Below are 143,877 nucleotides of genomic sequence, written 5' to 3'. Positions count from 1 at the left end.
CATCTGAATCACAAGTAATCATACCTAGACAAAGTCAAAACCAACATCAGGTGGATGATTCAGCTCAAGTGACGCAGCAAACACAGCCTCAGTCTCCTACTTTGACTGAGAATTGCACGAAGGAGATTGTCAATATTATGCAAAAACAAAATGACATCACTACTTTGCTTGTAAAACAAAATTTATCTTCTGTCCTCCCAGCCAGAAACATCCCTATGTTTGATGGAGACCCTTTACAGTACAGATCATTTATGAATGCCTTTGAAAATGGAGTGGAAGCTAAAACTGATAACTGGAGCAACTGTTTGCATTTTTTAGAGCAGTTCACTAGGGGGCAGCCTAAAGAGTTGGTGCATAGTTGTCAGCATTTACCTCCTGAGCAGGGCTATTCCACAGCCAAATATCTTCTTGAAGAACATTTTGGGAACGAAAATAAAATTGCCTCTGCATATATGGAGAGGATTGTGAGTTTGGCACCTATTAAAAGTGAGGATGTGAAAGGTCTACAGTCATTCTCTCTTTTTCTTCAAGGATGTTCGAATCTAACACAGCAAGTTGTTTATATGAAGGAGTTGGATTTGCCCTCAAATATGAGAATGATTGTTATGAAACTTCCATACAAATTGAGGGAAAAATGGAGAGTTGAACTGCAGGAACAAAATGGTCACAGAGCAGTGTTCACTGATCTGGTTGCCTTCATAATAAAACAGGTGAAAGTAGCATCAGATCCAGTGTTTGGCAACATCCAAGACTCACAATCTGGAAGCAGCTTTAAAGTTTCAAGTTCCACCAAGCAAAGAAAAGAGGGAAGTAGTTTTGCCACTAATGTCAGTACAGTTCTCAATCAACTGGAAGCAGAACAAATTCCACTGTTCTGCATAGTTGTTTGTTTTGTTCACACAGCAATCATTTACTAGAGAAGTGTAAGCAGTTTAAAGCTAAAATGCATCGGGATAAGTTGACTTTTATCAAGGAAAGGGGAATTTGTTTTGGTTGTTTAAAAGTTGGTCACACAAGCAAAGACTGTAAGAGTCGTTTGGATTGCAACGTGTGTCACCAAAAGCACCCAGGGGTTCTTCATATAGAGCGAAAAGATCCAGGTGCACCCTCAGAACAAGCTCAACAGATGACAAGCTCTAATGTCAACTTTTCAACTGCAACCACTCAGACATGGGGGCATATTGGGGCCGGTCATGAAGTTGATGCAGTTTTTCCTATAGTTCCAGTTCAAGTTAAGAGCCAAAAGAGCAATAAAATCGTGCAAACCTATGCGTTTTTGGATCCTGGAAGTTCAGGTACATTCTGTACAGAAACTCTGGCAAAAAGACTGAATCTAAAAGGTAAAAAGACCAATATCCTTTTGAGAACAATGAGTTAAGATAGGATTGTTAGTGCACAAGTTCTGTCTGGTTTGGAAGTGTCTGGTTTGGAAGCAAATGATTTCATGCCGTTGCCAGATGTTTTGACTCAAAAGACCATGCCAGTTTCTACAGTCAATATTCCCCAGCAATGCGACATTGATCAGTGGCCTCATCTTAAACCTGTTAAACTTCACAACATTGATGCAGAGGTGGAGCTACTGATAGGCACTGATGCTTCCAATGTTTTAGAGCCATGGAAAGTGATAAACAGTGTGGAGGGTGGACCTTATGCTGTAAAAACAAAAGTTGGCTGGGTCATAAATGGTCCCCTGCGCACTGGAAGTAACAGTGGAAATAAAAACAACCGCACTGCTGTAACAGCCAATAGGATTTCTGTTGAGCGTCTTGAAGAAATGTTGATTAAACAGTACAATCATGATTTTAATGAAAGATCCTCAGAGCAGACTGAAATGTCCAGAGAGGATATGTGTTTCATGGATATTGTTAGTAGTTCAATAAAACTTATTGGAAATCATTATCACATTGATTTGCCTTTCAGGAGAGAAGGTCCCAGCTTGCCAAATAACCTGTGTGTCGCGGAGCAGCGTCTCCAGAGTCTCAGACGGAGATTTGAAAAGGATGCTCATTATAAGGATGAGTACACTGAATGTGTAAACAACATGCTTGAACAAGGATATGCCGAGCTTGTGTCTGTAGATGAGTTGCACAAAGATGATGGAAAGGTGTGGTACATCCCTCATCACAGAGTGTATCATCCCACAAAGGGCAAGTTAAGAGTTGTATTTGACTGTGGAACAACTTATAAAGGAGCATCATTGAACAACCAGCTTCTACAGGGACCTGATCTCACAAGCTCGCTGGTTGGAGTTCTGATCAGATTTAGACAAGAGCCTGTTGCATTAATGGCAGACATTGATTCCATGTTTCATCAAGTTCACGTCTCAGAAAAACACATCAACTTTCTCCGTTTCCTGTGGTGGCAACATGGCGACACTACAAGGTTGGCACAGGAATACAGGATGAAAGTGCATTTGTTTGGAGCAGTATCTTCGCCAAGCTGTGCAAATTATGCTCTACAGAGAACTACAGATGATAATGCACAACAGTTTCCAGCTGAAGTGGTTGATACAGTCAAAAGAAACTTTTATGTGGATGATTGTTTGAAATCTGTTGCTTCAGAAGAGGATGCAGTGCACATGGTGAAGAGGCTGACAGATATCTGCGCTAAAGGAGGATTTAAGCTTTCAAAATGGATCACCAACAGTCGCACAGTGCTCATGTCAATCCCAGAGGAAAGGAGAGCAAAGGAAATTAAGGCTCTGGATTTGGACGCAGATCAACTTCCAGTTGAGAGAGCACTGGGTTTACAGTGGTGCATAGAAACAGACAAGTTCTGGTTCAGAACCTCCCTGCAGGACCGTCCAACAACCAGAAGGGGCATTTTGTCTGTGGTCAGCTCACTGTATGATCCTTTGGGAATCCTGTCTCCCTTCAGTATGCCAGCTAAACTGTTGCTACAAGAGCTTTGCCAACAAAATTTGAAGTGGGATGAAGTTATTCCCCACTCTTTCCCAGTGGTGGCGTGATTGGCTGGAGGATCTCCAGCAGATTTCAAAGTGGAACGTTGCTTTAAACCAAGTTGCTTTGGAAGACCAGATAAGGCACAACTTCATCATTTTTCTGATGCAAGTCAAGATGGTTATGGAACAGTGTCATATTTAAAGTTGGAAAAGAATAACATCACGCATGTTGCTTTTATCCTGGGGAAGGCTAGAGTTGCTCCTCTCAAGCAAACTACAATTCCCAGGTTGGAATTGACGGCTGCAGTTCTTGCAGTTCGAGTGAATATGCTTCTGCAAAAAGAGCTGCAGGTAAGGTTGGAAAAATCAGTTTTTTTGGACTGATAGTACAACAGTACTGAAATACATTTCCAATGAAACCAGAAGATTTAATACTTTTGTTGCAAACAGAATTGCTGTCATTCGAGAAGCAACAGATGTGAATCAGTGGAGATATGTTTCTTCCAAGGAGAATCCTGCAGATGATGCATCCAGAGGCATGAGTGCTGGGGATTTCCTCACATGTAGAAGATGGATAAAAGGGCCAGAATTTCTCTATAAGTCAGAAAATGAATGGCCTAAACTGGATGTGGAGTACAGTGTAATTTCTGCAGATGACCCAGAAGTCAAAAAGGACCTGACAATGAATGTCATTGTGAAGGAATTACAAAATCCTACCAACTATCTTATCCATTACTTCTCGTCTTGGGCAAAACTTAAAATCTCTGTAGCCTGGCTTTTAAAGCTGAAAGAGGCCTTGGTGTTGCTGGCGCAGAAGAGGACAGATTTGCTTGCTGCAGGTTTGAATAAGAATGATCTGGAAAGTCAGAAAGAAGTGGAGATAAGAATGGAAAGATTTAGGACCACTTTGAAGAAAGGAAATCTGACTTCAGAAGATTTAGCAAAGGCAGAACAAGCTATTATTCAATATGCACAACAACAGAAATTTAAAACTGAAATGGCTTTAATCAGCAATGGCCTCAAAGGAGTCTCCAAGGGAAGTTGTCTTTACAAACTTGATCCAGTGTTGGATGCAGGAATCTTCAGAGTGGGTGGCCGATTGAATAAAGCAGCCATGCCTATGGAAGTAAAGCATCCTGCAATTTTGACAAAAGATATGCATGTGTCAACACTGATTTTACGCCATATCCATCAAAGGTTGGGACATGCAGGAAAACACATGCTGTCAAAACTAAGACAAAAATACTGGATATTAAATGCAAATTCCGCTGCCAGGAAAATCATCTCTCGTTGTATCATGTGTAGACGCAAAAGAGGAAAGTTTGTTTAACAAAAGATGGCGGATCTGCCTGAAGAGAGAGTCCTGCCAGACACACCTGCACTTGATACAGACTCCTGTATAAATGCTGTGCGGAGGTTCATCTGTAGACGATGCCCAGTTTCGACCATCAGATCTGATAATGCTACAAATTTTGTTGGGGCGAATCGAGAGTTGAAAGAAAGTTTGACTGAGCTGGACCATGCTAAAATTCAAAAGGCTTTTGTTCAGGATGGCATGAAATGGAACTTTAACATCCCAGCAGCTGCTCACCAAGGCGGTGTGTGGGAGCGCCTCATTCGTTCAATAAAGAGTATTTTAGCCTCAGTTCTCAAAGAGCAAGTTTTGGATGATGAAGGACTCCAAACAGTCTTCTGTGAGGTTGAAGCTATATTGAACGACAGACCCATTACTAGAGCTTCAGATGACTCAAATGATCTTGAAGCACTGACACCCAATCACTTGTTGTTGCTGAAAAATAAACCAGTTTTACCACCAGGACTGTTTGATCCAAGTGATCTGCATGTCAGGAAAAGGTGGAAACAGGTACAGTACATGACAGAGTTGTTCTGGAAGAGATGGCTTTCTGAGTACCTACCTCTGATGCAAGAAAGACAAAAATGGATGAGGACTAAAAGATGTCTTATACCTGGAGATGTTTTAATTGCAGACGCTACAGCTCCAAGAGGATCGTGGATGATGGCAAAAGTCTTAAGTGTAAACCAGGGTGCAAAAGGCTTGGTGCGTTCTGTGAGACTACAAACAAAGACCAGTGTTTTGGAAAGGCCAGTGACAAAACTTATTTTGCTACTGGAAGCCTCATCGTGAAGAAGATCATTAACAAAGATTAAGGACCTGCTTAAGGGAATAGCTCCTCCTTTTGGGACTTTAAAGTAATTGTGATTGTATGCATAATTAGGGGCCGGAGTGTTGGAGCTATTTGTTCTTATTTTTTAAGTTTTAAGTTTGTTGTTAGTTTACTTATATTTTGGGATTTATTTACAAGTTTATTTGTCGGTTAATATTTTTGTTTAAATGTTTGTTTGATGTTACTTTGTTAAATTAGTCAGTAAGAGCTGTAGGGCCATTTTGTTTCTATAAATAAAGAGACTGGTATAGGACCAGCATGCACTGGGGTGGGCCTATGGTTTTTTTTTACCAGAGCAGGAGAAGCAGCAAGAAGTAACAAAAAAATGGATCTTGTTATTGCTTGCCAAACTGGATAAATAAACCATAAAAACGCAACTTTCAAGTTTGGACAGTGGACTTCTTTTGCCTGCGTACGAAATATTATCTCAGTGCAGCAGTGGCTTGTGGACTTTAAATTGTGGGATGTTTGGTTTGTCAAACAAAAGGAACTGCCACTACAATTAGTTATTACTAATCTCTGGCTCTCTTCCAAGATGTGTCTTTTATCCTGTTTTCCTCCCCGCACCCCCAACCTGTTGCAGCAGATTGCTGCCCCCCCTCCCTGAGCCTAGTTCTGCCAGCTGTTTCTTCCTGTTAAAAGAGAGTTCTTCTTTTACCTCTGTTGCCAAGTGCTTGCTCTATTTTAGCTCTTTACTGTACAATTTAAAGTTCCTAGAAGCAACTGTTCCTGTGATTTTGACTATTTAAATAATAACTGAATTGAAGTGATTTTAACTGAATTGAATTCTTTCCTTTGTCTTGTTCATATTATCATATTTGTAGTCTTCTTGTGAGCGTGTATGTATATGTGTGTGTGTGTGTATATGTGTATATATATATATATAAGACGTAGTATCAAAAACATTAATTCAGTAATTACAAATAACTGTAGTTCATAAAAAATGGAAACCTGTTGTCTCACAATCCCTAGAAGCAGCAGGTACGCCATCTGTCGAAATTGGGGTGAAGCGCACCAAAACGGTCACATGACCTGGTTCTTTTGTTTGCAGTGTTTTGAAACACCTGCGCATCGGATGCTCAACATGTCGAAATGTCAATATCAAGTTTCCCATCCCTACCTTCTTCTGGTGTTTTCACTGAAAGAGTTATCCAGGAAGAGTCTGTGGAAAAGATATCTGACCAGAACTCGGACCCTCAGTAACTGGACTTATCTTGCCCTTTGATCTTGTAAATAAACTTGTGCGAGTCCAGTGTTTGAGTCCAACCTGCACCTTTATTCTTGTAGTTAGTAGCTGTAGTAGCTGGTGCAAGTAAAATAAAGTTAATCACAAACTAACATAACCTTTAATGAATACAAGCTTCTTGTGTTCAGAGAATAAATTCCCAATTCTTCCTTTAGAAAATTGTCCCATGTAAGAAAGGTGGTTCAGTATTCCCTATCCTTCACCATCTGGTTTTACTCTGCATGTCCAAGCTCCTCAGCCCATCTCTATGACTGATGGCATTCAGTCACACAGCAATCAGAATGGATTGTCAGCATGCTGCCATAGTCTCTCAACCTGCTCTTGAGCCGTTTCCATATTGAGCAATATGTTTCCATTCCCTAATTTTATGCTACAGCAAATGTGGGGAGAGTACACCGGGGCATATGGACTCAAATGGAAAAGTGCTTGCTTTGCATCCGAGAGGAAGGAGGATCAATAGCAGCATTTTCTATTTGCTATTTTGCTAATCCGTGTCCCAAATGAATGCATGTGGATTTCTCTGGGAAATGTTTATTTTCACTTCTCAGAACTTCTCAGAACATTTCACGTACTGTCAGGTGAATGCTGAGTTTAAACCTCATCAATGTATGTCTATCTGAAGTTACTTCCCTCTTACCCTGACAAAACTGACCAGTGGCAGCAAAGAGTCATGCAGCGATGCCCCCCCCCCCCCCCCCCCCCCCACTACTAAGGCTTATTTACTTAAAATCAAATATGAATAAGGTTATCACAAATCAATAGAAAATATTTTACAGAGCTTCACAAACAATTACATTACATTACATTAACAAAGTGTCAATCATATTGAACTGATGCAGGAAAAGTATCTCTGGAATGTTTAAATTCATTCCTATGATTCAGCTGTCTTCTGGTTTTCTAATCTGTTAACTAACTTTAGTCAGACAAATCAGTGATTTCTGGTTTTGCTTAAAATTTATTGCACAAATTTAAACTGTTATAAATGACCCGGTGGCCTATAATCCCTCAAAAAAACATCAGTGCTGGTTTAGCAGGTGTTGGATGAGCAGGTGACCATATGCCATATGGCTGAAAGCAATCTCAGAAAAAGCCACAAAAATAGTTTCACAAAATCATCAAACCTAGTGCTCATGAATGATATCTTGCCATTTTGAGCCAGAAAGAACATTTTTGTAACAAGGTAAAAATTGAAAGTTGAATTGAATGAATCGCTCGTCTTTATTTTCTGATGATCATATGTGTTATATTGTTCTTAACCATTAATTAAAGCTAACATTAAAAACTAGTCAAAAGTAGGCATTTTTGAGTTGCTTTCGTTTGTTTGTTTCCTAATATATTTATTCAGTCGTATTATAAATACCAGCTGTCAGTTATAAGTTTTGGAAGTCTACTACAATAAAAATAAAATCAGATTAAAATCTGTTTTCTGTGTGAGTGTTTTGTACAATAAGCAGATGACAATGTTTCAGGTTTGTAATAACTGTTAAGCTTAATTTTACAAGGCTCGTTAGACACTATGAAACACATCAATCGTACCTCTGAGTGTTAAACATAACTAATAATGGTCTTGATTAAGACTAAAGGCAGGAGGATGTCCTTTATAACTAAAGATATTAAAAAGGTTGGCACGTCCAGATTTATATAATAGTTTATAATAGTATATAGCACTTGTATGTTACTGATATACCTGTTGATTATATTTCAGTAATAGCCTATTTATTTCAGTATAGTGGTGTACAGTTCTTACCAGTTTGTGCTTGCATCTTTGTTCATTCCTACTTGGAGAGGAGACATGTAGGAGTCCACATTTCCGAGGACTGGAGTACACAGCTCAGATTGGCAGTATGGATGGACCTCGGGATTTGTCACTGTGCACCCACAGCTGAATTCTGTGATTCTCCTACACCATTGACAAATTAAGGTACTCAAGCATCCCCAAATCTCATCAGTGCACCCCTAAAAATAACTATATTAATTGTCATGGTCCTGGATTGTTAGACCCAGCGTTTTGTGTTTCATTTTGGTATCATCTTATGTTTTGAGTTAATTCTTATTTTCTATTAGTTCTTAGGGTTTGGTTATTGTGTTTAGTGTTTTACCTCCTGTGCTCTGTTCGTGTCCCTGAGTTAGCATTGTAAAACAGTTTGTGAATTTCCTGTTTTACTTTGAAGGTCTGTGTCTCGTTGTGTCTAATTAGACCTCATGTTCCCCTCTGGTGTGTCATTCCCTCGTTACCTTGTGTGTACTTATAGTGTGCGCCTGCCTGTGTTCCTTGACGATTCGTCTGTGTAATTTGGTATCCTCTCCGTCTCTCTGCTCTCCTTTCTCCGTGTCTTCCTTGCGTGTCTATTAGGTTTGTCAGGTTTGTCTATTAGTTTTTCCAGTCTAGGTTTTAGTTGCTCCCTGCTCCTCATTTCCTGTTTTTGTACTTTGCCATCATTTTATTAAACACTCACTTGCACCCCAGCCAGTACCTGTATTTTGGGTCCTTTTCTCACAACATCACCCGACTGCTGCCCCAGCCGTGATATTAATAGTAGTAATAGTAGCATGTTTTATTTTTTAAAATTATTTTCTAAAATTATAAGTCAAATGTTGTTGATGTCATGATGTTGCAGTGCACTAACAGTGGCATTGTTGCATCAGTGACGTGGTTTGTCATTAATAGCCTCAATTAGACCTCCGTTGCTGCGACAGAAAGTAGATGACTGTTGCTGTAATTTGATGATGTATAGATTAAACTTAATTTAAACTTCTGCTGTGCCTCTTACTAAGGGGTCTTCTCATAGGCACTGTCCAATCACACAAAAGAACAACTTAAATTTTCACCACAACCTTTACTGGAGAAAAGGGTAGTTTGGAAATTTAAATGACATCACAATTGTTGTCCATTACTCTAACATCAGTGCTAAGAGAGTGACTATAATATCACAACATGATTTCAAACAGAATCTAAGATAAACATTTTTGCTTTTGACAATAGCTCTAAGAAATGAAGAGAATATGGCAAATTAGATCACAGGATAGCGAAAAATGTACTTTAAAATGAGATCTTCTTGTTTCTTGGAACAGTACCATAGCAAAGAATAAGTGAAAGAACAAGTATCATTGCTATGGCGTTTTCATGTTTTGCATGCAGACTCATTGTCATGGTCTGGGTGGGTACCTGTAGGTCTCCAACAGCGGCTCCTCCTCCTTTAGGCGGAGATCGGTTGCTCCTCCCTGGCTGACCACCTGTGGGCAATTATTCCGGCAGCATATAAGACGTGCGCACTCAACCGTTCATCACCTGAGTATCTGCTATCCCATGTTAGTCAAGTGGAGTGTGATTGCTTTGTCCAGAACCCGTGTGACGACTTACCTGTTTTTCTTGTCCTCAGAGATAGCTCCTGGAGTGGAGGTCTCGCCTCCCTCATCCCCGCTTTCCTGGACCTGGGCCACCTGCTGCTGGTACGACGTTGCCAACTAGCCCGCCACTCACTTGCCTGCCTCCCCACGCCTCGACCGCATCCGGGCCTTCCGCCCCACCTGTCCCCTCCACCTGAAACCACCCGTTGACTGTGCTCTCCTCTTATTACAGTGCCCCGGCCACTTCATAGTCCAGTTTCCACCTCCCCACTGCCTCAGCTGTTCAGCTGCATCCTAGAGTTGTCTAGGTCACTCTTAGTTAACTTAGTTTTTACTGCGCGCCTCTAGTGTGGTGGTGTCGTGTTGTTATGCTGGTGTTTAATTGTGGGGGGAAATAAACCTTTTGTTCACTTACCGTCTCGCTTCCGGTTTGGTTTCTGCATTTGTGTCCATCTCAGTTACCTCGTGCCGCTGGGCCGTGACACTCATGCTGCTATTCTCATTTTGACTTTTTCTTAATTAAACATTTGTGACTTAGAACCTTAAAGTTTAGAAGCACAACGCTTTGTTTCCTTTTTCCATCAAGCATTTCTTTCAGCCACCTGCTATATGTGACCAATTTTTTATTTTTATAACCACAAATCACACAAATACAAGATTAAATATTTTATTTATCAAAGATATATGATTACACATTCATGCAGCGAAAAGATTTTATATAAAAATTAGACACAGTGTAAGAAAAAAACAACATACTAATAAATGTTTTATGTAAATGATGTTCTTTGATGATCATGTCTCACATTTAAAAAGCAATATACTTAGAAAAAACAGTTTTAGAGAACTTACCCACCTTTACTTTTTCCATAGTGCCTGTATACGACCGCAGGGATAGCTCAGTAGGTTGAGTGGTAGCCCCATGATCGCAAGGGCGGGGGTTCGATTCCCCTGAACAGCTACCCTGAGGTATCCCTGAGCAAGGTACTGTCTCTGCACTGCACTGAGTGAATGGGTTAAATGCAGAGAGGAATTTCCCTACGGGGGTCAATAAAGTACACTTTCTTTCTATATACTGTTCCAAAAAATAGTAATGTCGAAGTATTTTACAGTTTTGTACTGTCTTTCTAGGATATCATTAAATTTACATAAGTAGACTGTGATCTTACATGTCAAAGGTAAAATAACATAACATCACTGTAAATATAGTAAAACACAATTTACTTGTTTTTTAAATATATTTTTTTGTACATATGCATATTTAGATTGCAAAAATACATCTAGAAATGTATCATAATTTCACGAATATTTGTCTGTTATGTGAGAGAATGATCTGTTAAAGTCATGTAATACTATGGAAAAAATATATAAAATGATCAAAAATTAATGAGAATAATCAATAATTAAAGGAGTATTTGAATCATAATTTTGCTGAAAATTTCATGTCACCTAGGTCTGATTCAATAATTCAGAGGTAACAAGTGAAAATATAATTAATAGGAATAAAAACTAAAAAAAATATATTGTGGCGTGTTGGGGGAACAGCTAGTTCTCTCCCATCATGCCTTGGGACATGTACTGCTGTTTAGATGTTCTTGTTTTATTGTTTATGGTTACGTTACTTTTAACTGTTATCTTGAATGTTGTGTTTATGCCGTGGTGCAGAGTCACTGACAGTTGTTGTTTTGTAGAGAGAGTGCTGTACCATGAGTGACTTCTGTTGTGCTGTTGTTGAACATTGAGGCACATTGTAGCACTGAAGTGTTTCAATAAAGAGCTCCCTCTACCAGCTTGGGTTGAATACCAAGCTCAATCTTTCTCTGTGAGCTTCTTTGTTAAGTTGCATCTGCATGCCACAATGTAAAACATTGCACGGCCACACTGTGCTAATTATATATTTTGAAAAAGAAATGTAGCGGTAGGAATTGCAATCAATTTAAATAACATGACGCTAAGCATCGGCCAATGAATGTGAACTAACAACAACAAGGTCGTGGGTATGGCTGCACTGTAGGAAAAAATCCTAATATGAAGGTATTTTACTGTGCATTTTACAGTAATGTTCTGTTCTTCTAGAATATCATTAAAGTTACGTAAATAGACTTTGACTTCACATTTCAAATGTAAATTAACGTTAAATCAGTGTAATGTCATAAAACATAATTTTCATGATTATTAAATGTATCTGTCTGTACATATGCATATTTAGATTGTTAAAATACATTCACAAATTTATCATGGTTTCACACATATCTGTCCGTTATTTGAAAGATTGAACTGTTGAATTCAAATGTAATGCTATGGAAAAGTATATAACATGATCCCTATAAGCTTGCGTTACATCACATAAGTATTATTATCATTGCTATTTAGGGCGATCGTGGCTCAAGAGTTGGCAGTTCGCCTTGTGATCAGAAGGTTACCGGTTCGAGCCCCGGCTCGGACACTCTCCGTCGTTGTGTCCGTGGTCAAGACTCTTCACCTACCGCCTACTGGCGATGGCCAAAGGGGCCGATGGTGTGATATGGCAGCCTCGCCTCTGTCAGTCTGTCCCAGGGCATGCAATCCATTATTATTTAAACCAACTGTTAACTGTATATTTCTGTACATTTACGTATTATGATTCATATTGCCACATTCAGTGACCTTGTTTATAGGCAATTTCATTGTTTGATCACGTTAAAATGTTCCTAATTTAATGTCTAAAAGCACTTGGAAAAGGCAGAATCCCATGTAAAATTAGCGCAACAAACTCTTTTTTCATTACTGAAAATGACCGTATTTTTATGGGACAGTTATTTTCTGTTATTTTACGGTCGCATTTTGGCGCCCCAGCTGCCAGGTGGTTTGTAGGTCCTCAATCTGGCAGTCATAGACAAGATATCGAAAGAGCTTGGATGACCAATAAAGGACATGTCCATAGACTGACAATCATACTGAGATGTTGTTGGAGGAACACCTCATGGTTCTTGAATGGTTATCTTGTCTTGGTTGACGAATTACGACACCCTGATGAACCACTGGGATGCTTATTCAAGAATATACAAAAGATGTTTCCAGTCTGAACCTGAATGTCTTGCAATTGCATGTTGGCATGAACTTTTTTTTGGAAGGGGGGGCTATTTGGTGTTTTTAACAACGCATTTAATTTTACATGTGTTACTGTTACAATACATTACCATTTTTGACGGTAATTACATGTTATTTTGAGCACTGATTGTAATTTAGGTCTAGGTATAATAAATAGTGACATGTTTTACACTTTACAACAAGGCTTCCTTTGATAACTGTGGATATTTGTAATGCATCGACAAAGTGCTATATTATATGCTAAAAATGTTTGCAAGTGTCTAAAATGTTTAATATAGCAATTCTTGATGAAATATATATCTTAACAGATTTGGCAAGAAACTGGTCAGGATTTCCTCTTTCTCAACCTTAATTAATGCATAATAAATAGTTATGAATGATTTACAGTGTTTACAGAGTAAATAACAACATTGTCTTATTGTAACGTGGTACCCTATTTCATAAGTATAAGTGTTGCTAGTATTTATGGAACGCCAGGACTGCCATAATTAAATTAATTAAATACACCATTAAATAATTAATTAAATGTGTCAATAATTAATTAAAATTGGAAAGAATTAATTAATTAAATATTTACGACACATTTAATTAATTAATTATTGACACATTTAAATAATTATTGACAGTTTAAATAAATTATTTAATGATTTATTTATTTAATTAATTATGGCACTTTTGTCCCCTTCATGTCTCAACTTGAAATTATTTTATCTGTCAGCCCAACACGGTCAGCCTCACCCATCAAACTAAGTGGGCGGGGTTCTTGGCCACTGCAGCTTCTCTAGCATTTGATTGGTTGCCGTGCAAAATAAGTCAAGACAGGTCGATCCTAGATAATCGATTGCTTGTGTGGACTTGGGGCAGCCCAGAATGCATTTCAAATCACAGGCAGCAATGGTGGTGTTGTAAAGTTTTAAAATACCCCGTTTTTCTGTCACCAACTATACTTTAAATAGTGTTTTAGGCGAGAATGTCATGGCATAATCTTCACATGTCTGGTCAGGTTGTCAACATAGAACATGTTTGCAGAAGTTATCGTTAACCGGTTTGTTTACATATTCCACTGTCCGTATTCCACATGTTGCATTCGCAGATTCTCATTTTTACCAAACGATCGTCTCTTCCCACCTGGCCTTGTGTCTCTGTGCTTCTGTAACATAAAGAACGAGCTGACATTTTCCTCACGACACCAGCGAGCAGCTCAACAGGCCCTCAGTTTACCTGCATGCATCCTTCTCCTCACCTGTCAGCTTTTTAACACCTGCTGCTAATTCAAGAAACACGCCCACGTTACCTGGTGATAGTCACAGTTTAACTGGGCAGCCAGTGCTCGATATAACGCAATGTCGGCGCATTTTTCTGCACAAGATAAGTAATAGTATTTTTCCCCCGAGGGCAGAGCTGCTGGAGCTTGTTTCCCTACAGAGAACTTTAGGCGAACCGCTTTATCAGCGGTTGATGTCCAATCACCGGCACACAGCTTTGAAACCTCACCTGAGTTTTAGCTCTCAGTGGTTAAACGCTGGACTTAATTCACTCAGGTTTTGTCTGTCGGGTCACGTTTACTTCGCTGTTTTATTTACAACTGAGCAAATCGGTTTGGCTGAGGTTAAAGTTACGTTTCAGAACTGCATAGTTTTACTGAAGTTTAATGGTTCATTGGCACATGTGTTAGACTGAACCATTCGCTTTTCTTTATCTGGTGAGTTTTGGATTTAACAGTGAATTTTGAGATTAAACTGACTTTTAAAATGTTTTTGTACAAAGAGAAAAGAGAAGGCGCATTTTCACCGAGAGGAGCAGAGTTTGCAACAGCATGTTCATTATGAAGACTGCAACCTGGACAGAAATATTATATCATCAGTTTTATAATAGTTATTCAACTGTATTCTAAGCACCAGCGATCTGTTATTTTTAGAGTTTACCTAACTAAAAATAAATGAGGTTAAATAAATGAACTTGCGACACACATCTGCAGCACGTTTGAATTCGTTTCATGCACAACACATTTGTACCTTTCAATTGTGTCTGTTTGTGCGTCATGCAAATAAACCTTTGAAATGAACGAAATGATATCATGTATTTATTATTGGCCTACATTTGTACAAAATTCCAAATTATATACAGAAAGCCATAGGAATCACCACCCCTGTTCATCATGATTTTAATATTTTTGCCCATAAGAAAAACGTCTTGAACAAATATATGACACTAATATTTCACTAGTGTTGTAACATCACATGTCGTTAGCGTAGTCTGCCTGTGTCTTTTCTCTGCTAACAAACATTTTAGAGTTAGTTGTTATATATATATATATATATATATATATATATATATATATATATACATATATATATATATATATATATAAGAAGAGCATTTGTTGGCCTTTCTTCACCAGGTGTTATGTGTTCAAGATGGATAGAGGGAACACCATGGTTGTGATACTTTAAGTAATAATGGAATAACACTTTTAATGTTAACTTCACCATTCTCTAATAACAGCAGGCTAACGTTAATGTCACTGTAATGAATAATCCTGAACATGTGTAGGTTCTCAGTCATCCAGGTCATAGTAGACTACTGTAAGCTGGATGACTGGGAATCAACAAAGGCATATTACCTTGCACTTTGAGAGGAACACACTTCAATTGATGAATCTCGAATATTTCAGGATGTAGCAGGATGCATGGTGTCTGTAACTGGTAAAACAAAAAGCAAAAAAACCAACAAAAAAACCCAAAAGAAACAAACCAAATACATAAAATGCAGGTACAGTTGAAGAAAAGATGCCCCAGTTTGAAACTGGTAAGTGTTTCATGCAGGTCTGCTTCAATAGAATAAAACAGGCTTTGGTGGGTTTGTATATGGTATTAAACAAATCATATTGAGAGTATGTGAACACAATGTATATTTAGCAGAATCATTTATAAAAAGAGAATTATAAAAGAAATATTTAGCCAAGCCACGTTAGTGCACACTATATGCAGCAGTTGTTTTGTTTGCTCTCAATTTTGACAGCCCTATTAAAGATTAATATAAGTCTGTACATGCTCCAGATAGCTGTTCTTCAAATTTTTTAATTCTCAGTCATGTTTGCAACTTTGTACTTTTGTATTACTCGCAGCAACACCTCCACCTCATTGTTAGTCCATTTAAAAAACTTGGTGCTTTTCCTCGACATTTTGCCGTGACGTTTCAAAGAGCCGGAAAATAAATAAGCGACAGATAGAAATGAGGTAGGCTGAATCATCTTGCGTTTCACGCATGCGCAGTACTGGAACGTAAGCGTTTTTGTCCGTTTCAATGTGTACGCGCAACTCTGCGAAAACGACTGAAAATGCTAGTGTGGACGCTGAGCGTTTTCAGATGAAAATGCCGTTTTCAAAACTATCCGGGCTAGTGTGGATGTAGCCATAGACAGAGACAACCATTCGCACTCACATTCACTCCCACATTCACACCTATGGGCAATTGACCTACCCCCACAAACTGCATCTCTTTGGACTGTGAGAGGAAGCCAGAGTACCCGGGGAGAACCACATGCAAAGAGGGGAGAACATGCAAAAGTTGCTCAATTGAGGATGAAAAATGTTTCCTCACATTTATTTGTAATCTATACTGCGCTAGATGACATAACTTATGACATGGATATGAGGTTTGACTCATTCTGTGTCTAAGGTCGTGATTACATTAAATCTGCAATCCTTTGTTCTGTTGTTAATCCACCCGCTCGGGATGTTATCTCTTCTAGAGTAAATTCAAACTGTAGCAATAAATGCAGCTGGGTGAGGTGGAGACAATGTGGACTTAGACTCCTGTTGGAGAAACAGGGTCTAAAAGAGGGATTCCCATTAAATTGTACACACCAAATTCATAGAAATGGTGCAGCAGGGAGAAGTAGACATGGAGTGTATACACATGTCTGTATGTGTGTGGTCTGTTAACAGAGAAAACAGTAGCACATGTTAGTTAAGCAATTTTGATTCTCCCAAAAATCATTAATGTATATATAGTTTGCATAACCCTTGTTGAACAATGAACTGGTAAATGTGAACAAATTAACACATTCAGACAGACTCATCAGGTTACTCAAGAACATTCATTGGACTATCTAGACTAGCATATTGATGCGACCCACCACATGGAATTGTTACATCCCCCAGGAGGATGTTACTACTTCCTACTAACTCTTTGTTTTGTCTAGGCTCCACCTCCTCTGTCCTGCTTGGATGCTGCTCAGAGTCCAGCTAATTAGCAGATTGTTAATCAGCAGAGCACTACTTAAGGCCTGTGAAGCTGTGTTTCTGGGCCCTCTGGCCATTTTGAGTGCCATACCTGTGCAGGCTTGCATGCCTTTGTGACTTGTATGTGCATTTTAGTTTTCATGTTCAGACTGCCTGTAGGGGAGAGCTGCCTTTTGTTTTGACACCCTGTTTTCTCCTGTTTATGTGTTGTTAGGTAGGTTATGGTTATAGGTTGTATATTTTGTTTTCTTTGGAGTTAGGTAAGTTCCTTTTATTTTCACATCAGGGATGTTTTGTTTGTTATGTTGGCCTTTGCTTTCCCTGAAGTTAACTCTCAGTCTGTACCAAAATGTCATCACTAGCATTAAATAAACCTTAATAATAAATAAGTTACCATCTTGGCTCCTCCTTCACTATTTACCTTTATGTTCGTCCCTTCAAACCCCCTAGACTAGCCAGGGGACGTAACAGAATGTAAAGATAGTTAGCCTCGAAAACAGCTTAGCTCAACACAAATTATAGGACTTGGAATAAACTATCAACACAAAGATCCTGACAGGCAATAAACCTATTACTACTCACAGCTTCATAAAGACAAAGAAGGACATGTCCAGTTCATGGCAAGCATCGGAATCACTAGTTAAGCTGGCTGCTGTAGCTGGAAGACACCAGTCCTGTGACTGTAATTAACCTCTTCACCACAAGGTGTCACTGGTATGCTTCCCAACACAGCTGCCCCCAAATTTCTTTCATGTTATTTAAATTTATTTAGGCATTAGCAGTGTTGGCTAGTTACTTTGAAAAAGTAATTATTTATAGTTACTAGTTACTTCTTCAAAAAAGTCACTGAGTTAGTAACTAAGTTACAAGATTCTAAAAGTAATTAACTATTTGAAAAGTAACTATTGCGTTGCTTTAAAAAAAAACAACTCTCGGGTCCAGGGTATAAATGGCCATTTATAACTACTCTTGATTTTACCTCTATATTTCACTCTTTACTTTGCCTTGTTTGGTATAATTTTTTTCAACACAACCTCACGTGTCTGAATTTAGTTATGTTTTCATTTTGACATACTGTATTAACACAATTGATCTAAAATCAGGCAAAAAACATAAAATCCGATCAGAAAAAGTTATATTTTTTACTGTAACAACCACAAACATGTTTATTAAGTCATATTTCATAACTTTAAATGCAAATATAAATTGTCAATTTTAAAATCTTCTGCACAAGTTTTGCAAACAACAAAGTTATTTGCAGCCATTTACTTTTTACCCTATTTTTTTAATAACCACTTCAAACTATTTACATAACAATCAGGTGTTCTGCATTAAATAAGATGCTACAGAAATTATTTGTGCCACTCCATTTCCATTTCTGTTCACTATAAATGAGAACATCACAGCCTGATACTTGCAGGCCTGACAGCAGGTGTTTGTTTTGTTTTGGGGTTTTTTTGGTCACAAGCAGAGAGTGCTTGCTAACGCTGTCCTTAGACAGTGCGAAATGTAACAAAACTATTCAGGAAAACACCGTGTATATTGTTTGTCATGACTCTGGTTTTACGTGGCGTATTAGCACAATTTAAAAACTGGTATATATCACCTTGTTGCTTTGTCATCTTAAAGTGGTCATGTGCTTGGCTTACCACGACTACTTTATTCTTCCTCAGTCAAACAGCACTCATGTGATTAATTTGCCCCCTAGCTCCAGGTGTTGTGCCAGAAAGTGATTGCCGTCCGCGGAAGCGCACGCAGTTGCTTAAAACTGTAGCGCCTAGATTATTTACGTGCGGTAAGCTGAAGACAGCTTCAACCGTCTGTTTGTTGAAAAACAGTAACGTGACTGCACTGCATTTTCTTGTTAGTAATGGTAACGGCGTTGGAATGATAGAAGTAGTAATTAGTTAGATTACTGGTTACTGAAAAAAGTAACGCTTGTTACTTGTAATGCCGTTATTCCATCGCTGGGCATTAGAACTACTTGGACATAGGTTTTACCTTTGACCTTTACTGCAGCAGTCTGGATCAGTCAATCTGGTCCAGTGAAAGTGTTTGCTATAGTACCCATAGGCCAGAGGGCTCCCGGAAATTGAGGCCTGTTCCATTGTGACTTCCTTTCCATCTGTTCTCTACTTCGGCCGCTCCGTAAACATGGTACACAGCAAATTCAAAAGTGTTAAATGTTTTGGTGTTAGTAGTCTTCTTGCAAAAGTAGAGTTAATTTTACTCTAAGTAGAGTCACATTCTTTTAATGTAACTCTGAGGTGTAAAATGATAGTAGTTAAAATCGAGTGTTAAAAATGAGTGTTTCTATGTCAAATCTGGAGGTGTTACAATGGAAACATTAACTCTTGACCTCTTAACTCTGAACTCCTACAGGGGCTATGACACCAATAGAGTAAATTCACAGACTCCGCCCCCAGCACCATAGGCTCCAATCGAAGCTGAAGTGAAGCCGTTTCAGAACATTTTGCTCTACATATTTGAGTGGTTCGCCATGCTTGGTAAGTCATTTTTTCAAAGATTGTTTCAATTATTATTATTAGCTTTTACTTCTGTGGCTCTTTGGAGGTGAGACAAAGCTGTGTGGAAGGCATTAGCCATGTTGCTCGCTGATAGCATAATATTCTGTTTTAGCTAGCTGAAAGGTATTGTTTGCGGGCAAATACTACAGCCTTGAAAAAAAGCTTGCATGTGAATTTTCAGTCAAACCTTTGGTCAAAACAATGTCTAGAATGTGAAGCAGTAGCAGACGTCCTGACTGGGTTCTGCGTTAGCATTTAGATCCCTCCAGAGTTTTGTGCACACGGTTTAGGTAAAAATGAAAAAGGTTGAGGTTTTACATTTAGTTCAGTATTACCTGTTGCCTGTGTCCTTGTCTTTTGGGAAAATACTTTACACAAGTAATGGCTCAAAAAGGATTCTTTTTTTTTTTTTACTGTGCTGCAATTGATTACAGGATTATTTGTGCCATTAATTAGTGTCAACTAATTTTTATTCAATCTCCACATAGGATATGCTTGTGAAGATGGAATATGGGGGAGAGCAGAAGTGCGTTGAAGTTCCACAAAGTGATGAATGAAGGACATGCATATTGTATTGAAGAAATAAGTGATGAGAATGCTGTTATTTGCATTTACCAGCTCACCTATGTCAGACCTTTTGATAAACAAAATTCTAATGAAAGTGAGAACATGTACACTGTTACATCTTTCAGAAAATGTTTTGAAATTGTGGTGCACAGTTCAGAATAAATGTTTTTCAAAAACCATTGCGTCTTTTTAGTAAATGTTTATTTCCAAAAGAAATTTCTAGAAGTTCAGAACAGTAAAATCCCCGCTTTTTAGAATTAATTAGAAGATAACTCTTACGTAGTTAAACTAAAATACTCTTTGAGAGTTAATATATAAACTCTTAACACCAAGTGTTAAATTATCAACTCCAGACAGATTTGGTGTTTAACACTAAATCAGAGTTAACGTACCAACTCTCCAAAAAGAGTTAAATTAACACTCTCTGGTGTGGACCCATATAGACACTTTAATAGTGTTGAAATCAAATCCAACAGTGTTAATTTGGACATGCTGGATTTGCTGTGTAGGTGTGATATTCACAAGAGTGTTGTGTCTTGTGTGAAAAACTACGCTACCTAGTGGATACTTAATGAAATAAAAAATAATCAGCAGGGAAGCAATGTAATGGTCACATGTATCTGTGTGGTGCAATCAGCAATGAAGTTTCTGTTATGTTGACACCAGGGTCATCTTCTTATAAACACCAGAAACCCTACAGTAGTTAATAGCAAATTAAGGCAGCCCAGGTGTTATCTGAGAAAACTCGGCTGCCGCCATTTTCTCTTTCCTAGTAGATTGCTGGAATTATAGAAAGCTGGAGGTAATGAAGAATCCCATCGCTCCGTGAGAGGGATGCTGGGTGTAATGGGATCAAGATTAGCTATGTCAAATGATATGTATGCAAGATTTTGGCATTTAGAATACCTTCCACTTCCACAAGAGCAGTATTTAGAATATGCTCTGGGACTGACTGCCTCACTATTACCTTAATACCTCTATATCATACAAAATGTATGCAATATATATGAATCCTATTCTACTGTCAAAAGACTATCCCAGGCTTTAAAATGGTGCCATATATAGAGAGATTTAACTGTTTAATTTTTGTTCAGTGCCATTTGTAGTGGACTGCAGAATTTATTAACTCCTGTTTTCAACCTATTTCTATACTTCAGGAAGCAGAGGGATAATGAGCAGTGTTGGTCAAGTTACTTGAAAAAGTAATCAGTAAGTAATTACTGATTACTTCCCCCCAAAAATAATCCTGTTACTTTACTGATTACCTTTTTCAAAAGTAATTAGTTTGTTACTTTTTAAAAACATGATTTACAACCTGAATAGGTAATAAAGCAATAGATCTTTCAGCCCAATTCTACTTTTTCTGCACAATCCATCATATAAAATGTAATCAAATGAAAACGCCTCTTTTTAAAACTTGTTTTATTAGTTTTAATCTTTAAACTTTACGCATCAAGGAAAATTTTAACATTCTCTGACTCGCTTACGTCATTGTCATGAGACACTCTCGCAAACCAAATCACAGTAACAAAGTAACGCAGCGTGCTTATGGGAAAGTAACAGTAATCTAATTACCTTTTTTGCAATAGTAATCCCTTACGTCACTCGTTGCTCTCTGCTGATGAGTGGCAGAGGATTTTACTAAGAACTGTAAAAGGGGAGCAGTAGCGGTTTTTGATAAGGGCAACACGGGCAGTTGCCCGGGGCAGCATCGTGGTGGGGGGCGGCATCATGGGCATCGTCAAAAAAAAACTGCTCGTACTCATGCTGCCCTGACATCATGCCAGCACATATTGGGAATGGCATAGGCACCAATCGGATTTCTGCCACCCATTTGCTGGGAGTAAGAGCACCCTCCGTTTGCGAGGTGCGCCTGCTGCTTGCAGCACAGGGAGGAGAGGGCGGGGCGGCGGGGGATTCTCTGGCTGGCTGGAGCAGCATCTAATAACCAACTCGCAAAATAAAACGAAAACACCAGACATTATGATACAGACTTAAAATTTGCACCGATGTTTTTTTTCTAAATTCTATATGAGAAAAGTGAGCGCGAGAGCCGAGACGTCAAGGCTCTAGTTACAGCAGTGCAAGTAAACAAACAATAAATATAAGAAGAGTAAGACAATAAATATACACTTTAGGACTAGGGGTAAAGGGATCAAGGGCGTGTTTGGCCAGGGTGCCAAACAGGCTAGGACCGCCACTGCTAGTAACGCCATAGATATACTCTGTTGCTGACAGGGACACATGTGGAACTGAAATTTAGGGTGTTATTAGGTGAAAGTCTTTTGTTTGCTTTACTGTGTGAGCAATATGACATTGTTTGACTGTTCAAAAGTTTTTAGTGCATGCGTTTGCTTTATAATCCTGTAAACCAGTGGTTCTCAAACTGTGATATGGGTACCACTGGTGCTATATGGGCTCCCTCTAGTGGTATGGGAAGCCTCCCCAAAAATTGTTATGATTAAATAATATACCATTTACTGATTGAGGGATTTCTGAAAAATTAAAACGTACAGCTCTGCTCTCACTTCCGACACAAATGAAAGCAGAAAACTAAACAGCAGTGACGTTTGTAGGGTTACTGAAATTGGAGTAGCTGGTATATTATGATGCGCCTCATGCTGGCTAGCGACACAGCTATTTTAGCATAATATAAACATACTGAAGCTGGAGGATGAACGCTAACTTTTTTCCATTCGATAAAAGTTAGCACAAGTGTTCTCAACGGTTAGGGAAAAATGCAATTGCATGGCTGGATGCTGTAAATGGACCAAACTTAAGTTGGGAGAACAACTGAGATAATCCAACCACAATAAGGTGGTTAGTTATTATTTCTTTTTGTTTTTTACTTATTTTTTGCCCTGGTTTACATTCCAAAATCATCTAGTTTTATAGCATACGACAAAAGATCACTTGTAAACATCGGTGACAAGGTTGCACATTTAATCTTGGACATTTTTAAACCTGACCCATCCTGGCCGCCAGAGATACTACGGGGTGCGAAGAACAACAAAGGACGGCAGCAGGCGCATTGCGCACCTAAGAGCAAGAGTCACCTTCCAACGTGACATGAGGGACTGCAACATTCTGTGCTTCACGGAGACATGGCTGACCCCCACCGTGCCGGGCCAGGCCGTAACTCCGTCGGATTCATTCTTTGTGCTCCGCGCGGACAGAACGGCAGAGTCAAACAAAACCAAAAGTGGAGGAGTGTGTTTCATGGTAAACAGAAAGTGGTGTGATGCCAGGAGCATTTCTACTCTTTCCATCGGCTGCTCGCCACATCTGGAATTCCTGAGCATTAAGTGCTGCCCTTTCTATCTGCCCCGTGAGTTCACCTCGGTCATCGCCACAGTGGTCTACATCCCACCCCAAGCGGACACAGGTATGGCTTTGTCCGAACTATATGATATGCTGAGTTCGCTTCAAAACAAGGACCCGGGCGCAGCCCTCATTGTAGCAGGAGACTTTAATAAAGCGAACCTCGGACAAGTCATGCCAAACTTTTACCAGCATGTCTCATGTCCGACGAGGGGGGATCGAATTTTGGAACACTGCTACACGCCATACAAGCAGGGCTACAAAGCTGTCTCACACCCGGCTTTTGGAAAGTCTGACCACAACGCCATCTTCCTCATTCCCCAGTATAAACAAAACATACGGAGGGAAGAAGTAACCACGAGGGAGGTGAATAATAATAATAAAATCTACTTATTTATCACAACAGGAAATACTATTTCAAAATACCAAGAAACATGTTGTAAATTACCAGGGACAATAATAACTGAGGAAGTTCAGGGTCTCTCCAAAGATCCTCAGGATTTTCTATACAGGCGCTGTGAAGAGCATCCTCACACAGAACATGACATCGTGGTTTGGGAACAGCTGTGTGAAGGACCAAAAAGCTCTCCAGAGAGGGATCCGTACAGCAGAACGCTGCTGCAGGATTGCTCTCCCCCCGCTTCAGGACACCTACACCAGGAGATGCCGGACTAGAGCAGCGCAGATACTGAAGGACCCGTCCCATCCTGGCAACGAACTCTTCCAACTTCTGCAATCCGGCAGAAGGTTCCGCATCATCCGGGCAAGGACAGAGAGACTCAAGAGGAGCTTCTATCCCCAAGCCATCCGGGCCCTAAACCAATTTTATGTTTATGTTTATTTTACTTTTTATGACAATTAAAATAAATAGCATTCATATAAGAAATAAAATTGTCTCATGTAAACTGTATATGTTATTAAATACTACTATAATGCTGGTCATGCCCATATGGAAAAGAAACAGTAAAATCTTATAAAAGACTTGCATAAGATGTGGCCTACTTCATATAGTGAATCATATAAGGCTTATAGGATTTACTCATGAAAGTGGCCACTTTCTCATTACTTTCATATATTGTTTTAGGAAGTATCTAAAACATACAAGTTTCATTTATATAATTTTTCAAGGGATCTTATATCTGTTTTAACACTTGTATGCTTTTCATACAAGTTTCACACAAGACAGATAGAAACTTTATAAGATTTATATATATATCTTTTCCATATGGGTAGGGAGCCATATGTTTTATGAGGTGGTACTCATTGTGAAAAGTTTGAGAACCACTGCTGTAAACAAAGCAGCACTTCTGAGCTGCTTCAGCAGGCAGGCCACACCTTTTTCTCATCCTATAACACGTGATTTATTCTCAGAAACATTATCCATGCTTGATACAATATCTTCCCAGTACAGGGGCAGGACTATCTGTTAACCGAGGTCAATTTGTTGGGGAGGACAATTCGCAGGTTACAGAAAATGCTTCTTCTCATAAGGCAAAACTAAAGTTGCTTCTCGTGTATTGAATAAAAAATATATTAATCTTAGCATGTTGTTTAGGGTCAGGAACATACCCACTGTTTTTCCTGGTCCCCGGCTATAGAGGACACCCTGCCTTCTCCACCATGGTTTCAAAACTCCGCAGCCAAATACTATTATCATTGAGAAACACTGGTAAACATTATAAACTTATTTTCACATTTAGAATAATATAGTCTGTCATTTTATTCATATAACCATTCATATAATCTGTTAAAAAACAGGACAAAGCCATCATAAACATCTTTACCCATTGAGCTCCCACAGAAACCATGTCTAATCCCTGTGTGTTACACCCTCTTCTCTGTGAAATTCTGGTGTTAGTTTCCCTATTTATGTTGTTGCTTTTGAGCCAGGTCATAACACTGTGGAACAAGTGCAAAATTTCCAGTGTAGAGGAAGGGGTCTCTCTCCTTCCATTTACTTTTATACAGCAGTGGCAGCAGTGAGTGCAACCTGCAATGTGCAACTAGTCCAGTAGAATGCAATTCTACTAGTAGACTAGTAATATTTGTACAGTATATTTGCACAAGAGTTTTGTACCTGGATTTTAATTGACTACATTTCATTAGTGGCTTTTCCAGAAGGTAGTCAGTCATTGAAGTTAACCAAATCATATTCAAAGCATGCAAAGTGTTATTGTTGGACTAGCCTTCTCCTTTAAATAGAGACTGATGGCAACTATGCTTCAGTTTTACCAGCTTTCACAGGATCTCAGAAGCATGTCCAAAAAGTTCAGAAATTCAAATAACCAAAAGTGTGTGAAATGCAAGGTTTACCAATAAGATAATTTATTTACAAATTTAACAAAGGCTAATATTTGCTATGCAAATAAAAAAAATTTGATTGTCAGATTCTTTCACTGTCAAAGGAAGGGTTAAGTGGTGGTCAGAGAGAGAGAGAAACCACTCCCCCCAATAAGAATTACTTACAACCTGAACAGAAACTAAACGAAATTTCACTTCTATCTGACCATCACAGAATGCAGATCCTTGCGCTGATCCTTGGGATCCTGCTGCTCCCTAAAAGCAAGTTTTTCCTTGGTTATCTGTTCTTTAACATTTTAAAGAAAGTTCTGTAATTTCATTGAAACTTTTTTTTATTGCTTCTACATCATGTTATTTACAACCCAGCAAAAAATGTGTCTACTTCCTACAAATGATTGTACTATTTATTGTACTGTTAGCCCTTTGTTTGAATCTATTTATTTTAGTTGGAGTTTCAGGATTTGTCCATACGGTTAATGCAAGAAAAGTTGATTTAACTCATTATTTAAATGTCTTTTATCAGCATGTCCATTTGAATGTTATGAATGCATACCAGGACCATCTGGAAGCTGCAATGAGACAACAAAAAAATGTCCATCCAATACTCAGTGTGGTTCAGTCAGAATGATTTCAAATATGGGTAAAATGGTATTTTATAGTTCTTCTATTATTTTTTGAAGTGACCGAGTTTACAATGGTTCCTCTTTGGTTTCAGGTGGTTCAGAATTTAAATTTATGGGGAGAACTTGTGTTACGCCTGATCAGTGCTTCAGTGGCTCAGTCAACTTTGGATTTGCCCAAGTTGTAATTAACAGCAAGTGTTGCACCTCTGATCTGTGCAACTCTCAAGATGTCCCTGGTAATTTACAACATGTTTCTTGGTATTTTGAAATAGTATTTCCTGTTGTGATAAATAAGTAGATTTTATTAATATTGTGGAAAAAGTTACAAAGTGAGCCAGGTTTAGGAAAATTTATTTTTTCTCAATCACTGAGTTCTCCTGATGGATGAGGATTAAAGTATCCAGTATTTGCATATCTAATGTTTTTTGGCACTTTGATAAAATAATCAAGGAAACAAATATGACATATATATTTGTGCTTCATAGATTGGAGCATACCCTCGCCAAATGGGAAAAAATGCTCGCAATGTGATGGAAATGACTGCACCAAAACTCTAACCTGCAACAGAAATGAGGACTACTGCATCTCAGCAGCAGGTAACAGGCCTAGAACATTAAGTTTCTGTATGTTTCTTTTCTGCTTAGAGGAACATTCAGTGATTCCTTTTTTCAAACTTGCAGCACAGTAGAATAATTTTTGTTTTCTCAGTGAATGCAGGAGGGGAAACTACTAAAGTAAAGGGCTGCGCCTCCAAGATGATTTGTTCAAACACACAAACTGCACAGCTCTCAGGAATCATTGGAGGAGAAGTCAGCTGCTGCCAGGGTGACCTCTGCAACAGTGATACAACAACAGCGTCACAGCCCAGCAGCACAACTGCTGGCACAACAACAGCATCACAGCCCAGCAGCACAACTGCTGGCACAACAACAGCATCACAGCCCAGCAGCACAACTGCTGGCACAACAACAGCATCAAAGCCCAGCAGCACAACTGCTGGCACAACAACAGCATCACAGCCCAGCAGCACAACTGCTGGCACAACAACAGCATCAAAGCCCAGCAGCACAACTGCTGGCACAACAACAACAGGTTCACAGCCCAGCAGCACAACTGCTGGCAAATCAACAAGTACCATCCTTGTATGCTTTGTGGCACCGCTGATCGCTTTGGTCTTGTTCTCTTAGCTGATGAAAAAAAATAGCACAGCCCAGTTTTTCTTTAAACCTTCACAATGCTTCCACATATTCACCAAGAGTTCGGTCAAAAAATATAAAGTTTCATAAACAACAGTCTTTTTATTTTTTCTCAAATATTTTAAAATTTGCTCCTTTAAAAAATATACTTTATGCATTTATGTTTTCTTTAACATTTCTAAAACATTTTGAACTGATACTTAAAGGTTAAAATGAAAAAAAAAAAAAACATCACGCAAATCTAAATGCATAAAAATAGTGTCAAAAAGTACAAAGTGTGTATACTCATTATTATGTCACTTGAAATCTCCCAGCAGCTAGTGTCCTTCCATGAATGACACAAACATTGATGATGCAGATGTACAGTCAGTTTTCATTTGAATGTGACAACTTCAGTCTTCCTTTAGAAGACTGAAGAATAACCTGTATTTAAATACTATTGTTTTAACTGATCTTGGACCTGTAGAACCTTCAGCACCACTTCTTAAAATATTTATGTAGATATTTAAGCCATTATAATTTTGGTGCTGTATATATATATATATATATATATATATATATATATATATATATATATATATATATATGTAGAGAGAGACAGAGAGAGAGAGGAGAGAAATAAATCAGATCAGGAAGATAATTAAAAGGCTTCAAACATCATCTGGTTACAGGTGCATGTCATTGTTAACATGTGTACGTAATTATACGTATATATCTAAAATATCCATCACAGTTAATCTGTGCTTAAACTGTATTGAAACTTACTTTGAGAACCACCACACAAACTGATTGCGCAGCATATTCTACTAAAAAGTCACTGATCATAAAAATACATAAATAAATAATTTACAAGTCTGTCTTATGAAAACAATTATTTGCAGCCTAATAATGCTTCAGCAATGAAATAAAACAGTCTTAAAGAGGATTCTGTAAATGAACTGATTCAAAAATAAAAAGAAACAAATCACTTTAATAAAACAGAAATATCAATCAAATGAACTCAATTAAAACTACAACAATTCAGTTATTTAAAGAAGCTTTAAAAAGGCCTTCAGCAGCATCCGGATTAAAAGAATAATGCAGCATAGTTGTTATTCTTCTTTAATCGTGGAGACTTCTAATTAGTATGTATTTAATTATCTAGACCCAGATAGCACTGCGCTATGGACCCTATGAAGCCTTAGATCTTTGCCCAGTTGGTTGTTTAACTTTGCAAACAACAGATGAAAACTACATTGCTACATTTAGCAGAGGTCACATTATGAGTGACTTTGTGTTACACAAATAAAATATGGATAACTTTCACATGAAGAATTCTGTAAAATGCAATTCTTGTTGTATGTTGCACACTTTGATTAAAGGGAATTGAAACCAGCATAGCGTTGTGAGTCCGCCTTTACTGTAACTTCTGCAAACATATAGACATTTTTATACACTTGTACACCGTCTGACATAGCTTTTGTTAGGCGCACTGTATTATGGTGAGTGGCCTGGCTTGTTTCAAACTCAAAACACCAATACTTCTTACAGTAGCATAAACGAAATAAACCTAAACAAAAGTGTGATTCCCAGGTCTGAATTAACTGTGATTACAGCCCAGTACAGGTAGACATCAACCACAGTGCCACGAGGTTTTCACACAAACTGGCAAATTAGCTCTAGCTGCTAACTGGTAGCTTCATGGCTAATCTACATTGCTAACAATAAATATACACTAACCACACATAATGGGAATTAACAGCCAACTTTCCCACATTCCCTGCAACCATGTGGACTTATCTTAAGACCAAGGTCAAGTTATTTACTATTTTTATCTGCTTAAGTGCAAATATATAGCCATAGTAGTATATTGTTACACGCTTGTACACACTTTCACACAGCTTTTGTTAGGCGCACTGCATTAGGTGAGTGGCCTGGCTCGTTTACTCCCACTTCAGCTGCTCATTTCAGGAGATACTCCCTCTTGTGGTGTAACGGAGAATAACTACTCTTCCAGCGCTATGTCTCGTTGGAGACTGGCGCACACATTATTTTACAACAATGTGTGCGTGAACAATCAGAACATTTTCACCAAATACAATATTGTAAATAAAAGATTATGGGGGAAGGGTGTCTTTTTTTTGTTAATGTCTTCTTTTTTTGTCATTTCTTGTCCTCACATGTACAATTTTTTCTCCTGCTCATTAAATTTGATTGGTGACAGTCCCTGGATAAGCAAAAGAAGATGGATGGATTAAATTTGGTTAGTGACTTATCCACAAGTATCCCAAGATATCCACTGAGTGCTTAGTCATTCAAGTTAACCAAATCACATTCAAAATATGCAAAGTTTTATGGCTGACCTAGCTGCCAAAGGTTCTCAATAAAAAACATTACAGAGATGCACACAGATAGAAAAAGCCCCAAAAGCAAGATGACTTAACTACGAAGTTAGCAATAACTGGAGCTGGGGGAAGAATTATTTATAAACTAGCAAACAATATTTTTAAAAATCTAATACTTACACTTTATTCAGTATGTAGAAAGGGCAATCATAATTAAGCTGTTCAGTACAAGTTGTAGAATCAAGCTGCTCTTCATATTTTTGGCCACCAGGTGCCACAGAAGAGGACGGAGGTTTTTATCCTTTCAAGACTAATTTGACTCACTTATGATCGGCACAGGGTTTTATTTATTTATGTATTTTGCTCAAATTCACCAACTTATCATGTTTATATTACATTGACTTCATGCAAGATCCAGTTTTTGGTCTCTTGTTATTGAATTTCCCTCTCTGTCTGTACACTGCTAAAAAATAGATTCAGTTGTTGATCTAAATGTACCCTAGTACATTTAGATCAAGATTTAGATCAATGTCCTATAGTACATGCAAATGCCCCCAGTTTCTTTCAGAAATCATCATTATTAACAGTCTCTACACTCTGTGTAGTGTTGTAGCATGCATCTCACTAGACAGGGCCTGTCTCATCTTTGTACACTGCCTCAGTAAAATGAGGTCAGTACAATTTTAATTTTGCTTCAGCCAGCTGTGTTTTCAAATGTTGTGTGAACAGAATCTGCAGAATATCACAACAGTTAATCTAACCAGTTGATCAGTTGTTTTGTTCTTTGTTCTGCTTTGAGACATTTTTCCACCCTTAAAATATGAATTATGAGCAGTAACAGCGTTACTAACAGCGTTACTTTTTTTAGTAACAAGTAATCTAACTAATTACTATTTATATCGTTACAACGCCGTTACCGTTACTAACAAAAAAATGCGGTGCGGCCGCGTTACTATTTTTCAACAAACAGACAGCTGAAGCTGTCTTCAGCTTACCACACCTTATATCAGTTGTACGGAAGTAGCTGTGTATGTAAGTAATCGGGGCACTGCAGCTTTAAGCAGCAGCGCGCGCTCCCGCGGGCGGCAATCACTTTCTGCCCGACGATCACTTTTTGGCACAGCACCTGGAGCTCAGGGGGCAAAACAATCGCATGAGTGCTGCTGTTTGACTGAGGAAGAATATAGTAATCGTGGTAAGCCAAATAAAACAACCACAAAGATGACAAAGCAACAAGGTGATATATACCAGTTTTTAAATTGTGCTGATAGGCCACGTAAAACCAGAGTCATGATAAGCAATATATATGCGGCGTTTTTTCCTCAATAGTTTCGTCACGTTTACTGTCTAAAGACAGCGCTAGCAAGCACTCTCTGCTTATGAGCAAAAAATAAAAAAACAAAACAAATAGCAGAAATGTACAGAAAAATGTACCATGTCAACCAATCAAAAAATGATATGGCAACATGACATTGGTTGTTTAGGGAGAGGGGGAAGTTTTAGGAGTGACGGCGAGCGAGAGAGAGAGAGAGAGAGAGAAAGACAGCAGAAAAAGAGAGAGAGCGAGTTTTGAGATGTGAGAGATTTGTGACGTTTAGGGTGTTTGGAGTGTGTAGTTAATGTGTTGTCTTGTGTAGTGTTGTGGATAGTTTTGTGTTGTGTGTCAGAACAATGAGGCGACTGCTGTCTCCAGGTAGAAACAGGAGTGATACACCTGCTGCTGTCAGACCTGCAGGTATCAGGCTGTGATGTTCTCCTTTATAGTGGACAGAAATTGTTTTTTTGGAGTGGCACAAATAATTTGTGTGGCATCGTATTAAATGCAAAACACCTGATTGTTATGTAAATAATTTGAAATGGTTATAAAAAAAAGGGTAAAAGGTAAATGGCTGCAAATAAGTTTGTTGTTTGCAAAACTTATGCATATGATTTTAACATTGACAGTTTTTATTTGCATTTAAAGTTATGAAATATGAGTCATTAAACGTGTGTGGTTGTTACAGTACAAAAATATAACTTTTTCTACACAGATTTCATGTTTTTGTCTGATTTTAGATCAATTGTGTTAATACAGTATGTCAAAATGAAAACATAACTGTAAATTCAGACACGTGAGGTTGTGCTGAAAAGAATGATACCAAACAAGGCAAAGTAAAGAGTTTCTAAATCTGGTAACTCAGTTACTAACTCAGTTACTTTTTTATTGAAGTAACTAGTAACTATAATTAATTACATGAAAAAGTAATTAATTATAGTGCGAACCAAGCTCCTGCAATGGTTGTATAGGGATCGAATGACCTGTAACAATGGGCCAGACGGTGGGTCATCCCCCTCATCCCCAGACTCTGCTTCCTCCTCAGAAGACGTGTCAGTGGGATTAAGGAGGTCCTCGAAGTATTCCTTCCGCAGCGCTCCCCGAACACTATACACAGTGCAGGTAGAGCACCGCTTTCCCCTCCTGAGACGCCTGACGGCTCGCCAGAATCTCTTGGAGGCAGTCCGAAAGTCTTTTTCCATGGCCTCTCTGAACTCCTCCCACACCCGAGTTTTTGCTTCAGCCACTGCCCAAGCCGCATTCCGCTTGGCCTTTTGATACCTGTCAGCTGCCTCCTAAGTCCCACAGGCTAACCAAGCCCGATAGGACACCTTCTTCTGCCTGGTGGCTCCTTCACCTCTGGTGTCCACCATTTGGTTCAGGGATTACCACCATGACAGGCACCAGCCACCTTGCGGCCGCAGCTCAATGCAGCAGTGTTGGCAATGGAGATGCTGAACATGGTCCATTCGGAATCAATGTTCCCAGTCTCCCTCGGAATGCTGTTGAAGCTCTGCCGGAGGTGTGTGTTGAAGATCCCGCAGACCGGGGCCTCTGCTAGACGTTCCCAGCACACCCTCACTTAGGTGCACCAGGTCTGTCTAGCGTCCTCCCCCGCCACCTGATCCAACTCACCACCAGGTGGTGATCAGTTGGCAGCTCAGCCCCTCTCTTTACCCGAGTGTCCAGAAAATATGGTCGCAGGTCTGGTGATACGATTACAAAATCGATCATCGACCTACGGCCTAGAGAGTCCTGGTGCCACGTGCACTTATGGACACTCTTATGTTCGAACAAGGTGTTCGTTATGGCCAAACTGTGATTTGCATAGAAGTCCAATAACAAAACACCGCTCGGGTTCAGATCAGGGAGGCCGTTCTTCCCAATTACTGCCCTCCAGGTCTCGCTGTCGTTACCCATGTGAGCATTGAAGTCCCAGTAGGACAACGGAGTCTCCAGGTGGAGCACCTTCCAGCACCCCACCCAGGGACTCTAAGAAGGCTGGGTACTCTGAACTGCCACTTGGCGCATAAGCGCACATGACAGTCAGGATCCGTTCCCCGACCCTAAGGCGCAGGGAACAAACCCTCTCATCCACCGGGAAGAACCCCAACGTACCGACAGCAAGCCGAGGGGATATTAGAATACCCACCCCAGACCGCCGCCTCTCACCAGGGGCAACTCCAGTCTGAGACAGAGTCCAGCCCCTCTCCAGGAGACTGGTTCCAGAGCCCAAGCCATGCGTAGAGGTGAACCCCGACTATATCTAGCCGGTACCTCTCAACCTCACGCACTAACTCAGGCTCCTTCCCCACCAGAGAGGTGACATTCCATGTCCCAATTGCCAGTCTTGGTAGCTGGGATCAGTTCGCCAGGGCCTCCACTCCTGGCCGCCGCCCAGCACACAATGCACCCGACCCCTATGGCGCCTCTTGCGGGTGGTGGGCCTGCCGGAGGATGGGCCCATGTCCCCTTTTCAGGCTGTGCCCAGCCGGGCCCTGTGAACTAAGGCCCGGTCACCAGATGCTCGGCTTCGGGCACCCTCCCCAGGCCTGGCTCCTGGGGCCCCGGTAACCCTATCACGGGCAGGGTAAACTGTTCCCCCGATGTTTTTGTCATGAGGGTCTTTTGAATCGCTCTTTGTCTGGTCCCTCACCCAGGACCAATTTGCCATGGGAGACCCTACCAGGGGGCAAAAGCCCCCAGACAACATAGCCCCTGGGATCCCTGGGACACACAAACCCCTCCACCACGATAGGGTAGCGATTCACAGAGAGGCTAATAAGATCCCAGACACATTGATCTCTTTGTAGCAAATTATTAAATAAGCATATTAAATCTTCCTACTGCACAGGTTTGAGGAGACAGACCTTTTCTACAGATTTTTATATTTCAGACATATTTTATAATCAAATGCTACTGCTGACATCAACACCATCAATGGCAAAACTTTAGAGCAATACACAACTGGTCTCAGTCTGTCCCCATGGATCTAAGCCAATACAACAGAGGCGACTTGTCCAGTTTTCCCCACATATAGATGAAGAAGCAGCGTATAATCTGGTTGCAATTAGAAGGAGAGTAGTGCAGCAAAGACATTTGGGCTCTAGCTCAGGAGGTAGAGCAGGCCATCTACACAATGGAAGGTTGTGTGGGGATTATATCATTTTATATCATGTTGATTCTTTTTATTAAGCTTTGAGCAGTGGCATTTGATTAAACATTTATTCCATTTATTAAACATACAGTTTCAATCATGTTATTAACACACATTGTATTTGTGCGCATGATAGAGTTAAGCATACAGTCTAATGAAGGTTAAAAGTGTCGTTCAGCGTTATGTCTGAACTTATATATTGATGAAATGACTTGAATGCTGTGAATGAATGCCTAACATGCTTACATACACATAGACATGAAGTATAATTTCTAGGGTAAAGGTGAAAGACATCTTGCTTTGTCTCTGCTTGGCAACTAGTGATCCGGGGTCTACAGGAAGCATCTGGAGGAGCCAGACAACCATATAGGGAAAAATGCTGTTAAACACGGAAACTTGTTGAACTGTCGTTAACTATAACCTATACATGTGATGTTTTGTCTAACGCGAGAAGGGGCGTTAACCCTGACATAATAAAACCATGCTGAAAGTATGTTTTGATGGGAGATCTGGGGTGACAATATAGAGCTGTGTATCTTTCCACACGTGTTTAATAAAATCATTGTTTTGACGCATTTGGACCAGAGGTCGTTTGTCTCTCACCTCAATCATGAATCAGGACAGTTGGTAGTTCCATCCTTGGTTGCTCAGACTGCATGTCAAATAAACTCCAAGTTGCACTCTGATGCATCCATCAGTGTTCTATCTGACATTCAAACTCATGTGTGAATAGCTGCTAAATGACCTTGTATAAAGCACTTTGAGTGCTCAGGTGGAGTAGCAATGTGCTATATAAGACCCAGTCCAATCCATCTGATGTGCTGAAAAGTGTGCTTTAACTCCTCATCCCATTGAACAATGTAAAGCATATTAACTGTGGCCTTTCGTAGTACAGAATCATGAGTGGCATAATCCATGTTAAATTCTCCCAATTCTTTCATCTTTGGGCTGAAGGAAGGACAACACTCGGTGTATAAGTGCTCAATCCACAATCATTTTATTCCATACAAATCGTATTATTCCATACAACACTTTTGAGCATAAACCATCCGGAGGGGAGATGAGCATGGGAGGGTGTCCGCCTGATCTCAAAGTGTCTGAGCGTTTCTCACATTCTTATAGCTTCAGACCCCCTCCAAAGTCCTAAAACCTAAACATCCACATTTTTTTCTCTCTCTCAGTGAGCCTAAGTTATGACCTTGGCTTCCTGTGCAGTATGTTCTGTTCTTTTCTCATCAGACAAATAAGGCCATGACTCTCTGAAAACAGTATTTCTTGTAACTCAGCAGTATAATGCATCATAAAACAATATCATTCATTCACCATAAATCGGCAATCTAATGTAATACAAATCAGTTTAATAAATGTAATAGTTATCACCTTCTTCTAAGTCAGGAGAATAATGCAAATTAAAATTACATAATGATTTCACAATCTTAATTAGGGGTATAACGTGGCATAAGGTAATATAATAATCTCACATCCACCAATCATGGACGACAATAATTCATGAGCCCCAAAGATGACAAAGACCCAGTCTTTGTGCATGGCATTTTAATGTCCTTAATTGCCTGCACTCTCTCAGGTGACAGATGTTGACATCCCTCTTTCAGCACATGTCCTAAATAGCTGAATGATGGATGGGAAAACTGCAGCTTATCCAATGATGCTGTGTAATTTGCATCAGCAAAGGAAGAAAATCTCTCAGGCACTTATATGTCGTGGGAGATGCCCACAGCATATCATCCACATATAAAAGCTTTGATGGACCTGGAAAGACCAACTAAAACTCTTGCGTATTAACTCCAGCTAAATAAAGAGCGACTTAATCTATGAAATCCATCAGCAATCATGACCACACATACTCTTTATCTTTGTATAGGAATATGAACAGCCCTTGGATGTTTTCATGTACAGAGACTGAGTAATATGCCAAACATAAATCCACTACTGTATAAAATATAGAGTCATCTGGAAGCACTGCTTGGATGGAATTAATATTAGGCACACTTGGAGACAAAGTAAAAACAGACTCTTCAAAGTAAAAACAGAGCCTTTCCTGCCCACTGTTTACTCTTTTAAAAGCTGGTAGTACAAAACACGGTGACAACATTTGTATTAGAGGCCCTCACTTAAAGAAAAAAAAAAGAGGTTGGTGCTCGGTGGGTAAATTACATCAGAAAAGAAAAAGAAATACACAACCATATATCTTTAAAAAATGGCATACTGGGGTTGTTACAGTGAAATAAGTAAAACTCACAGGTGAATTTTCATCTGAAAATGTTGAATTTGCGTAAAAAACAACACTCCATAGTGCAACACTATCATTACAGACAAATTAGATGTTTAAAAGCCTTTGGGTGTGCATTTGAAATGCAATATGATTCCTAATAGGCAGGAAATATTAAAGCCAAAAGTTACTTACAACACAAAACTTATAACATCAATGTTGGGCCTGTTCCAAAATTTGAATGCACATGCGTTGAAATTACAGGTCTTCTTGAGTCAATAATCATACATTTCTTAATTTGTAGAGGCACAAAAAATGTAAATTATTGTCTGCTTGAATACCAGTCTAGTTCTACTTATCATTACTGCGTCATTTGTTGTTATCTTGTGTTTGTGTTACTTTTATAAAGAAAGACTGGAATGTTTATAATTTCCAAGAGTAAATTTGTTTGTTTGGTTACTTAAGCAGGAGTAAAGTGGAATGGTTTATAAAGACCTGCATGTACATCCATCTAACAGTACAGGAGAGGCATGACTCAACAGGTTGTGGGGTAGCTGATTACAAAATGTTGTATCCTATCTAAAGATTCTTTACAATTTCACATCGAGAAACATTCTTGAAATATTTGACCTGTATTAAGTATTAAGGCCATCGCACCATCTTTTTCAAGTGTTTAAATAAGTAATGTATTCCACATGGTTCACTTTTGAATCACAAAATAAGAAAAATCTGGGCCATCATAACAACCTGGAAGGTTGGACTTAAAATTATTAACCAATTTAAACACTGCGTTGTGAATAGAAGCTGGCAAAACCAAAACAAAGAAACAGAGTTTGTGTGGCACACAAACTCTGGAAAGGGGACCTTAATGTCACTTAGCACATGGTGTGCATTATTATGTAGGCATTAATAAATAACAACTTAATAAAGACGTGACATGCTCAATTTCTTAAGAGGCATGACGAAGGAGTGATCTTTATCCAGAAGTGGAAATTATGCTTGTGGCTAAAACAGTGTACAAAAACTTCAAAATCATAGAGTGCATGAGGCTGTTAGCCGTGTTGTCCAGCATTAAACTTATTTACAATGTGTCAGTAAAGAATGACTTGCACTTGTAGCCTGTGTGTAATGACCCCATGTTGGGGTCGTGGATTTGACATCTTAAGGTTTTGAAAGTGGGGATACATGCTCCTGATGAGCATAAGATTTCTGATAACAACTTGGCATCTCAGTTATAAATGAAATTCAAAATATCTTTGGAAGTACGGTTAATGTATAATTTGACTTCTAAGGTACAAGCAACAAGGCCGAGAAGACGAGGGGGTGGTCTACGTACTATAAAAACACAATCCTTAATCTTTGATCTTCAAACTGTATCTTTCTGTTTTGGCTTTAGAGGCTCTGTCTATTGGGTCATACCTTATTAATCACCCTGTCGTGGTACTGGAGAGAAAAGGGGAAGGTGCGAGAGACTACAGCATTAAACAAGCAATGTGTGTCACAGTCTTGGGTCGGTGAACCATATTTTTGTGTTGTGAATTATTTATTGTCTTTGCTTTCATTATTATTTCTGTATCTCTATTCTCTTGTTTTTGTGCTCTGTCTGTACTCCATGTTCTTTTGGTCCCCCCCTGTCAGTCATGTCTCCTTGTTATGTTTTGGATACTTATATGAACAATATATGAAAGTAATGAGAAAGTGGCCACTTTCATGAATAAATCATATAAGCCTTATATGATTCACTATATGAAGTAGACCACATCTTATGTAAGTCTTTTATAAGTTTTTACTATTTCTTTTCCATATGGGTAAGTCCATGTCTGTGTGCCTGTGTTATGTTTCTTGTTTTACTTTGATAGTCTTAGATCCTGTGTTTATGTTTTCTGTTTTGCTTCCTCCCGGTCTTATCACGTCTGATTAGTCCTAGCTGGGTTCCCACCTATTGCCCATTCTCTTGTTGTCCTGCTTGTGTATGTTTAGTGTGTGTTTCCATCTGCTCCCTGTCGGCCCTTCTGCATGTGATCCTCCACGTTACCTCTGTGTTTCATCTCCTTTTTTCCTCTGTTTCCTCCTCAGTGTTTCGTATATAGTTGTTCCTTGCCTTTTGTTTGTTTTGTTCAGCCTCCAAAATAAAGGCTCGCCTTTTGTTATTCATCCGCCCTCGCCTCCGTTTGGGTCCACTATCTCCTATGTTTTAGTTGTAGCAGTAGATCTAATAAATAAATCTGATATGGAATTTAAAATTAGAAATAAAAATAGTTAACAGAGGTTCAGCTAGCCTGACCAGGAATTACAGTCAGATTTACATTGACATGCTAAAATTCTCTGAGTGTATTTACTGTCTCCATCAACCGTTTACAGATCAGTAGTAATTACTCTTGCATAGGTTTTTTGCTTGTTTTAAATTTGTACACTGTTGATTTGTCTTTGTATTTTTCTAATATATCTCTGTTTCACTTTTTTCTTGCTGTCCCTTTCCCTTTCTGCTGTAGCATGTGAATTCCCCCAGTGTGGGAATAGTAAAGTCTGTGTCTGTGCCAAACCAGAATTTTAAACTCCTTTTATAATTTGCCTATCAACATTTCTGGACCATGGGGTTTATTTTTGTGCATTTCCAACTTTGCTAGGTTTCAACAATAGCAGTTTTAGTTATTGTGAAGGAGTTTTTGTCATGACTCGTTAAGGTAGACCTTCCCAAAGTGTGGGGCCAGAGCCATTGTGGGGGGGGGGTATGAAAAAGGGGGAAAAAACAACGCTTGGACACTGCTAGCACGGGCACCTACAAAAACGCAAAGCAGGAGATGAAGCATCGCTGAATATGGTTTCACGTACACAAGTGCCAAGCTAGGTCTCCCCTACATAAATGGTTTTTCCTTTGTCAGGAGCACGGGCTGGGCTCTCCAAATCACGGACAAACAGTATCCCACATTCTTGATTTTTAGTTCACAAACACTTGTTGTAATGACTAACTACTCCTGACATTTTGGAGATGTTAGCTCTTTATACAGTAAAGTTACAGTGGGATACAAATAATATCAGGCTGATCCTGCCACGATTTGTTCCCCCTGTCTAAATCACGGACAAACAGTATCCCACAGTTGTTTATGTTTTTAAACCCATTTTGCACAGAGAGACATTTTTGAAAAATGTATTGATAGCAATGTTGAATATTATTACACAGGAAAAAAAACAACTACATGTAAAATAATCACACCGTGACGCCTCTGCCTTTCTAAATAGAGGGACAGTAACTCCGTGTGTATATGTAAGTGTGTAAAACCTGAAGATAGAGACAAAATACTGTTAATCTGACTAGCTGCCATTCTGCAATTCATCTCATGTAAACAATAACGTGGCGCATAGCGTGAAGTGAAAAAAGGCACATACCTTTGACGTTGCGTGAGGAACTCTGTATTCCTCGTCCACACGTAAACGCAAAAAAAGTAGTTTTTAAAAAATCTCCATTTTCATTGATTTGAAATGCCGTTTACATGTGGACAAAACAGCTCCCTTTTTTCAAAAATACCCGTGTAGTTGCGGACGTAGCGTAAAAGAGTTAGTAGTTTATTTTCTTACTACCTGTAATTTATTGCAGATTACTTGTATTTGCTTAATTGTTTGCTAAATGTTTGAGGTGTGAAATAAACCGCAATGGAGCAAAATATGGGTGTGTGTGGTTGGAAGATGTGTTTGTGCGCGCGCGGGGGGCTGGGGGCGCGAACATTTTTCTTGTAAAACAAAGGGGGGCCTAGCAAAAAAAGTTTGGGAACCACTGCGTTAAGGTCATTAAATGTGTAATCGGTGGCATGTAGTCTGTTGATTTCACATTTTCAGATCGACTCAGTTTGCTTGGAACCCCAGTGGAGCAGGTACTAAACAGGTAACAGGTACGACAACAAGACAGAAAACCCTAAAAACTGATTTGAGTCAAGTTAAGGTGGTACTAATGGAGAGGTACTACCAGTGCGGTAAGTACTGACAAATTATGTTTGTTTAAATTTTTACATGCTTCTCAGTTCTGGTTCGATTCAAAGCAGAAACTCGATATACAAGTTTCACAGGTGGAACTAGGTTTCACAATGAGCTCACCCGAAACCCTGGCTGATTGTGACCCACACCTTGGGTCACAATCAGCCACACCTTGGCTCATGTGATTAGGTAGAGGATCATCAGGGGGTCCTTTTGTCCCTATTTGAGGGGAAACTCCCACTGGGTTTAAATCTGGGACTGTCCACCATTTGACGCTTTTCTTTCCAAGCTCCTTAGACTCTGGATGACTCCGAACCTTCACAGACATCCTGTCTATTATTCCTAACCTCTTCTCCTTGACTTCAATGAAAATGTCATTGAGGTCAAGGAAAACTGGGTAAGAGAATAGCTAAGGACCAGGACTCTCTATAACAATCGGATGTCCATGTTGAAACTGCAATTTTGCCAGAACAGCCTATGAAAAATATCCCTTCATTGTAAAGGCTGGCATTTTAACCCTCTGGGGTCGCTGGACGCGCTGCGCATCAAAATCACATGACCAATTTAAGACGACACAGCTACAAGATGCAGCGATTCAGAGTCTCCATTTCAACTTGGGTCAAAAGTGCGGACTTCAAACTACATACCAGTTTTTGAATTGTGTTGATGGGCCACGTAAAACCAGAGTTATGATAAAAACTAGACACAATGTTTTTTTCTGAACAAAACCGTGGTGTTTACAGCAGGAAGAACGGTAAAAACGGCGTTTTCTACAGACATCGCTAGCAAACACTCTCCCTTTGCGAGTGAAAAAAGAAAAAGAACAAACACCCCTTCCCTATTGGTGTTAGAGTTTACCATGTCAGCCAATCAAAAAAATGATATGGCAACATGTGGCACTTGGTTGTTTAGGGAGAAGGGGAAGTTTTTAGGAGTGACACCCGCGACGGAAAGCGGGCGAGCGAAAGAAAGAGAGAGAGCGAGTTTTCATATGTGAGACATTAGTGACGTTTAGCGTGTTTGGAGGCTATAGTTAGTTTGTTGTGTAGTTATTGTTTTGTATTATGTGTCAGTTATACTGCTAAATTTCACATTTTCTCCAAAAAAAGCCGTCAAAGGCAGATTCCAGTGTAAACGCTGTTCCCACATGGAAAACTGGATTGATCCACCTCCTGCTGTCAGACCTGCAGGGTTTAGGCCTGTGGTGTTCTCCTCTGTCTTATACTGAACACTAACTACATTTTTTGTACTGGCACAAATAATTTGTGTGCCTTCTTATTTGATGCAGCACACCTGATTGTTCTGTAAATAGATTTAAATGGTTATATGAAAAACGCCTGAGGCCTTGGCTGCATTTTTAGGTAAATAGTACCATATAACTTTGTTGTTTGCAAAACTTGTGCATAATTTTTAGAAATATACAATTTCTATTTGCATTTCAAGTTATGAAAATGATTCGTTAAACATGTTTGTGGGTTTTACAGTAAGAAATATAACTTTTTTCTACTCGGATTTTGAATTTTTTGTCTTAATTTAGATCAACTGTGCTAATATAGTATACCAAAATGAAAAAAATAACTCAGATTTCAGATATTTCAGGTTGTGCTGAAAATAATGGTACCAAACAAGGCAAGAAAAACATATTTTAAAGGTGAAATATAGAGGTAAAATCAAAAGTAGTCAAAAACGGCCAATTATACCCTGGACCCCAGAGGGTTAAAGAAGAGGAATCATTTAGGGCCAGATTTACTAACATCTGCAGCAGCACAAAGTTTTTTTTTTTAAGTTAAAAAGCTGCTGGATTTATGAAAGAAGCTCTGTGTTGGCTTTGCCACTGAAAGTTGATGACAGGAGTACTCTTGCAGCTGGCACTATGCAGTGTTGGGAAGGTTACTTTTAAAATGTATTCCACTACAGATTACAGAATACATGACCAAAATGTATTTTGTAACGTATTCTGTTACATTAGTCAATGAGAGTAACATATTCTGAATACTTTGAAATACTTAATATATTGTCATGCTTTTTACAACTACATGAATGTACTATTGCTGTGGTATTTATTGCTATTACTGAAGGCTACTCTCCATTCCAATACCAACTAGATTTTTAAATCTTAATATAAAATGAGTATCAGTAGGGTGGACCTTAGGTAAGGCTGAACTTTTTTGCAGCAATCTCGTATAGACAACTCTTCCATGCTCCGAACCGAAGTAATGGGACCTCCGGCTAATACGTCGTGTTCCATGTCGATCTCATAGCTGAGAATTAGCTTGACTGTCTGGGTCAACTTTACTAGCAAGAGACAGAGAAAGGCGTTGAAAAACTGCATCTAGGATGCAGCAGTCTCTCACTGAAGGAGCTCTGCAGTTCAGCAACATTTACATGCATGGGGTGGGAGACTCAGTCTATCAGAGATGTTATTTTTGCCAGAGTCCTTCTGTCTCCCACCACCTGCACTGGGTCCAGGGTGCATCCCAGAACAGAGCTGGCCTTCCTGATGAGTTTATCCAACCTCTTCCTCTCAGCTGCCGATAAACCGCTGCTCCAACATACCACACTGTAAAAAATGACAGATGCCACCACAGAGTCATAGAAGGTCTTTAAAAGCGCTCCCTGTACTCCAAATTACCTCAGCCGCCTCAGCAGGTAGAGTCTGCTCTGACCCTTCCTGTAAAGAGCATCAGTGTTGTGGCTCCAGTCCAGTTTATTATTCAGGTGAACACCCAGGTAACTATAAGAGTCCACTATCTCAGTGTCCACTCCCTGTATGTTCACCGGTGTCAGTGTGGTTGGTCTGCGTCTTCGGAAGTCCACCGCCAACTCCTTGGTTTTCCCGGCGTTGATCAGCAGGTGGTTCTGCTGAAACCAGTCTAACAAGGTCCAGAGTCCACTGTCTGTACTCTGAGTCGTCCTCACCTGTGATGAGGCCGACTATGGCAGAGTCGTCAGAGAACTTCTGTAGGTGGCAGCGTGGGGAGTTGATGGAGAAGTCTGCAGTGTAGAGGGTGAAGAGGAACGGTGCCAGCACAGTTCCCTGTGGGGCCCCCGTACTGCAGACCAGTGTATGAGAGACACAGCCCTGTGACCTCACATACTGTGGACGTTCTGTGAGGTAGTCCAGTATCCACTGGGACATGTGGTGGTCCACTCCCGATAGCTCCAGCTTGTCTCTCAGAAGTCGTGGCTGGATGGTGTTAAAAGGTGATCCTCACAGTGCTTCCAGGCTTGTCCAGGTGAGTCAGAGCTCAGTGCAGGAGGTAGATGATGGCGTCCTCCACCCCAATGCCAGGCTGGTAAGCAAACTGTAGCGGATCCAATGAAGACCTCACCAGGGGGCGCAGATGGTTTAGAACAAACCTCTCGAGGGTCTTCTTCAGATGCGATGTCAGGGCTACCGGCCTGTAGCTGCTGAGGTCCTTGGGATGGGAGGTCTTTGGTACCGGTACCACGCAGGATGTCTTCCACAGCTGTGGTACTTTCCCCAGTGACAGGCTCAGGTTGAACAGATATCCTAGGATGCCACACAGTTCATCTGCGCAGCATCTCAGGAGCCTGGAGCTGACGCCATCTGGACCTGCAGCCTTCCGCACCTTGATCTTGCGAAGCTCCTTCCTCACTTGAAGTGCTGAGATAGAAAGAGTGGATTTTGGGGGAGGGGGGTGTATGTTGGACTCCACAGAAGCCGGGGGTGGGTGTAATGACTGGGAGCTGGGAGGTGTGAAGCTGAGAGGTGTGAAGTTCTGAGATGAAGGACAGGCAGTCCCTGAAGATGAAGGAGATTGCAGCAGGGGGGACGATGCTGTGGGAGGGGTGGGTGGTTGACCAAACCTATTAAAATGTTTATTTAGGTCATTCACCCACCCCAAGTCTCCTGCAGCCTGGGGGGTTGGTTTTTGTCCTGAGATTGTCTTCAGGCTGTTCCAAACCCCTCTGATGTTGTCCTGTTGCAGCTGCCCTTCCATCTTCCTCCTGTAGTTTTCCTTTCCTTGCCTTATCTTCCATTTCAGCTTCTTCTGGACAACTCTCAGCCCCTGTTTGTCTCCAGATCTAAAGACTCTCTTCTTCTCCTTGAGGAGAGCCTTAATTTCAGGATTTATCCATGGCTTGTTGTTAGAAAAACACTGTACTTTTATGATGGGTACGGTGTTCATGTAATCCGTAATGCAGTCTGTGATGCTGTCATCCTCCAAGGGGCTGCAGAGGTTGCCCCACACAGTAGAACGGAAACAGTCCCTCAGGGCCTCTTCAGTCTCTGCCGACCATTTCCTTACTGTGCGTTTCACAACTGGTTCTCTGTGTACTAGAGGTTTATATACAGGCTGGAGATGAACCAGGTTATGATCTGAGCCCCCCAGGGGAGGGAGAGGTGATGAGCTGTATGCCTCCTTGGTGTTGGCATACAATAAGTCCAATGTTTTATTGTCTCTGGTGTAGCAGGTGACATACTGGGTGAAGGTGGGGAGTGTGGAGGACAGGGAGATGTGATTGAAGTCCCCAGAGATCAGGAAAAGGGCCTGAGGGTGCTGTGTTTGGAGTTTGCTGGTTACAGTGTGCAGGACCTCAAGGGCTGCTGCAGCGTTAGCAGAGGGCGGGACATACACAGCTATCATAATCACGTGTGTAAACTCTCGCGGTAGATAGTACGGTCTCATGCTAACCGCTAGCAGCTCAATATCCTTAAAGCAGGGGTGTCCAAACTTTTTTCACTGAGGGCCACATACATAAAAATATAGGAGGGGCTGGGCCACTTACTGGAAATTATGTATATAACCTTGACTTTAGTGTATTAAAGTTAGAAAAATCACTTAAAAGTGGTCAAATATGTTATATTGTTGAATATAATTAAAGACAAAACTGCCTTCATTACAGCTTTCCATAAATGGGTCTTTATTGATTTATTCAGAAATAGCTTTGGTAGCTCATTCTCAGAACAGCAGCCTCAGATTTCTTCTTAGACAGAAGATTTACAGTACAGAGAAAAAATCAATAAAGGGGAAAATAGAACGGGTAAATTTAAAGTTTGTTATTTAGGTTATTAGGCTTAGCAACACACCTGTTAACGTTCGTTTGAAACCGTTATCAACAGTAACAGACTGAACTGGACTTAATAACAGGAGTGCATATAATTTTAGTAAATTATTCTGGAGTATCAGCTGCGCTGGGTATGTAAATCGGGCCATCCAGCTGCGGTGCTGATCGTACGCCACTCGTGCCAAAAATCCAGACAAATGTCACCGGAACAGAAAACAAAAGCAGAGCACAGCAAACACCGGAGCCCAAGAAAACAGCCCAAACACAGCGCAGGTCAGGGGGCCGACCAAGCGGACGGCAACGGCGGCGGGGAAACAGGTCAGGGGGCCGGCCGCGCGGAAGGCAACGGCGGCGGCGAAGGAGACGATGGAGCAGTTCAGGGGGCCGGCCGCGCGGAAGGCAGCGGCGGCGTTTGGGAGGTCGTCCATAACGACGATGACGCCCAACAAGCGGCCTGGCAGATGACCGCCGATGTCGAGGCGGCAGTTTGGGACCTGAAGGCTGCGTGGCCCCCGCAGCACCAGGTGAGACGGAGGCTGGACCAGGCGAGGCTGAAGCAGAGGCTGGACCAGGCGACGCCGAGGATGCCGAAGCCGGACCAGGCAAAGATGATGAAGCCGGACCAGGCGAAGATGATGAAGCTGCAGCAGGCGAGGAGGAAGCTGCTGCTGCTGCTGCCGGCAGCTTGTTTGAAGCTACTGTTGCTGCCGGCGGCGTGGATGAAGCTGCAGCCGGTGAGGATGATGAGGCTGCAGCTGGCGGCTGGATGGGCTCCTCGGGCCCTCCAGCTGACGAGGCAGGAAGCTGGCTAGGTTCCCCTGAACCTCCAGCTGACGAGTCAGGAGGCTGGACGGGCTCCTCGGGCCCTCCAGCTGGCGAAGCAGGAGGCTGGACGGGCTCCTCGGGCCCTCCAGCTGACGAGGCAGGAGGCTGGACGGGCTCCTCGGGCCCTCCAGCTGACGAGGCAGGAGGCTGGACGGGCTCCTCGGGCCCTCCAGCGGAGACAGGCGGCTGGACGGGCCCCTCGGACCCTCCGGCGGAGACAGGCGGCTGGACGGGCCCCTCGGACCCTCCGGCGGAGACAGGAAAGTGCTGGCCGGGCTCTCCAGAACCCCCAGCGGAAATAGTCACTGAACCAGGGAGCACAGGGGCCCCTGGCACACGCAGGGCTGAACCAGCAGGCACACGGGCCTCTGGAAAACACAGATCAGAACCAGTAGGCGCACGGGCCTCTGGCAGGAACGGAACAGAACCAGCAGGCACACGGGCCTCTGGCAGGGACGCAACAGAACCAGCAGGCACACGGGCCTCTGGCAGGGACGCAACAGAACCAGCAGGCACACGGGCCTCTGGCAAACACAAAGCAGACTGCAGCTGCACTGAGCAGTGACTCAGCTCAGGCAGCGACAGTCCGGTGCAGTCCTCAGCTGGCTTCTTAACCTTCAGGGGTCCAGAGTCAGCTGGGGGCTGAAACCCAGCCTCTGGGGAGGCCCTGGAGTGCATCTCAGTCTCAGAACTGGCCAGCTCTTGAGGAATGTTTCCATTGTTATTGGGTTTGTCTCTCTGCTTAGAGTAAGAAGTTGTTGAACTGCCCTTTATGGGTTGAACTGACATAGTTTGCTGTACAGGAGGAGTAGGTGAAGGTGATGGCTGAACAGGTGGTGGAGCTAATAGCTGACCTGCAACCTGAGCTGGTAACTGAGCTAAGGGCAAGTGAGCAGCAGATGCTGGGGACTGAGCTCGGAACTTAACAGGCACATGAGCAAAGGACTGAACGGGTAATTGAGCTATGGATTGCACAAGTGGCCGAACTAAGGGCAACGTAGGAGGCTGGAGTGATAGCTGAGGGTGAATCTGACTCCTCCTCCTCTGACCACATCGCTGCGAGGAAAGAGGCAGGTGAGCGGTGGTCAGAGCTGGACGTGGAGGGTGAAGAATTCCGCGGCAGTGGCGTGGAAACCCCCTTCCGCTTTAATGGCCACTGCTGCGTTGCAGAGAGCTCCACCCGATGCCGCAGCGGTGGTGGTTTCGGCACTGAATACCGGGAGCGGGCGAGAATGGCTAACTCTCGGGCTTGCAGTACCTCCCGGGCCTCGCGTATCATATTTATTGCGTCCATAAATCCTCTGAGTTGACCAAAGTGGGGGTTCCTCTCGAGGATGGCTTCAATGGCTTTGACTCCCACGGTTACAGCCCGAACATCATCAGTGTGGGAAATCCGCTCTACCAGACCTTGGATGCGGGCCAAATCAATTTCCCGGGCGGAGCCTGCTGAGTCCATGTCTGGTCGCGTCGTACTGTCATGAATCGCTGTGCGGCAGGCAGGAGTTGGACCCAAAATACAGGACTCAGACTCAGGGGATGAACTCAAAATCACAGCTTTATTGGCTGGTCACAGAAAAACGAGCATACAAGGTAAACTAAGCTAAACTGGGAAACAATGGACTAAAACTCACAGGGAGACACAGGGAGATCCACACAGCATGAGGGACGACGCGACACTGACTCAGAGAAACACAGGGTTTAAATACACTGGGAAATAACGAGGGGAATGAGGCACAGAAGGAGGGCACAACTGGGAGAAATCAGGACCGATGAGACAAGCAAAGCAGGACACATTCCCATAAGACACGGACCTTCAAAGTAAAACAGGAAGGATCACACACAAGTACAATAATGCAAAAATCACAAAGAACTAAAAACGCTGGGTCAGGAGACCCAGGACCGTGACAATCAGCTGATTTTGCGTGTGCGTGTGCTGTGCACAGCGGTGTGTACTCTGTGTGTTAACAAGAAAAACGCATATAAGAAAGTGGTGCGCAAAAGCAGGGTAGTGACAGAATTGATGCGCATTATTGATATTTGAAGCATGTGTACCTGCACATTAACACACGGGTACGGTGGAATATATTTTTTACTCACTCAAAGTGCTCGTGCTCTCGTCCACTCCCTGCAAAAAAAAATAGCAGCTGTGCGGTGTCTGTGGCATCGGTGCTCTCATCGCATGCGATGGAGTAAAAATCAAAAGCCCAGCTTTATCAGACAGTTGCAGTCTAATATTGGCTGACAAGTCTTCAATGCATCGCACAACTGTATTTCTGGACGTTGTTGAAGTCCTGCACTTTTTCCAGGCACGTTATTTCGGTGACTTTAACGAAGCAGTGTTTTTTGAGGTCTCCATCTGAAAAAGGCTTACCATGTCTTGCGATGAGTTGGGCGACCTCATAGCTGACTATTGTAGCCTTTTCCTGGACCTTTTGAGCAAGAAAAAAATACTGTTGCTGACCCTGCAGGATAGTGTCGGGATGAAATATTATTTATGTTACTATTCATAGTCCTTATTATTACTGTTGCATCACTTATGATTTATCATTATTATCATTTCATTGACACAGTTATTGAAACTGTTGATGTTATATTAAAGTCTGTATTTCAGGTGTTAGCATAAGCACATAATAATCTTTCATTGCAGGTGCAACTGTAATCATGTTATACACATATAAGTATAGGGGGGTCATGCACTAAGGTTAACAACACAGACACATAGTCTGCCTGAGTAAACTGACTGCAAATGTTGTGTACCTGCATACGTGACAGTTTAGTTCTGATAAGTCCAGAAGAGTGTAATAACAGGATGCATCTGGTAGGCGGTGGACGAACATAGGAAGGAACTGTTCTTTTTTAGAATATCTCCTGAGATAGAATTACTGGAACATGCATGTTGTTTTTCATCTGCGGTGACGCGAGTTACTGGTCATCATAAGTATAAATATCACACCCACCTATTATTCGGGGGAGATTGAGGCTGTTGTTTTGCAGAGCCCATCTTCACCACATATATGTGTTTTAATAAAATCATTTGTGTTGACCCACTATGGACTTTCAGTCGTATGTCTCTTCTCAAATTCGAACCTTAACAATAGCTACCATTTGCTTTAATTTCTGCACCAGTGTAGGATGCATAGGCCTGATGTCTGGTTTCATAATGACGTCGTACATTATACTCTTTCATAACTGCCACAGTTTCAGTGCAAATCAAACAGACACACTTCCCCTTGAATTCTTTAAAGAAATATTCACTCTCCCACCGTGTCTGAAATTTTCTGCATTCACTTTCTACCTTTCGCTTCTTTGGTTCTGCCATGTTTAGTAACTTGGGGTAAATTTATTCTGTGATTGTTCTTTTTGGTGGAGCAACTGCCTTGATCAACAGCAGCTCCCCCTGGTGTTAAAACTAAGAAGTGCAATACACTCAAGCAAAAGTACGGGCCATATTCTATTCTATTTATAAAATTACTTGCGGGCCAATTAGTTTGGACACCCCTGCCTTAAAGCATAGCGTCTCTTTGATAGATAAATGCCAAGAGTTACACCATCTATCGTTCACAAACACAGCCAGACCCCCTCCTCTCTTCTTACCACTCTCCGTTGTTCTGTCGGCCCGGATCAGATGAAAACCATCCATGTTTACGTGTGAGTCCAGAGTTAGCGCAGTTAGTCACGACTCTGTGAAGCACATCAGGCTGCACTCCCTGTAGCTCCTCTGATGTTGGGTAAGAGCCGCCAGTTTGTCTACTTTATTGGGGAGAGATCTCACATTCCCCATAATAATAGATGGAATCGCTGGCCGGTACCTCCTGACTTTACTGCGACGCCCGTTCCTGGCCCGAGTGTTAGCTTGCTTGGCGGTAGGCAGGGCAGCGGAGGCTCCGAGGGCTAACAGCTGATCCCTGCTGTAAACAATAGGAGGTCGGACCTCCACGCGCTCTCCGGACAAAGACGCTGTAAAAAATGTCATAAAGAACACCATTGTCCATAGAATTCTGAGCTCCATTGTGGGGGACAGCAGTCCACAATAGAAAAACAAAACAATAAACACAAAAACAACAAAGAAACATATATTAAAGAGAAAAAAGGAATCGGTCAGGTCGGAGCTGCTTATACTGGCTGCCAGCTCGGAGCGGCGCCGGAAGTAAAAAAAAAAAAAAAAAAAGAGATGGCTACCCCTCCTTGAGTCTGGTTCTGCTAAAGGATTCTTCCTACCCAATGTCACCAAGTGCCTTAAAGTGACCGTTGTTGTTATTTGGTGCTCCATAATATTAATATTCAAATAGAATTGAATGTACCTAACAAATTGGCTAGTGAGTGCGTAAAAGTCATTTTCTGTTTCTGTTCTTTTGTTTTACTGAACACGAGAGTTAGGGAGTGACACAACAGCAATCCAGATATATAGGGTGTTTTAGTAATACATGTTCTACAGGGCGTATACAGGAATGTTGGTTTGTTGCCGGATGTTTCCTTAGAACTAGGAAAAGCTGAGTTATTGTGTTATTCATCAACCTAGAAACACACTGACTACCTCAAAATGTCTTGTTTCATTCACATCACACTGGTTGAGAATCACTGGTCCAACAAAGAAAAAAAGCTTAATGCTACTGGCTGTTAGCATTAGCTTTCTGCTAAAATAGTGACGGTACAAATGATTGCTTGGAATAACTTTCAGTTACATTTTTTTACCTGGCATCTGTAAAAACAGTAGAGTGACAGGACAAGAGAACAGTATAGCATTTTAAACTGGTATTTCTGGTTTTCAATGATGTACTGTACCTTATTCATACTTGTCTGCAACAACAAAACATAATTGTAATTTGTGTGTGCAGTAACGTTCATTACTCCTAAACCACAGCAAGTTTTATTTTTTACTTTGTGCTTAACTGGGCATTGTTAAATTCTGGTTCTTTTGGATTCTTTAGGGCCAAGAAAGACACGGCTCAAAGTGGTCTTTTACTTTAAAAATGATCTTTAATTAACATATCCTGGATATGGAGACCTGAACACACGAACACACAAGCTCAGGTCTAAAGCACAAACGGAAGCCTAGTTATTTATATACTTGCTCTCTACGTCACTCCACACTTTAAGTTTCGATCAAACAGCCTAGTTGGTTTCACTTTCTGGCTGCAAAAGCACGCCTCTGCAAAAGCATGCAGTTTCCTGTCAGCACTTTTTGGCACAGAGTGTACTCAGAGTTAGGCCTTTCTTATATAACGCAATATAATCAGCATATAAACATTTAAGATGATAAATTTAAACCTCAACAGTTCCCCCTCTTTAACTAATTCTGTTAGTTAAACTAATTAACTGACCCCCTCAATAACTACTGTTTACTAACAACAGATATAATTAGCTTTTCCTGATCAAAAGGCCTACTTACGTTTATCACTCTTTGGAAACAGCCTCTGTAGAGTTAAGTTTTCCCACCCCCTCTACGGATAACATAAATCCAGTCTTAACACTATTTCTTGGGCAATTTACATAACATAGAAATCCTGGAAACTATTACTAAAGTCGCTCTCATTACACTTTATTACTTTTATGCTCACATTTAACCTTAACAAGCTTTTAATCTCCTAAACAACAGATTTTCTTGAACTGTCGTGCTCTGTGCTTCTTTTGTGGTCCCCCTTTCTCTGGTTGGTTCCTGGATTCTCGCCTCCCTTCTGTCTCGCCACACCTGTGGTCGCTGTGGTCCCGAAATCTCCTGTAAAGGAAACAAACCACCTTTCCCTACTACACCAGCCTAACTTATTATGTTCATCAATTGTTCTCTTAATTATTCAATCTTGGTTCAACCTATCATGTTTGGGACTGTCTAATCAAAAGGATTAACCTAATTATTTGTATAAGCGTGTTAGCATCTATCCATCGGCACTCAAGGTCATCCCTACAATATATCAATTCAGTCAGTCACGCTGAACGACGTTTTTTGACCTTCAGTTGACCGAGTGACAACTCATATCAGCACAATTGCAATGTGTGTATAAAAAAAATCATTTATATATACTATTCAATGTTACTCATTTCAGTAAAGAACATTTTAACACCTTTAACACACTTAAAGCGCCGCTTTCACGTCCCTCCAGGTGCTTCCTGTTGCTCGCTCTCTTCTCTTTTATCTCATTATCAACATCCTGTACACAAAACTGTTGCTTCTGCAAGTGCGAAAGTTTCCAAGCAGAATGTGCCTTAACTCTGACCTACAAGTGAAACCTATGTCTAGAAGCATTTTGTATTGACCTTTGTGTCACCTTTCACAATAGATCATAAGAAAATCATTATAACCGCTTATTCTACTAAGAAAACAAACATTTTCAATCAATTAAGTTTTAGCATAGAAGCAATTACTTATGAGTAAGTTTTATCATAGCTAAATTATCAAGCTCTCTTGATAAAGCCCCTTATTTCAAATTAAACCCAAAATCACCCCTTCTTGACACATCTCATGTGTCAAATACGCTAAAGCCAGCTACTAAAACTAAAAATACTGAAAACACTTCACCACCCCTTCTTGACAGGAAAAGCTTAGTCACATCATTTCTCTAAAACTCTCAGCAATTCTCCTCTAGGGTATATTTGTCCCGGGCCTCCAACTCTTAATTATCTAGACTCAGAAAGCAGTTTTACAGGTCTTATGAAGTGCTTCTATTGCGAATGAAAGAAGCCCTTATTGTCACGGTTCTGGGTCAGTTTCGACCCAGCATTTTGAGTTCCTTATGTTTTGGTTTATTTTTGCATTTGAGTGTTTTGGGGTTCTCTGGTGTTTTGATTATTTATGATAAATTATATTACTGTGGTTCTGGTTTAGGGTTTTGTTCGCAGGTTTTGTGTTCTCATGTTTTGTGTGGGTTTAGTTCCGTGTCTAGTCTGCGTCTTTGTGTAGTGATCTCTTGTTTCCTGTTTTATTGTGAAGGTCTATGTCTTATGTTAGTGTGTCCAGCTTCGCTCCTCCTGTCTCGTTAGCCCCAATCTCTCCCAGCTGTGTCTCCCTCCTGTTTTCTGGTTGCAAAGCGTCTGGACTTCTTTGAGTTCAAAGAAGTCCAGACGCTTTTCTTTCCAAGCTCCTTAGACTACGATGACCTGGATGACTGAGAACCTTCACAGACATGATGGTAGAATAGTACGTCTGGGACCCCCAGGCCACCCGACTCCACTGGTTACTGTAGCGTCTAGAACAGGGGTGGGCAACTCCAGGCCTCGAGGGCCGGTGTCCCTGCAGGTTTTAGATGTGTCCTTGAACCAACACAGCTGATTTAAATGGCTAAATTAGCTCCTCAACATATCCTGAAGTTCTCCAGAGGCCTGATAGCGAACTAATCATGTGATTCAGGTGTGTTGACCCAAGGTGAGATGTAAAACCTGCCCTTGAGGCCTGGAATTGCCCACCCCTGGTCTAGGACATCTGTTATTCCATATGAACTGCTTGCACAACCTGTCAAATTGATGAAAATATTTTGATGGGATTGTAACCGCTTACCCCAAGCTTACATGCTTCTAGCATGTAATTGAATTTTGGAGCAAAGTTCATTTTAATGATGTTAACTGTGCCCCAAATGATGAGAAACAGAGTGGACCATCTAATTATGTCAGTTCTGAACTTGTCCAATAGTTCAGGCTAATTTTGAAACTCTATGTTAGATAACAAAAGGGGGAATGTACTGCCCAAGTATTTAATGCCTGTCTGAGGCCATGATTCGTTAGTATTGAAGCTCTTGGATTGTTGTAGAGAAGTTTGACCCACGTCATAAATTGTGGGCCAAAGCCAAAAGATCGCATTACACAAAATAGAAAACGCCACTCTACCGTGTCGAATGCCTTTTTTGCATCTAAGGAGAGGGCTATAGCTGGAGAAGAGTACCCCGTTGGGGATTTATTCTGGGTTGCCCACATAATGTCAATTAGGTGTCTAATGTTATCGGCAGAGGTGCGAGTCTGAATAAAACCGACTTGGTCGGGTTGTATTAGGTAAGTCATGACCTTATCTAATCTGGTTGCTAGTACCTTGACTAAAATTTTGCTCTGCAATTGATGAAGCTCATTGGTCTGTGGCTCTTACCATCAAGTGGGTCTTTATTTTTCTTTAAGACAAGTGAAACAAGTGCCCCTGACAATGTTGGTGGCAGGTTGTCTATGTCCAGGGCCTCATCAAACATTTGCAGGAGTAAAGGGGAGAGCTCCTCCGCAAATGTCTTTTGTAAACCCATCCAGCCCAGGGGCCCTGTCAGTTGGGAGGTTTTTGATTACCCTTAAGATCTTTTACTTTGAAATTGAGGCATCCAGCAAGTCCAGCTGTGCCTTAGAGAGAGTTTGGAGGTTCAGGGGGAACTGTTAATTTCCTGTGAGCTTGCTTGTACTTCTGAGGAGAAGAGTTGCATATAGAAATCTCTAAAGGCCTCATTCACTTCAATGGGTTTTGACACCATAGTGCCATTCTGTGTTCTGATTGCTGCTATGATGGTCTGAGCTTTTTCCTGTTTAATATATCTTCAAATCTATCAAATTAGTTTTAACTATCATCAGGCCTGTTTTATGTCTGTCACCTTGATGTTTGTTGGTGTGTTTGTTGTTTGTTTGTTAACTTTTAATCTCTTGCTGGGGTTTTTTTTTTTTGTTTGTTTGTTTTTTTGCTGATTGTTAAGCACTTTAATCAACCCTGTTGTTTGTAAATGTGCTATATAAATGAATAAACCTGAACCTGAACCTGACATGAGGGGTTACCAAATGTATGTACCAATAGAGCAAGACATTGCTGAGGGCATGATATAATGTGACATAAGAAAATAGTCAGTCCTCGACAGAGCGTTGTGGGGCGCAGAATAAAAGGTGGAATCTCTTGTGGATGGGTTTAATACTCTCCATAAATCTACTAAACCCAAGGTCCTACACTTTTTTAGAGCAACCGAAGCTGATCTAGAGTGTTGCTGTGACGGAGTGCTTTGATCTAGCATGTCATCTATGACCCAACTGAAGGACCCCCTCTATCAGGATTGGGTAGTCACACATATTGCTAATTATACATTCCTACTCTGACTGCTGCCACACAAAAAATATACCTGACCATCCAATCATGGCAAAGTTTATTCGGCTGTTGAGATGCCAATTGAGCCTCTTGAAGAAAGACAGTGTCAGTTTTTTTATTCAAAATCTTTTTATTGAGTATTTGTGGATATAGTTTACAAAGAAAAAAAGAAGACTAAAACACAAACTGTTTACAATGAATACAAAACAGAACTTCTCATGTTGGAACATTGTTATCCTCTCTTATTATTTACCAAACAAGCAACGAGAAAAACAGAAAAAGAAATAAAGAGCCAGCCCTGGAGGGATTATGATATTAACTAGCCCTTTCCATAAGAACCACACAGAAGTTAGCTACACCATCACTGAGCTTCACGTTCCCGTTAACACAGACAGACATCACACCACTATGGAGAAGCAAATCCATTAGTATGGAGCATCCTTAAGTTGAAGGTTAGAGAAGTTTTCCAAATGTGCCCTTTTGGTTCTGGATGGAGCAGTGGATCTTTTCCAGACTGAGACACGACATGAGATCAGCAAGCCATTGCCATCCAGCTGGTGGGACCCACACCCTCCCCAGACTGTAACCCGTAGGTCAGGAACTGAATTTTTCCAGCCCAATAGTAAAAGCAGAAGTTTGGGAGTGCCAGACCCCCTTCAATCTTAGGTTTCTGTAAATGCACCTTAGCTACTTGAGGTCGTTTACCCTTTCAAATATAAGTGGGGATTATAGAATCTAGAATTGTAAAGAAAGACTTGGGGTGGAAGACTGGTAAAGATTGAAATAAGTATAAGAATTTAGGAAGGATATTCATTTTAATTGAATTAATTTGTCCGATCAGAGTTGTGTTCAGGGGTGGCCACTGTTGAAGACTTGGTTTGACATTCTTCAATAGTGTAAAAAAGTTGGCTTTGAGAAGTTGTTTATACTTTCTTGTAATTGTAATACCCAGGTAGGTGAACTGCTCTTTGACCACTTTAAAGGGGAAACCCAACAAATCTATTGGAAAAGCTTCTTCATTTAATAGACAAACTTCGCTCTTGGACAGATTTAATTCATAACCAGAGACTTGACTGAAATGCGTTAGTAGTGACATATAGACAATAGGGAAGTATTTGGATTTGAAATAAAAAGCAATAAATCGTCAGCATAGAGAGAGACTTTGTGTTCAGTTTGACCTGTTTGTATGCCCTGGACAATTTTACTGCTTCAAAAAAGCATTGCTAAGGGTTCAATAGCTAGATCAAATAACAACGGGCTAAGGGGGCAACCCTGACGTGTGCCTTGTTTAAGTTGGAATGGTTTTGATTTCTGCCTATTAGTGAAAACAGACGCAACAGGGGACAAGTATAAGTACTTGATCCATGAGATGAAGTTGGCACCAAACCCAAATCTTTCCAGCACAGCAAATAAATAGTTCCATTCTACACGGTCAAATGCTTTTTCTGCATCAAGGGAAAGAACACATTCTGGAGTGTCCTTGGACGGCGTGTGCAGGATATTAAGAAGGTGTCGGATGTTGAAAAAGGGGTGGCACCCTTTAACAAAGCCAGACTTATCTTCAGATATGACTGCTGGCAGGACCCTTTCCAACATGTGGGGTAGTGCTTTAGCTAGGATCTTAAAGTCAACGTTCAAAAGCGAAATTGGCCTGTATGACGAACACTCAGTTGGATCTTTCCCCTTTTTTGCAATTGAAGTTATGGAAGAATCGTACCAGGAGGTTGGCAGTTTGCCCTGTGTGAATGCTGCAGATAGAACCAAGTGGAGTAGAGGTACAAGCTGTGGGGCAAATGATTTGAAAAATTCTACCGAAAAGCCGTCTGGGCTAGGGGACTTCCCTGACTGTAGAGAGAAAATTGCAGCGCTAATCTGTTCTTTGGAAAATGGCACATCCAAGATCTCTCTGTGGGTGTCAGGCAGCTCAGGAAAGTCCAAGCTTTTAAGAAAATTTGTGATTAGTGAGTGGTAGGTGGGAGATTCAGAGGAATAAAGCTTCAGATAATATTCCCTGAACGCGTCATTGATTTTGGCATGATCAGTAAAGAGCCCGTCATCTGAGTTAATGGCAGTTATTACACTGACGTGGCTTTACACCCATTATTTGGTCAGCTAGGAGTTTGCCCGATTTCTCTCCATGCACAAAGAATGTACTCCTACTCTTTAAGAGTTGCCTCTCTACGGCATGAGTTGAAAGAAGTTCAAATTTGGTTTGGAGTTCAATACGTTTCTTGTAAACCTCAGAGTCCTTATTATGTGCATAGTGATGGTCTTTTATTTTACCAGCCAATTCTTGCCTTTCTTTTAAGTTTACCCTCGTCATATTAGCTGTATATGAAATGATCTGTCCTCGGAGATAGGCCTTCATTGAGTCCCAAACTAAAAGGCTAGAAATATTTGGGGAAAGGTTGGTGTCTAAAAAGAGTTTAATTTGGTTATTTACAAATTCCATAAAGGTATTATCAGATAGTAGTGTGGGTTTAAAACGCCAAATCCTGTCCGTTCTGGGTAAGTCGGGCATAGAAAGAGTCAGAATTAACCTTTTAAGACTTACCATAGAACCAAGTCCGCCAGAGCTTACTTTATATTTTTACATGCTGTAGTGCCATTTTTGGGAGCATTTCAAGTTGCTATACATCAATACAACTGTTATAGCCCAAATTTTATTTTACATATATTTCTACTTAGAGAAATTTAAGAGGTTTATCCCTCAAAACTTTAAATACAAAAACGTTGCAAAAAATAGTTTACAACAACATGAAATTTATATACTGCAGAAAAAACGAAAAACAATCCTATAATCAAATTTGGAAAGAAAACAGCATGTGGATCAAAATAAACTATTTAAAGCAGTGCAATTTGAGTTCTAAGCATCCCAGAAACTATTCAGAAAAGCATAAAGTCAAACACGACTTTTAATAACACCAGTATAGGCTTATAAGGCCTACAAGTAAAAAACTACATTTTCCGAGAAAATGACGTCACTTCCAGTTTCGGGCAGGTAATGGCGGACATGCGATAGTTCACGCTGCCGTCTATTTCAATGTAGGAAGTGTTATGAACAGCTATTACTTCTAGGCTGGACTACTGTAATTCATTATTATCAGGAAGTCCTAAAAACTCCCTGAAAAGCCTTCAGTTCATCCAAAATGCTGCAGCAAGAGTACTGACAGGGACTAGAAAGAGAGAGCATATTTCTCCTGTATTGGCCCCTCTTCTGTGGAACCAGCTTCCAGTTTGGATTCGGGAGACAGATACTATCTCTACTTTTAAGATTAGGCTTAAAACTTTCCTTTTTGCTAAAGCATATAGTTAGGGCTGGACCAGGTGACCCTGAATCCTCCCTTAGTTATGCTGCAATAGACGTAAGCTGCTGGGGGATTCCCATGATGCGTTGAGTTTTTCCTTTTCAGTCACCTTTCTCACTCACTATGTGTTAATAGACCTCTCTGCACTGAATCATATCTGTTATTAATCTCTGTCTCTCTTCCACAGCATGTCTTTATCCTGTATTTCTTTTCTTGTCCCAACCAGTCGCAGCAGATGGCCGCCCCTCCCTGAGCCTGGTTCTGCCGGAGGTTTCTTCCTGTTAAAAGGGAGTTTTTTCTTCCCACTGTCGCCAAAGTGCTTGCTCATAGGGGGTCATGTGATTGTTTGGTTTTTCTCTGTATCTATTATTGTAGGATCTACAGTACAATATAAAGCGCAACTGCTGCTGTAATTTGGCGCTATATAAATAAAATTGAATTGAAAAACTACTTGACTAGTATTCCACGTGCCTGTGAATACCACACCATAGTTATATCAGACCACGCCCCTTTAAGCCTTTAACGTTCCAGCTGAGCAGATTTAAGGGACTAGTCATGTAAGCTTATAGGAAGATAATGAAGGGATGTAAAGCAGTCTGTTATACCTGTGTTAAGAGATATATTCTAAAACACTTCTTCAGCAGAGAATCAGAGAAGAGAAACACACAGATTTTCTTGCTAGCAAGGGCAGCCTCCAGAACTGACACTCCAAGAGTGAGGCTCAGAGACTCGGCCCTGAGGACTGCCCTGGTCTTTATTTATATGCTTCAGTGAGCGTTTGTTCCATACATTGAAATGTGGAGGTGTACGTGTGTGTGTGTGTGTGTGTGTGTCCCCATAAATGACTTCCCTACACCTGCTGGTCTCGAAGTCCAGCAGTTCATCAAACCAAAAGGCACTTAGACTAAGACAGATATAGCTACGTTAATCCTACCGTAAAACAATAAGACAAGGTACGACCTCTCCCATACTCCTAGGATGTGGGGGTGAACGCCAGAACACCCTGGAATGTTACAGACCTCCTAGGATGAGACATTCTTTCAATATGCCACCAACTATATACTTCTAAACACAAATGATTAAATGCAGTATTCTACCATATGCAAACTTATATCATTAAAAGATTATACTGACTACTAAATACAATTTTCCATTGACAACCTGGATGAGAGAAAAGTATGGGAGAAGCCCAGAAGAGAACATGGAATAACACCCCATACGAGTTCTGTGGGTTAAAAAAAGAGACCTCCCAAGAACACACAAAAAAACCCACCTGAACCCACCTCCCTCGCCCTGAGCAAACGACAGCTACTGGAGAACACAGCAGCAAGCTCCCCCATACAACATGTATTCCTCCAAAAGGAAACAGCTTCCAGATCAGAACTACTACTAACTCGGCTCTTACTCAAGCCTGGAAAATGTACTTGAAACCTTAATCAAGAATGAAGAGTAACTACCCTATAAACAAAAAGAGAAGAAAAAAAAAAACAAGAAACAAAACCAAAACACAAGGGAAGACTGACAGCGCACTCTGTTAGTACAAACAGCACAGTACAAAGGTATGGAAAATGTAGGGAAAGGCAGCCCCATAGCAAAAACAAGCAAACAAAAATACTAGCAAAAACGCACCCCAATTAAAAAAACAAAACAAAAAAAACCAGTGAAAAAAGAGGGATATAGTTACATAGACACTGGTAATTAAGGCAACGCAAGTGAATAAATTAAATAAATATAAATATATAAATGCCTCTACATCTGAGTGCCATCACCTCTCTGTACTCAGCCCTCTGGTTTGAGATTTCAGGGCAGTAATCCTCCACGATATGGATCCGCTGGTCCCGGTAGTTTAGATAATGAGCTCTTTGGTGTGAAACCTGTAGAATCACTGGTCGTGGTCGGTCGCCCGGTTTCGGCTTCTGGACAAATGTAAGGTGAGCTCTGTCAATTTCTGGAGGAGATGGCAGTATGTCATCACCAAAGATTTCACAGAGGGCAGTGGCGAAAAAGTCAGTTGGGTGGCCGCTTTCCGTGGATTCTGCTAAGCCAAGTATTGCAGGTTTTTCCGACGGCTGCTGTCTTCTAGGTTGGTGACTTTGGCGGGCAGTTTGGAGTTAGCATCTCGAAGGTTACCAAATGCTTCCTCGAGCTCTTTAATCCGCTGAGCTGCATCTTCCGCCGCAGCTTGAGCGAAGACAGACGCTGGCCATGTTTATCCACTGCTAGGCAAATTTGATCAAACTTTGCCTCCAGCTGAGTGAAGGAAGACTTAAATTCAGCCTTGTGTTCTTTTGCTAGCTCCTCTTTATGTTGGGTTAACAGCCCAGCAATGGCGTCCACCGTCAGGTCAGGAGGTGAGTCATCTTTTTTACCTGCCTTATTCTTCGAAGTTGATTTTGAAGCCATTAGAGTGCGCCGTAGGGGGATATAGGTATGTGTCTAGCTGGTGATTTAAAGAAAGGTTAGGAAAGTAAAGTTTGAAAAAGGAATTGAGCGGAGCCGAGCGACGACGTGACTACTCCATGCGGCGGCTTACCAGAAGTCCAGTGCCAGTTTTTTTGATTTGATAAATGTCATAAATTTCCTTTTTTTTTTTGGGATGTTTAAGGCCCTTTACATTCCAGGTAGTTAAGATAAGGGCCCTTTTGTGCTTATTCGCCATCATGCAGTTTGTATTGGACATATAACAGTGAGGTAACATATTATTAAAACCAGGAGTTCAATACAGAGTGGACAATATTTGGAAGGCTGGCTACAAGTAAAATAGGGGGGTATGGAAGTAAAAAACAAACAAACAACTGTTTAAGCAAATACATCTGGGGTGACCGAGAACACTAGTCACCCTCAGGTGGGCTAAGAGCCACTAAAACATAAACTTTGTGGTCCCTGACTCTAACCAGTCAGACAGTCCTAAACAGGACTCGTCGCCAGCAGCAGCAGCATAACAAGTCAATGTAATGTGAGCAGAGTATTCATTCCGGGACTTAGCTGCCCGAACACACCTCTGTGCAGGTTCAAACTGTCCCTTGACAAACTAAGAAAGGCCTCATGAGGATTGAATTACTTGAAGAGTAATTTAACAGTCTTAGTGAGATTCTCTACCAAGCAGATTGTGTCGTTTTCTCTAAACTAACACTAGTGAATAAATCAAATCAAAGCGTGAGGCCCTATAATAGTTAAACTTAAACAGTTAGGAGGTGCAAAGTATATCAATAATTTGAAATACTATAACTGAGCAGCAGGCAAGGCCCACTATTCAGTTGCATGTTAATTAATGCTAAGGCAAAAAAAAGGGCAGTTTTTAAATCCAAGCCCTTGACAGTAAATAACTCTCTTAAGGTAAAGACAGAATGTAGTCCTGGGCTTTTTTTGGGTCGATAAACTCACGTCTGCTCTCTGTCATTTTCAGCACAAGCACCGCTGGGAACAGTAGGGAGAACTTGATCTTCCTTTCGTTTAGCAGCGGTTTATAGGGATTAAATGCCGCTCGTTTTTCCATGATGAGTTTGGAGTAGTCAGGGAAGACCATGATGCGGTGTATAAAATACTTTGAGTGCTCAGGTAGGGTAGAAAAGTGTTATATATGAACTTGAACAGTCCATCTGATGTGCTGAAAAGTGTGTTTTAACTCCTCAGCCCATTGAACAATGTTAGGCATACTCATAAGTAATGCCACAATAATATCATTCACATACTGAGACATCTGCATATTAACTCCAGCTGAATAAACTGCGGCTCCAAAATCACATTTTCAAATGGACTCAGTTTGCTTGGAACCCAGCAGGTACTAAATAGGTACCTGGTACCAGGTACTACTACCTAATCGAAAACCCTAAAAATCAGTCAAGTCAAGTTGAGTCGGTATAAGTGGAAAAGGGTTGTTAGATGTTTGTTTAAATGTTTACATGTTCCTCAGTTTTGGTTTGATTTAAAGCACAAAACTTGAGATACAAGTTTAACAGGTTGCACTCCTTTCACAAGTAAGGATCCACTGAGGAGACAATAGTGAGAATGTTAAACATTTAAAACACAGAGGACATCAGCATTATCTTTTCTTAACTGCTGCCATGTTATTTTTACTAATAAACCCTTACTTTGTACCTGTACCTTGATTCCAGTAAAACTTTGTAGGAAAATTGCTAATGCAACCAAAGGTTTGTTTTTTTTTTATTGTCTTTCTTCCTTTTTATTTGTATGAATGCATTTGCACTCTTTTAATTTGAAAAATATTAATTTTGAAAAGAGGAAGTGTGAGCTTCTCTTCTCTTTATTTTTCCGTCTCACAGAGTGTGATGGGTGATGATAATAGCTGTGTCTCAGTTCAGGGGCTGCAGCCTTCGGAGGACCCGGCCTTCGCGTTCTATGTGGGCCGGGTCCTCCTGTCTCGTTAGCCCCAATCTCTCCCAGCTGTGTCTCCCTCCTGTTTTCCATTCCTTGATTATGTCCCTGTGTATATTAGTCCTGTGTTTACCCTTGCTCAGTGTCGCGTCGTACCCTCAGATCCTGCCTGTGTGTTCCTGTTTGGTTTCAGTTTTTGTTTGGTGCCAGCAATTAAAGCTGAAGTTTTCAGTTACATTCCGTCTCAGAGTCCTGCATTTGGAGCCTCATCTCACCGCAAACTTCACTTTAATGGGTTTTGACACCATAGTGCCATTGTTTTTTTGCTGATTGTTAAGCACTTTAATCAACACTGTTGTTTGTAAATGTGCTATATAAATGAATAAACCTGAACCTGACATGAGGGGTTACCAAATGTATGTACCAATAGAGCAAGACATTGCTGAGGGCATGATATAATGTGACATAAGAAAATAGTCAGTCCTCGACAGAGCGTTGTGGGGCGCAGAATAAAAGGTGGAATCTCTTGTGGATGGGTTTAATACTCTCCATAAATCTACTAAACCCAAGGTCCTACACTTTTTTAGAGCAACCGAAGCTGATCTAGAGTGTTGCTGTGACGGAGTAAACCCTTACTTTGTACCTGTACCTTGATTCCAGTAAAACTTTGTAGGAAAATTGCTAATGCAACCAAAGGTTTTTGTTTTTTTTATTGTCTTTCTTCCTTTTTATTTGTATGAATGCATTTGCACTCTTTTAATTTGAAAAATATTAATTTTGAAAAGAGGAAGTGTGAGCTTCTCTTCTCTTTATTTTTCCGTCTCACAGAGTGTGATGGGTGATGATAATAGCTGTGTCTCAGTTCAGGGGCTGCAGCCTTCGGAGGACCCGGCCTTCGCGTTCTATGTGGGCCGGGTCCTCCTGTCTCGTTAGCCCCAATCTCTCCCAGCTGTGTCTCCCTCCTGTTTTCCATTCCTTGATTATGTCCCTGTGTATATTAGTCCTGTGTTTACCCTTGCTCAGTGTCGCGTCGTACCCTCAGATCCTGCCTGTGTGTTCCTGTTTGGTTTCAGTTTTTGTTTGGTGCCAGCAATTAAAGCTGAAGTTTTCAGTTACATTCCGTCTCAGAGTCCTGCATTTGGAGCCTCATCTCACCGCAAACTTCACTTCAATGGGTTTTGACACCATAGTGCCATTGTTTTTTTGCTGATTGTTAAGCACTTTAATCAACCCTGTTGTTTGTAAATGTGCTATATAAATGAATAAACCTGAACCTGACATGAGGGGTTACCAAATGTATGTACCAATAGAGCAAGACATTGCTGAGGGCATGATATAATGTGACATAAGAAAATAGTCAGTCCTCGACAGAGCGTTGTGGGGCGCAGAATAAAAGGTGGAATCTCTTGTGGATGGGTTTAATACTCTCCATAAATCTACTAAACCCAAGGTCCTACACTTTTTTAGAGCAACCGAAGCTGATCTAGAGTGTTGCTGTGACGGAGTAAACCCTTACTTTGTACCTGTACCTTGATTCCAGTAAAACTTTGTAGGAAAATTGCTAATGCAACCAAAGGTTTTTTTTTTTTTTTTATTGTCTTTCTTCCTTTTTATTTGTATGAATGCATTTGCACTCTTTTAATTTGAAAAATATTAATTTTGAAAAGAGGAAGTGTGAGCTTCTCTTCTCTTTATTTTTCCGTCTCACAGAGTGTGATGGGTGATGATAATAGCTGTGTCTCAGTTCAGGGGCTGCAGCCTTCGGAGGACCCGGCCTTCGCGTTCTATGTGGGCCGGGTCCTCCGAAGAGCGAGAAGGCTGGAAGTGCGCAGCTGTGAAATGGGACAGTCCAGCCTTCAGATTTGCATCACCGCTGTCTCAGTGGAGTTTAATAAGCACAGCCGTCTGCTCCTTGCTATCTAAAATATAACAGGACTTTGGAGTAAATCCTCCACCATCTCACACTTCTGTTTAATCAGTTATCTGTTTTACATTTATTCAGTTGTGTGAAAACTATAACTTTAATTTTAATTTACTCTGAAAACACTGAAAAAAGCCATACAATCAAATTTTGTAAGTTATTTAAATGACTTATATATCATGTTTAACCTGAGTAGCGAAAAATTTAATTAATAAAGTATTGAAATGGGTAATAAGAGTAATATTACAACTAAGTAGCTGTTGCCATTGTTGGAAACTGGAATTGGCTGGGCCAAGCTATGAATTCTATGATAGGTTGGGCCATGAAGGATACACCCGACCCATCCTTCAAATCTGGGGAAATGAATTACGCATTTGTCGGCCGCATTTGGAGCAGACTTCGAATTGGGATAGCCTTCGTCGCCTGGCTGTGACGTAATCAGTACAGAATCTTTGAAACAAGCTAGCTTAAAACATTTTAGAATGTAAACAGAGCACTCTACTTCTCTTTACAGCTCCTCACTCCACCAGGGCTGTTTGGGACTTTCTGATAGTGCGCAAATGTGGCGCACGTACTGCGGCAGTTATACAGACAACTGGACGGTCCAAAAGTTGGCCAACCTTTTTTTTTTTTTTTTTTTTGCCTGTCCCGTTTGGCTCTTTTGCCATCAGAATTATTGTCTAAAGGCGAAGAAAGATGCCCAACGGATTTACTTTACCAAATTAACCATCCCAGCCTTGCCGTAATGATCCATTTGATTCACCTTTTATTGTTTATTTTATTTTCACTTGCTGAATACGGGACAGACTTGACTGGGGGAAAGAAAGGGGACAAAGAAAGAGGGAAAGAAAAACAGCTGAGAAGAGGGACGGGGGAGAAGGGCAAAAAACAAAAACCAACAGAATAAGCAGAGAAAAAAAAATGCATATATCAATCACCTGGATCACCTGTTGAGAAAGAAAAAAGAAAACGAGCAGAAGAAAACAAGAGTAATAGAATAAACAACATCACGATGATATATGGGAATATAACTGTAAATACTAAATATTAAACATTATTGTGCTGCACGTAAGATCGACAGCACACAGTGTGCTTTGAGGTAGGAGCCAAAAAGGGTGTAGTTTGTGTGTGTGATCACCCATGTGTACACCTGTGAGCATGGACGCGCTTGTTTTTTTAAAAGGTTCCTTCATGTAATGATCTGCTAGAGGGTGTGGGGAGCCACTGCCCCGTCCTCCAGGGCATGAAGCAGGTATGGAGGAGATCAAAACTCCAGACATCCAGAGGCCCCCAGAACACAAGAGACCAAGGAAGACCAACAGAGGGGCAGCCTCGCCACTGTCCCAGAAAGAGCTGAGGAGAGTCCCAGATGAGGGGTCACTCAGCAGCCGCGGAGCAGAAGCCGGGGGGGTTGCAGTGACGCGCCCGTGAGCTCCACCGGCAGCCAGCTGTGCCTGAGTGACCGAGCCCCAGGCCGAGAGGCCGGGGGCACCCCACCTCCGAAGTGGCCCGAGCGAGCCCCAGGCTCCAGGCCCCGATAAGCGGCCGCCAAGGAGTGAGCCGGTGTGTACCTGGACGCCCATCCCCGGACACAAAGAACCACCAACGCACCGATGTCTGAGGGAGTCCGCCACTGGCAGGGGAAGTGGTGGTGGGGGGAGATAGGCCTCCAAACCTTGGAGGGCCTGGGATGTCCCCAGAGAGGTGGCGTCTGATACCCAACCTGACATATAGACACAGACATACAGGCACACACAGATACAAACATCCATTCCCACCCTCATGCTCTCGTATGCAATTACTCCACACTCAACCAACGTGGAGACAGACATAAAGAGACGCTGTACACACAATCACACTCCCCAAGCGTACTCTACGAACCGAGTCTAGGTACCCTTGCCCCTGGAGGGGGGAACTGCACCCAGACCCAGGTGGTGTTACCCTTTTCCCTGCGGTGGGGAGAAGCAGACCGCCCCGACTCCGCAGCAGCAGGGAGGCCCCACATTCAAGACCCCAGTCGGACGGCCAACTCCTCCTCCCGGCCCCCCGCTCCAGCAGGCCGCAGAGAACGGGGGTAAGAGAAGACTCCAAACCTCCCTCCACCCGCTCATTGTAGTGTTGATGCATGTGTGTTCTAAGGTGCATTTAAAACCCAGGAGGGCATGGAGCTACCTGCCAGAGAGCAGCAGGTAAGCGCATAGCCCCTCCTGCTAGCCCTCAATGTCTACGTGTATTTAAAATTGAGAGGTGGGCAACGACGCCAGGGGTGAGGTGTACACCCTGATGGTAATTTGGATTCCGTGTAGCGTGCCCACCCCCAAGATCCTATATGTATGTGTAATGAGAGTGTGAGTAATGTCAATGTCTAAGTTGTGGGATAAAATTGAGGCAGAGGCAGCCAGAAGGGGACGAGGGGGGGGTAGCCTCCTCTGCACCCTGGTGACACACCGCTACTCCAAGGCCCTGCATGTGTGGGTGGTTGTGGTGGAGCGGGAAGAGGGAGGCAGCTGGAGATGGGGAGGGAAGGAAGGGAGGGGCAAGTGACCCCTCCCTGGGGCCAGCTCCCCCGCTGACCCCAGTAGGCACCCCCATACTCCGCGACCCGCCAGGGAAAGGGGGCCCAGGCCCATCAGGGCTGTTTGGGACTTTCTGATAGTGCGCAAATGTGGCGCACGTACTGCGGCAGTTATACAGACAACTGGACGGTCCAAAAGTTGGCCAACCTATTACTGACTGAGGTTTCAGTAGAGTTGTGGCTGAACCACATAAAAATATTACATTTATTTTAATCTCCCCAATCCATTATAATGTTATGTTGGAATGTTGTTAAAGAGGGTCAAAAATGTTTAAACCCAGTTTGTTTTGCAGATTCTGTACAGCAGATTTAATATAGGGAGGACACAACTTCCAGATTGTATGAGTAAAATCAGGTTTTTTCTCTTTGTCAGTTTAACAGTTTCTGTTTTGCTTGTCACTATTCCCTGTCTGTTTTCTTACCTGGTTCTTCCTGACCTTGTACTTTCTCCTCACGTTCCCTCTTTCCTCTCTCCCTCTTTGGACTGACAATCATACACAAATAGATTGTATTCAATAAGATGAAAAAATACTATTAAGATCACTAACAAAAAGTCCTCTCTCAGTTTACTTTCAACCAAAAGGAAAATAACCAAACCACATGAACATCTAATAAAAGATATAAATATTGAAACACTGATCCAACATTATTCTTGATTGACGGATCATTTGATTTTACACTTTTACCTGAATGTGGCTCCTTTGTTTTGGAAAAAACTTCCTTATATCCATTATGAACCTGGCTGTCTCTCTGTACACAAACACACACACACACACACACACACACAACAGGAGTTATAAGGTTAATGGGCATTCGGTCAGTTAGCTAGTTAGTATCCATTTAAAACAGGACAGTGGTAACAACAGTAGGCTACGGACAATTTTAAGTTTTAGATTTTAAACAGGACGGTCAAATGTCGCTGATTTTACTACAGTGTAGGACGGATTGTAGGGTAGCAAACATCGCCGGAAAACAAGTTTTTTTACACCCAGCTTACCTGGGTGTAGAGATGGCACGATACCACTTTTTTATGTCCGATACCTACGTAATCAACTTTAATTTGATGCAGTGTGAAAAAAAATGCACAGAAATCAATTATTTTTCTACAATATTTAAATAGATTCAACATCTTTCTTCAACAGAATTGCAGACTGCACAGATGGTACCTTCCCAAAGGAAAAAGTACTAGCTTACTAGGTATATAAGACCTAATAGTTACTATATACAGTAATGGACTTCTATACATTTTACATCAGATTAAAACTTTGGGTGTAAGATTCAGATAATTATTTATTAAAAGCTAGACATTTTAAATGAGAATAAGAAAGAAAAGTATGTCTTTGTGCCCCCCTTTTCCCTGTTAATGCCCTATCGGCCCCCCTGGCTAAACTTTGCTAGATCCGCCCCTGCACAGTTACCAGCCGTCAGCTACGTAGAAAAGGATCCTGGTGTAGAAAGTAATATTAAATAAATTCTAACAACAGCTTATAAAGCTTAAACGTGCTGCTGTTGTTCAGCCGCTGGTTTCTTCTTTCTGGCGCGAACAAACAAGAGAGACGGACTCGCGACAGAAAAGCCGATCAGCTGATCATTAATCAGTTTCATGATTGAAGTAGCAGCAGGAGAGGGAGGGAGAGAGAAGAGACAGTCGCTCCATATATCGGTTGTTGCTTAACGCTGGAATGCTTTACAAACATTCAGAGATGAACTTACACACTTGCTTCACTTCTCTGGGATAACCTTCTCGGAGATGAAATGCCGGTTTGGTAGCAAGGCTCCAAATGCTCAACTAGACCACTGACATGTCCGGCATGCCAAAGCCGTTTTGTGAGGTGCATTTTTCATATTTAATGGATCGGATTACATTTTTTATTTCTCTCCGATATCCGATCCAGTAATTTAGGTCAGTATTGGACCGATACCTAATATCGGATGGGTCCATCTCTACCTGGGTGTAATGTTTTTCAGCAAAAAGAAACATGGTCTGACTCCTACCTAACTATATAAAGAGTAACTGAAGGTTATATGCAGCTAACATGTCCTGTTTTAAGCCAGGCACTTACACCTCCGCTCAGCTGGGTCTCAGCCACCATCCCTCTGGCAGCAACGGAGCTAGAGCCAGAGCAGGGGAACAAACCATTTTGGGGAGGGGGGGTGTATCTATACTTTTCCTGTTAAAATGTTATGCTTTTTATATTTTTAGCAGTGTGTCACACAAACAGCAAATATTGTCAAAAAAAAGTAAGAAATCTTTGGGGGTGCTTTGATTCAAAAATGGGCTAAAATCGCCCCTGCTACATAGCACAGAGTTAGTGAAGGAAAATGTACTCATTATTCTTGTCTTGCAAACACATCTCATCAGAAGGTAACAGACATACAGTGTTAAGTCAATCAGGTTCTGCATGTTTGTTCAGAGATTCCTTTGTAAAAACTGCTAGGCTCAGTGTCAGTTTTATGACTAAACGTTGATGACAGGAGTATTTTTGGACCTGGACCAACAGTATATGCATTTGTAAGAGTTTCACTTTCAGGAGGAGAATATTTAAATGAGTCAAGCAAATCTAAATTAAAAAGTCTTGAAATTTTTTGTAAATTGCACAAAATCTAATCTTGAAAACACAATCATGGGGTTCAGATATTTGCTATTTTTATGATCAAAAGTTCTTGGCCCTGTACTTCTAAGTGTGTTTAGCATACACAGGATAGTTCAGTATTCCCCTTCATGTTCACATCAAAGCATCAGACCAACTACAATTATGGATAAGCATATTGGTAGCAGATATTGAAAAAGAATGACAATATTAAACACACAGTATAGACTGAAAGTAACACAGCTGCAGACAAATCAGCAGTGTGAGTGCATGTGCGGAAAAACAGTATAGGCCTACAGTAGTTCAGAATAAACGATGCTCTGTGAATGCACTAGCACTTTAGGTGCTTTGGTCAGTGAAGCAGTATTTGAGAAAATTGAAGGATTTTAAGTGTGCCTTATAGTGCAGAAAATCTGGTATACTTTATGGCTAGGGTCTGCTTGGATCCCAGCAACGTCAGTTTTGACAGATGGTTAGCATGAGGTTATATGAGAACGTCTGCACACCTACTTCTTTTTTGTGACTGTCCACAGAGAATTTACATTACAATACACCAACTATGCATGTCCTGTATGTGGCAGACTTGAAATGGATCTTAACAAAGTATAGTTCAAAGTGCAGAAGTGGTGAATGTGCACCTAAAGAGAGAATATCTTGATACATGTCCAATAAAAATGGACATTTACAAGCTGTCCGTGACTGTATTTTAGTTTTTATACTCTGATAGCTTGTTTTATGGGATGAAAATAAAGACTGCTGTCTTTTTATGGCCTTTGTACAAAGAGTTGAGTCAAAGTGTAAGTGAAAAGTATAGCATCTTAAACCAGTATTTCTGGTTTTAAATGACATACTGTACACATAGAATGTGTGAAACAACAAAACCCAAGTCTAATTTGTGTGACCTGTAACTTTTATTTCTCCTAAACCACAGCAAGCTTTGCTTTTACTATAATTTTCTGCTTGACTGGGCAAGAAAAGAAACTTTCTTTGAGGACCACCACTCAAACTGAAAAAAAGTATTTACAAGTTTGTTGGAATGGCATAAAACAAACTTAGGGAGGTTTCTGTCTACTGTCTTATACAAAAATGGACAAAACATCGAGCACAGAGGTCACATTATGAATGACTTTGTATTAATCAGGTTAAGTATGCATGTGTTATAATGTTGATTATAACACATGCATAGAATTCAGTAAATTAAAATTTTCGTTATATTAGTACAGTTTATATGCATGCCAGTTTTTGATTTTAACTCATGAAATATCACTGTTCCAAAAACTAGTCAACAAATTTTTATTGTTGGACTAGCATGTTCTTTAAATAAAGATTGAGGCAACTATGCCAGCTGGCTTTGCCAGGATCTCAGAAAAAGCATTACTGAGAGGCCCAAAGTCTAAAAAAGCACTGCTAATGACCTGTGTGTGTGTGTGTGTGTGTGTTCATGACTAAGATGATTTATTTACAAATGGCACCAGAAATCACTATTACCACCCCAAATGAGGTTAAGTAATTATTAAATTTTATTCTAATTCAGCCTTTTGGAAACTCTGCAAATGTGCAATTAAATAAATGGATAAATAAAGGAAAGAAAGGAAATGGAGACACTTACATTTAGTTTCAGAGGCTTTCTCTAAAGTCAGGTTTTATCACTGCCAAATGCAGAATAAAGGAGTGGTCTGAAAGAGAAGATCACTCCCCTCAAGTACCGCCCCTTCTCATGAGAACTACTTATTACCCGAAAAGAAACTAAACTAAAATTCAGTTGTTTCTGACCATCACACAATGCATATCCTTGTGTTGATCCTTAGCACTGTGCTGCTTCCTGCAGGCAAGTTTTTAGTTCAGTTATTTCTTGTTTAGCCTTTTCTTTTCAAAGAATTTGCCTACAAATTCATGCACTATTTCTTATGCTGTTGTCTTTCTTTTAAAAAAAATATTTTTTTTATTTATACCAGTGAATGTTTTAGAATTTGGCCGTGCAGTGCTGGCAAGAAAAGTTTATTTAACGTATCTTTCTTTTATCAGCCTATGCATTGAAATGTTACGAATGCATACCAGCATTATTAGGAAGCTGCACTGAGACAACAAAAGATTGTCCTTCCAATACTCAGTGTGGTTCACTGAGAACCATTTCATATACAGGTAATATGGTACTTTATAGTTCTTACTTTATTCTTTTTTGAACTGTTCTGTTTTCAATGGTTCCTCTTTGGTTGCAGGTGGTTCAAAATCTGATGTTAAAATAAAAACGTGTGTTGGGGCTGAATAATGCTTCAATGGCTCACTCAACCTTGGATATCTCCAAACTGTAATTACCACCAATTGTTGCAGCTCTGATCTTTGCAACTCCCAAGATGCTCCCGGTAATTTGAATCATGTTTCTTGGTATTTTGAAATTGTACTTGGTTTTGTGGAAACTCAAATTTTGTATGATGCGCAAAAATGTAAGAAATTAAGTACTTTGGATTAATGAGTCTAATTTTACTGATTATCTGGAGAAAGTTCTGGAGTGAGTCAGGAGGAAAATTTCTTTTTCCTTAATCACCATGTTGATCTGAGGGTCTGAGGGCACAGTGACCCCATCTGTGTAAACGTTCTTAAAGAGTGTCTCATTATCACTGACAGCAAAAGCAGTAAAACCTTGAAATATTTTAAAATGATCTCAATAAGTACAGAGAATAAGCATATTAATAACATAAACATATACATTTTTTATATCTGATTTTTGTCACTTAGCTAAAATAAGCAGTGAAAGAAGTAGGGCTGCTCAATTAATCGAATTTTAATCTCGATTACGATCTGGGCTTTCAACGATCATTAAAAATGACTGAGCCGATTATTAGCCCCTCCCTCGTGCTTTACTCTCGCGCTGCTCCGTGTGGCAAATCGAGCGCACCTCTCTGCATTTCGAACACGTGTCACAATTTAAGAGGACCCGAGGGAAGCTCGGAAAGCTAAGCAGAAGTTATTTGGAGAGGAGAGTGACTGCTGTTGGTTGAAAAGAGAGGTAAAAAAAAACTTCAGTGGTGTGGAAACATTATGGGTTCGCGGAGTCAGACGTGGATCAAGTAGACATAGTATGTAAACTTTGCTACAGTGCCGTAGCTGCACCACAGAGCAACACTGCAAAGTTCACTAAACATAGATGTTTACATTTTTCATTTATTTTTTATATTGCAAACATTTGCACTGTTATCAGTATTTGCACACTATTTTATATTATTTTTTGACAATCTTTAAAGTCATTATTCAATACATTGTTATTGTTAAATAAATATCGTCAAATAATCGAGATCTCAATTTCAGTGAAAATAATCGTGATTATCATTTTTGCCATAATCGAGCAGCCCTAGAAAGAAGTATCACAAATATTTCTGTATTTAACAGCTGGAAGCATATCTCCTCCAAACGGGAAAAAGTGCTTCCAATGTGAAGGAAACAACTGCAATAAAACTCCATCCTGCAATGGAAATGAGGACTACTGCATCTCAGTAGCAGGTAACAGGCCTACAGTGTTTAGTGTCTGCATGTTTGTTCTTTTCTGCTCATAAGAACATTCAGTGATTCCTTGGTTCAAATTTGCTGCACAGTAAAATAATTTTTGTTTTCTCAGTTACTTCAGGAGATGTAACTCTTAAATTAAAGGGCTGTGCCTCCAAGATGATTTGCTCAAACACACAAAATCCAGAGATCACAGGAATTACTGGAGCAAAAATCAGCTGCTGCCAGGGTGATCTCTGCAACAGCTCCAGCAGTTCAACTGCCAGCCTTCTGCTCTTTGTGACATCGCTGATCTTGTTGGTCTTGTTCTCTTAGCTGATGGAAACCACAGCATCATAGCCCAATTGTTCTTCTCTCCTTCAAAATACTTTCACCCATTTATCACAAAGCTCTGAGAAAATAAAAATGTAAAGATTAAATCTAATTTTCACTTTTGAAATGAATACATTTCTTAAAATTCTGTCTGTATTTTGGTTTTTGGTCATTTCTAAAACATTTTTGCACTGAGTGGATTTTAAAAAGAATGTCAACAAAATGCCTACATAGCACAGAGTTAGTGAAGGAAAATGTACTCATTATTCTTGTCTTGCAAACACATCTCATCAGAAGGTAACAGGCATACAGCGTTAAGTCAATCAGGTTCTGCATGTTTGTTCAGAGATTCCTTTGTAAAAACCTACAGGTTCTCACCTTACAAACATCCCATAGATACCATTATATATATATATATATATATATATATATATATGTCTGTGTGTGTCTGTGTGTGTGTCTACGTGTGTGTGTCTGTGTGCTAACCACAATTGCACCCTATTTCACCTCGCCGACTAGCTCCTGACCTCTCACCAGACAGAGAGACAGAAGCCACTCTCATATATGTAATAACCGAACTGAAACTATGTATATGTAATCTACTGAATAAATGTTTTAATCAAGAACCTCTACTAAAAGCTTAATCAAAGAATATAAAAGTATAAAAGACAATTTGAATAACCTGCACTTAGACTCTGCTTTCGGTTTCACTTCTGTAAAAGCACGCTCTGCAAAGAATCAACAGAGAATCAACAAAATCAGCACATACACACTTAAGATTATAACAAGCATTCAAAAGCATTTAAGATTATAGATTCAACTCAACAGTTTAAAGTGGTTATAACTGCACCTGTAATAAAGGCTAATTGGGTGCCAATATGTTTAAACATCTGAATGCAATATCAATACTGTAGATTATATTATTAATGCAATGGTAATGATGATGATTATTAACAATAGCAGCAAAATAATTTCCCTGATCTCCACAATTGCTATAGACCCAATCAGCCAGTGAACTGTAGATTTAGTGTTACAGTTTTATAAACAAAGGTTTGGACACATATTTATCAAAATTATTACTTTAATTAAAATTGTATGGTGATTATCTGATTTGATAGCACCAATGAAAGCTGAAAGTTGCATTAAGGCATAAGCATGTTAAGAGACTAATATCTAATATCTATCATATGTTTAGCTCTTTCTGAGGCATTTAACAGCAGATATTGAGCAGAAAGGCTACAGCAGCAGAAGAAAACCAAACCAGGTGCTGTTCTTGTCAGCTAAGACACTGGAACATTTCTTGCTTGACTAAAATGTTTCATTTATTTTGATGTCAGATAGTTGATAGACCACTGAAGCATTGGTGGACTTCAAATAATTGTATTTTTATAAACAGACTTGAAAATGATTTTCTTAGATGACCGAACACTGTTCAAAATGTCAGCAGAGTATGCTCTAACCATGCAATCAGTTTGTGTGGTGATTCACAAAAATTTAATGTGCAGTTGTCCAGTTTAAGCCCAAAGTGAAAACCCAGCCTGGTTCTGTTCTAGGAGAAACTGTAACAATGGGGCCCGGAGGCCAAAGCATGGATCTGGACCCACACACAACACAACACAAACAACCTAGGATAGCTGACAAACTGGTGTGGAACAGATAAGGAAGCTGGCCTTAAATACTGCCTGTTGTTAGCCCTGGATCACTGACAGGTGAACAAACAGGTGTGGTGATGAGGCTCCGCCCAGGGGTGAGAACATGGAAAAATACAGCCAACTCACCCGGATTATGACCAAAACAAACGTGACTGACCACGTAACAATACACACATACACATAATAGATACCTTCTAAAATACACATGTATATTTTACAAGCATATACATTTGTACATGGTACAAATTAGTCTTTATAGGTTTATTGTGGCTTTTTTCTTGATGTACTATATTTTCTTATTTTTTTTCTATTATATCTTTTATTCACTTTTCTTCCTGACACATGTGATGCTGTAACATGTGAATTTCCCCAGTGTGGGGTTAATAAAGTCTATGTTTAAACTGCCTACTATAAAAAGATTTGTCCATTAGATAGAGAAAATATAAAATATAATTCTACCCATTTCCAACATTAACCTTTAAAGCAGTGAGTAACAAATGCAGTTAAATATGGGGACAGAATGATCTACGTTTTAGAAAAATAAATCACTGGCTAATATCTATGATAAAAGTCAGCCAAGTGTAGATTATTTCAACCATATTTTTTGTATATGTCTTATTAATTTGATAGCCCATAATATTGACTTAAAGAAAATAGAGAAATGTACAGGACTTTAAGAAATGTATTCATTTATTTTCTCCACAAACCAAAAATTATGTTTAGTTACAAAAATTTAGTTATTTTTTAAGCTCTGGTGAAATGGGAGGAAACATTGTGACAGTCATAAGAAAAGCTCGGCTGTGATGTTGTTGTTTCCATCAGCTAAGAGAACAAGACCAGAGAGATCAGCGGTGTCACAAAGAGCAGAAGGCCAGCAGTTGTACTGATGGCACTGTTGCAGAGGTCACCCTGGCAGCAGCTGATTTCTGCTGCAGTGATTCCTGCGATCTGTGCAGATTGTGTGCTTGAGCAAATCATCTTGGAAGCGCAGCCCTTTACAGTCACCTTTTGCCCTCTTGCAGTCACTGAGGAAATGAAAAGAGGGAATCACTGAATCACTGAGCAGAAAAAAACAAACATGCAGACATTGAATGCTGTCGGCCTGTTACCTCTTGTTGAGATGCAGTGGTCCTCATCTCCATTGCATTTTAGAGTTTTTGTGCAATCGTTTCCATCACATTGGAAGCACTTTTTTCCATTTGGAGGGGAGATGCTGCCCTCTGTTGAATACAGAAATATTTGTAATATTTGTTCCCCTCCTTATTTTAACTGTGTGCCAAAAACATCAGCAAAAAAAAAAAAAAAACTACAGAAAACAAAAGAAAAACCATTTATGTTATTAATATGTTTATTGTTTGAGATTTTTCAATCACAAAATTTTTACAGATTGATAATTGTGACCTCATCTGTTCAAGCGAATACGACGATTGAAAGAAAGGTTTTGACCCACTTCAAAACTTTCTCAACATATTTAATAAAAATAAATAAATTTTTCTTTTTTCTTTTTTTTTTTAGTTTCAAGGACAGGAAATTACATTTCAAAATACCAAGAAGCATGATAGAAATTACCAGGGGCATCTTGAGAGTTGCAAAGATCAGAGGTGCAACACTTGCTGGTCAGTAGAGTTTGAGAAACTCCAAAGTTGATTGAGGCCTGAACACACTCCTCAGCCGCAGCACAACTTTTACCTTTAATATCAACCAGTTTTGAACCACCTGCAACAAAAAGAGGAACCATTGAAAACTGAACCAGTTCAAAAGAAGAATAAAATAAAAAACTATAAAATATCAAACCTGCATATGAAGTCGCTCTTACTGATCCACACCGAGTGTTGGAAGGACATTCTTTTGTTGTCTGAGTGCACCTTCCAGAGAGGTCCGGTATGCATTCGTAACATTTCAAAGCACAGGCTGATAAAACAAAGATAAAGATAAGTGAAATTTTTCTTGCTTCCAATGCATGGACATATTCTAAAACATTCACTAAAATGAACCGTTTAAAAAATAGAGGACAAACAGTACAGTAATTAGTATAATAGTTTGTAGAACGTAGACAAACGTTTACTGGGTTGTACTAAAACATGTTGTAGAAGCATTAAAAAAGAAAATGTTTCATTGAATATTACAGAACTTTCTTCAAAAGAACAGATAACTGAAGAAAAACTTGCCTCTAGGGAGCAGCACGATCCCAAGGATCAGCACAAGGATCTGCATTGTGGAACGGTCAGACAGAAGTGAATTCTACTTTAGTTTGTGTTCAGGTTATAAGCAATTCTCATCGAGGGGAGTGGTCTCCTCTCTCTGACCACTCCTTAATTCTGTCTTTGACAGTGAAGGAACCTGACTATCAAAAAACAATCCTTTGAATAAGAATTTGAATTCTTTGTATCCATCTATTTATTTTATTTTCCACATAATTCAATTTAAGTGAATGGTAAAGTTTTTAAATTGCTTAATTCTATATCTGCTGAACAATAAAACTTTTCAGACTTTGAATATGGTTTGGTTACCTTGAATGATTGACTAGCTTTTAATGACTTAAAATCCAGATACAAAACTGTTGTACAAATATCCTGTACCAACATCACTAATCTACTACAGAATTGCAATCTGCAGAATTCTTCATGTGAACATCATAACACATCCGTATTTTGCTTCTTAAAGGTTATATAACCTCTGTGTTCCATGTAGCTTTTCTTCTTTTGTTTGCAAAGTTAAATAACCAACTGGGCAAAGACATCAAAGAACCTATAACTCCATGTTTTTGAGTATAAATAATTAAATTGGTATTAGTTAGAAATCTCCACTGTTAAATTAGAATAACATCTATGCTGCATTTTTCTTTTAGTCCTGATGGGATTCTATTAAAACTAGTTTGAAAACATGTTGTTTCAGTTTTAATTTTGTGTATTTGTTTGAAATTTTAGTGTTATTAAATTGCTTTATTGATTTTTGTATCATATATTTAATGGAATATTCTGTGAAGTTGTTTAATTCTATATCTGCTGAAATATTTTTAGGCTGCAAATCATTTTCTTTAAGAACAGACATAAAATGTTTGTTTTGTTTTTATTGTCTTTGATGACCAGTGACTGTTTCAAATGTCAGCAGAGTATGCTTTAACCGTGTAATCACTATGTGCGGTAGTTCTTGACGGCAGCTTAATTTCTTGCTCTGAATGAAAAACAAAACTGACTGTGATTCATGAGAAATGAAAGTCACCGACGACCACACAAAAGGTATGTAACCGTTATTGCCACATGCATTCTATCTTACAGCATATATTAAAAAAAAACAGACACACCAGTTTTCAGTGGTATATTATTCACTTGCACATTTCCCCTTATCTTTTCAAAAAAGGTAATAAAAAAGACAGAAATCTGTATTTTCAACTATCAGTGCATCAAAACTGAAACACAGTCAAGAATGACTTGAATTTAAAAACTATTCTCGCATTTTTATTAGACGTGCTGAGACAAGACACTTTCTTTTCCCGCTCACCACCTCTGCACAGGCTGTAACTTTATCTGTAACTATCAGAATTCCTGAGGACAGTCCCAGGACACTATAGAACAAGCAGGACTCAAAGTCTGAATAATTATACTTATTTTATGCCCCTGTGATGTTTTTTTCAAACATCCCATTCAGCTGCACTTCTTTCGTCTTTGTGTGATCTGATCAGTGAAATAAAACTGTACATAAGAGCAGTTCAACACGTGTCAGCAGAGCAGACGACTGTATTCAGAGAGGGCCGAGGACTTTTTTAGTATGTATTTCTGCACCAACCTTACTTATTAACACTTTTACTTCCCATGCCTATATGGAATGGAAATATATGTTTCTTTTCACTGTAGTATTTAATTTTCAGTTGATATTGTTTTAAGCATGTTGAGAAAAAAAACCCTGATATCCCACAGCAAGAAATATTTTACACCACTCTGAATGTGTTGCGCTTGTCGGTACATGCAGCAGGTTTCACCATGCCTCAGAAAACTATTTCACAGCAAACAACCAGCGCTCATTTTCTGTTGTAAAAAAACCCATCAGGTGTAGTCACTGAAAGTAAAGGGGAACAGAGAGAGACCCCCTCATCTCTAATAGAAATTCGGCATTTCTTCCACAGGGAATAGAAACTGTTTCTATGGGAGTTCAAAAATAATTATATTTATGATGGCTTTGTTGAGCAAAACAGTTTAAAACGTAAAATTGATTCTCAACCTGAGTGCAGGATGTATTTCCTCATTTATACTTGGTTGTCTTTCTTTATTCCCACGGATTAGTCACCTACACTTTTTAAATAGTGGAATATGAATAAAATAATTATTCATTTATATATAAATAGTACTGATATGATGTTTACCAGTTTTTCTCAGTGAGAATAGTGTGTGACAGCTGACAGCCGGGCATGGCCAGTATTTGGCTGCAGAGTTTTGAAACCATGGTGGAAAAGGCCGGGTGTCCTCTATAGCCGGGGAGCAGAGAGAACAGTGGGTATGTTCCTGACCCTAAACAATATACAAAGATTTATTTACTTGTCACACAACAGGCCTCAGAAGTTTTACCTTATCAGAAGGGAAAAAAAAATTGTAACCTGCTTTGGTCAAATTATCCGGCGGTGCTGGACCAAGGCCAGGAAGATCGTGAAGGACCTCAGCCATCCCAACAACAGACTGTTCTCTCTGTTGAGGTCAGGAAAGCGATTCCGCTCCCTGAAGACCAACACAGAGAGACTGAGGAGGAGCTTCTTCCCGCAGGCGATACGGTTTCTCAATCACACCACCACATAGTACCGACCCACACATATGGTTTTCACACACACACACACACACACACACACACACACACACACACACACTAGACATTCTGGACATTGTTTACAATAATCACTTCATCACTAAATCACTTTAAGCATATTTGCACTGTTTGCTGCTGTTATTGTATATATATATTTATATTTCTTCATACATTCTTATATATTTCTATACTGTGTATTGTGTATTTGTTGTACAGTATTTTCAACTTTAATTTATATATTTTATCTTATTCTTTCCCAGTTAAATTTACCCTTCATTCTAATTTGTTGTTGTACAGTTATTTCATTTTTAACTTTAATTTTTATATTTTATTTTATTCCTTCCTTGTTAAATTTACCCTTTTTAATTTTTCATATTTATTTCCTATCTTATTCATAGCCTTTTTTCTTCTTCTTCAGGTCACGAGTAGTTGTGTAAGTATTTCACTGCATATCGTACTGTGTATGACTGTGTATGTGACAAATAAAAATTTGAATTTGAATTTGAAAAATTATCCTCCCCATCATTTTCCTACACAGGAAACAAGAACATATTGACCTCAATGAGATTTTTAGATTTCTTTTTAGAGATGCTTCTGATATCTCATTAAAGCTGGTAATAAGGAAGCATAGTTCAAACATGTCTTTATTTCAAAGAGAAGGCTAGTCCAACAATAAAACTTTTCAGACTTTGAATATGGTTTGGTTACCTTGAATGATTGACTAGCTTTTAATGACTTAAAATCCAGATACAAAACTGTTGTACAAATATCCTGTACCAACATCACTAATCTACTACAGAATTGCAATCTGCAGAATTCTTCATGTAAACATCATAACACATCCGCATTTTGCTTCTTAAAGGTTATAATATGACCTCTGTGTTCCATGTAGCTTTTCTTCTTTTGTTTGCAAAGTTAAATAACCAACTGGGCAAAGACATCAAAGAACCTATAACTCAGTGTTTTTGAGTATAAATAATTAAATTGGTATTAGTTAGAAATCTCCACTGTTAAATTAGAATAACATCTATGCTGCATTTTTCTTTTAGTCCTGATGGGATTCTATTAAAACTAGTTTGAAAACATGTTGTTTCAGTTTTAATTTTGTGTATTTGTTTGAAATTTTAGTGTTATTAAATTGCTTTATTGATTTTTGTATCATATATTTAATGGAATATTCTGTGAAGTTGTTTAATTCTATTGCTGAAATATTTTTAGGCTGCAAATCATTTTCTTTAAGAACAGACATAAAATGTTTGTTTTGTTTTTTTTGTCTTTGATGACCAGTGACTGTTTCAAATGTCAGCAGAGTATGCTTTAACCGTGTAATCACTATGTGTGGTAGTTCTTGACGACAGCTTAATTTCTTGCACTGAATGAAAAACAAAACTGACTGTGATTCATGAGAAATGAAAGTCACCATCCACCACACAAAATGTATGTAACTGTTATTGGCTCATGCATTCTATCTTTCAGCATATATCAATAAAAACCAGACACACCAGTTTTCAGTGGTATATTATTCACTTGCACATTTCCCCTTATCTTTTCAAAAAAGGTAATAAAAAAAAGACAGAAGTCTGTATTTTCAATTATCAGTGCATCAAAACTGAAACACAGTCAAGAATGACTTGAATTTAAAAACTATTCTCGCATTTTATTAGAGATCTGCTGAGAGAAGACACTTTCTTTTCCCGCTCACCACCTCTGCACAGGCTGTAACTTTATCTGTAACTATCAGAATTCCTGAGGACAGTCCCAGGACACTATAGAACAAGCAGGACTCAAAGTCTGAATAATTCTATTTATTTTATGCCCCAGTGATGTTTTTTTCAAACATCCCATTCAGCTGCACTTCTTTCGTCTTTGTGTGATCTGATCAGTGAAATAAAACTGTACATAAGAGCAGTTCAACACGTGTCAGCAGAGCAGACGACTGTATTCAGAGAGGGCCGAGGACTTTTTTAGTATGTATTTCTGCACCAACCTTACTTATTAACACTTTTACTTCCCATGCCTATATGGAATGGAAATATATGTTTCTTTTCACTGTAGTATTTAATTTTCAGTTGATATTGTTTTAAGCATGTTGAAAAAAAAAAACCTTGGTATCCCACAGCAAGAAATATTTTACACCACTCTGAATGTGTTGCGCTTGTAGGTTGTGGGATTATAATATTACCTTATGCCATGTTAGACCCCTAATTAAAGATTGTGAATTATTATGTAGTTTTAGTTTGCATTATTCTCCTGAATTAGACGAAGGTGAAAACTATTACATTCGTTAGACTGATTTGCATTACATTAGACTGCTGATTTATTGTGAATGAATGATTGTTTTATGATGCATTATACTGCTGAGTTATAAGAAATACTGTTCGCAGAAAGTCATCGCCTTATCTGGCTGATTAGAAGAGAACAGAGCATACTGCCCCATCTCAGCAGGAGCAGATAAACAGGGATCCAAGGTCGTAGCTTGTGAGAGAAAGAATGTGAATGTTTAGGCTTTTATGATTAGGTGGGGGCCACTAGAGGCTATAAGAGTTTGATCAATGCTCCACCATTTTGAGATCTGATGCTGTCTGCGTACAGTATCCATCTCCCACGCGTGTGATCATTAAAATCATCGTTTGACTCAACCCGGCCGGACCAGTGTTGTTATTGTGGTTTTTCCTCTTGTATCCATCTCCAATATTTTGAATCCGTAACAGTTTGGGGGCTCGTCCTGTGGTATTGGGGTGGAAGTTGGAGGTTTGAACGGTCCGAGGTGGTCGAACGGACAGGCACCGGCCAGTGGTCTGACGTGAGTGGGCATAAGCCGGCTTATCCAAAGGTAAGGCACTACCTGTTGAATTATTTCCAAAGTGTGCCAAATTGGACATGAAAAAATTAAAGTCTACTCACTGAAATTACTGGTAGATGTCTGTTTTGATTTTGATGAAAAAATCTCATGAGAATTGAAGCTGAAGTAATGATAATGAAACGTTGAAAGTGTACTTTGTGGGTTAGAGGCCCCATTGGTCATACAGTACTGGGTTAGAGGCCCAAGGAAAAGGAAACAGTGAAATTGGGTTAGAGGCCCAAGTAGGAAAGTTAGGGAATTGGTTATTTTGTGGGTTAGAGGCCCCATTGGTCATAAGGTTGGACCTACGTCAGTCATACTCTTGTTTTGGGGTGTTGACTGTTGTTTCAAAGTATTATAAATTTTTTAAGAACGGCAGTTGGACTGCTAAGAAGTGCATAGCCCGGACGTTACGGTCCCTCCTGGCCACGGACGTGCGACCTTGACCTGTCGGCGAACAGGGTTAGTTCACTTTGGCTTAACTGTGAGGTACAGGGCATCCTGGAATAAGCTAGGAGTTAGAGTCTCCTTACCGTTTGGAACGGTATCTGCGCTTTTTTGGGCAGCAAAGGTTGGACCTTGGGTGTTGGACACTTTTAAATTGAGTTAGGGATTTTAGAGATGAGGCCAGAAACTGTTGGACAGATACTGGTTAATTGATTACAAAAAAGTTGGACTTTTTCGGTTGGACCATTAACTTAAATTTGTCGAAATTGTGTAGGTGCTAAAGCTGTCAGGCCTGAGAGTGATTGTAAATATAAGACATCTTTGTAATATAAAATAAGAGAGTTTGGTGTGAGAGGAGGCGGTGAAACGCTTAGAGTATTAGCGGCTTTATAAACACTGTTGCAAACAATGATACATGCCTGTAATTAAGACACTGATTTTGCTGATTATAATATTACAAATAAAGTTTTGAATGACTACGGTGAATGTTTGATGTTTGGCTGGGTTTTGATATAGAAGAGACAAATCGTGCATGATTTAGACCGGCATTTCAGTCGGCAGGGTAAGATTGAGTGGAGGAGTTTGAGTGATAAATACGGGGGTGATTTGTTTCAGTTTTGTGGTGTGAAGCAGGATTTATAGGATTTTTAAGTGGTTCTCGTTTCAGTTCAATAATATAAGCAGTTACATTTGATTTACTTTTGGTTTTATCATAATATAGGGTGTGATCAAGCACGGATTTCAGCACTAGATGTGGTGTAGTAATTTCATTTTATTTAGATAAAAGGCATGCTTATTTCAGGGTCGTGCCGAATTGAAATTTCACCTATAGGGGATCTTCTTTACATGAATTGCATTTGTCACAGTGAGTACGAATAAATAACTAAATACAGTGAATTTTCTTGAGGGTGTGTGTTTCTAGGGATAATTATTACTGGTTTTATACATTCATATTGAGGAGCGGAGGATTGTGGCTGAGAGTGTGGAGAGAGGACGTGAAGACGGCTTTGCAGCTGCTGGGGGTGAGTAGCTGTGTGTGTGACAGGAACTTTGCATGCCCATAAAAGGCAACTGCCTGACTGTGTGAAGTATGCACCAAGAGAGTGAGAGAGTAAAATCTAGGCAGATGAAGCGAGTGGATGTTTTCAGAAGAGAAATGGTAAGTGAATGTTTTCAGAAAAGAAATAGTAAGTGGATGTTTTCAGAAAAGAGATAGTAAGTGAATGTTTTAGTACGTTAATACAGGTGGACTTCTCTCAACCTGGAAACCTGAGTACAGCGGCAAAAGGATAGATTAACAGAATTGGGACGACAGACAGGCCAAGCTTTGGCTCAGAGTTTTACAGCTTGACCTCTCACTTTGTCCCCACCCTGAAAAGAAGCGAAAGGGACATCTTCTCCTCCAGTTATCGGTTACCATCACTGGAAATTTTCAGGCAAGTTTTTGGCTGAATTGTTGTTAGCACCATGTGTCCCTGAATCTCACAAGCAAGCTCTAACTCCTGGCTGAACACAAGGAATGCTGTTATTTAAGGTGGGAAATCAAAATTTGGGAAACAAAATAAAAACACACACACAACCAGAGAAATGTATGAGAAAGGCACGTGTTAGAGAAATGCCTTGTTTGAGAAAAAAGTTAAAATAACCTACCTACATATGGAACGCCAGGACTGCCATAATGAATTAATTAAATACACCATTAAATAATTAATTAAATGTGGCAATAATTAATTAAAATTGGAATTAATTAATTAAATAAATTGGTATGACACATGTAATTAATTAATTATTGACACATTTAATTAATTATTTATGTATTTCACATTTTTATTAATTATTGACACATTTCATTAATTATTTAATGATATATTTAATGAATTATTTATGTATTTCACATTTTAATTAATTATTGACACATTTCATTAATTATTTAATGATATATTTATTTATTTCATTTTGGCAGTCCTGGCGCCTGGCTCTCATCTTGAATTAATTTTATCTGTCAGCCTCACCCATCAAACTCAGGGGGCGGGGTTAACGCTGCCCATGCAGCTTCTCTAACATTTGATTGGTTGCCGTGCAAAGTAAGTCAAAACAGGTCGATCCTAGATCATCGATTGCTTGTGTAGACTTGGGGCAGCCAGGTATCCCAGAATGCATTTCAAATCACAGGCAGCAATGGTGGTGGTGTAGTTTTAAAATACCCCGTTTTTCTGTCACCAACTACACTTTTAACAGTGTTTTAGCCGCGAATGTCGCGCCGTAATCTTCACATGTCTGGTCAGGTTGTCAACATAGAACATGTTTGCAAAAGTGCTCAGATGTTTTCAGAGATTTCACTAGCTCTGCTAACAGTCAGCATGCAGAGTGCACCGAGGGGGTTACGTTAACCGGTTTGTTTACATCCACTCTCCGTGTTCCACATGTTGCATTCGCAGATTCTCATTTTCACCGAACGATCGTCTCTTTCCACCTGGTCTTGTGTCTCTGTGCTTCTGTAACATAAAGAACGAGCTGACATTTTTCTCACGAAACCAGCGATCAGCTCAACAGACCCTCAGTTTACCTGCATGCATCCTCCTCCTCACCTGTCAGCTGTTTAACACCTGCTGCTAATTCAAGAAACACGCCTACATTACCTGGTGATAGTCACAGTTTAACTGGGCAGCCGGTGCTCAATATAACGCAATGTCAGTGCATTTTTCTGCACAAGATAAGGAAATATAGTATTTTTCCCGAGCGCAGAGCTGCTGGAGCTTGTTTCCTTACAGAGCACTTTATAGGCGAACCAGCGTCATCGGCGGCTGATGTCCAATCACCCGCACACAGCTTTGAAACCTCACCTGAGTTTTAGCTCTCAGTGGTTAAACGCTGGACTTAATTCACTCAGGTTTTGTCTGTCGGGTCACGTTTACTTCGCTGTTTTATTTACAACTGACCAAATCGGTTTGGCTGAGGTTAAAGTTACGTTTCAGAACTGCATAGTTTTACAGACCTTTAATGGTTCACTGGCACATGTGTTAGACTGAACTATTCGCTTTTCTTTATCTGGTGTGTTTTGGATTTAACAGTGAATTTCGAGATTAAACTGACTTTTAAAATGTTTTATACAAAGAGGAAAGAGAAGGCGCATTTCCACCGAGAGAAGCAGAGTTTGCAACAGCATGTTCATCATGAAGACTGCAACCTGGACAGAAATATTATATCATCTGTTTTTTTAATAGTTATTCAACTGTATTCTAAGCACCAGCTATCTGTTAGAATTTTTAGAGTTTACTTAACTAAAAATAAATGGGGTTAACATATAATTTGTGTGATTTTTTTTTTCTCTCTCACTTTTTTTTTCTTTTTTTTTTTTCTTTTTCGGTCATGTTACGTTTAACTGTCAAAGGTTTGTTACAAACTATGAAACACATCGTGCAGACTTCTGGATGTTGGAAGAAAACTAACAGTGCTCATGAATGAGACTAAAGGTAGGAAGGTGTCCTTTAATCATAGACATAAATTACAAGGGGCAAAGGTGGCCTGTTACCAAGCCTGTAAGCTGACAAACTATTGAGAAATAGATAAGGACACGGGTCCTAAATACTGCCTGTTGTTAGCCCTGGGGTCACTGAAAGGTGAGCAAACAGGGGCAGGGAAGAGGCTCTGCTCAGGAGTGAGAACATAAAAAAAACAGCCAACTCACTTGGACCATGACGGAAACAAACCTGACTGACCATGTAACAATACACACAATAGATACCTTCTAAAACACACATACAAGCATGTACATTTGTATATAGTACAAATTACACTTTATAGTTTTTTGTGGCTTTTCTATTTGTGCACTATGTGAATACTAGGGGTGCAACGATACACAAAATTCACAGTTCGGTTCGGTTTGATACTTTGGTGTCACGGTTTTATATTTTTTCGATACAAAAAAATGTTCATGCCTTTTTAACTTGTCATTTATTAAAATTATAAATATATATATTTAACTCAAAAGTACAGTTTTTAAATTTAATGTTGCTGAAACAACAAAATAATAATAATAAAAAAAAGTAAATCTATCTGATCGAGAAATCACTCATCTTTGGAAAAGAGAGTTTATTACAGAGAAATGGTTCTTTCCAAAATAAAAGCTATACTATACGCTTCTTCTGGGCTATATTCTCAGCAGCATATTAAACATATCAGGTCCCCATAAGGAGAATCATGTGCTAACGGCTGTCTAAATGACTCGGGTAAAGTTTGTAGCATGCGTGCTTGTTGTTTTTGCCTGCTTCCATTTGCCTTTGCACTAGGATGATGTCAACGTAAATGTGCAGTCACATTCGTTGTGTTCCCACTAGTGCTGTCAGCGTTAATCTCATTAAAATGACATTAACGCCATAACGCGGCAAATCTCTGTTAACGAGTTACCGCGGATCGGTAGATTAGTTCAGCCATATTTTCTTTATATGTCTTATTAATTTGATAACCCATAATATTGACTATCGCGTACACATACATTTTAAGAATGTATTCATATGTGTGTTTATGCCAGAACATCAAACAAATCTTATATGAGTTTGTATTAGATTATTATATAATGATTATATAATCTAATATAATAAATTAGATTATAATATAATATATTATAATATAAATACTCTAAATAGATTATATTAGAGTAAATACAATCTGCAAAAAAAAAAAAATGCAAATCACCCAAACCTAGCTGGACCAATAATGCCCATGATGAGTGTATTTACACTTTTGACTCTACATCATCATCTGGTTGTGTGTTAGTCACACAAACTTGAAAGGCAGTTAGTAGGTGACAGTTCAAGAATAATGAGTACACTTTGCACTGTAAGCACTCCTTCACTAACTCTGTGCTATTCTGTTTACACATAATTGTCAAAATCCACCATATTTGTATTTTACTTTTCTATTAATTCAGGAAAATGTATCACTGATTCCTTACGATAACCTTTAAATATGCGTGCAAAATGATTTTGAGACTTAAAGGAAACAGAGATGCATATAGGATTTTAAGAAATTTATTCGTTAATTTTTTTCCACAAACCGAGTTACAAAATTTTCAATTATTTTTTAAGGTCTGGTGAAATGGGAGGTAACATTGTGACAGTCATATGAAAAGCTGGGATGTGATGCTGTTGTTGTTTCCATCAGCTAAGAGAACAAGACCAGAGAGATCAGCGTTGTGACAAAGAGCAGACGGCCAACAGCTGTACTACTGGGCTGTGATGTTGTTGTCATCCCAGCACTGTTGCAGAGGTCACCCTGGCAGCAGCTGATTTCTGCTGCAGTGATTCCTGTGATCTGTGGAGATTGTGTGCTTGAGCAAATCAGCTTGGAAGCGCAGCCCTTTACAGTCACCTTTTGTCCTCCTGTAGTCACTGAGGAAATGAAAGGAAGGAATAACAGAACATTTGTTTGAGCAGAAAAGAACAAACATGCAGACACTGAAACCTGTCGGTATATTACTTGCTGATGAGATGCAGTGGTCCTCATTTCCGTTGCAGTTTAGAGTTTGTGTGCAATCGTTTCCAACACATTGGAAGCACTTTTTCCCATTTGGAGACAAGATGCTGCCCTCTGTTGAATACAGAAATATTTGTAATATTTGTTTCCCTGCTTATTTTAGCTAAGTGCCAAAAACATCAGCTTGGAAAAAACCCCCAACAGAAAACAAAAGAAAAACCATTTATGTTATTAATATGTTTGTTTGAGAATTTTCAATCAGAAAATTTTCACAGATTGATTATTTTGCCCTGATCTATTCAAGCGAATATGACGATTGACCCACTTTTAAATTTCTCAACATATTTGATAAAAAAAAAAGATTTTTTATTTTTTAAGTTTCAAGGACAGGAAATTACATTTCAAAATATCAAGAAGCATGATATAAATTACCAGGGGCATCTTGAGAGTTGCAAAGATCAGAGGTGCAACACTTGCTGGTAATTAGAGTTTGGGCGCCTCCAAAGTTGATTGAGGCCTGAACACACTCCTCAGCCGCAGCACAACTTTTACCTTTAATATCAACCAGTTTTGAACCACCTGCAACAAAAAGAGGAACCATTGAAAACTGAACCAGTTTAAAAGAAGAATAAAATAAAAACTATACAAAATCAAACCTGCATATGAAGCTATTCTGACTGATGCACACTGAGTGTTGGAAGGACATTCTTTTGTTGTCTGAGCGCAGCTTCCAGAGAGGTCCGGTATGCATTCGTAACATTTCAAAGCACAGGCTGATAAAACAAAGATAAAGATAAGTAAACTTTCTCTTGCTTCCAATGCATGGACATATTCTAAAATATTCACTAAAACAGTTTGAAAAATAGATGGCTAACAGTACAATAAATAGTACAATCATTTGTAGAATAGACAAACCTTTACTAAGATGTAATGACACTTGTTGTAAAAGCATTAAAAAAGAAAACATTTCATTGAATATTACAGAACTTGCTGGTTTAAAAATGTTAAAGAACAGATAACTGAACAAAAACTTGCCTTTAGGGAGCAGCACCATCCCAAGGATCAGCACAAGGATCTGCATTGTGTGATGGTCAGATAGAAGTGAATTTCTGTTTAGTTTCTGTTCAGTTTATAAGTAATTCTTATTGGGGGGAAGTGGTCTTCTTGCTGTGACCACTCCTTAACTCCTCCTTTGACAATGAAAGAACCTGACTATCAAAAACAAGCCTTTGAAACAGCATATATGTATATATGAATAGACTTCATAGAACCTATATCTAGATAATTAAATTGGTATTAGTTAGAAATCTCCAAAGTTAAAATAGAATAACATCTATTCTGTCAGTCCTGATGGGACTGACAGAATAACATAGAATACCTGAATCTCAACATATGTATGAGGAAGAATAATATCTATTAAAACTAGTTTAAAAACCTGTTTAGTTCCAGTTTGTTTATTTGTTTGAAGTTTTAGTGATAATAAAATGCCTTATTGATTTTTGTGGTGGCTATATATATGCTTCTTTTCACAGCTGAAGTTTTAGTGTTATTAAATTGCTGATTTTTGTATCATATATTTGATGGAATATTCTTTAAAGTCATTTCATTCTATTGCTAAAATATGTTTAGGCTGCATTTAGGCTGCAAATCATTTTCTTTTAGAATGGACGTGAATTGTTTTTTTTTTTCTTTGATAACCAGTGACTGTTTCAGTTGTCAGCAGAGTATGTTTTAACCATGCAACCACTCTAGTGGCACTGAATGAAAAACAAAACTGACTGTGATTCATGCTACATGTGTTCTACAATACAACATATATCTTTAAAAAACCAGACCCACCAGTTCTCTCTTTCATTTTTACCATACTCTTTTTACAAAGGTAATAACAAGACAGAAATCTGTATTTTCACCTTATAAAACAGGTTAAGTATCAGTACATCAAAACTGAAACACAGTCAAGAATGACTTGAATTTAAAAACTATTCTCGCATTTTTATTAGAGATCTGCTGAGAGAAGACACTTTCTTTTCCCGCTCACCACCTCTGCACAGGCTGTAACTTTATCTGTAACTATCAGAATTCCTGAGGACAGTCCCAGGACACTATAGAACAAGCAGGACTCAAAGTCTGAAAAATTCTATTTATTTTATGCCCCAGTGGTGTTTTTTTCAAACATCCCATTCAGCTGCACTTCTTTCGTCTTTGTGTGATCTGATCAGTGAAATAAAACTGTACATAAGAGCAGTTAAACACGTGTCAGCAGAGCAGACGACTGTATTCAGAGAGGGCCGAGGACTTTTTCACACCATCCCAGATACGAGCTGCATAGTGAAACCTGTGAAAACAATGAAAGTTAAGACAGGAAACAGAGGGATAAACTTAAACGAAATCCCAATAATGTCTCAAGATTTCACAAAATGACAGTTACATAGTACAAAGAAGAAAAAATCCAAATATTATGCATTTCTGCACCAACCTTAATTATTAATACTTTTACTTTCTTTATATGGCATGGAAATAGGTTTCTTTTCACTGTAGTATTTCATTTTCAACTGATATTGTTTTAAGCATGTTCAGAAAAAAATTAACCTGATATCCCACAGCAAGAAATATTTTTCACCACTCTGAAAGTTTTGTGCTTGTAGGTACATGCAGCAAGTTGCACCATGCCTCAGAAAACTATTTCACAACAAACCACCAGCGCTCATTTTCTGTTGTTTACAAAAAACAAAACAAAAAGACAGCAGGTTGTAGTCACTGAAAGTAAAGGGAAGCAGAGAGACCCCCTCATCTCTAATAGATATTTTGCATTTCTTCCACAGGGATTAAAAACTGTTTCTATGAGAGTTCAAAAACAATGACATTTATGATGGCTTTGTTGAGCAAACCAGTTTAAAACATAAAACTGATTCTCACCCTGGGTGCAGGATGTATTTCCTCATTTATACTTGGTTGTCTCACTTTTTTCCCACGGATTAGTCACCTACACTTTTTGAATAGTGGAATATGAATAAAATAATTATTCATTTATAAATAAATAGTACTGATATGATGTTTACCAGTTTTTCTCAGTGAGAATAGTGTGTGACAGCTGACAGCGGGGCATGGCCAGTATTTGGCTGCGGAGTTTTGAAACCATGGTGGAAAAGGCCGGGTGTCCTCTATAGCCGGGGAGCAGAGAGAACAGTGGGTATGTTCCTGACCCTAAACAACATACAAAGATTCATTTATTTTTCACACAACACACGAGAGGTCACTTGAGTTTTACCTTATGAGAAGAATAAATGTTTGTAACCTGCTTTGGTCAAATTATCCTCCCCGTCATTTTCCTGCACAGGAAGCAAGAACATATTGACCTCGGCTGTCAGATAGTCCTGCCCCAAGCCTGGGAAGACATTGCAGTCGAGCATGGATAATGTTCCTGAGAATAAAACACATGTTATAGTTGTGGCCAGCCTGTTAATCCACTTCAGAAGTGATGCTTTGTTTACAGGACTACAAAACCAAACACATTCACTAAAAACCTTTGAACAGTCACAAAATGTCATTTTGCTCACAAGTACAAAGCAAACAAAAGGTTTTCATCTAGAAACACCATAAACCTGATGGAGCCTTTTACCACTCCTGAATGCACATTTAGAACTTTTGGGTTAAATCATCAGTGATACGTATGGAGGTCAGAAGAGAGGCACAAGAGAGACAGTGATTGTCTACAGCCATCTGTACAACATGGTAGAGGGTCATAGTTTGGGGAGGTATTTCAGCCAGTGGTGTTGATAGAGTTATGAATGCAGAAAAGGATTAATTTTGACATTGATCATGGGAGAATGATCCCAAACACACTGTCAATGCCATGAAAGCATACCTGGCTAGAAAAACACTCACAGGAACACTATCAGTCTGGGGGTGGGCGCTATAAACCCCCCACCCAGAAACTCTTCTACCCAGCAACTGCGTTGAGGATATGTCTTTATATACTCCTGGATAAGGAAAAATAGCAACCGCACGAGTATCGGATGAGCGAGGGAATGAGACTCGCTGTTGTTTGACTTTCACAAGGAGGATGCCAAACAAAATGGGGTAATTTGCGAAACATGCTATAAAATTATGCCCCTAAAGGTATCAGTACCACAAGTTCAACTGCAAAATTAAGACCAATTTAAACTCTGCATGTCAACGTCTCCCCACACCAAAGAAAACCTCAAATAAACCATCTGTGATAACAGTGACTGTTCTTGGTCAGTCGTTTTTATAGTCATTATGTAGACTTTTGTCTCTATAATTTGAGGTCATCACATTTTTTTATATGTTGTAAAGCACAAAGGAGCACCTTTTTAATTTCAGTTGTTTTGTCTCGTGAATTATTGCTCAAAGTTTTTTGTGTTGCTATGATCTTTATTTGTTAAAGGTCTAGTGTTGACCACATAAAGAGACTTACTGTGACAGCATAGTCATTTGTGAAAAATCCCTGTATGAAACTGATGGTTACTGTTAAAATAAAACATGTCAATTCATTCAGATTCTTTGTAGAAAAAATTTAAATGAGTACACCAGTGTCATTTTTGGCACTGCATGATTGAAAATGACACTTGTTTTGGAGGTTATTTAAACATATCGCGATATATATCATGTATCTTGATATAGTAAAAAAATTACACAATATTAGATTTTCCTCATATCGCCCAGCCCTATATCAGTCATGGATTGGCCTCCCCAGAACCTGGACATCAAAAATAATTAAAACTGTTTGCAATCATCCATAGAAAATGTAACAAAAGGCAGCCAACGTCGAAAGAAGAGTTTTGACTGTCCTTCAATAAATGTGGAGAACAGTTCCTGAAGACTGCTTAAAGAAATGTTAACAAAGCTTGCCTAAGAGAGTTCAGGAGAGAAAAAGTAGTCATTCCAAATACTGACTTTAAAGTTTCGTATTTTCCTTATACACTGCATTTCCATTCATGTTTTTTTTTCATGTTTTGAGGGGTGACTCAAGATTTGCACAGTACTGTAAATGTAGATAATTTCTTAGCATTTACTTAACTTTTTTTTGCCACCATATCACATTCATTTTCTTCTACCAGCTCCCTTACTGGCATTCATTACTACTTACACATAAAACATTAACATAAAGAGAAATTTGTTGTAGTTTTGCACCTTTGTATTTGAGGTGAGAATGAGCCATTAATTTGTCGACCACCATATGCATGTTCTTCAGATTTCTTGGGCAGAAATCATCCCGTCTGGCCTTGTTCTGGAGGAAAACTGGGGGAGAAAGAAATGTAAACTTTGACATGCTTAAATTTGGTTTGTGTGTCAAATATAGCGTGTCAGCATTAAACAGCCACCTATATGTGGATAATACTCTGCTCCGTCATCACTGCCTGAAGAGCCGGTGCTGTCGTGGCTTGCAGATGGTGTGGAAGGTTTCAGCATCTCAGCAGTCTGAAGAAACCTGTCCATAAAGGTGACACCATAATATAACTTCAGCTGTGGAATGAATTTGTGTCACAAGAAGCAATAATAATGAGAATTAGATCATTTTACTGAGTGGAAAGAGTACAGGTAAAATTTGCTTCGATAGTTACATATGTAAATATACAGAATCTGCCATTTTCCTGCTGTGCCAATGTGAGATGCTACTTGGCGATAACCCTGGTAAAAAACATTGTTTGGTAATCTGACATTGATTTTTCACCAAAGGAAGCCAAAACAATACATAATCATATCAATATTTGTGCTGATTAAAACTGTAGCTTTCTACTACAGAGATATCATTTTAAGCTATGTACAAAGTTAGTGAAAACTTGCTTTTAATGGCAATATTTTCAGCATTAGGCAAGAATGCTATGCAAAGGGAAAAGGTTTTTAATCACATAGCCAGAGTCGCTCAGATTGTTTGTTATGCTGTGTGAAGAAAATGAGTCATGAACTGATCTAAATGGATTGTGGCGTACAAAAGGTAATAAATGTCAGCACATGTTAGATGGGCATGGAGTCTGACATTTTACCCAGGTCTAGATTTGCCTGTTTAAAATGTCAGACTGGCTGAAAGAACAACATTGCTGAGCTTATGAAAAAGCAAAAACAAATATCCTTTTAAGATATAGCATGAAATGTTCAGCATTCCTTTGAGAGTATTGGGCTTTAAAATTATAATCACAACCATCTTGAGAGCACGGGTCCATCGCAGACCTAAAGTACTTACCTGTAAAGGTTCAAATCAGTGAACCAGTCTTGAACCACAATTACAACATGGCACACTGTAAACAGGAAGGCAGCGATCTGAAGAGACTGTAGAGGAATTATACAGAGTACAAACATGCTTTATTTGTAGAAAAGAATAAATACGATCACTAAACCAACATCAAACAATGAATCCCAAAACTAAAGTTCACAGGTGTTTAGCACCAGCATTCATATTATTATATACTGTCCTCCGCAGGCCAGCCACATACCTGCATCTCAACATATGTATGAGGAAGATTGTATTCTGGAGGTAACTTCCGATCATTGTTGATAAGATGATCCAGAATTGATGGGCTAAGCATTGGCTGAAGAATGACATTTAAACACAGTGAAACATGTTGTTGCTTCAGCACAACAAATCCTTAACCACAGTTAGACATCTTGCAGTTCCAAGGTTAACATTACAGACAGTTTGTACCAACTTACATTCTGACAGCAAAAAGAAAATACTACAGTAAACCGTAGAAACTGTCATTCTAATCACAATACTTCATTCATACCTGCGTATCCAAGAAGATAACTCTCTCCTGTGTGATGAAGAAATCAATCCCTGTACTCTGATTTCCACCTCTTTCCTTGATTTCTTGAGTCTGGGGTCTGAATACAAAACTCCTGTTCAAACAAACACACGTTTTTATTCAATATCACCTCTAAAGAACTGTTCAAGTGATTTTTCTCAAATTAATTATTAAAGTACTCGCATTGATCCTTTAAAAAAAGAAATGCATCTGTAATTATCAGACAAATATAGAGTATTATATTGAGTATATTTCACATTAGAAAAATCACATGGCACACCACCAAACAAAATGTTACAAAAAGCATATTGATAATTTTTCCCTGCAGGAGTGGAACCACATAATCTTCCACGACACACCTATGTGCCACGGCTCAGTGGTTGGGAACTAGATGTTCTGTGTTTTGATGGGAGGGATAAAATGTATTCAGACAAGTTCTACTGTTGTATTACCTCATTCCCTCTTAACTTAAGTAGGCATTTCACTTGAATAAGGGAAAGTGCCTCCTGGGCACCTCCTGGGTTATGTGCGTCACACTCTGATGGATGCATCGGAGAGGAATTTAGGAATCAGTATGTTGCCCAAGGATATTTGGCAAGCAGACTGGAGCACCTAGGGTTTAAACCAATAACCTTCTAAATAGTAAATGAAATGCGCCACCTCTTGAGCTTCAGCCATCACATCACTGTTCCCTACAGTTTGTGTGTTGGATCAATTTAAGTGAATGGCAATTATAGAGTCCTTTTCTATTATCAGTGACCACTCAACGTGCTTTAAGACAAGCCAAAGACCTTTTTCCTGTCTTTTTGTGTAATTAAGCACTTTCATCATTTCAAATCCAAACCTTCTGCAATTTAAAAATCACCAGTTAAGCCTATGTGCACGACAGTTTGGCCCAAACCAAAACACTACTGAGATTTCTCACGTAAGTCATGCGGATATTGCTCAACAAGGAGGTTTTTGCCAAACCATCAGGGACTCCAAATTTTTAAATGCGAGTCATGAAATAGTATCTAGTCCGGTGTGACTGAAACTTTGGCAATCATTTCAATGCAACTGCCGCCAACCTCCATCCAGGAAATACAGATTTTTCCCAGTGGGTGCTATACAGGTGTGGAATGGTCTCTAACTGGTGTCCCATTCATTTCATCCTAACCCATCAGCATGATTGTCACAGGTCCAAACTGAACACCGTATATTTAGTTGTCACGTGTCTGCAAAAACCTCAGTAGTGTGTGTAGTGCAGAACACTTTACATCTTGATCTTATTCTTTAACCTTACCTTTGATCTTCCTCAGGAGTGTTGGCAGATAACAGCGACATGATGGTGGATTTCCCAGTTCCCTGCAAGCCAATAACTCCCACCACCAACATGTCTGTCTGGTCCCTCAAATACTGCAACACATCACAACAACATCACTCAGCTTCCTTTGACCACATATCATAAAGTAAACTGAAAGCACTGTTTAAATCTGCAAAATCAACTAAATGTATTAAATGCTATGAATTTACCTCCATGGCACTGTCACACCAATTCATCTGATCATCCACCAGTTTAATGCTGTGCTTCATTTTCTCCGGAGGAAGGAGTTTGGACTGCCCAACCATGGCTGGAAGTCACATGAAAGCTTGTGGCCTTAATTATTGCACATGAACATACTTTTGAATTTGGAGAAGAAAATAAAATGTCTTTTTGTAGAGTCTATAACAACTCACGGTCCAATGCACTGCTCGATGCAGAAGCACTCATTCCTCTGTTTTGGATCTGGTATACAGGCTGAGTAGGTCGCTGCCCTTCCCTCTCTATCTTAGAGGGTGGACCAGAGGACTGTGCAGCCGACTCAGTAGGTGTCCCTGGCTTCACTCCATCGTCCCTGGCCTTCATTAGCATGATGGGCTTCTCAAGGACTGGTGTTCCACTGACAGGTGTATTCTGTGAGGGCTTAGCCTTAGAATATATAAACAACAGCACAAATTGCAGATGGAAGCGCTTCGTAGGCACAAACAAGCACGGCTCGTTTTGTTCTGGCATTGTGAATATTCTTTGATTTTGGCTATTCTTCCTATTCGGTTAGGGTAAGCAAAATGATACCTCACAAATTTAAACTGTAGACTATAGTTTGTGGTCTCAAAGACAAGCCGACCTACCCTTTCTCCGGGAGGTTTTGCAAGAATGATGGGGGTCTTCTGAATTAGAGGACCTGGTGGATCCTCGCTTCCATCCTGGAAAGAAAATGATTCGAGTGAGTATTTTGATGTAGAGAAGATAAAATCAGAGGCCAAAGCAGCATATCGTTTGAAGTACCCTTCGCTCTCTCGGTTGGTAATCCCGATCTCGACTGGGTCCGGACAGATTTTGCCCCGGAGGGCCAACATCTCTGTCCCCTCGGCGTCGCCTCCTCCTGCGCCCTTGCCCATACATGCCGGGTTGACTGTGACCGGACTCGGACATATCGCGACTCACCTGGAACAGCTGATGTTTAGAGAAAGCTTGTAAACGACGGGTAGTAGAGCCGAGATAAAGCTATTATTTATAATTAAAATTCTGTTTCCTAAAAGACAGACCTCTAATACCGACGTCTCAAGGTATGGCTTTTAATATCGTTAACATTTAAACGTAAAAATTAGCTAGAAGCTATCATTATAAGTCAACCCTAACGGTGGTTATAAACAACGCTAGCCAAGGCTTCCTGGTGAAGTGTTTGTTTCGTGGCTTGGCGTTTGCCGTGTACGGTTCAACTGAGCGGATAAGGAAAGCGATAATGTTCCACCCGCCTGGAAATCTCTTTTTTACAAAACAAATGCATCTTGTTCGTCATGTAAAAGAAGTCGATTTGAAACACAGTTAAAACATGACTAGTTCCCCTGTCAGGAACTATTTTATCACACATATAATATAATATAACATAATATAATATAATATAATATAATATAATATAATATAATATAATATAATATAATATAATATAATATAATATAATATAATATAATAGTTTTAATCATTGTTTTGAAATCTGAAATTTCCCCAGTAATGAAAGCTGTGTCACAGATTTTTTCATAGTTTCATCCTAATTTAAAAATGAAGTCAAGTCAAAGTCAAATTAAACTTTATTGACTTGACTTCATTTTTAAATGAATGAATGAATAAAATCTGATAAAGCTGTTACACAAGAACATTTTAATCTATATTTCAAAAAAAGAGTCACATTTTTAAAAATTTGAATAAAACTTGACTTCGACTATTTAATTATGCAATCATTTGGATTGATCTCGGGTTAAGTAAACCCACAGTATTTTGTGTTTTGTTTTGTTTTTCTCTCTTCATAAAAAAACAAGAAAAACGGCATGCTCAGCTCCTAGCCAAAAAACCTATTGAATTGTTTAATTTATAAGTTAATCTATTTATCGTCAAGGACTTGCAGCACAATCTCAATTTCAACTAGTAATTTTTTCATGTTATTAAAAAAACCCACTGTTTTAATATGACACTGATCTAAACACATCTGGAAGGATAATATTATAAATGAATAAGGAAAATATATCTTTATGATCTTCTCCTTTGCTTCACATTGTTTAACTGTTTTGGTTCATTTATCTTATTTGTCTTTCTTTTTTTAAAGCCATACATCATGACAGGTGTCACTTCCCTGTCGCTCTTGCTGCCCTCTCTCTGACACAAATCACGCCTGACACTTGTCTCACTCCACCGTGCCTGCACTCTCTTCTTCACCTCTCTTGTGCACTGTCTTTTACTTTGGATGGATGACCCCAAATATCTAAGCTCATCTACCTTGACTACCTCTACTCTTTGCAACTTCACTCTTACACCTGCCTCTCGCTCTTTCGAACATGAATTCCATCTTGCTTCTACAAACTTTCATTCCTCTTGTTTGCTGTAACACCCTCCCTTTAGGCAAACATCACATCTGTAGTGCTCCTTCTATGCATAAATTCTTACTTCCGCTCACTGGCCATCACTTCTCTTCTTAACCCAGCTTAAAATACTATTTGCCATATCTTCCTGGTATAAGCGTTATCCCTCTTTAGTTACTACAGCTCTAACATCACCCGGGTTCTTCAAATCTTCTCCATTGTTCAGGCATCCACTCACTCTGCTTATTTAACATAAAATGCATATAAACATATATGCATAAAAAGAGATATTTAGAAGATGCAGGGGAATACGTTTCTTAGTGTATAAGCTTGATTTCAGAAAAAAAAGTAAGGTGTCTCATAATTTTCTTTAAATAAAAATTAATGAAATAAAATAAATAATGGGCTTCTTCTGTTAGCAATTTAGCATGAGATCGCTTTGCATTAAAGATTTATTTTTTAATAAATCTGTAGATTAAAAATTGCAGCAGCAAGCTGCAAAATATTTATATTTATAGTAAGAATAATTTAGAGTTGCCTTGGCTTGTCCACTCAGTGGGTAAAGCACATCGATGCATTGTGGGAGATGGAGGCTCATCTCTTCCGGTTCAAACCGGATGTAGATGAGTTCGGAACAGCGATCTTGGACGCCATAAAGGACAGGAGGATTTCCCGATGTAAAAGTGAATTGTTCTTTTTCTCTTTGAAATATGGAGACCTGTTTTTTATCCCACCTACAGCTGGATTTGCTTATTATACCAAGTTAAGCTACTTATATTTTCACAGTAAATGAGTTGCACGAACCGTCTGCTGTTACCGGTATTTGTGGACGGGGTAAGTGCATCTAGTATAGTATTAAGTCAGCCACAAGAGAGAACGTGTGTTGTTTCTTCCATTTGATAGTTCAATGGCAAAGTGGCACTGTGATACTGGAGTGTGGATGCCTGTGAGAAGAGTAGTCATTACTAAACAAAGTATGTTTATTTTAAGTATTGAAAATTTTTATTGAATTATTTTTATTTTTGTTATTAACCTGTGTACTTTGAAAAAGTGTATACTTGTCACAGCATCACAGGAGAGAGGTAATATCTTGAATTGTAGGGGGTGATTTTAATTTCTTTGTGTTTGTTTTGCTTTGTTTTTTTCTAGCCAAGACCTTGGTTTACTCAACAACAAAGCTTCCAGATAATAACAGATATTAAGCTATGTAGATGACATTTAAATGTTTGTTCAGTTATAAATATTAATTTATTATTAACTTATTTAGTTGTGGAAGCCAATAGACTGCACATAAAAGATGGATGTGGAAGCAGATGCCTCTTCTAGCTCCACCCGATGTTGAGTTACAAAAATATTCATATTATTTTGGAGTTGCAGTAAACAGGGGAACTAATGGAAGTCGAAACAGTTTTTCTCTACCTGTCTTTTGAGAACAAATTTAGGACTTTTAATACCAGAGTGTTTGGAAAGTGGATCTAAAAAAATCCAGTTTCAGCTGGCAACAAGAGTAACTTTAGTTTTTAGCATTTCCATGACGACTTAATTTTTCTGCCTCACAGATTGACACTTGACTACCTTAGAGTTCACGCTCTTCTTGAAATAAAGCATGCAAGTTGGTTAACTAACTTTAATTCCATTAGGGCATAAAACTGCAAGTACAGACTACCAACTTGTGCAAATAAAAAAAAATGCCACAAATACTTTAAAGGTTGGGCAGCTTTTCTTTACAATAAGGTTTAAAAACTATACACTATATTTTTGCCATATCAGAAGCTCTTTAACTGAATAAAAAAGATAGATGTAGCTTCCGGTTCTGAAAAGTGAAGCCAGTGCTAAAGTTCCTTAATCATTCCTTGAACCATCTCATCTAATGGCCAACAGGGGACAAATCACCTGATTTAAAAAAAGTTAATTTAGTTAATTCTGGTTTCCATTAGTGCCATTAACATTTACCATTTCACATCAGTCTGGTTTCAAAAAACTAAAATGGCTACTGTAAAAATTCTAATCTTGTGGCCTCATCAATGGTTAATATTTCAGTGTCTTATTGATGTATTTTTCTGTCTCTTCTATACAATGTTTTATGTCTTCACACATCATAAATACAAACGAAAAGCCTGCAGCCATGTGAGCAGGTGTGTGAGGCTGAACTTTAGCTCACAGTCACTGATGTGCTGTGAGCTAGCCATCGGTCCATCTTTTATTCACCAACATATGGTTCATTAGAAAATCTGGTTCAACCATTTGTTTTTGAGCCATTTCAGACAGTGTTTGTAAATCTTAGGAGCATGTTCACACCTGTGGTTTGTTTTCTCTGATCCGAATCAGTTGATGAGTTGGTAAACTTGTAGCTTTTCCCCATGGTTTGGTTTCATGCTAAATGGCTAACAGAAGAAGCCCAATTAAAGAGAACTCTGAGCGAACCAAAGTGCATCACTACAAACCATGTCAGAATGTTTAGTCCACTCATTGTCCACATGTCTCTGGGGCCACAGGTATAAAAGTAAATGCAGGAACAAGGTGCTATATTCTGCACTATTTCAACTGATTTTTGTCTTTTCTGTTCAAAATTCACAGACTGTTATGTCAGCAGACTCGAGCAGCGACGAAGATGTGCACCTGGTATCAAAATGTTGGGAATGTGGGCAGAACATCCACAACTTAAAGAAATTGATTTCACATTATAAAAGCCACAATACCAAAGCCACATGCCACATCTGCAAGGTTAGTTTCCGTCGCCTGACGTCACTCTCTACACACCTGGATAATGCGCATCTGCCACCTGTCTGCAACAAATGCCATCAGTCTTTCAGCAATGTCTGGGAGCTGAACAAGCATGCAGAGAAACACTGTACGGACTCTGAGTTTATCCAAGAAGATTCCTCTTTGATTTGTAAGAGGCAGAGCAGTGACAGCTCTCCTAATGAGAAGACAATGCAGCAAAATGCAGATACTGTTCAACATGACTCACTGCCAGCACTGAGGTCTGAACAGAGAGCTGATATAAAGCCTGAGATGCCTAAAAACAGTGTGGCGTACATACTGGCTGCAGATGATGAAGATCTTAGCACTGAAAGTGATTCCGACATGGCAGAAGATTCAACAAGCTCTGCTGCTGAAGATGAAGTCATGACACACTCTAAACCTAATAAACTGCCTCCAGATCACTCTGAAACAAATGGTCGCTCCAACTCCAGTTTGCCCAATGATTCTGGTCATTTTTCAGACTGTCCAGATTCCCAAACGACATGTGCACCCTTTCCTGCTGCCAATAGTGTAATGTGCACTGTGTGCGGCAGAGGTCCGTTTAAGTCAATTAAGCTCCACTTGCTGCACTGCAGTGGCGTAAGAGTAAAATATCAATGCTTTCTGTGCAAGAAGGCCTTTCTAACTGAGAGTGCTGTTAAGAAACACCACTTGGCTCTGTATGCCTGTGACATCTGTGGCCAAGTTTTCAGTCACAAAAACTTGTACTATAGCCACCAGTGTCCCAAAGGGAGAAAATCGCCTTTGGTGCTTTTCTGCTCTGAGTCAATGCCGAAAGCATGCAACATATGCAAATTTCTTTTTACCTCTGAGAAATATTTAGTAGAGCACGTAACCAAAGTTCACACGTCAGTGGTCAGCACCAAGGCGTGCACTGTTACTACTCCATCACTGTTGGGAAAGGATAACCGAGGAGCCCAGAGCACAAAAATCCAGCTCCAGTCAACCAAGTTTGTGAGCAAGGCCATTAATGGAACACACAGTGATGGCCAAACGTCAGGATCAAATGGTGCCCTAGCTCAGCCAAACCAACCGCCTTCAAGTAACCTTCATTCCCCTTTTCCTGTGCTTTCAAGACCCCGGGACACATACCAAGAGGGTGCGCTCTTTAACCCCCCCTCACAACCAATGCCAACCATCCTAGCCATGTTTGAGAATGACAGCCATCGCTTGGCTTTGATGAAACGCATGAACACCAGCTGGCGCTCCAAGGCGCCTTACCCTTGCAGGCAGTGCGGCGCTGTCCTGCGGCAGCCCTCGCTCATCATCAGCCACCGGTACCTCCACCGAGGCCGCCGGTCGCACAAGTGCCCATGCGGACGAGCTTTTAAACACAGGCTGCACCTCCTGAGACACTGTATTCAGCACGCGGAGGCCATAAGCTACATCTGTGTCAGCTGTGGGGACACTTTCACAGGAGCCAAACTCCTGGCGCAGCACCTGAAGGGCGGGTCTCTAAAAAAATCTCCCTCTGGCTGCACGTGGAAAAGAAAAGTCAAGAGAACATGCAGAATGCCCTTCACGTGTGACTGCGGAGAACTGTTTCTCAGGCCTTCAGCATACATATGGCACCAGCTTAAAAACAGGACAAGTAACAAACCGAAGAAGCCTACGGTGTGACAGAAGTACGAATAGATCAGTTTTTATTTCTTCAAGCAACAAATCAAAATAGATATGCCACACATGACACCTGCTTGTCACCAGTCTGTTTAATTCATGTGTCCTCCAGTGACAGAAATAAAGCAAAAACATAAACACACTCATTCTAAATGACTTTGAATTATAAGCATGTTTATTATGGTTATTAACATGTTTTTACCATGTGCAAATGTTACATATTTAGTTTTTCATACATTTTTCTGCTGCTACACTAACTACCGGAGTTAAAAATAAAATAAAATAAAATAAAATGAAAAAAAAAATAAAGGTAGCCAACAAGGAGGCTTTTTTTCCAGCACTGGATTAAGTTTAAACAAAACTCCAGTTAATCCTCCAGAGAGAGAGAGTTGGTCCAGTTTTGCAGCTGTTCTCACAAAGTGCTTTCTTATTAGTGACATTTGTACAGAGGTTTGATTAAATCTTGTTTTCTGTTTTAATACAGCTGAAAATGTTATGCTCCTTTGAGATGCTGAAGAATCCGCAATTATCAGGAAGAAAATCGTGTAGTTTTTATTTTTATGATTATTGTTGTGTGTTTTAATATTGTCCACTAGATGGAGCAGTTGGATTGCTAAAAGATGAGCTTATAAGGCCACTGAAGTTTCTTTATTTTCAACAGGTGTAAAGTGTTGGATGTTTTTTCTTCCGTCAAACTGTGGCCGACGCAAGTCTGCAAGTTTCAGTTAATAGCCATGGGATCCCTTCGACTTACAGTTTGCAATAAAACTTTCTTTTCATCAAGTTTAATTTGACATTCACTTCATTCTCTTCACTCACCAAAGTCTATTTACCATAAAACACATTTTCATTCAAGATTTACTTAAACGGCTACGGGAGAGCACAACAGTGATGAATTATTGAGACACTGTGTGTCTCAGATGATGGAAAATGGTTGGATTAACACTGAAATACTGCAAAAATTAAAACATGCAAAATGGCTTATTCCACAGGAATAAGCTAGGAATGTAGAGCATCAATAATATCTTGCAAATAGCAGTTTACAGAGCTGTTGTTATTGCAGATTAAAGGATCCTCCACAGTCCTTGACTGAGATCAGGTCAGTTCTTGGGCTCTGTCACCAATCCTTTTGCTTGAAAACCCAGCAGATTTCCTGAAAATGCACTCGGATTTCCCAGCAATGAATTTAGGTCTTATTTTATCTGTATAATTTAACAGCAGTGAGTCACTGTGCAGTACACTCAGAATGGGGCCAAAAGATGATCTTTAGTGAGTATGCCAGTCCTCCAAGTGGTTCAGCATGTTAAGAGTCTAAAGCAGCTCTGGTTGGAGAGGATTCGTGGATACTTCAGATGAAAACACTACGGACTGTTTTTAACAACTGCGTGCAGTCGTGTCACCTACAAAAAAAACCCAACAAAATAATTTTGTTATTCTCCAAAGCGAATATACGTATGATATACGACATCCTACAGTGTGTTTTTAGCAGATCTGTGCAGTGACACTGGCATCTGTAAGTATTGTTTACCTGATCTCTGGGTTGCGGTGACGTACAACCTGAGACAGCAGATCAGACGTTTGTTGGAAGCAGCGACTCAGCTCGTCCAGCTTCTGCTCCATGGAGAGGATTCGCTGCTCCAGCTCCCGATAGGAGTTATTCCAGTTGGCACTGAGGTCGCACATAATCATCTGCATCTGTTGAAATCCACCACACAACACAAATATTTTGGCTTTGAAAAGAAAACACACTTAGACCAAACTAGAACCAAAAGTCTAACGTTACTGAACTCTGTGCAGATACATTTTAAAAGTATGTTGCAGAGTTTGTGTGGATTACTGACTGATTGACAGTGATTTTGAGGGAATCAGACAAAAACATTTGGATCGCTTTTTGTTTTGTTTGAAGCTGTTTGTTTTTTATGCTGCGGCTCAACTGCACTCAGTCAGTAAGCAGGAGTAGATTGTTAGACTGTAACTGACTGTAAGGTAACCATAGAACGGCTTATTTAGTGAAACTGGGCACATTTTCATATAATTCCAGCAATTACAGCGCTCCAGAATTACATTTGTGACTCTCATTAGGTGATGTCTTTTTAATGTGTTTTTTCCTCATGGAAACCTTTTCTGTGCCTGTTCACTTCTGACAAATTAAAATCTCATCCAGTTTTTTTTGTATGCATTTATCTGCTATATCTAAGAAACCCCAAACAGCAATATTTAATTTCAGATTCCTCCTCATAGCTGGCAGATGTCACTCCCAGTGTGGTCTTCTGTTACTGTAGCACATCTGCTTCAAGGTTAAACATGCTGTGCTTTCATAGATGCTCTTCTGCATAGCTTGGAGTTTGTGGCCAGGGAACTGCTGGTCACTGGATATTTCCTTTTTTCAGAGCATTCTCTGAAAACCCTAGACATGACTGTGTGGGAAAATCACAGCAGATTTGTGAAATATGCAGACTAGCCCGTATGGCATCAACAACCCTGTTTTAAAGTCACTTAAATCACCTTTCTTCCCCATTCTGATGCTTGATGTGAATTTCAGCCGGTCGCCTGGACCTGACGTACAAGCCTAAATGCACTGAGTAGCTGTCAGGTGATTGGCTGATTAGAGATCTGCATTACAGAGCGATTGAACATGTATACCAAATGTAATGGCCTGTAAGTGTAAATAAATGGAGTTTTACAGTGAATCATATGTGCTGTTATTTACCTTTGGGAGATCCACCATCTCACTGACGTAATCTCTTAGTTTTCTTTGTTTAAGGCGTAAATGCCGAAATCTGTGAAGTTAAAAAAAAACCCAAATGTAAATGTGATTTTTGAGACACGTGGAAAAATTCAAACTGTATTTTATTAGACCTTATTTTAAATGCTATCCTGAGGCACAGGAATGTAAACAAAAGAAATGCTGTGAAGTGTTGATTGTCCAATATGAGTGACTACACTGAGATAAAACACTTACAGAAACTCTGATTTGAGGAATATTCTGACAATCAAGTATTCAATTACTCAGTATTAAAGGAGTCACGCTGAGTTTGTTGAAATGCTATAAAACATTACTAGAAGGTTTGCGGCGAATGTGGAAAAGGTCTAAATTTAGTTCCTTCAATAGACAATCCAGACAATCAGCTAAAAAAGACATATGAAAACCAATTTTGCAATCAAGCACCTGGTCAAAGACAGCAGAAGGGTCTCATTACAGTATATACTGTAACTCTTAAAGTAGAGAGGTGCCTTCTTCTCACACTTTCCACACAGGGTTTATTTATAATAGTTTAGAACAGTTCAAAGCAGGAAGTACGACCCCGTTCACACAGGCTGACATATTCTCACACATGTATTGCTGTTGTCAGGATAATGTACCACATGATCAGCGCTTCGGACATCCTGTCTTGTGTAATCCACTTGTTCTTAGAAGAGAAACTTGTTCAATTACAAGCAGACACAATTTATGGACGAAAAAAAGCTATTCTTCTTAAAAGTATCTCCCGAAAGGTTTGCACAATAGTTGTCAGTTATTGTCAAACACTTCAAATAATCATTTAAAAAAGGGGCCTTTTATTTATTTACTTGCCAGGAAGAACTTTGCATTGGACTCTGAAGAATAATAAAGCAGACACTTGTTCACACATATCCTGTCCACATAAAAGAGGCAAACAAATCTAATTAGTAATCTAAATTAGCATCTTTAAATTGGTGACTCTGAGCATGTTGACAATTAGTTAATGACCCATAAAATACACATGTAAGGCACACAAACCACCACCCACATACTGTACACCCCTCACACAGACTGAAACACGCACACAGACACCCTGCCTGAAGGTATTATTTTGCAATACAGTAACTCACACTCTGATGGCTTCCAGAAGGCATCTCTGGTGTTTTCTGTGCTCACCGCGGTTGCCCTTTGTCACGTTTGCACGATGAAGAAGCCAGCATTCTCTTAGCACATTAGCAGCAGCATGGCGGATCTGGGAAAAGAAACATTTGAACTGACTGCTTAAACATACAGAAATGTGGTGACAGCACATATCGATCAACTTTGGATGTTCGACCGATAAAATTCGTGCAGAGCCGCTAACTGTTAACTTTTAAAGATTTTAGTACAGCACACATCGTCCAGGCCAGCTGATGAAATCCAGATAGCCTTTTCTGTTCCACCCTTTTGTACAATGATGCTGTTTTCAGATAGTGGCTGTTATGGTCAGTGAGTCTTATATACAGAAATTTATAAAACAGGCCATAACGGCTAAACTAGGAACTTGAGATTTCTAGATTTCGCTTGTATTCTCCTGTTTTGTTTTGTTTTTTCTTTGATTCTATTCATGTCTGTTTACCTTCCTGCTCAAATCACTGTAACTACCCTGTGATGATGTCACTACGACCTTGTTGTGAGGGTTATTAATAGAGGTTGTCAGTGTTTTGCATCCAGATGTCTTCCCTTGTTCCCATCAGTGTAAATCTGGACTGCACCAGTAAGCTCAGGAGGATGCATGCACATGCACACACACAAACCAAAACAACCAAAAGCGAGGCATAAAGATGCACCTTGTGACAGGATGCAGCCACCAGGAGAGAGGAAATGGTTGTATCCTCCAAAGCAGTGCTTCTACTTCAGTCAGACATTGCTACACGGTTTGGGGGGAGCTGTACTGCTTTATACAAAACACAGCTTTAAACCAAGACTGCACAATCTGTCAGTCATTACACATTTTTGCGTATTACCAAGACACTGAAAATGATTTCTTGTAAGCTTCCCTTTTTCCCATCAACAAGCAGACACTTGAAACCACACTCCTCTCCTACTTACTTTCAGACACCCTTAAAAGCAAAACACACGCGTCAGCAGTTTCCTGCCCACTGCTGCACAGGCCTGAAGTGACACAAGTTTCTTTCCTGACAGAGATAAGATTATTTCCTCTGTTTGATGCCTTGAAAAGGACATCAAGAGCCTGGCAGTTCTCCCTTCTCTCTTCCCACACAATCCTGTAGTAAAGGAATCAAACACCAAAGCGTGCATGCAACATGGAAAGCAGTGACTCATCCATCCTGACATCTCTATCCGTTTTATCCTGTCTCTTGTTTGGCTTACAACACTGCAGCTACCAGTGATGGGAGGGAGGGTAATTGATGGTTACAACATGTTTATTGGATTGTTGCACAAAAATTTTCATGCAAATGCTACAAAAATTAGAGCCACTATTTATGAGAACTTCAACACAGCTCAGAAAATGTATGTGTTACACTTTTATATTAACATAAATTGTTATCAAGATTATTTTTTGTTGGACAAGAGAGCTGTTGATGTCATTTATATTTAGCTATTAGTAAACAATATTTTCTTTAAACTTTCACAGAATTTTGAACCATAAAAACTCAAATTCTCCTTTTCTCGTGGGTTCCTTTTTATTGCCCAGAATACCAAGTATACAAAGCATACCAAAGTGTATTAGTTTGTTTTATCAATGCTGTGTGGCAATGCAGCACAGACTTCCAGTTGCTCTGTTCTTACAACTGCATTACCACACATTGTCCCATTGACTCTGACAGCAACAAACACGGACATGGTGTTCATTGTGAGGGATTATCTAAATTAAATGGTTCTCAAATCTGCACACTGAATGTGGATATGAACAGTTACCGATAGCTGTCCGGACACCTACTTCATGTAGCCCAAAGGATATATGATTTGCAGCGATTCCAGGGGGAAAACAAGCAAAACCACAAATATCAACTTTGAAGTAAAAGAATAATAAGCAGGAAAAGACCCATACATGCAAATGTCACATGACCCACTACAGAATATTTCAAATGGAAGCAATGAAAAAAACAAAAAAAGAAAGAACTTGATAAAAAAGGCATGCCGGCTGATTACTGTGTGTTTATACAGGTTTGCAGAAAATTGTTGCATGCTCTTACCCTTTTAGAAATCTGGATATCCATCATGAAGAAGTGCACATGTTTCTCTCCTTTGTTCAGCGCCAGCTTCTCTGTAACGATTGCAACCAGCATGGCGGTGCAGGCAACACCCTAAAACCCAAGACACGCAGAGCTTTTAGTATTTTTGTTGTCGTCTCAACAGATCGTCAGCGATTAGCCTGAATTTGCAAGTTAAGCTCAATGACAGCGGCCAGCGTGTCTTTTTACGTGTCCATTACCCTCTAAGGAAAGAACTTCTTCAGAAAACTCAGTGTTGATCCTCGTATTTCCATCTAATAAATCAAAATTAAATTTACACAAAAAGTTCAATGCTTAGACGGGCCTCAGTGGCACTAAAATAGTGTGGGTTTCCTCTGAGAATAGCTTAGCGCTATTCCTGGATAGGGAAATACACAATGATGGTGAATATTCGAATGGGTCTCAAAGCAAAACACATCCACATCTATAAAAAGATGTATCAATGGAGACAGAGACAAAACACTGCACTCATATCCATTACGAATAAAGATAAAAGTTAACCAGTTTTTACCTGTTTTCCACTTTTCAGCTTGCATTAGAAAGAGAGGAGAGAGAGAGAGAGAGAAAGAGGGGAGAGAAAGACCAAGCATGAGCAATAAAGCTTGAGCCAGAGTTCTGAAAGATATATTTATCCTTCATTCCACCAGCCACAAAATATCTATCATTACATCGTCTGCTAAACCTGGGAGGTACAAACTCTTTCCTTGGATCCATCCTCACACAGGGATGGGATGCAAAAAGTGGTGTCAACTCCTTAAAACAGCTGCAAATTGAGTTATAGCTGGACAGAGGCCAAAGTGCTGAACATTGAGGCTTTCAACCATATTACAGGTGTGAGTATCACCCCAAGTTTCTAGCTCCCAGAGCTGCCCTGATGGGAGTGGGAAATCTATTTTTTTCCAAACCCTGGGCACAGGTTGGCACACCCTCCTGTTGTAGTGGTGCCAAAGGCAATAAACCACCTAAAATGGATATGGTGGAAAGTTTTGCCTTATAAGGGGGGAACTTAATGAAAACAAGGGAGATGGAGAAAGAGAGAGGGAAAGATTGGGAGGACTGTTTTCCACTCTGTCACAGAGGTGTCTAAACCGGACTTGTGCCCACATCCAGAGCCATGGCCGAGATTCTTATCTGCTTGTACCAGAATTCAAAGCAGCAGCAAAATGTGTTGCCATTTCAAACACGGAGCCACTCCTTGCTTGCCCTCGCTTGACCTTTCCCTCCAGCTTTTTTTCAGTCTTAACTTACCAACATTTTTGCATTAACATAAAAAACTAACTTGTTTTAAAAAAAAACATCTCACTTTAAGATGTTCATATATGTCCTTTTTTGCTCTTTTACACATAAAAAACCTTAAACCTGGCTGTAATTCTCTGAGACACTATGGCACACTCAGCAGAGCCATCACACTTCACATAGATCTTTGTGCAAACTGCACAGGGTACACTGCATGCTGACAGCTTCCCTCCCTCAGTCTTTTCATGTGAGCGCCTGGTAATATCAAGGTCTTGCAGAAGTACACTGTGTCAACTTACAGCTGCAATCGAAATCACACACACACACAAGGGAAGGAAGGCATTCAGGCAAGAAGAATTTAATGTATCAAAGATAACTAGTGGGACAGTGCAGAATAGGCTGGATTGCAAACAGCGGAGAAGTGAACTGAACCAAACTGAACTGACCTGAAAATGAAATAGGAAAAATTAAATAGGAAAATGGAGGAATAGTTGTTGCAGTGGAACAGAAGGGAATGAAACAAACACGTGGAACAGAACATTAAGGGTGAGAAGGTAGAATGAAGTAGAACAAATGATGCTAAAATACACGGAGAAGGGATTCAATAAAACATAATAAACCCTAGCAGACGATAAAAGATGCTAATAGATCACAGTACAGGAATGAAATCAATTGCACAAAAGGAAGTCCTCCAGTGAAATCAACATGGATAGCATGTTGATTTCATGCTATCCATGAAATCAACATGTAATACAGTGTGACAGAACAGAGAAGAAATGGAACAAAATGGAAGATAACAGAAAATTCAACCTATTTAGAGACAACATAGTGTGACAAAGTGAAAACAGTGACAGAAGCTCTTGGTTTTGTGTGTTATTGTCTGTTTTTGCACTCAAAAGTGTGTCGGGTGGTTTCAGTGGTAACAAAGACAAGCAAAGCAAAGATTAAAAAAACTCCACTCCCTGTGCCTCCCTATTGAATTGAGGGTTTTTGTCTCACAGCTACTGTAAGGAGATAACAGTTTGTACAGTGAGACAGTTTTTATCATTTTGTCTCCATACATCACCACAAAGGACTTTGATTCACACAGTCAAGATGCGACTGAAGTACAAACTTTTAGGAGTATAACAAAAGTATTCAATTAAGGAATTTAGGAATTACAATATACACATTCCCTAATTTTCAGAGGCTCAAAAATAATTGGAAAATTGAATGCCAAGTAGTTTCAGATAAATTAGGTCTTTTTCCTTTTTATTCCATGACAAAATAAGCAGATAACAGATTTGAAATTGATTCAAATTGTTGAATTTGCATTTGCTGAATGCTTCCTGTAAACAGGAAACAGGAGGCCATCATTGGGCTGAAAAAACATATTAAAGTAATCAGGGAGATAATGAAAGCTGTGAACATCCTGCTACAGTCTTAAAAAGAAGGCACGACCTGGTCATCTCAGTAACAAAGCAAATGCCCTGAAAGACCACTAACAACTAAAGTGCATGATTACAGAATTATTACCATCGATAAGAAAATCCTCTTCACAACATCTAGAGCAGTCCTCAGGAGGCAGACACTGACAAAGTCTAATATCAAAACTCACTGAATGGAATTACAGAGGATTTACAACAAGGTGCAAACCACTGGTTAGACTCAAGAACAATAACGCCAGATTAAACTTTGCCAGATTAAACATCTAAATGAGACTGCACACTTCACAAACACCAAACTTTGAAGGCGACTGGGTGCTAGAATTTAGGCAGTCATTAACTTCATCAAGTTCATCAAGTTGTATATAAATGATTGTGATTCCTCATGGAATACCTTTGTTAAACCTCTGGAATTAAAGCTGAAAATCTTCATGTTTGTCTTTGTCCTAATACTTCTGGGCCTTACTGTACACAGCAGGACTTGTTGATGTCTCTTAATATGTTTGTTATCAATTATATTATTTTTTTACGTTTAAGGTATTCTATATGTAATTTAAACTGTTTTCTCTTTGTTTTATATTTGTAGAACTTTGGCCAACATTGTTGGATGTAAAGTGCATTATAAATAAAGATGCTATGCTAAAGATGCTACACTTTTCCCTTTTTCATACACTGTCTGATACAAGGCCAAAACAATCATTTGATGAAGAACAAGCATTGTGTGTTTTATTTTATTCAGTATGCCCTTAGTTTTTATGTGAATCTAAAATCATTTTCAGTACTACATTTTCTCAAATCAGCTTAGTTACCATGACTCCAGTGAAGAGACACACTGCCTTGCCACAGTTGGTTTTGGGTGCCACATCCCCATAGCCAACTGTGAGGAAGGTGATGGCTATGAGCCACAGCGCTGTATCCATATGGCCTGTTGATTCTTTGGTCTGCCTGCAGGGGAAACAACATAGCACTGAGACTGAAGTGTAATGAAACATATTATAAAGAGGTATTAGTTGAGTTAAAAAAATAAACATTACCACAATTAACCCCACCCCCCAGTTGTGAAACTGTATGAGACAGAAAACATTTTTTTTTTTGTATGTATGGTTGTTTCTTTGTTTGTTTTCTAATATCAGTTGTTGAATAGGATTAGTTCTCTAATCCTATTCAACAGCTGCTCTGGAGTATAAGTATAAGTAGCAGCTGATAATTCTGACTAATATCAGTCTAATCCAGAAACCTGTTTATAGATACAGTTACAGGCTAAATCACTTCTTATATTTAACTATTTCAGTGAATCACCAAATACAATTAAGAGCTGAAGTGATGCAATGCATAAGTTTATTTGTGACACTCTCCCTGACTCTCTGAGGTTCTTCATTTTGTTTCTTAACATCTCAAACACAGTCTGTTTGATGAAGGTGTGGCGTACTAATCAAACCGCCTTATCAGTGCAGATTTTTTTACAGCACTCAGGAGTTCGGGAATTCGAAACCAGTATAAACTTGTAAAACATCAAAAGTACAAGCCCAATATAAACTTTGCTGAAGCCTCACAGCTAGATAACATATCATTTTATCCGTCTGGCTCACGGATCTAGTAATCAGCTAGCATAATGGTTGCGTGTTGACAGATTTGGTGAAATTATCTGCTATCAGTAATAAGCCCTTTTATTACTTCTGACAAATCAAAATGTCAAAATATACACGAATGCGAGAAAGAAGCAGAAAACTGAAGGCAAACCTCCCATTAAGGTTCAAACGAACAAATGACCTCACGCTGTTTAAACAGCCAGGCAGATTGCAGAGGATCAGGCTGACATTTAGCTGGCAGACGTCAAAAAGAATTTTGTTAGGGGAGAATTATGTAATCATTTATTGGAAATCCATTTTGAACCAGAAAGTCAAACTGACTATCAAACCCTGAAGAGGAATGTTAAACTACTGGAGAGCATTTTGGTGTTTCTGTGTATAATAGTCAGTTGACACCTGGGTGAAGATGGAAGAGAGATTAAGAAAAAGAGCTAATTAATTTTTTTTTTTTTTTTTTTATGAGAAAACTTTCATTTTGTCATTGAAAATGTTTGGTTCGTAACTTTAGAAAAACACATGACCTTTCAATCTATGGTTTCTGACTCCAGTAAAAGGTCAAGTTCACAGAAAATGTGAACATGACGATTAAAGGTGATAATAAAGACAACAAGAATTCTTTTAGAGTGACTTTTTTGTTGTGTTGTCTTCAGGTACAACTTGTTGAACAGGCCCTGCTAGTCAAAGCAGCAAATAAAAAAAACGACACTACTACTCTATGTCAAAGCATTGTTGAATTATAAGTTCCTTAATACAGATCCCTTTATTACTATACAGTTTTTCCCCTAATGACTTTTGTTTTGGCCAATTATTTTAATATTTTCTATTAAAACAGTATTCAAAATGTATAGAAAATTTATATACTTAAATCTGTACAGCATATTGGTCCTTTTACGATATTTTTCTATTGTAATGCCTGCATTCATGCAAATGAAAAATCAGTTTAATGCGATTCTGAATCAGTTTGATTACACAAAGTCTCAGTTGTGCTTCATACCTCTCACACAGTGTAAGCATCCAGGACACAGTGAGCCAGAAGAACAGGATGAAGACTAGCAGCATGCGTGCTGGGTGTTTGTTCATCAGTACCTTGAGAACAAAGCGAAAGGTGAAGTTGATATTGTTGAGTGAGCCTATGCTCCTGTAGGAGGCACTCAGCAGCACTTTGCTGTGCAGCAAGATGGCTCTGTGCACCAAGTACAAGCGGAGGAACATCAGCACTGATAACAGCAGCTCCATGTCCATCAGGGCCTCGCCATGGTGGCTGGAAACACAGAGTGGAGATGGAGTGGGAACGGTGGAAGAGGAGTTCACATGGAGGCCCACCCCCCAGTATGATCCAACAGGATGGATAACACAAACTAACAGCTCCAGGGTGATGACAATAATCCTGTGGCTGGTCATGGCGATACGCCAGTCCACCTGGTTGTGGTCAATGATGAACAGCTGAGAGATGAGGGAGGACAGTAAAGAGTAAAAATAGAAAGGAATTTGATCAAAGTGCAGTTGGAGATGGAAGACAATAACATTACAGTTGCATCTTCTTCTCATACTGTGGATATGATATGTAATTAATGTAATGATGGTATGTAAATATGGTGTAAATAAAATCTGTGATGTTTTTTCTCCAAAGCTTCTGTCATTAGCTTCATCTTCCATTTCTATTTCACTTACTATATGTTTATTCATCACTTTGCTTTTAATCATTAGTTAGCATTAGTTACTGTTCATCTCTGGCTGTCTTCCACAGTCTGTTTTTTTTCTTCTTTTCTCTTCTGCCTGGTTCTGCCGGTGGTTTCTTCCTGTTTAAAGGGAGTTTTTCCTTCCCACTGTCGCCAAGTGCTTGCTCACAAGTGGTCGCCCAATTGTTGTGGTTTCTGTGTATTATGAAAGTGCCTTTATCTTAGAATATAAAGCACTTGAGGGTGACTGCTGTTATAATTTGGTGCTATATGAATAAAAATAAACTGAATTGAATTTGCCTACAATATTTGCTAATGACATTAGCAGGTTGCTTTCATTTTGCTGATGTGTTTTCAACTATATGACTTCCATTTCTATCAATTTCCTCAGCAAAGTTATGATGGGGAATAAAAAGTTGTTAGAAAGAACAAAATCCTTTGGGATACGCATAGTATAATCTCATTATGTGGATTACTACGACATGCATACTTTGCATTATAAGCGGGAAAGATTGCAAGTATACGATAGTTGGGCTGTGCTAAAAGGGAAATGATAAGAAAATTATTTTTGGCCCGCTAAAGATTTGAACCAGAAATATTTGACAGAAGCCTGTGAGATAAACTATGAATGTGTATTGAAATTTTGACTCAGATATTTCCACTTCTTCAATCTGCAGCTTTATTTTGTTTAAGAAAGTGAAGCAGGGACATTCTTAGAACTTCCTCTTTCATCATTTTCTTAATTATTACTTTTTCTTTAATCCACCAACTAAGACACTTTGAGACGGTCTGAATGATTTAGCCTGCCACTTCTGACACCAGTTACAGCATGCATCACTGCACACTGTCTCTATATCAGTCCCCACCCTAAGCCTATCCTTCCTTATCTCCTCTACACACTTGGACAGTACCCCTCTTGTATCAGATACACGCGACTTGTTGTTGTTACCACTCTTAAACATGCATGCTGTGACTGTGCAAGAGGGAAAATGAAAGAATGTTTACTCTGTTTAATTTCAACCAAATCCCTTCATGTATATTAAATTCCCACACAAATCGGCAGCAAGCCACGTAGACTGGAAAAACATTACAGCTGCAATATTGCGCATGCCTGTGTGGGCTGAGATTTTTATTTGGGGTTTTCCTGCATGCAGCAAATATCACAGATAATCAGTGTTGAGGCTACCAGACATGGCCTGAGAGGGGCTTTTTAAAAAGCTGCCTTTAAGTATCTCTAAAAAAATAGAATTTTAACCAAACTAATGCTGAGTTACATTGAATTACAATAAGTAATAGTTCAATAAGTGATGCCATAAAACATAAAAAGCATACTCACCTGGATGTCCTTATAATGGAAAGCTATAATGAGGATCAGAAGACACCCAGTTGACAGGCTGATGGAGCAGTTGATGATCAATGCAATGTTTGAGCCCTGAGAAGAAAACAGATAGAGTTAGAGAAAACAGAACCGTGAGTTATGAAAACACAGCTGTTCTTCTGCAATGTCTAAAATTTCACTGCTTTTCATGTTTTCATATATCAAGGTTTGATATAGCCCAAGAACTGGATAGCTGCTAGTCCCTTCTGTAGCACTGAGTGAAAACACTTACATGCAAATCAAGTCCTTCATTCAGCACATACTTTATTACCCTAAGACCCAGCAATTCAATTTTATCCTTTTGTGGAGGACATGAATCTGAGACTTCTACGTCAAAGGCCATTTATGCAATCTATACGAGTCCTGCTGCAATGTCAAGAGGACATAATGCACTTTCTATTGATGCTATATTTGTGTCTGTTTGGCAAACAGAGCAAATGGACTTTCTTTTCAAAATAACAGGAATTGCAGCTTCTACATTTTATGTCCACAAGGGAGGTTAAGTGATCATTTTTTGCATATATTGTGATTCTACTCCCATAAACGAAATCATTTCATCAATTAGTCTTAACTTTGATTTAGTAGAATTTCAGAAATGCCCAGTGATATTATCTCTTCTGAAACAAAGCATTTTGTTTAGTTTCCTTTGAAGTGGACAGCAGGACTTACTACCTCACATTTTCAGCCTATTTCAGGAAGAAGAGGGCAGGGAGAGACAGAAAAGATTAAACTCAAAATTGTGGAAGGAGAGTCAGATTAGAGCTGTCAGGAGATGAGGTGGAGGAAGGCCAGATAGTGGAGCAGGAAGGTGAATGCTCAAATTAGGACATACTCTATCAGCTTCTGAGGAGCCTGAGCAGGCAATATGACGGCACCCACTGTCCATAATAAGAAGTATTTTTTAAAGTAAGTACACACACACACACACACACACACACACACACACACACACACACACACACACACACACACACATGTCTCCAAAAGTTGATTCTGTTCATCTGTTCAACAGAATCAACTTTTGGAGATTTACTTACCTGGATGATTGAGAATGCATCAAGACATATGAATATACGCTCTCTCAGACACACACACACCAAATATATCTTTGATTTCTTCTTTTACCCCATTGATTTATATCATTAATAACATATATGCAATGTTAGTGCATTAAACTCTCCTGTCTTTATCAATTATATTTAAATGACACAGAAATCAGGTCAGTTTTTTTCAAAAAGCATGAAAACCCACAACAAACAATCTGTTTACGCCAAAGTGTAAATAGGAAACCAGCTTTTTGACACCCCTGACACACAAACCAGTGTGTCAGGGGTGCCACGTCCAGGCCAGGTTGAGTATTAAGTGTGCAGAATGAAGTTTAATTAAAAAAAAACCTAGAGAATGAGAACCCAATAAGTGGATTCTTTTCATGTGGACACAGCGTTTTCAGTGGGAGAAATGCTTCTTCACTCATCCAAGTGACTTCTTAAGTCTAGAGTATGAGAAATTATTTGCTGAAATTATGTTTTAGTGTTCCTTCATCCACCTGTTTTATGAAAAAAATACATTTTACTAGAAATCCACACTAAAATAAAAACAATATCCTGAAATTACATCATTCGGTGATCAAACCAGACCATAAAGGGATGGAAGATGAAAAATAAATAACTAATAATTTTTAAAAGGAGTTGCTGTAATATGTTTCTTTTAACCACAATATTTTAATTATCTAATATATATATATATATATATATATATATATATATATATATATATATATATATATATATATATATATATATATATATATGTACATTCTTTTCTTCTTGGTCTAAATATGCACAAAGAGATAAAAAAAAAAAAAAAAAAAGACACAATAAGAGCTCTCCACAGACAGAAACTTGCTACATATGGTTACTGTTAGCCAGTATGGGTTCCAGACTGTTAACATGCTCCTCAGGTAGAGTCAAATTCTGCAGTCTGCAGTCTGTATATGACATTTTTCTTTTGATTTCAAAACTGGGATTGGCTTTGTTTCATCTAAGGAAAATTCATTTATTCTGAGGCATTGTGAAGAGAACGCACATCTTTGTCTTGGTTCTGTGTGACACTGTAAATTTTATCCTTTCATCTTTCTGAACTAAAGAATCCACTGAAAAAAATCTGAAAAAAAATCTATCAATATATTGTCTTAAATGCTCGCAGAGCTCAGGTTTGCAAGGGAGCCTGGGACCTATTGCAGCTCTCACAGGACACCAGAAGGACATGTCACAAGTCCATCACAGTGGAAAAAATACATAAATAATAATAAAACACAACCCCAATTCCAAGATTGGCCCTGTAAAACTTAACTACAAACCGAATGTAATGATTTGTAAATCTCATAAACTGATATTTTATTAACAATAGATAGATAGAATGCTCTGTCCCCTAAGCACAGATATTTCTCCAGATTCTCACATTCTTTTGATGACTGTACATGCTGCACATGATGAGATATTCAACATCCTTAGAATTTTATGTTGAGGAACATTATTCTGAAATGTTCAAAACATTGTAGCCACTCTTTTTTGATTTGTAGACAACTGCCCATATTTACTGAAAAACTGTGCCTCTCTAAGATTAGACTTGTTTTATGTCCAGTCATGTTACTGACTTGTTAGTGGTTAACCTAATTAGCTGCAAAATGCTCCTCCAGCTGTTTTTGTTGCCTGCATCCCAACTTTTCTGAGATGTGCCATCAAATTCAAAACGAGGTAACATTTTTCATGAAAAAAAAAGTTTCATAGTCTTTGTGTTCTGATTTTATTTACATATTGCACAACATTCCAGCCTTTTTGGAATTAGGATTGTATTCACAAAGTATAATTTAAAAAAAAAGGTTTCATGCCAGTGGAGGGATCGATCAATTGCTTTGTTTGGAAATAAGTGCCAAATTGTTCAATGATCAAAAACAAACATAAAAAATAAAATTCCCCACTATTCTTGGGAAAGAGTAGGAATAACCATTTTGCTGTTGTATACAATGGCCGTCAGTCAAACACCTGCCTTCCAGAAACTGCCCAGATGGGAGTATTTCACTCACCAGGTTAAAAAATAATACTAGACCTAAGATATTCAACTTTATAAAACACGAAATGCTATCCACAACTACAAAATAGTAAAAACAAATCAAAAAGCTACTAGCTTAACTGCATGTATTTTACTACTGCCCAATAATGGCTGCATTTCTGTTACTTTGCATGGTCACCAATCAGTCTCTACAATCTGATGTTTTCTCAAATGTACATTAGCCCCCTTTTTGTTTATGATGAACGTATTGTTGGAATTTCTCTTTCCATAATATATTATATTGAACAATTTTTGTCTTTCTGTTACATAACAGTACAATTGCGGGCTACTTTTTGACTCTTTCCAAAATGAGCTTCACATAATTTACAGTAATTAGTCCTAATGAAAAAGGAGTTACTGATTCTACAGTAAACTCCAAAAAATACATACAAAACCACTTAATTAAAGTAATGTGTGCTTGTAATTAAATACTTTCCATTCCACGGAACAAGCAGTTACAGGCTCAGATACTCACACCATAATGCTTTGCTCCATCGTAAAATTGAGACGGTGTCACGTGATGAATCAAAAACCAAATCACCTTGGTCTCAGCAGTTTTAAAAGGCCCTATATTTGTCTATAATGCTGTGCCATACATGTCAGTGCAGGTGATGTATTAGTGGAAGCTTTTTTGCTTTTTCACAAGAAGCATAGTTCAGTGTGGTTTTACTGACAAAAAGATAATTACAAACTTTCAAACTTGAGGCGAGTTGAGTGTGTAGGTGGTATGGTGTGACGTCCATTGGCAAGGTACATTGTTTTCCACAGTCTCTCCCGTAGCATCCACATCACGTCTGTGATTCATCCAGCACTAATTAGAAGACCCCGCAAAAGCTCAACATTTCACCACACACCATAACACAGAGCTCAACAGCATGTTTCGTGCCGAGTTTCTAAAATTATTTCTGTAACATTTTCCTGTTTAACCTACTTTGGGTTAACAGTCTTGGACAGATGGTCTTGGACAAATGAGGATCCAGTGTCACCAGAACAGGCCACCCAAGGTATGGCAAAACAATATAAAAAAACAAAACAAAACACTATATCTAGCGCAATAGTCAGCGGTCTGGGTTGAGTTTTGTAATAAATAAATACTTTCCAAAGTAATAATACATGCATCTGACTTTAGTTTTCGAGTTTGGTTTGTTAGCCACTGTGGTTTCATTAACGTTCATGTACATTCTCTGCAATAAATTTAAGTGTGGGTTTACAAAGAATATCAGACAAGATCAAAAGTAGTGTAGTGGAAAAGGTAAAAAAAAAAATGAAAATCTTGCACTCTTAACGTCAGAGAGATGCTGCTTTGTTTTGACTGCCTCTTCATCTCATTTTGTTTTTTACATTCCTGCTGTCTGGTTGGTGATATACATTGAAATCTCTCTGTTGTGCCATATGCCCATATGAGTTCAGAATATACTATTTAGAAACAGAAAATTATAAAGTGAATGTTTACTGGGTAAGTCTTAAATCAAGAGTAGGCGAAAAAATTAAAGCATTTGCTGACAAATGTTTAAAGAAATAATAGTAATTACCCCAAAACTTTCAACCAAATGAAAGGGAAGCATCCATTTATCTTCTTCAACTTGTCCAGTTCAGGGTTGCAGACAATCACTCATGCTCACATTTATACCTATAGTTAATTTAAAGCCACCCCATGCCCACCCTGGATCTGAAGCAAGGACCTTGTTGCCATAATGCAACAGTACTAACCTCCAAACTACCATCCCAATAAACGGAAGCAGCAAACAAAATAAAATCCATCCTAATCAAGCTGCCTCCTTTGTTCGATGTCTACATTATACCTACCAAGCCTCAAGCTCACCACCAGCTCATCCTGTTGATATACGCATGCTGTGTACTCATATTTTCAAAGAATGCCAGTGACTTCCCAAGTTTCTTAGTGCAAAGGGCATAATCATGCAAACCTATGTTCACTATCAGCAGCTACTTTGCAGGCAATGTAGATTCATAAAAGTGAAACAGGAAAAGCAACCACCGAAACATTAAACTCATCATTTTTAAGAACAGGATGTGTAGTACTTGCAGCACACCTACACATCTGGCTTGCACAGCCTACATTTACATAAGTCAAATTCAAAAAGAGAAAGATTTACATCATTTTTGACCCATATCAAGCAAAAGCAAAACTCACACAGAAGTCATTTCCACTATGGGGATTGGGACACGGATACCAAATGTGGCTGCCCTGCGTGTGTGGAAAAAAAATGTTCTCCCCATTTTGTTTGACCTTTGATCAGATGATCCATTTCTGCTGATTATTTTGCTGTGATGAGTTTAAAAAACAAAAGTCTGTGTAGTCAGTGGATGAAATATAGCCACGTTAAAGTTGTGATAATGATATTGACATTCATTATCAGGACTTTAAATATAATCTGCAAAGTAATGATTAGTGAGAGGTGCTGTTTGATACAACAATAGGATGCTATAAAACTGTATGGGCTGTCTACCAAATGATGTTTTCTGTATGAGACAAAAATCTCCCATTTATGTTCAGGCGGACCAATCTGTCACAAACTTTCTTTTTGACCTGTAGTCTCAGCATCACTCAAATGCCTGCAATAATGATCGAATGCTCACATTTTCAGTCTCGGTGCATGTAAATTGTTTCAAACTGTAAAGGCCAGTTAATTAAAAAAGCAGCAGAAAAGATGACACAAGGTCACATTCAAGTCAAAGTGCATCCCCCTGGCAACTAGAACAACCTTAGTCAAGACAGAGAGACCATTAGCCTGGCCATGCAAACGCTCTAATTATACACTAAATGATGTGGAAAGATCGCCTGAAGTACTGTTAACAATCATGCTGCAGGGGAAGAGGTGAAATGTGGAAAAACGTTCCATAAATAGCTTTGTTTTTGTGCATAACCACGAAAAAGGTTTTCTTGAATACAACTTTGTAGACGATTGTTAACTTTGATAGAGCCGCTCCAAATATATGCTGCAGCATACATAAAAATGACATAAAAACAAATAATATTATATGGTGCACTTCCAGGGAAAGATATAGATGCTATGTTTGATTAACGCTGCTGTTATGTGATACCCCCCCCCCCCCCCCCCAAAAAAAAAAAAAAGAGTCCATGGTGCAGCTCACATTCATGACTTTGGCACTGCATGAAGTTACAAAAAATAGTATGAATCCTGGCATGAGTTATATAAGCTATGGTTAAATCAGAACTGAAGCCTCTCCAAAATAATATGCTTTTACTGTGGGCAGAGAACACTTTTCCAGTGCATCAGCATTTCCATCATACTAAAGCCGATGCCTGCTGTTAGGAGCAGTTGAACAGCACCTGTTCTTGGTTCATGTTTGTAAACTGAAATTCTGAACTCATATTTATGCCAGTACATTTAGTTTCACCATCATAATTTCTCCAGGTCAACCTCATTGAATGTAACAGACAGAGCGGTGTACCTGGTGTGCATTAGAAATGTGAGACTCTGACAGCATGATCAATCCCTGACTTCACAGCATGGATGTGGTCTGATGTTCTGCAGCACGTGTTGTAACTTTTTTCCACATGTGGAACTGGCATGTGCTGCGAGAGGGGGGGGGGGGGTCAATCATTCGCTGATTGTGTAGACTGGCATTGTTATCCACTGAGATCTGCATCTTAATATCATGAGTCTGTGCTACCAAATAGACTGTCTGGAAATGAACTAACTAATTAGCGGGTCACGGACGTTCAAACACCAGGTGCAGATTATGCTGCTGAGCTGCGGTTAGTGTTGTTTGCTAACCAAGAAATTAGTCATGAAAAGCTGTGTCCTGAAATGTGCTTCTAAGAAAAATCAAATCTAGGTGTGCATTATTAAAAGGTTGACATTGATTTGAGGTGCTGCTTGCCAGCAGCGGAACAAGTCTTTACAGGCTTTAGTTCCTCTGAATTAAGGTAGAAGCAGTAGTGTTCATTTGTTCATTTATCATTTGAGCATGAGTCCAAGGGCAAACAATAAAAAAGTAAGCTCCTGAAAATAGAAAGTGAGCTTAATGTTGCTGTCAGAGCTTTGTCTGCTCTTTCCAGAGAAGGGCTGAACAAGCGGAGGACTAACTTTGCAGATGCAAAGTTACTATCATTAAAAATGCTATCATTTAAACGCTTTACAACATGCGCAAAAGAGCAATGTGTCACATCACTTCTAGCGTGGGCTTTAAGAACCTTTAAGAAAAATATTCACATGAATCCACATAATAAGAGGCGGCAGCTGACACAGAAATGACGAAGGTAGCGAACTATACAAGATAAAGTTTTATGGTTAAACATTTAATTTAATTTCAAATGTAAGCTGTGCATTTCGGTGTGGAGATAATGTCTGAAAGACACTGACGTGTTTCGTGTCTTAAACCTACCGGAGTGTAAACATAGGGACATATTTCTGCGTGGATTATCATGAGCAGTATCCCAAAGAGAGCGGTGCCCAGAGTCCACGCGCACAGACGCTTTTTATCCTCCAGTAATAATTTTCTGTCTCGGAGTCTGTAAAGGTCGTCTCCCTCCATGTGAGTTGTCCGTTTCCCGGGGAGTGTCAGTGGCACCGACACGTCTGCGGAGTCCCCACGGTTTCGGCTGATCAGGCCATCGCAGCTCACGCAGTCGACTTTGGAGTCGCCGTGCAGGCTGCAGTTTGTCATCTCCATCTCCGGAGCGCACACGAGACGCCCGCCTGCTCCCCTCTCCTTGTCGCCTTGCGCTTTCCCGTCCTATGCTTTGCCTGTTGCTCTCCTCCAGAGCTGGGTAAGGCATAGTCCGATGGCAGAGTCGCGTAGCAGGCCCTTCTCACGTGCGTTCCTCATCCACGATGCGGGTTTACCAAAACTATCGGGTCTTCTCCACAATCACCGCTCCAGCCCAACCGGCGCGGAGCGGTTACGCGCACTGCTCGCGCGCACCGCCGTCACACTGTCCACACTGCAGCGGACTTTGCGCTCTTATTTGCATGTCTTATTATTTAAGAGTGTGCGCTGGTCTGATAAGCGCTTTCTTTGTGCGCGGGTGGATGCGCTCGTCACGTGCGTGGCACACTCTCTTAGCAGTGAAGCACAGGAAGGTTGCAGGTGCAGTGAAATGACATAAACTTTTGTACATTTCTTTATTTGATGATGTGTAAGAAAAAAAATCCAATCATTGTTATTTTAATTGAGAGAAAACGCCAAACGGCAAATGTATGGAAATTCAGTTATGTAATCCCCGTGCTTTTATTTTAATCTTTCAATTTGATTCTGACGCAATGCAATCTGGACTGCGCAAGTTTCACAATAGCTACAGAGCCGTGGCGGGGATGAGTTGCACTAGGTTATATTCAATGCAGTAGTCAGGGTACACTAACATCGTTTGCTGTCACTATTCCATTTCTACCTGAAAATGTTTTTCTAGTCATTTTGAAAACATTCATGTAACTGTGCCCTCTGATTTCGATGTCTCCATATTTCCTGTTATTAAATTGCACAGGTAAGTCCCCAAATAGACTACACAAAAAGTGAGAAAAAAAAGCCTTTCTCCTAAACCCTTTCAACTGAGGCACAGCGTCATGACCTTGGGCAACGTGACGCATCCAACGCACTGGAGTACTTCCGCTAACCAGATCCTGCTGTTCCGCTGACGGCAGTAAGAGTTCTACCCGAGGATACACTTTATACAGGTGATTTCCCAGCCAAGTGAATAAAAAAAGAAGAAACACAAACAGGATTTAAACGCAACAGCAAAGATTTTACTGAAAAGTACGATTCATGTCAGAACAATGATTTCAGAAAAAGCTGCATGGATTAATCTTCTGCGATAAAACAAGCGGCTCAAGCAAGAACTAAGAACAAAATCAATCAATGCGTAAGCGTGAAATGTAAATAAATAAAAAATGAAAAGTAGCAATTCATGGTTTATAAAGCTGTAGCAGGACCTCATCAAGCAATGAACAATAAAAAAGTCACGACTTTAAGCAAGCCTATTTCAAATTAAAAAACAAACAAACAAGAAAAAAAACACGTTCTGTATATTACAGCAGAGAGCGTTTAAGCTATTAAATAAACATGTTCACGTTTGGAAAAGTGAAGTTTCTAAAGTAAAACCAAAGTTTGAAATATATATATATATATATATATATATATATATAAAACTGACTGTATGTGACTTGACTGCCATCCATTGGTGGCTGAATAAATTACAACAAATATACGATTATAAAGTGCGGATGTGGTAATATTTACAAGCAGCTTAGTAAAAAAAATAGCCTCTTCTACTTAATATACAGATATTGTCACTATTGCTACAGTAGTTTAAAAACCCTGAATCACATTTCACAGTGATTAACTGTGACTTTTACACCCTGCAAAGATTTACAGATGGTAAATTTTTTTTTTAAAAGACATATTTTTGGCATTAAACATATTGCTGAGAATTCCTGAGTTCAACTTCAAGCACCCAGGGACTGATGTTGTTCTTGTTGAGTACAGTTCATCAATACAAAAGCAGCAGTGCAAACACAACAGATTCAAAGAGCAGTTTTCACTTGAGCTGTGGGGTATCCCTGTGCAGAGTAATAGCCGTCGTTGACAAAGAAAAATGAAAAAAAAAAGAGTTTTTTTCAGATTATGAAAGGAATAATTAAACTGTACAGCTAAACCTTTTGGTCCAAGTAGATCTGTACTCAGGCCTGACATCAGACGGCTCAGCTTATAATGCTTATAATGCCCCCAAACTTTCCCTCCCCATAGTTCACAATTGGTCTACTCCTTCCCTGCTCGCCATGGCTGCAGGGGAGCCTGAGGGATGATGAACTGCGGAAAGGTCCGCGGCACAACGTAGTATCCAACGACCTGCTGGGCTGGAGGTGGTGGCACGGTGCTGATGAAAACTGGAGCACGCTTCTTGAACTGAGGCCACACTGGTGTAGGGTGGTAGATGACCTGAAGGTTAGAAGGCACCTGAACAGAGACAAAGATTGGATTGAGTGAAATCTGAAAGGATGGTAACAGACACATTTTTTCCATATGTGATGAATCCTTTCTAAAGCACACGACAACAAAACATAACACTGTAATAATATAGCAGCAGCTAACATCAACAACAGCCTGCAAATGAAACTAAAAATAGCTGTTCATGTATCTTACTTGTGTAAAGGAAGAAACTGCAAAAAGTGTGAGTCAGTTAATCCAAAAGAAATAAGGCCAGTTTCTTATAACAACAACAAATCCAATGAATCACAACACTGGACCAACAAGGCCATAAATCCTTAAAACTGGATAACGTATAATTCACAGATAACTCACGCTTATTTCATACAGAAATGTTCAGCTGCATAGGTTATTAAAGCCATTAATTCTATATAATAAGTGAATTAACAAAGAGGGAAAAAATCTTGCCTTCAGTAGCTCAGTTGCCCAGATTTATAGTCGCGCAATGCCAAGGCAGTGATCTAACCGTGTGAATTGACAACCAGATTTCCAGCACAACAACTTAAGACAGCAAGTTGACCCAATTCTCTGCTACACCACAACAAAGGCAGGCTAGGATTAGCTTTTATGTAGACAAGAGTCCTTAAAGCTCATTCAAACCTCATTCAACTCTCAGAGGTCGTTCCATTATTGGAAATCATCATCAACAAGACCTCATGAATGGCCAGCTAAAAAAATTTACAAAAGGTATGGAAAGAGGTTTCCTGAGTTTTTCCTTCCCACTGTCACCAAGTGCTTGCTTAAAGAGGGGTCATCTAATTGTTGGGGTTTTCTCTTTATTATTGTGGGGTCTTTATGCTAGGTGTTTGCCTTCAGATGATCAACAGATGTTGATCACTGCTGCTGATGAAGCGCTATATAAAACTGAATTGAACTGATATGTGATGAGAATCTGTAAGTGTATATTTGTGGCAGCTGGATGCTGCATGTGGGTTTTTCTGACTAGACTACTGTACTCAGGTTCATTGTAACAAAGAAGTCATTTCTTGTAGCACTATTGTTAATTAGTGTGCAGGGCTCGCAAAATCGCTAGCCCGACGTCCGGGACCAATGATATCTCCGGTCGGGCGACCAAAATCTATCTCAGCCCCATCCGTCAGGCTATATGATAACCCGACGGGCAGGGGTGAGATAGATTTTGGTCACCCCGTCGGGCTAGCGATTTTGTGAGCCCTGGTGTGCTTTCTTTTACTAACATAAGCACAGGTTTGGCCACATAGATAACTGCTCTAAGAAGCATTGTGGTAAATAGATGACCAACAGATTGTTAAAACAAAACAAAACAAAACAAAACAAAACAAAACAAAACAAAACAAAACAAAACAAAACAAAACAAAACAAAACAAAACGAAAAGAAAAGAAAGAAAGAAAGAAAAGCGTACCATATTTCTTGGGTATTTGACCCTGTTTGATCCATCTTCGTGTGGCTTTCGAATCCTGGGCACCATGGTTATTTTGCAGCTTTCATCCTCCATCTTTCCCTTCTCAGCAGCCTGCCCTTCTTTTTCTTTTTCTCCCTGCACATCCCCATCTTTTGCCTCCTCCTCCGTGTCGCTCGATGAAGCTGAACCACAATCCGAAGATGTGGCAGAGTGGTAATCTGAAGTCTCCTGGCTTAGTGAGTCCAGCGAGGACACATCCAGGTCATCCTTCACACACTCTTCATTCTCCTCTTCCTCCTCTTTGTCGAAAGAAGCAACTTTAAAGGGACTGTTGTTTTCTTTGGATCTGTGAAGAAGGGAGTAAATGATTTTTAAGTCATGCCACCCATTTTCCAGCCTGTGACTTCCTACAAGTTTGCACTTGTTGTTTCACATATTGCATCACAACTGTCACTCGTTCAGAACAGAACAGACTGAGAAATGGCTGCGTCTTTGTCTGCCTCTGCAGGCACCCGGTGACTCACCTTGCAGACACCTCCAGCGGATCAATCCACAGAGTCATCTCGGATGGAAATCCCAGGCTGGTGGGCATGATGTTAGTCTCTTTGCAGGCCTGCAACACCACTTCATCACAGGGTATGCTTCTGTTTATGCGAATGCATCTGTGAAAAGTTCAGGAATTAAAAGTTAGGTGCCTTCTTTCTTTGCAGGAAAAAGTCACTCACTGACCACTGTGTAAATGTTTAAACAGCGATGATTACCTAAATGCTTGGCCTTTGCTGGGACAGTCGGGGTACCAGTGATCCTTGTATTTTTCACATAGAAGTTTTTGAAGATTTTCTGCAAACAACTCTGCTTTGGCCCCATCTAAGTTACCACGTGTCACAGCCATTCGTTTGAGGAAGTCCACCCCGGCCTTGATCTCTTGCTTCATGGTGACTGTAGACAAAGAAAGAAGGAAGAAAACCACACAATTTATCCATGTGATTCTGTGCATGTGTTTTGCTATGACTTCAGTGAGGTGTGGAAGACCGTGAACTTCAGTTATCACACTTCCCTGTGCAGTTGTCCCTGAAGTGTATATTTATTTTTCTTTGCCTTCAGGGGAGTGTTGAGCATGGGTGAGATGTCCTGAGTGAATTTTACATATATTGCCATGCTCTGTGCCAACAAAAAGATAAAGTTTGTACACGGGCAAATCAGATGCAAACTATAAATGCCAGGTTGACATCCAAGTAATTTGACTATGCAAATTCATTGAGGTCATTGTGCTGTTTATTTTCTGATAGCATGTCTGTTTTGGGTTGAGTGTCAGTGTCAACTTGATCAGAGAGAGAAAAAATGTGCTTAATTAGGCCAAGGCTTTGGCCAACTGCAGACAAACCAGCTGACAGTGCTAACATCTTCCTGTTATCCCTGACAAGAAAGTCCATCCTTGAACTTTTGAGTTGCAAACTGTACTTTGTTATTGTGGCTTGCGATGTGCCACTCTTACTTCAGTCTGGGTAATGTGTTGTCACAGAAAATAATAATTTTCTCTACTACATGGAGCCACAGCCTTCCCTTAAGGGTAGCCGTGATCCTGTGACACAAGCAGCAACTTTAAATCCCTAACAAATGTTTTGCTGTAGCATGAACTATGAGAGCATCGATGTGTTATCCCCCTCAGACACCATTTCGGACTTCCAGTTTATAATTTGTCCGTGAGGTAAACAGGGGTAAGCTAGAATCTGCAATGAAGAGTCAATATGGTTTGGGTGACAAGTGCTAAGAGACATTAAAGCCATTAAAAACAGCACAATATCTTAAGAATTGCTTCAACGATTGTGGTACATGCGACCGCAACAGCTATTTAAACCACACATCTGCAGAATTGAATATAAATATTGTTTTCTGTTTTCTTTTTATAGCAGGCCTACACCTTCATTTTTAGACAATTGAACCAGTGATTTTAGTTACTGTCGAACAAAGAGTAAGTAATGCCTGTAATAACGCTTTGATTTATTTATGAAAGGTTGTTTTAAAACTGATGTTCTTATTTTAAATCCCTGGTTTATCTTGAACTTTTGTCCTTAATGAAGTCCTTAAATTGGATGATTAACAAAATGTAACAGCATGTTACTGAAGACAGATGGTCTTACACACATTCATTTGGAATTATACAGATGGATGATTTACGTTTTGAAGGAACTTAAACGCATCACTGGGGGTGTTTGTTTTCTCTGATTACTTCTCTATAATCACAAATTAGGTGAGCTCGAAAATGAGGTAGCTTCTCAGTCTGCACACCATGTTTACTGTGCTCGTTTAAAGGCGAGCGGCTGTCATTATACGCAAACCTCTGATACAGGTTTGTTTGGAACAACTTGACCTATTTTCAGGCACAGGCTTGTTCCAGCTGCTTATACTGCGGTCTTTAATGTTTAACTACGAGGGCAAAACTCTGTTAAAATGTCGCCCTGAAAAGGAAAGATTAGTTGAGCCATTTTTAGGAGCGGTTTCGTCGATATTCCCCCCGCGCCTGCAGATGAGGACACGGCGCAAAGCGTGTTCACGTGCTTGTGGACCGTTGGGATACAAAATAAAAAAGCCAGACAAAGAATATAAGAAAGCGAAAAATGTATATCCTCCAGCCAGCTGTGATGAAGGGAACGTCACACTACTTGGTGGAAATAACGCGCTTGAGTTTTCAGGCGGTGCGGAAACCCCCAAATGGAAATTCAGAAAGTTTGTGACGAGAAGCATACAGCTGTAGGCAGCTCACCCAAACAACGTATTAATTAACAATTAATAAACAATGTATTTTTGGGTGGGGGGTATTTCCGGAGATGAGATTAGATAAATAAATAAATAAATAAATAAATAAATAAATAAAATGTTTAAAAAACATTAATAAAATACAATCAAATAAAATTTACAACAACAAACAGACGTAACACAGCCGACAAAACTTCAACACATTACACAACTAAACGCGATAAAATTAAAGTTAGAAGTACAGAAGTGAGTACTCACATTTTAACGTAGTTATTGTCGGTGCCCTCCTGCTGTATTTGTCTGCCCCTCGGTACTGATGCGCTGGAACTCTCGTGGCGGCACGTTCCTTCCTTGTTCTCTTCGGCTGTAAAGCAACAGAGACGTAGGATTACCGTCAGCGTGACTCACTTCCTTCGCTGTGTGCAGTGAGCAAGCGGTGACTAGTGCCCGCCCGGCCCAAATATGGAATACCGGAGTAAACAGCTGATGAGCGTGAAAGAGAGCAAAATCCCTCACTCTGCTGCTTTTCTAGGCGGAAGAGGGTGAGGGTGGGGGGATACCTAATAGTGTCCTCACCTCTTAAAGGTGTGGTTTCACCCAAACTGTGAAGCGCTTAGCAACTATGTGCTATACAAACAAACCCAGGATTGTAATTAACTGTACCCCACAGCTACATACATGTCACATAGGGAATGCGTTCCTATGAATCATATATCATTATGAAGTTACGTTTTAATGGATTTACATGCTTGATTGTTACATACCTGAAGCTTCACTAGCAGCAGACTTAATTAACTGTTCGTTGGCTAATTATTACCATATAACCGAATCTAACGGCGGGCTGCATTGCTATGGTGACCATTTGCATAAGTAGTACAGTACTCCCCCACGCCTACGCCTACCACCTCTCTCACGCTCTCTGTTGAAGTCTCGGGAAACTGGAACTGAAGGCCGTGCTACATTTGAAAATAACTTAATTAGTACAATGATGAGCTTACATAAGGTGAGATGAACTTGACGAGTAAATTTGAAAATTACCTTAATAACCCAAGACCCAGTCACGGGTTTCTTAAGTAAACGGGTCGCTTAAGACTGTTAAAGTGTTGTTGCTGTTAGATGCTGATTTATCTTGTAAATTTGTAGAAATTTTAAGTCTGTGTTAAATTTAATTTACAGTTTAATGCCAATGAGGGGTAAAGGCTTGTGATTTTGGAGAGATTATTGTGGCTTTACATCTGAGATTTTTATATAATACAATTTTTATATATGTCACGGTCAAGTTTTACTGCTATTGAAATCCTGGACAAACCTGGACAAGAGGGCCGCAGTTTGTGACAAATATAAACACAAATTAAGTTGGAATACATGTAGCAATTACCCTGGCCAAGATAACTACTTACAATGGACTGAGACACCCCCATAATGACCAGTTCTGCCAATTTCAGGTGCTTACGGAAAGTGACGTACCCATATAACATATAGAACCAAATATAAAGACGCGCATGTCTGAATGTGGCTTAGACTAAAAAGTCCGACAAAGTGTGAACGATAACGCAAATTAATGACTAAAGATTTACAGGAACAGAGAAGAAGTATTGGTCTCTATTGGTCTCGTGCTAGACAGTAACCAGGGTTGCTGAGACGAATCTAAAAAACCTGTCCACGGTTCACACGGACATGAAATGAGGACATTTTCAAAAGATAACCAAATGAAAGATACCAATTAAAAGTGTTTATCAGAACTAACGATGGAAATCAAATTTTACTTACAATAGGGAGCAGAGATTCCTTCTGTTTCTAGGTGAGTGCTGTTTGTCAGTGTTCCTCGAAGTGACTTGGCCGGTATCCTACAACTATTTAAGCGCTCAAGAGGTTGATTTGCATAACTGTTACATACCAAATAAACTAGAATGGATGGGTGGTGCTATTGTGCTGAACTCACTTTCACTGAAGTCAAACGTGGATTTTTTTTTTTATGGTCATTTACAGACTAAAATTGTGGGATGTTAACTTTTTCAACTTTTAACTACATAAAAAAAAATCAATAAAACATTAGACTCACTGGTCTGAAGCAATTGTTGACCGATCTAAAAAATGTTTATGCCCAAAATGCTGACTTTAAGTAATTTGATCACATGTTGATTTTCTGTGTAAATTTGGTACATAAGTACATTAGATTTAATGTAATTGATCAAATGAAATGTATTTGAATCTTATATGTTCATTTTATACCAGACAGTTTCTTTAGTTCTTACACTTTAATTAAAAATTATTGCCTCGAATCTATGAGGGCCAAAAATTGTTGTTCTTTTTTATTTTATTTTATTTTATTTTATTTTATTTTATTTTATTTTATTTTATTTTATTTTATGTTTACATTTCTTTATTATTATTATTATTTTTAATTTTCCTTAAAGGAACCCTGAGGAGAGAGATCTATACTAGAAGTTTATTTATTTTTAGGGTGAAGTTGTCAGTAAACTCCTGCAAGCCTGGTTGTTTAATAAGCAGCATCTATAAAGTGCATGGATTCACTGAGACAGATAGATGCTAATTAGTGCTAAGGGAAGCACAAATCTTAAAGTATAAGCTTTAAAAAAATCAAAGTTTTAAGACTGATCTGGAGAAAAAAATCTGGAGTTTCTGTCTCCCAAACCCAAAACTGGGAGTTGGTTTAGTGCGTGTGTGTGTGTAGGAGGGGGTCTTCATGAATTTTATATAGTGAAGCCATTCAAACAAACAGCCTTCAGGTTTATTTAGGTCATTAGAACAGCCCATTCTAACAGCTTAAGGCTGGAAGGACTTCAGTGTATAAAATTCATGAAGACCCCCTGCTACACACACACACACACACACAACTCAGTCATAGCATTTCTAGCTGCCAATAATAATAACAATAACAGTTATCTCTTGAGTTTGTTTCAGTTCTAAAAGCTAATGGGAGGTCTCAGGTATTTAGCCTTTAATGGGACAGTTGTCTTTAGAAATTGTCGTCTTGAGAGTCGTTGACCCACCCTGTCATCACTAGGGGTCACAAAGCCAGTCAAAAGGTGGGGTAGCATGAACCCAGGTGTGAATTATCCATGAGACGATTCACCACCCTGCCATCACTAAAGTCAATTCAATGTGTGAATGGGGGTTATGAAACACATAGAAAGAGATGTCAGAATTGTTTTATAGGTGGCTGGTATTTGGTGTTGTAGACTATTAGCTTCAATTAGTTCAAGTGGATATATAGTTAGGTCCATAATTCCTAAGACAAAGACAAAATTTATTTTTGCCTCTGCCCACCATCACAGAGGATTTTAAATCAGCTGTTGAACATGTGATCGAAGTGCAGATTTTCAGCTTTGATTCAACGGATTTTATTGAGAAGCAGTTTCATGGAAGCAGCCATATTAATGAAAAGTGATGAATTTGTATTTTATAGAATTTCACTGTAAGTTTAAATATGAAGCCCAAAGTGATGCCATTCGAGGTGAAGGAGGCTAAAAAAGGCTAAAAATCCTGAATAAAACTACCATAGAGACAGCAAAAACAGCAAAAAGAAGGCATGACCTGGTCATCTCAAAAACACCAAATGGCCGAAAGCTCACAAATGACAAACTAAAATGGATAATGACAGAATGATTTCCAACATCTAATCGAGTTGAGAACTCAAGGAGGTTGAATTTATTTGTTGAATTTAAACGAAGTATTACAGCAAAGTGCAAATCACTGGTTACACTTAAGAACAAGAAGATTTTTGCAGGTAAACATCAGAACATATCAGAAAAACATATTTGAAGACATTAAATCAAGACTAACTTGAGAAGAATGAAGTACGCAGAAAGAATCAAGTCATTATCCAAAGGATACCACATCATTTGGCAAACATGGTGGATGCAATTTTATGTCATGGGCAAGTATGTCTGCCAGTGAAAGTATTCACTCATAACAATGTTGTTGATAGAAGTAGCAGGATGAAATGTGACGTGTACAGGGTAATAGTCGCTGATCATACTCTGTCAAATGCAACAAAAATGACCAGATAGAGCTTCACAGTGGAAATATCTAATAACCCAAAGCATACTGCAAAAGCAACACAAGAGGGGTTTTGTTAGGGAATGAAACTGAATATTCATGAATGGCTAAATCTTTGATTTGATCTCAACTCAACAGAACATGTTTTTCAGTTATTAAATAGAAATCTGAGTGCAGATAAACAAGCATCAACTGAAGTTAAAGGCTTAGCAGAATATCTCAAGGTAGGAAACAGTATTTGATGTCCATGAGTTCTAAACTTCAGGTAGTCACTGATTGCAAAGGATTTTCATTCAAGTGATAAAACAATATTTACATTTATATTGATGTTAGTTTGTCCAAATATGTTTGAGCCTCTGAGAATAAAGGACTATGAATAAAATGACTAAAGACTTAAATCCTAAGTCCTGAACTAATTTTTCTTACTTAACCCGTTCAATTAAAGCAGAAAATCAGTACTTCAACTACATTTTAATTGTTTTATACAGAAGCATACAGAGGCAAAACTACAAACATTGTCACTTTGTCTAACAAATTATGAACTGTAGATGGACTCCTTTACTCCTTTCTCAAACCACCTACCTTCTCTGTCCATGTGTCCCTTCTCCTTTAACCCATAACCTATCAACTGGGGTCGGTGCAATCCCCACAAGTATATTTTTTTGTCATAAACTTCAAGGAGCTTTTTAAAATTCCAATTTAAATGTCTTTGTTCCTAATCATGTCACAATATTGTTTTCTAGTTCTGCTTTGATTAGTACTAGCATTAATCAAAAAAGAAAAAAAAAATCAGGTTCCATCCATGTAGCATTGATAAATTGAACCATTTATTCAGTTGAAGTTTACTATGGGTCCTAAAAGAAGGCACTGAAAGTATATTGAAAGGGCTGTGGTAGTTGGGGAGAGTCCTCTGAAGTGATGACCAATAAGGGGGATGTCTAGACCTGTTGTGTTATGAATGGTCAAGGTGGTGAAATGGGAACATGGGTGAAAAGTACTGGGTGGAGGTTGGGAGTCTTTCGGCCCTTCAGTCTGTTCGCTAGATGCGAATTGTTGCTTGTGGAGTGGGGATTTAGGCTTGCCTGCTTGAGACCTTTCCAGACATGAGCGGAAGTCATTTCCCGAGAACTGGTGTCACTTCTTTGAGCAGGCCTAAAGATAACGACAGGATTAAACTGGACTGGCTGTACTTTGAAACTCCCTGTGTGTCCCCACTTCACAACACTTTCTCCGTTCCCAGTCTCTGCCTAACCAGCTTAGCTGTGAACCAGTGCTTATTAATATTATAACTGATCCTTGTGTGTCATGGTATAGAGCTTTCCAAACAGAATCTGATATATGATGTCATACCATGACTCTTGGTAGCATTTCTGAAAACCTCTCAGTCAGTGCACTCTGTGCATTGCAGGACCCAGAAAATATAATCCCAGCTTTACTGAGAACCTGCACTGACACACAGTCACCTTGAGAGATTTTTTTCAAAGAAATAAAAATTCCTATCCCCTGAAATGCAGATACTTGCTTCAAAAACAAAATCTAAACATACATAGAAAATACATCTAAAATGAATTAAATTAAAAACACCAGGCAACAGGTTGAGCGTCACGCATTTGAAAAACAAATATACCAACCACTCTTGGAGCAAAAGCTGTGGAACAATACTATGTTACTATGAATCCCAACTCAGAATGAGTTCATTTTTGTTTGACTTGTTGTTTCATGTTGTGAAAATGTATTTTTAGCTAGGCAACATGAAGAGGGCCACCCAGAGTGTTGTTTCCATTCCTAACATGAAGCTTGATCAGTGTCTGCTCAAGCCTTGTGAAGACGAGCTGATCAGTGGGCTGATGATCACACAGCTTCTAATCCAGAGAAAAATTCAAGAAGAGAGTATGAACAGAGAAGTGTGATGAGAAGTGCTTACTCGAACTTATTCTTGCTGATGTATTTTGGTCATTATAAAAGTTCAGTAGGATTACAGAAAACACATTATTTATTTATTTTTTAATTTCAACATATGTGGATGATGCCTGTAGCATTTTGGTGTTTTTGGACACACTGCTTGATTTGATTGAATCACTTGTTCAGCCTTGCACATGCATGATCCACAACAAAGTCAGCTACATTGACTCTGCTTCAATCAGTTACACAGCTGTGTTACTGATTCTTAGTGATCTTCATTCCATCTTATTATACATCTTCCTTCTCCTCATCTTTCTTCAGATGTCCCTCTTTACTATTTGTGCAGTTATCCAGACAAAATGTTTGATTGGTAGGTAAAATCATGCTTTTACATATGGTAATGTGGAAGGAAAGGCCTGTAATTCTTGCAGTTTTGCTAAAACTGTAGGCATGGGCCAGCAGCGTTTTTAGTTTATACAGTCACTGCATAATTTGAGCTTCATGTGCTAAATTCATGTCACAGTCAGGTGGAAGCTGACTGTGTGGAGTGAGGAGGAGGACCCAAATGCAGACACGCAAAAACTAAACTTGACTCTAACAGAAAATGCGCTATTTATTATGGCTGATTAAGCAGTAGAAAAATAAAAGGGCAAAATCAATTTGAAGCAAAACAATAACCTAAACTGGGGAAAACCAGAAATATAACATGAAACATCCTAAACATGAAAAAACCTTAAATGTGACAACTTGACTACATGAAGACCCGGAAGCATGGCATGACATAGCAGACGACCGGACAAGGAATGAATGAAACTCACAGACTAGATGCACACAGGAAGTGATCAGGGGAAGTGAAAACAAATGGTGAAACAGCTGATGCAAATGAACATGACATCACAGGGGAAGCAAAACTAAACGAGGGAACACGGGAACATGGATAAACAAGATAGGCAGGAGACATGGAATGAACATAAGGGGAACATGGGAGTAGAAAAAGGGACATATGCACATAAACACAGAGAGGGAAACAGGACAGAGACACAAGGAGAACCTAAATGGACAAGGAGATTACACAAGACAAACGGGGCAGACTGAATGAAACACAAGGAGGGAAACATGTAAACAAGAGGAGACGACGGGAGGAAGACAAAGACATCACTGAAACACATGAAGTGCGAGGGAGACTTAAACACAGAGGACACTGCACTATAAACAACATAGTGGGGAGACAGACATGAGAGGAACCTAGATAGAAAAAACAGAACTCAAACAGAACGAACTGAAGTTTAAACTATACAAACACAAACTTTGTAATACAAAGGCATGAAACTCAACATGCTGGGTCAAAAGACCCAGCCCATGACAGTTCAATTACTGTGCATGTATAGTAAAAAACAACCAAACACATTTTTAGAGTTTGACACAAGAATTGCATATAAGAGCTGTAAAAGCTTTTCTCTTTTTCTTAAAGGAAAAAAAATGAAGTGCTAAAAGCTTTATCCAACAATTGCTCATCAGTAAGACAAACACAAGCTCAATATTAAAAAAGTGAGTTATTGGGACAGTCTGCATAGATTAAAAAATATGTAACAAATTTATTCTTGGAGCCTCCAAAACAGACCAGTGCTGACTCCACCCCTGAGTGATAATCAGCCAGCATCTTTGGCAAAATATTTTAACCTCAAGAGGGTGCTAAAAGTTAAAAAGCCAGAGAGCCATACATATGAAAACAATAGCAAAACTTCGACAATTTTCTCTGAAATTATCAAAGAAAACAATTTGGGGGAAAAGACAAAAAAGGGAATTCTAAATTCACAGTAAATCAAACTAGAACATATTTTAACTGTTACAATGTTGAAAAGTAGACTTTTTTCCTAAAATATGGTGTATAACAAACTAATCATAAAACAATCTTTAGACTTTGAAAAATAGACCAAAAAATGTCATAAACTTTCCTTTTCCACATGAATCACAAATGGCAGAAAATCCACCACCCGATTCAATCTTGGTGGTTTATTGTTTTTTCTTCATCATTTTGATGTAATGCAGTGACTATTTTCAAATCACTGAAGAAATGTTTGCATTTGTTTTTATATTAAATTAAATATATATATATTACAGAGAGAGCATGAAGTGCTAAAATTGAGATTTTTGTTTATTTTCTATGTATATACCAGCAAAAACAAAAAAAAAAACTACTAACAAATGTGAAACAAAATACTTAGAATATGCATATAAAGGTTATATTAATGCCGAAAAATATTTTAGTGAAGGTCTTGGTTATTCCAGCAATTTAAATACAAATATATGTACAATGTTTCTGACTATAGTGCCAAATTATGTGCAAAAAAGAAGATAAACTCAAGCAAGAAGTGTGCTTCAACACTTCACTTTGTTTCTCTTTGTGACCATGTGAGGGCAGTGTGGTATTTTGTTTCAAAAGAAGAGTCACTGGCCTGTTTTACAACACTGAGCCACATTTGAAATTTCTTGCCTTGCTTCCTTTATCTTCATTCTCACATATTACTTCCTGAATTATCCCCCTCAAACCTTACCCACCCATTTATCGTTTTCAATTTTTTGTGCAACCACAGACTGGTACACCCCCCCCGAACCACCCTTAATCAAATCAGATCAGGGTTGTTTTAAAAACAGCCCGCTTTATAAGATATGTGTGTGTCGGTGTGTGTGTGTCTCATGGGAGTTTGTCTCATTTGGGTTGATTTTTCTTCACTCCTGCCTTTAGTGGGTTGAACTCACTCACCCAGATACCATAAAAAGAGTCAATTATTACTGTCAGTATACCCGAGAGAGAGAGAGAGAGATAGGCAAGGCAAGGGTGAGAGCAACAAATCTGCTGCGTGGCGGTTGTGTTTTGTATTGATTAGCATTGTTTTGACAATTGACTGGAATTCAATTCTCTCTTTGTTTTTCTTTGTTTTTCTTTCGCTGACCTCTGCCCCACTCCATATTCTCCCATTAACCCATGCAGGCAATGAATTGTATCTTTAACACTGACTTTTCTCTGACACTCACAGGTCATTTATCTTTTCCTTTCCCTCCCGTATTTCTCACACACCTCACCTAGTATAACTTTATCCAACTGAAAACTATTGATTTTTCCCCCTGCCAGTGTGTCATCTGGGCTCTTCAAGCATTGACTGATATTCTGCTGTGATAACAGGAACCCAAACTGGGACTCTTCAGACACACTTTGCCACCTTTTCCCGTTATATGGCTCTCTCAGAAGCGTTGTCATTTTGTGGAAGTATTGGAAATGAGACCACTTGACCTCGAAATGTGATTCTTTTTCAGGAACAGCTTCTCCCTGAATGCATCTGGCCGTATCAATGAAGCCCACACGCATACGCCACATGCAGCCTGCCTTGCCTTTAAAAACATATTGATTTCTCTCTTTCACAGGGAGCTTAATGCGATCGATCGTCCAGGCTCTTTCAAGATCAGCGCCAGTATAAGGATCTCTTCTTATAACACACATGCTGGCTCTTTCCCTTCAGCTAATGATTGTCCTTGGCCTGAGAGAAGAGTTTGTCTGCATTAAGAGAGAGAGCTGTTTCTCTGGGCATCCATCCCCCTCCTCCTCCTCCTCTCTCTGGTCCCCAGTAATGCGGATGAGTATGGAACTTTTAATTTCCTCTTTAACAAAAGGTATGCCAGATGCAGCACACACATGCTTTGACCTTTATCAATCCTCACCACACCCCACTCCTTCTCCCCACCTGTCAGTGGATCGATACCTCTTTGTATTTGCAATGCATTACACCCTTTCCCTCTTTTTAGGTTAAAAAAAGTTGGTCTTTCTCAAGTTCCCGTCTTGCAGGCAGGTTTGATTTTAAATTAATGTTAACAATTTCACCATTAAAATCAACTGGAAATTAAATAAATAAACAAATAAATATATTATACACCCTTACTGCTTCCATAGGAATTAAGACTTTAAGTAGCAGCCAGATGGTGCTAATCAAATGTTTTTTGATTAACTGATCATTGGGAAGTGTGAGCACTTCAGGCATGTCTTAACACAACGCCACAATCTCACCAGGGGTGGATATCACAGCAAACTTGCCCAAAGGTCAGACCGTACCATGCTCAGAGAAAGTGTAAAAAAAAAACAAAAAAAACCCCCCACATGCTACATCTCAGACTCTGGAGGCCTCAGCTAGCATGTTAAATGCTAAAATTCATGACAGTAAAATTAGAAAAAGACTGAACAAGCACAACTTCTTTGGAAAGACTACCAGGAGAAAGCCTCTTTGAAAAAACACATAGCAGCACAGTTTAAATCTGCAAAGCTGCATCTGAACAAACCACACAACTTCTGGAACAATGTTTTTTGGACAGGAGAGCAAAGTGGAGATGGTAATGCACGGTGTCATGTTTGGTGAAAGCCAAACACAGCACATCAACACAAACACCTCGCACCAGCTGTCAAGCATGGTGATGGGGAGCCGATGATTTGGCAATGGATTCTCTGTATACCAAAAGTATTCTGGAGTCAAACGTGAGGCCGTCTGTCAGACGGCTTAAGTTAAGCAAAAGCTCTATCATGCAACAGGAAAATGATCCCAAATACAGAAGCAACAGAATGGCTGAAAATAAGAATCAGGGTGGTGCAATGGCCCAAACTCCAGACCTCAAACTGACTGAAAGGCTGTGGCAGAATCTTAAGTGATTAAGTGAGCTGTGCTTAAACAAATGCCTGCAAACCTGAATGAAGCAATGCTGTAAAGAAGAGTGAGTCAAAATCCTTCCACAATGACGTGAGAGACTGATAAAAACTCATAAAGAAAATTATAACTTCAAGTTACTGCTGCTAAAAGTGATTCTCAGCTTCTCGATCCTGGACTGTACTTTGTTTTTCTCAGGACAGTGGTATAAGGTCAACTGTATTTGTTAATTTTTATAATTAGGGTCTTCAAATATCATGTTTTTGAAAGATTTTTGTGTTAAAAACTGTAAAAAATTGCTCTATTGCTTGATTGATTCATTCAGGTGTTGGGAGAAGCAGGACACAGTGATGAGAAGTTTACTATTGGAACAAGAAGGCATAGATGGACAAGGGATGAGAACAGGATGCTGTTGGACTACTACTATGCAAGGAACCCCAGCGGAAGAGCGCAGTCCTAGGAACAGCAAAGATACTGCGCAGGATTCTCAAACTCCCAGACCTCTGTGAGGTACTCCTACTCGAGCGTCAAGGAAGGTAATAGGTCAGCAGAAATTTGGGGTTCCTAGAGATGAGCAATTTATTTACAGTGACCTCCATCATATGTGAAACTTAACAAAACTCCCTCAAATTAACTTAATTAACAAAACTCAAACGTACATGGATTCAGTAAAACAGCTCACCTTTCCTTCCTCCTCCGAATCAAACAGAGACTGACTATATATAATGCTATCAATTTCCCTGCAGTTAGCTCCCCACTCTTCTGATTGACATCTTTACTAACTAAATGGCTCTAAATAAGAAAAAATTTTCAATAAATCCCCTTGTATCCTAAAACAAACAAAAGGAAGCATTCCTATGGTAAAAGAAACCCCTCCTCTCGGTTTAACCAGCTCATGTCAGAGATGACATCATCAGTACTTTAAAAATCAGGAAACATTGGGCGGGCTTTTCCCTACCCTGACCATGACTGAAAACAAATAAAAAAAACAAAGTAAGTATGCACAAATGAATTAATTATGCAACATAACAAAATATAAAGCAACATGTAACTGAGTATTTGCTTTCATTTGCTGAATGTTTGTTTTGCTGGCAACATAATGCTTACACAAACAAACCCGGGATAGTAAGTGCAGCAATGTTACTTTGACAATAGCAAATTATAGCAAATAAATATATAGAGGGAATAATGTGCATAGTGTGCAAAAAGTCAATAAGTCAATACTTCTTGGACAAGTGGAGAGTATTACAACTGCTCATCCACTTTGTCACAAGCCCCCGCATGGAAATTTATTTTATATATATGTATACACATTAGATATATAGGTAAATAATGTATATTTCAAACCTGTACTCCTTGTAGTGAGATTGGACTGCAAAACTGGAAGTTTGACCTAAACTGAGAAATAATAGGATAAGAATGTGAAGGGAAGGCCAATCACTGTGTTTGGCAATAAAAGGGGTTCGTACCAAAATAGGTGCATGGAGTAATAATGTAGAGGACAAACCTGAACTCGCATTACTTCATCCCATTGATATTTTAATTGATTAATTATAAGTAAACACAAT

At 39.4% G+C, this 143,877-nt stretch overlaps 8 protein-coding genes and 1 pseudogene across 16 annotated transcripts; 3 read left to right on the top strand and 6 right to left on the bottom strand.

The window, feature by feature from the left end:
- The first annotated feature begins 23,180 nt into the window (after nt 1-23,180).
- On the top strand, nt 23,181-28,053 carry LOC146377503 (uncharacterized). The gene is made up of 5 exons (XM_084944541.1): nt 23,181-23,755; nt 26,225-26,373; nt 26,449-26,592; nt 26,842-26,952; nt 27,065-28,053. The coding sequence occupies exons 1-5, from the start codon at nt 23,181-23,183 to the stop codon at nt 27,541-27,543; spliced, it is 1,458 nt and encodes a 485-aa protein (XP_084800667.1). The 3' UTR covers nt 27,544-28,053.
- A 17,633-nt stretch (nt 28,054-45,686) lies between these two features.
- LOC146377502 (uncharacterized) lies at nt 45,687-47,862 on the bottom strand. The gene is made up of 4 exons (XM_084944540.1): nt 47,382-47,862; nt 46,973-47,284; nt 46,406-46,774; nt 45,687-46,363 (listed from the first exon to the last, which is right to left on the bottom strand). The coding sequence occupies exons 1-4, from the start codon at nt 47,860-47,862 to the stop codon at nt 45,687-45,689; spliced, it is 1,839 nt and encodes a 612-aa protein (XP_084800666.1).
- Nucleotides 47,863-71,949: 24,087 nt separating this feature from the next.
- Nucleotides 71,950-74,282, top strand: LOC146377501 (uncharacterized; annotated as a pseudogene). Its single transcript, XR_014801695.1, has 5 exons — nt 71,950-71,995; nt 72,193-72,309; nt 72,387-72,530; nt 73,555-73,665; nt 73,781-74,282. The product of XR_014801695.1 is annotated as an uncharacterized LOC146377501 (transcript).
- A 2,014-nt stretch (nt 74,283-76,296) lies between these two features.
- Nucleotides 76,297-77,890, bottom strand: LOC146377500 (urokinase plasminogen activator surface receptor-like). Its single transcript, XM_084942805.1, has 5 exons — nt 77,801-77,890; nt 77,427-77,543; nt 77,202-77,348; nt 76,742-76,852; nt 76,297-76,657 (listed from the first exon to the last, which is right to left on the bottom strand). The coding sequence occupies exons 1-5, from the start codon at nt 77,844-77,846 to the stop codon at nt 76,455-76,457; spliced, it is 624 nt and encodes a 207-aa protein (XP_084798931.1). The 5' UTR covers nt 77,847-77,890; the 3' UTR covers nt 76,297-76,454.
- A 10,839-nt stretch (nt 77,891-88,729) lies between these two features.
- Nucleotides 88,730-91,060, bottom strand: LOC146377499 (urokinase plasminogen activator surface receptor-like). The gene is made up of 5 exons (XM_084942804.1): nt 90,226-91,060; nt 89,847-89,963; nt 89,623-89,769; nt 89,194-89,304; nt 88,730-89,105 (listed from the first exon to the last, which is right to left on the bottom strand). The coding sequence occupies exons 1-5, from the start codon at nt 90,269-90,271 to the stop codon at nt 88,879-88,881; spliced, it is 648 nt and encodes a 215-aa protein (XP_084798930.1). The 5' UTR covers nt 90,272-91,060; the 3' UTR covers nt 88,730-88,878.
- A 256-nt stretch (nt 91,061-91,316) lies between these two features.
- On the bottom strand, nt 91,317-98,680 carry smg9 (SMG9 nonsense mediated mRNA decay factor). Of its 2 annotated transcripts, XM_084942798.1 has the most exons (14): nt 98,520-98,680; nt 98,260-98,427; nt 98,103-98,177; nt 97,671-97,902; nt 97,467-97,564; nt 97,237-97,349; nt 95,937-96,048; nt 95,646-95,741; nt 95,396-95,481; nt 94,536-94,642; nt 94,345-94,452; nt 92,486-92,611; nt 92,250-92,394; nt 91,317-91,525 (listed from the first exon to the last, which is right to left on the bottom strand). In XM_084942798.1, exons 2-14 carry the CDS (start codon nt 98,404-98,406, stop codon nt 91,447-91,449), a joined length of 1,524 nt encoding a protein of 507 aa, XP_084798924.1. In that variant the 5' UTR covers nt 98,407-98,427; nt 98,520-98,680; the 3' UTR covers nt 91,317-91,446. The 2 variants fall into 2 exon arrangements, with proteins under 2 accessions (XP_084798924.1, XP_084798923.1); XM_084942797.1 differs by having other exon boundaries at nt 98,260-98,680.
- Nucleotides 98,110-104,999, top strand: LOC146377497 (uncharacterized). Of its 4 annotated transcripts, none has more exons than XM_084942793.1 (2): nt 98,110-98,197; nt 102,405-104,999. In XM_084942793.1, exons 1-2 carry the CDS (start codon nt 98,189-98,191, stop codon nt 104,211-104,213), a joined length of 1,818 nt encoding a protein of 605 aa, XP_084798919.1. In that variant the 5' UTR covers nt 98,110-98,188; the 3' UTR covers nt 104,214-104,999. The 4 variants fall into 4 exon arrangements, with proteins under 4 accessions (XP_084798919.1, XP_084798921.1, XP_084798918.1 ...); XM_084942795.1 differs by lacking the exon at nt 98,110-98,197 and adding an exon at nt 100,432-100,510; XM_084942792.1 differs by lacking the exon at nt 98,110-98,197 and adding an exon at nt 100,450-100,661.
- On the bottom strand, nt 104,220-126,169 carry kcnn4 (potassium intermediate/small conductance calcium-activated channel, subfamily N, member 4). 4 transcript variants are annotated; one of them, XM_084942799.1, is made up of 10 exons: nt 124,960-126,169; nt 117,436-117,531; nt 115,415-115,863; nt 113,641-113,776; nt 110,683-110,700; nt 110,133-110,243; nt 108,063-108,184; nt 106,921-106,990; nt 105,739-105,905; nt 104,220-105,610 (listed from the first exon to the last, which is right to left on the bottom strand). In XM_084942799.1, the coding sequence occupies exons 1-10, from the start codon at nt 125,245-125,247 to the stop codon at nt 105,607-105,609; spliced, it is 1,461 nt and encodes a 486-aa protein (XP_084798925.1). In that variant the 5' UTR covers nt 125,248-126,169; the 3' UTR covers nt 104,220-105,606. The 4 variants fall into 4 exon arrangements, with proteins under 4 accessions (XP_084798925.1, XP_084798927.1, XP_084798926.1 ...); XM_084942801.1 differs by lacking the exon at nt 110,683-110,700; XM_084942800.1 differs by lacking the exon at nt 104,220-105,610 and having other exon boundaries at nt 105,735-105,905.
- Nucleotides 126,170-126,295: 126 nt separating this feature from the next.
- Nucleotides 126,296-132,098, bottom strand: LOC146377495 (protein BTG3). Its single transcript, XM_084942803.1, has 5 exons — nt 131,955-132,098; nt 129,701-129,878; nt 129,464-129,601; nt 128,940-129,285; nt 126,296-127,527 (listed from the first exon to the last, which is right to left on the bottom strand). Exons 2-5 carry the CDS (start codon nt 129,871-129,873, stop codon nt 127,330-127,332), a joined length of 855 nt encoding a protein of 284 aa, XP_084798929.1. The 5' UTR covers nt 129,874-129,878; nt 131,955-132,098; the 3' UTR covers nt 126,296-127,329.
- Between the last annotated feature and the right edge of the window lie 11,779 nt (nt 132,099-143,877).

The sequence above is a fragment of the Perissodus microlepis genome, chromosome 11 (genome assembly GCF_051167445.1).
Source record: "Perissodus microlepis isolate ML-2025 ecotype Zambia chromosome 11, ASM5116744v1, whole genome shotgun sequence".
Taxonomy (NCBI): Eukaryota; Metazoa; Chordata; class Actinopteri; order Cichliformes; family Cichlidae; genus Perissodus; species Perissodus microlepis.
The sequence above is the reverse complement of the archived record's forward strand: the minus strand, read 5'-3'. Positions and strand labels throughout refer to the sequence as shown.

Coding starts and splice junctions, on each gene's coding strand:
- LOC146377503 (XM_084944541.1), top strand. CDS start 23,181: ATGAGGGACTGCAACATTCTGTGCTTCACGGAGACATGGCTGACCCCC. Junction 26,374..26,448: donor CAGAATGATTTCAAATATGG/GTAAAATGGTAT, acceptor CTTTGGTTTCAG/GTGGTTCAGAATTTAAATTT. Junction 26,953..27,064: donor CTACTGCATCTCAGCAGCAG/GTAACAGGCCTA, acceptor TTGTTTTCTCAG/TGAATGCAGGAGGGGAAACT.
- LOC146377502 (XM_084944540.1), bottom strand. CDS start 47,862: ATGGACTCAGCAGGCTCCGCCCGGGAAATTGATTTGGCCCGCATCCAA. Junction 47,285..47,381: donor TGCCCTTAGTTCGGCCACTT/GTGCAATCCATA, acceptor ACTTGCCCTTAG/CTCAGTTACCAGCTCAGGTT. Junction 46,364..46,405: donor TCCTGACTCGTCAGCTGGAG/GTTCAGGGGAAC, acceptor CGTCAGCTGGAG/GGCCCGAGGAGCCCATCCAG.
- LOC146377500 (XM_084942805.1), bottom strand. CDS start 77,846: ATGCAGATCCTTGTGCTGATCCTTGGGATCGTGCTGCTCCCTAGAG. Junction 77,349..77,426: donor AAGAGCGACTTCATATGCAG/GTTTGATATTTT, acceptor TTTTTGTTGCAG/GTGGTTCAAAACTGGTTGAT. Junction 76,658..76,741: donor CCACTGCATCTCAACAAGAG/GTAACAGGCCGA, acceptor TCATTTCCTCAG/TGACTGCAAGAGGGCAAAAG.
- LOC146377499 (XM_084942804.1), bottom strand. CDS start 90,271: ATGCAGATCCTTGTGCTGATCCTTGGGATGGTGCTGCTCCCTAAAG. Junction 89,964..90,225: donor GATGGTGCTGCTCCCTAAAG/GCAAGTTTTTGT, acceptor TTGTTTTATCAG/CCTGTGCTTTGAAATGTTAC. Junction 89,106..89,193: donor CCACTGCATCTCATCAGCAA/GTAATATACCGA, acceptor TCATTTCCTCAG/TGACTACAGGAGGACAAAAG.
- smg9 (XM_084942797.1), bottom strand. CDS start 98,406: ATGTCCGAGTCCGGTCACAGTCAACCCGGCATGTATGGGCAAGGGCGC. Junction 97,903..98,102: donor CAAAACCTCCCGGAGAAAGG/GTAGGTCGGCTT, acceptor ATATATTCTAAG/GCTAAGCCCTCACAGAATAC. Junction 94,453..94,535: donor AGAGTATTATCCACATATAG/GTGGCTGTTTAA, acceptor TTTCTCCCCCAG/TTTTCCTCCAGAACAAGGCC.
- LOC146377497 (XM_084942792.1), top strand. CDS start 100,617: ATGAGTTGCACGAACCGTCTGCTGTTACCGGTATTTGTGGACGGG. Junction 100,662..102,404: donor TACCGGTATTTGTGGACGGG/GTAAGTGCATCT, acceptor CAAAATTCACAG/ACTGTTATGTCAGCAGACTC.
- kcnn4 (XM_084942799.1), bottom strand. CDS start 125,247: ATGGAGATGACAAACTGCAGCCTGCACGGCGACTCCAAAGTCGACTGC. Junction 115,864..117,435: donor TCCATTATAAGGACATCCAG/GTGAGTATGCTT, acceptor CTCATCTCTCAG/CTGTTCATCATTGACCACAA. Junction 108,185..110,132: donor ATATCCAGATTTCTAAAAGG/GTAAGAGCATGC, acceptor TTCTTTTCCCAG/ATCCGCCATGCTGCTGCTAA.
- LOC146377495 (XM_084942803.1), bottom strand. CDS start 129,873: ATGAAGCAAGAGATCAAGGCCGGGGTGGACTTCCTCAAACGAATGGCT. Junction 129,602..129,700: donor AGCAAAGGCCAAGCATTTAG/GTAATCATCGCT, acceptor AACTTTTCACAG/ATGCATTCGCATAAACAGAA. Junction 127,528..128,939: donor TCAAATACCCAAGAAATATG/GTACGCTTTTCT, acceptor GTCTCTGTTCAG/GTGCCTTCTAACCTTCAGGT.